The sequence below is a fragment of the Saccostrea echinata genome, unplaced genomic scaffold (genome assembly GCF_033153115.1).
Source record: "Saccostrea echinata isolate AGI-Se365-2 ecotype Australia unplaced genomic scaffold, CSIRO_AGI_Sech_v1 ptg000030l, whole genome shotgun sequence".
Lineage (NCBI taxonomy): Eukaryota > Metazoa > Mollusca > Bivalvia > Ostreida > Ostreidae > Saccostrea > Saccostrea echinata.
The window spans coordinates 20593207-20737385 of NW_026889779.1; the positions used below are offsets into that span (position 1 = coordinate 20593207).

Sequence of the window (144179 nt, forward strand, 5' to 3'; positions counted from 1 at the left end):
AAATCAGACCAAAACTGTAGGAGGAGTAGCATTTTGAAAAATTGTTTACAGACAGACATGCCCTAACAGCTTCCCACACTGAACTCATTAATTAATCTTTAACTGGATGCATGTCCACTCATTACTCCAAAAGACAAATAGATTTACACTATCTGCTGTGTAATGTAAAAACTGTTTTTAATATTTTGTGATTTTTTTTTTTTAGTTCTAATGAGTAGTTTTAAGCTGTAGTTCACATTTTTGTACAGATGTTCTAGATTCTATGTCTCAAACCTTAGACATGAACCCGAAATGACTCAGTCAATAAAAATGAAAAAAAAAACCACCTGTAAAATGCAGAAAAATTATCAAATAATGTTGAAAATATCAGGTGCACATCTTCATATGGTAAATAATAAGTATACAAATTTTCATACAAATCTATGCAATAGTCTCTGGGAACAGATCCGGACAAAACCACATAATAAAAATGACAAAAATACCTGTAAAATGCCAAAAAAATTATCCAATCATGATGAAAATACCAGGTGCACACCTTCATATGGCAAATAATAAGTGTACAAATTTTCAGACAAATCCTTGCAACAGTTTCCAAGAAATGGTCCGGACAAAATCTCGTCTACAGACGGACGGACAGACAGACTCAGAGGAAACCTATAGTCCCCTCCAGTTTCACCGGTAGGGGACTAAAAAAAAACTTTAACTAAATTAATTTCTGACATAAAAAGCAAAATATGTTAGCTTTAGCAATTTTTTTTTCTTACTTAACTATACATGTAACAATGCTCTGGTTATTGCAGCAGCAAGTGTTTGACAATAAAAATCAACAGATCAAAGAGGACGTCATCAATTAACAATGTAATTTGACCTTTTCCAGAAACATATAACCTGGTATTAAGTATTTACAAGGGGAAAAAATATGCCAGGAAAATGCAAATATTAAATTCTTTAAGTGTTGAGATTATCTTTTAAAATTTAACTGGAAATAAACCAATAAAAACAAGCATTCTGAGAGTACTGCATTAGCAATACTAGTCCCCTACCGGGAAGTGTAATCTGGTTCTCGTTAAAAATTGAAAATGCCATAATTCTGTCAAAAATCAATGAAGCAGAACAAAATGCAAACTTGATCTGTAACTCATCAGGATACACTCACATACCAAAAATCAGCTCAATATCTGCAAGTGTTTAGTAAAAAAGTGCGGAAAACCAAGTGGGACAGACTGACAGACAGACAGCTAGACCGACAGACGGACGGACAGACAGACTCAGAGGAAACCTATAGTCCCCTCCAGTTTCACCGGTAGGAGACTAATAAGCTATGTACATGCGGTTTCACTGGTAGGGGACTAATAAGCTATGTACATGTAGCTTGAATTAGCTATATGTATATATAGCTTTATTAAGCTATCCAGAAGTGCTTGACTTAGCTTTATCACATTTTTTCCTTAAATGTGCTATTTTTTCAGCAAGTACAGATGCTGTACGTGATCATGGTGATAGTTTTCAACTTTGAACTCTTCTGAAAACAATGTATGCAAAAATCACTCATCAAATTGCATGTCCTTGAGAGACTGTACTCAAAGACAGTCAAAGTTCTAAAAGTTTTGGGGCTATATAAAGCAATTGATTTGTGACCAAACAGTTACCGGTACTTCTTGAGTAAAATTATAAAGGAGGTCAATTCTGGTTAACAAGATTACTGATATATATAATCCAGCACAATGTGCATAATGTGACAGCAATCATACTTATCCACGCCTCAACACACAAGGTAGCATAAAGATATCCAAAAAATGAAAATACAATTAAAAAAATAAAAGTACCATTATTCAAAAGCTGCAATGCTAGAACTCTGTTTCGGCGTTCATGTTTTTTGACTCCGTCTACATTTTTAAAAATTACATTTACAGATCCAGTACAATCAGTACATTTAGCTACGTAGCTAAAATTACCTACCGTAGCTTTATTTACCTACCTCAGGTAGCTTTATTTAGCTATTTCAACAGTTCAAGGCAACTTTTCAAAATTTTGCTTTTTATTTTAAAAAGATAAAAAGTCACAAGTAAATGTCTACTAATATTCATTCTAGGTATTATTTAAAAAGCAACCTAAAGCAGAGATAGCTTTAACATTGCTGCATTTAACACTTTTAAGGAAAATATGTATTTCCATTGTTTGAGTAACTGTACACCACCTTATGTGCGATGAGGCGTGGATAAGTATGATTACTTCACATTGTGCTCATGTTACATGTAACCAAAACTGGTTTTCTTTGTTATTTCACTCAAGAAGTAACTGTTAGGTCACAAATTAACTGTTGTATATAGCCCCAAAACTTTTAGAACTTTGATTGCAATTGCGCAGAAAAAGACACATCTCCAAGAGTGATTTTTTCATGAATTGTTTTCAGATGAGCTCAAAGTTGAAAATAATCATTGCATCAAATAATCCGAGATTCCTCTGACTCTAACCCCTGTTTTTATATTTTGACATGTGCAGGGGATCTCCCCTGCACATGTCAAAATATAAAAGCAGGGGTTAGAGTCAGAGGAATCTCGGATTATGCATCAACAGTCTGGTCGAACCCCCGAACGGGGGTAAACGGAAATGGGAAATCCATACCCCCAAACGGGGGTATGAGCATGCGCAGAGGCTTAAAAATGTGCGTATTTCACGCAAAAAGTAGGGGTTTACAAAAATCGCCGGTGCAAAGTAACGGATTATTTGGCAAATGTAAAACCACTCGGAAATGATAGATTAAAGGTGTTTTAGCGTTTGTATTTTACAAAAATACAACTTTATTGTACAAATCGGGATTTATTCACTGGCAAAGTTGGCGATCTTTTGCTCCTTGACATGCAGGTATTCAACATAAAATATTCGATAAATAGAAAAAAGCAACTAATATTAAATTGAAATTATAAAAAAATGTATTATTCTATCTTATATCTTTTAGTTTCATAATAAATACAAGAAAAAACGGTGCTAATATCGATTTATTTATGATCGTGGGTTTCAGTCCGCGTTTCCTCTGACTAGCAATCGACGGTCTTTATTATCGATAATCATGACCAGAAAGTGTAACAAAAAATACATATAAAAATAAAATTCAAATGAAATCTATTGTATTTATTGTCTTTTATATCTTATAAGAATTAAATAAAATGTTTGGCAACTTGTTGTAGTAGTGTTTTTTAATAAATGCGATTGTTTGGGGAAAACACGATTATATTTAATTTTATTTAAATCTAGATTCTAAATTAACATTTTCCTCATTCTTAGAATATTTTTCCTTGTGTTTTAAATTCCATAATCCTAATTGAGACGTCCTACAAAATAATGAATAATTTCATGAAATGACGGAAAATATTCTGTTATTCCTACATTATAAATTCAAACTATGGAAAACTTAACCTGTTAATTTTTTTCTGTTGACATTTTACCAAGTTCATAGCAGAAATAACATTATTATCGATCTTTTTCCTAAGATAGATGATATAGGCAAGTTTGTTTATATTGGATACGGCAAGAGTTACTGTCCTTGCGCATTGCATGACGGGACGAAAAAACCCTCGTTTGGGGGTATACCCCCGTTCGGGGGTTCGACCAGACTGATCAAAGTGCAATTTTCTGCACTATCTGGGGAAAATACTTATTTAAGAAATAAGTTTGATTTAGTAGCTAAATAAAGCTACTTCAGGTAGGTAAATAAAGCTATGTAGGTAATTCAAGCTACATAGCTAAATCTAGTGATTGTACCACACCTGATTTACTTGCTGTGATATCTGTTTTGTTTAAGTCTTGAAACCAGTCCCAGTTTAGTTTACGAAAACCTACCGCTATCCCTGTGACACACCAAACGGATGTCAAACCATACAATCATCCTAGGTTTATGATGATGACCTTTGAATCATGCACCTTTGATCGTAATTTAAATGATCATGATGATCATATTTAGCGCCTACATTATCTTGATCCCGACCTTTTAATAACTATCATTTTGAACCCGACTGCATTTGACAAGTTTTCCGAAGAACATAGGGAAAAGGGAGCATGCCCGTAGAACGCGGGGGCCCCAACTTTTCTGAGTATTGTATTATGCTATAGTAAATTTTCCTTTAGATGCTGGTTGCCCCCCCCCCAACCTTTTGATGTTGTAAGGTCGAGCGCTGACAAATTCCAGGATTTGGACAGTAAATTGACCTATTTTTTTTGCTTGTCAGATAATTTTGGGAAGTTGGCCTCCCCTACTTTTGGTCAGTTAACGTTTTTTTTTTGTTTTGTTTTGTTTTTGTTTTTGTTTTTTTTGCTTGTCAGATCCCCCTCCCACTTTTGAAACCGTTGCCACGGTCCTGGGGAGATAAATAATTTTTATATATTTTCATCTTAAAGTTATAATATACACCCAAAAGACTTACAGACTCCTTATAATTTGTTGGGACCCCTTTCCCATCTTTTGGAATTTACCCCCCCCCCCCATTGTTTCATTACGAAAGCCTATTAGGATCAAACTACGGTAAAAAAAAATTAAAAAGGCGTTATAACGCCTTTTCAAAAGGCGTTATAACGCGAAAAAAGGCGTAATAACGCCTTTTGAAAAGGCGTTATAACGCGGAAAAAGGCGTAATAACGCAAATAAAGGCGTAATTACGCCTTTCCAAAAGGCGTTATTACGCCTTTCCAAAAGGCGTTATAACACCTTTCTAAAAGGCGTTATTACGCCTTTCCAAAAGGCGTTATTACGCCTTCCCAAAAGGTGTTATTACGCCTTTTAAAAACGCGTTATAACGCCTTTCGAAAAGGCGTTATTACGCCTTTTCAAAAGGCGTTATTAGGAACCATTATTATGTCTTTGACAGGCCCGTGCTTTTAAAGTGGGGGGGGGGTCCCATAAAATTGACAAGCAAACAAAAAAAACAAGACCCCCCCCCCCCCGAAAAAAATAAACTGCCTAAACTTGAGGGGAAACTTTTTCTAATTTTTCGGTAAAACTTTTTTTAACTGCAATGACTTGCCCGAGTTTAACCATACTGCAACAAAATGTTAAGGAACCAAGCAATCAATTAATGATTTTTTATATTTAAACTATAGCAAGACTATTCTCCCAAAAAGTGGGGTGGGGGAGTCATTCGTACTACCGGCCTGTTTGAAAAGGAGTTGTATCCAAAAATTGAAAGGCGTTATTTTTAAAAAGTAAATATATGAAAGATTGCACCAAAGCCATCTTTATTTATGCAATATTTAGATTATAGTTTTAATATTATAAATTATATAATAAATTATAGTATTTTCTATATTCCTGCACATCTCGCAGACAGTTGTTTGCATTTTGCATGCATATTAAGAGAAGTCAACACTCTACTTTTGAAAATCCAGGATATAGGCAGAACCAGCTTTGGGCCCTGCTAGCCACGTATTAAAAATTCATGTCAAATTTGAAATATTTTTCTCTCCTCTTGGTAAAAAACAGGCAAAGTATTTGCATAGGTATAATGAGCAATTAGCCTTCAACAAAATTTCTGAAATCCATACACCTTGGTAGAAGCGTCTGGCATCAGAGAAGGACTAAGTTGGTTTAACACTGAAAATATTTTACACATTTAAAAATCTTTTTTCCTAGAAATCTAATTATAATCAGCCCCCAGGGTGGGCTAAGTAAGTCATGTATTGAAAAAAAAGAGGCCGTAATAACGCCTTTTTAAAAGGCGTAATAACGCCATTTTAAAAGGCGTAATAACGCCTTTTAGAAAGGCGTAATAACGCCTTTTGGAAAGGCGTAATAACGCCTTTTGGAAAGGCGTTATAACACCTTTTTAAAAGGCGTAATAACGCCTTTTAGAAAGGCGTAATAACGCCTTTTGGAAAGGCGTCATAACGCCTTTTGGAAAGGCGTCATAACGCCTTTTGGAAAGGCGTCATAACGCCTTTTTTCGCGTTACAACGCCTTTTGGAAAGGCGTAATTACGCCTTTATTTGCGTTATTACGCCTTTTTCCGCGTTATAACGCCTTTTCAAAAGGCGTTATTACGCCTTTTTTTCGCGTTATAACGCCTTTTGGAAAGGCGTTATAACGCCTTTTAATTTTTTTTTTTTTAACCGTAGTTTGATCCTAATAGGCTTTCGTATTTCATAGAACCTAGATTTTTTGTTTTGTTTTTGAGTTTAGTTTTTGTTTGTTTTTAATTTGTTTCTTTTATTGTTTTTGTTTTTTTAGTTTGTATAATTATTTGTATCTTTTATTAAGGTGTGTGTGTGTGTGGGGGGGGGGGGGTACTTGTTCTTTAGTTGCAGCTTATCCGAGATTACTCTGACTCTAAGCTCCGATTTTAAATTGTGACATGTACAGGTCGACATAACAATATAAAAGCGGGGGTTGGAGTCGGGGTAATCTCGGAGTGTTTTACCAGTATCCAGTGACTGGAGACAGAAAAAAAATACTGAACATCTATAGCAAGTAATGAGACATAGGACAGAGAATCCGTCACGCATAATCGTGCAGTGAAAACAGAATTGATCTGCAGCTTACATGTAATAAGATACTCACATACCAAAAATCAGAAACTTAATAAAATACTCACATACCAAAAATCAGAAACTTAATAAAATACATGTACTCACATTCCAAAAATCAGAAACTTAATAAAATACTCACATACCAAAAATTACCAACTCCAAGCGTGACAGACAGACAGATCCCTTCAGTATCACCGGTAGAGGACAAGAAAAAAAGGGGGGGGGCAAAACTGTACACTTTCCTTTTTTCAAATATACAGATGGAAAATTTCCGAGTAAATATTAATTAAAAAAATGTTTGGTCTGCCCAAAACTCTGTTTTTGAAGTTTACTTTTCTTGATAAACAAGCTTTTACATTTTTATAGTCCAAAATCACCATACTGAAATGACTATCGGTAATTATATAATGGTTATTGAACATCACTTAAAAATTACTGATAAAAATGTAAAAGATGTGGAATAAACTGTTTCCTCTAGTATTTCTTATTGGGATTTTATTCTACATTGCAAAATTATAGAGAACGAATTCAATATTGACTGTATAATACACGTATCTGTGCATGGTTTTGAAATGGCTAGGCTGTTGAATGTCTGTTATACTGTTGATGTGTTTCAAATAAAACTTTGACTGATGTTTCTTATTAATCTTCTGTCATAACTAAGAGATAATTAAAATTTGAAAATAAATAGAAATTTTAAGACGGTGATTCATTAAGCATCGTTCCGGGTTTGTGCTATAAATTACGGATAATGGACGTGTTTTATTTTTGTACAAGTAATCGTGGTAATCAAAAAATAAAGTTGCCGCAAGTCAAAATAATTGAAGTCATCAAATGAGAATAACTTTTATATTTTTGTCACATAAAAATGCGTTCGAGTAAACTTTAATTTATAAATTGCATGTTTCAAGGAAACAACAAAAAACCGCTCGAAAATCAGACTATTTACAGACACATGTCACAATTTCATAACGAATTGATGACGTTTTAAGCAAAATACACTGCATGATACATCGATTTTATTCAGAAGTATCGAAAAAAAAGAAGAGAAAAAAATGTGTTTGAATTTTAAAGTTTTTTTTTTTTTATTGCATTTAATATATGGAATTTTTTCACTATAACTAGTTAGTCTACACACTGACAATTCAATTCCCCAAAGTGTGCTTCTAACAAATGTGGTTTGATAAAAATCTCAAAAATTGTCATTTATACAGGGATCAATGTTAGAAAAACGAAAGATACTATAGCTTTATAGAAGCTCTCTCCACATCCAGCCATTAAATAAAGAATTACCCCCAGTATGAATCCACTAATCCTAACCTTGTTTACCCCTATTACTCAACTCAAAAGTACATATCAGAAAGGACACATTATAATCCTCTGGGGCAAGCACCACGGGTTACACAACATTCACAAAGAAGTCTTAATCCTACACGCCTTCCCTGGTCAGACTTCATAATGATATAGCATTTTAACCTCTACCCACGTTATTAATTTTTAATCCTTTTCACCGATATTTTGGATGTGGAAAAAGGAGTTATCTTTCTTGCCATTTTGTAAGGATATTGTAGTTTACTCCCACCCACAGCACAGGAAAATGACGTGTGGATGTATACCCACCAACCTTCACATCCTTTTCTGAGACGTGTTATAAGTCACAATAACTTACCCAAAATACATGAAATTGTAGCCTATATTCCGATATCTGATATCATTTTCTGTGTTTTGCTCTAAGAAATTGTCACTGTACGGTACTTAAGTATATAGTACCATAGATCTATGATAATCATAAACTGTAGAGGTGCAACCTCTAAATATCAACAAAAACGGAAAATGATATCACATATCGGAAGATACAATGTAGGTATGATAGGTTAGGAATTTATGTATTTTTAATAAGTTATCTTGTCTAATAAAAATTCTCAGAAGTTGGGGGAGGGGGGATGGAGTGTTGAACATTACGTAATATACAATCCGTATACGTCAGGTGCCTGTGCTACCACTCAGTCAATCCCAGATCTACGCGTTGATTCACTTGTTCTATTTGTTCAGTTATGATATTTGAAGTAAATAGAGTTATACAAATGAAATGATCCCCCCCCGTAATGCAAATTGAATATTTTAGCGAAGGTATTGCGTGTAAGAATAAAGTGAAGAACAATGAACTGACCAAAATACCCCCCTTCCTTTTGTCATATTGTAATTTTTTTAATTTGGTAGGTAGGTAGTAAATAGAAAAAAAATCTCATATTGTAGTTTCTTATTAACTACTACCTATAAAAACCCATAGGTTTGACTAAGGTCTACATCCAAATCATTATATGATTTTCAATTTTACATCTTGGCACTAATTGATTTTAATTTAAAATTTCGGTTTCTTAATTTAATGAAAAATATCTTTTATACATTCTTCATCTATTTTTCTTTTTCAACTCCTTGCACTTACAACATAGCATTTTCATATTTCCCTACAATCAGTTACAAAAAATTCTTTTCTATAAAACTATTTATCTCGTTTTCTGTTCAATGTTCAGGCAGCTTATAAAATAACCCCTGCAATATGACAGTTGAAATTTCAGCGACACAATATCTAGGATTGTAAATCCCCTTATATCGCTGTAAGACCATAAATCGTGAAAAAATTACAACGCAGTTCTAGAACGGTAATAAGCAGCAAGCTTCATTACCAAGAAATAACTGCCTCTCTGTATTTTTTTCATTTGATCTGTAAACGAAAGAAACCAGTGTTCTCCAAGGGAAAGGCGCTGTTGTCTATTTCGTGTAGATTTCCGCGTGGAATATAGAGATGCAACGTAAATTGAATTATGAGAGAGAATTTTATTAATTTTGAATTGGATGCGGTTTGAGGACATTTCTGTTATTAAAGTCTATCCACAGAACAAAATTTTAACGAGTATATATTTTTTTTACAATACTGAAATATAAAACAACAATTGTACTATTATTGGTACAAAATATATAGATGTACATCATTCACCATGAGATATAATGAAGAATTACATACATGACCGTACCTTATATTATACGAGGTAAGTTTAACTGTGTGAAGCTAAATTTTATGCACATCTGTACAATATTTAAGAGCATTATGAATTTTATAGAATTATGTATTGAAGGGTACACCATAAGATAGTTTTTTTTACTCTTTCAATTACCTTTAATATGATATTTCTACCAAAGGTAACAAGAAAAAAACTAGAGGTACTGTGAGCACCGAGCTCACAAAATGATACCCCGCCTCCCATATGTTTATAATGGAAAAGTCCATGTTTTGCTATGGGAAACCCGAAATATGTATCTGATCAAAAAGTAAAATAGGAAGTGCATAATGGCACAATTTAACAAGATTCTGTGAAAGTATCATTAAATTTTATTCAGTATTATAAGAGGAGTTGCGGATAAGAGATGGATACCCCTCAATATTATAGAAAGAATGGCAGTGTCTATGTTTTGCTATTGGAAACACGAAATAAGTGTCCAATCAAAAAGTAAACTAGGAGGTGCACAATGGCACTATGTAACAAAGATTCTGTGAAAGTATCATTAAATTTTATTGAGTGTTATAAGAGGAGTTGCGGATAAGAGATGTGTACCCTAAAGCGTAAGTAATTCGTTTAATTTTCTGTATGAAAATAACAATTTGTATTAAAAATGTCAGTGACATTCGACTTAACGACAGATTGAATTTGCAAACAGGTATTGTATAGATATAGACTTTGCAAAATGTTGACTTTAAGCACGATTATTGATACCCTTGTAACACCAACTTGTTTTTCAGTAGCCTGGTTCAGTTTAGAAATTGTTCTTACGCAGAACATGCTCTTGCCTATCGAATCAACAAGAAAACATAAACACCATATGCTTATGATATTGGTATATTGCTTCATAAATAAGGGAAGTTGACGATAATAAAGTTAAATTCATCACATTTATCATGAAGTTAGGTTGTTAGACTGTCATCAGTGTCTTTCTCTTGTAAAACTCCAGATATAAAGCCGATCGCGATGTGTCATTTCGAGTTCAGCAGGATATGTTGCATCAAAATATGAATGAAAATGAAAATTGTTAATTAACAAAAATCGTCGATGCATATTTGAACTGGAAGCCACATAAGAGTCAGACTTCTTTTCAAACAGAAGTTTTTAAAAATTCTCCTTCACAAGAGTATAAACCTGCCAACAAAGGGGTACAATAAGAACCCGTGTAAGTTCCAACAGATTGTTTGGCTTCCAATTACTACATAGATATTATCAAAGAAAACATTTTTTGCCAAAATTTTGTGATTTTAAATTTTCTTATAAAATTTCTTTGGAGTTTTTTTAGTGTCAAGAAGGTCGACTTCCATGTCATCTGACATTTTATTGAAATTTTTATGCCCCCATAATCGAAGATTCGGAGGTACATAGATTTTGGTCTGTCCGTCCATCTGTCTGTTTGTCTATTAATCTGTTTGTCCGCAAAAACCTTGCCCATAACTATTGAATGGTTAGTGCCAGGGCTTTCATATTTTACACGTGTATTTTTTGTAACAAGAACTTTCTTTGGATACCGACATATTTGACCTCTTGACCTTGAAGTTTGTTTTACTTTCGCAAAATTTTACCAAAACTTTAACCTTGGTCATAACTTTTGAATTGTTGGTGCTAGAGCTTCTATAGTTCACATGTATATTTCATGTGACCAGGCCTTTCTCTGGGTATCAACATTTTTTACCCTTTGCCTTGACCTTTGAGTTTGACCTACTTTTGAAAAACTTAACATTTAACCTTGACCATACCTTTTGAACGATTGGTACTAGGGCTTTTGTATATCACATGTATATTCCTTGTGACAAGACCTTCCTTTGGGTACCAACTTTTTTTACCTCCTGACATTGACCTTTGAGTTTTACCTACATTTAGTAAAATTCTAACCTTCTCTATAACTTTTGAATAGTTGGTGCTAGGATTTTTGTATTTCACTCATGTATTCTTTGTGACAAGTTCTTTCTTTTGGTACCAATATTTGTGATCTTATGACCTTGTATTAAAACCTACTTTTGAAAAACCGTAACATTGGCCATATTTTCTGAGTGGTTGGTGTTAGGACTTTAATATTTCACATATCTATACCTGGTGACAAGACCTTTCCTTTGGGTACCAACATTTTTGAATTTTTGACCTTGGAGTTTGACCCATATATAAGAAAGACTTAAACCTTGACCTTAAGCTGCCATATGGGGGCATCAGTGTTTCACAAACACATCTTGTTCATTTAGAACGTTTCATACTAATTGTTAGGCCATTATTTACACACTGAATTGTCGACGGATTTTTCCGTTATTTCCCATTCATGACAAGGAGCACACGGCGGGTGTGACCGGTCGGCAGGGGATGCTCACTCCTCCATGGCACCTGATCCCACCTCTGATGTTTGGAGGTCCGTGTTTGCTCTGCTCCTATTTTGTATTGTTTAATGGACTTTTGAGCTTGAATACTGTTCGTTATCTCTATATATTTCATTAGAAACCAATCCTCAGTCTATCTATTCTTTTAGATAAGAGTCGTCAGAAAAAGTATTTATCAGGGATTTGTAACGTGTACGTGTAACTACACATATACATTCATTCTTAGCCTTGAGCTAAAAATCACATTAGTTAGTTAGCTTTTCTATCTCAATTTTTCTTCAAGTTGTTTCCGGTCTTAGCTTTATGATGGAGGAAGTCGACCATGGTATTAGATTTTCTTCTCTTCATTGAACAAGATGGACTGTCATCTCATCAGAGTTAACTGAAACAACGGAAAAACGATTTGAAATTTTAAAAAAAGTTTGTAAACATGAGTATGAAAGTGCCTATATATACACATTTAAGTAATATATACCTGTTTTCATGTTTTTTGATCGCCCATTTCCGTATCAATTGTTCTTTTCAATTTTGCTGAATTTGACCTGCTCAGACAAGTCTTGCACTTCCTGTAACAATTGTTCCTTCTCGCTATACTCTTCTTCATGCAGTTACAGATTTTTTAATGAACATATATAGATTTGTAAAATAAAGGGATGGGGTGGGGTGATGCAAAAATGTTTGAAAGTAAATGAAAATACAAACATGATAGGTATGATATTACTGCTTATTTACAGGTTCTTGATAATAAATTTTTTGTTATTTATTAAAACAAATTAGTTCGTGCACCTGTATTGTATATCTCTGTCCTCGGTTTTAAAATATGAGAAGAGAGTCGTTCTCTCTCGGCAGCGCCTGCCATCCAGGGATACTCCATGATGGGCAAGCATAAATTTTTCGGCAATTTCTGTCTATTTATTTGCAGAGTCTCCAGAAAAATATTAACACCCGACACTTCTTTCAACCAATCTATGTCATCTTTCGTGGAAAAATTTAACATTTTTTCCCTTGTCGCAGACCTCTCACAGATCACTAAGAAAATAACACACTATGTCAACAGAAATTACTGTTTGTGTTAAATACTAGTATAATAATTGTAATTATTATTTTTAACTTATATAGACAACAGGCAGATCCAATGCGGAATGGGGGTCAAGAGTTTAATCTATCTCCTATCTCTTTCTCTCATTCTATACTGTCTTTTTATCTCTGAAATCTTATTTATATTTATCTATCTTTTTATTTACTTATTTTTATACTCCCGTAATCGAAGATTAGGAGGCATATAGTTTTTGTCTAGTTCTTCCGTTTATCTGTCTGTCTGTTTGTCCGCAAAAACTTTAATCTTGCCAATAACTTTTGATTGGTTGGAGCTATGGCTTTCATATTTCACATGTGTATTTCTTTGCGACAAGACCTTTCTTTGGGTACCATCATATTTGACCTCTTAACCTTGACCTTGGAGTTTGACCCACTTTTGTAAAATTTTACCAAACTTTAATGGTGGCCATATCTTTTGAACAGTTGGTGCTAGGGCTTTCTTACTTCACATGTGTTTTTCTTGTGAGAAAACCTTTCCTTAGGTATAAATATTTTTGACCTTTTGACCTTGGATGTATTCCATGTGAATAGACATTCCCTTGGGTACCAACAATTTTGATCCTTTGACCTTGTAGTTTGACCTACATGTAGTTTTGAAAAACTTTAACCTTGGCCATAACTTTTGAACAGTTGGTGCTAGGGCTTTCATATTTCACAGGTGTATTCCTTGTAGACTAGGCCTTTCCTTGGGTAGCAACATTTTTTACCCTTTGACCTTGTATTTTGAGTTTGACCACTTTTTGAGAAACTTAAACCTTGGCCATAACTTTTGAAGAGCTGGTGCTAGGGCTTTTATATTTCATATGTGTTTTCCTTTTGACAATACCTTCCTCTTTCCCTTTCTTTGGGAACCAACATATTTGATCTCTTGACCTTGAAGTTTGACTTGCATTTGAGAGACTTTAACTTTCGCCATGAGATGCCATACAGGGCCATCAGTGTTTCACAACACATCTTGTTTTTTAATTAAAAATGCTTTTCAATATTCCATGAAAATCCTATAGGAAAAATCTTGCCTTCGAACCTCGAAGTCAAGTTTATGAGTTGTACTGTTCTTTTTTTAACATAGAAAAAGATACATGTAGCTCAAGGGGCTGGTTATGCATGTGACTTATGATGTTTCTCAGCGCAATGCTGTTTCTTATAAAGAAAAAATGGAACAAGTTTAATTATACTAATTGATCAAATCCTGTATTACTATATTATAAAACATAACTGATGTTTAGGTATATGAAAATTTCTGTTTATTAACGTCATATTAATGAACTTGAATTGTATTGCGATGACAGGATTCAGCCACGTGTCGATGCGTTATAGGTTCTCGCATTGATCTAGTCTGGCTTATCTTTATTGTTCCCGCTCAAAATGGCACCAAATAATGTCCTTTTCCGATAAAATTTCACAGTGAAACAGTCTGAACAACGATTGGGTTTGCCTTATACGCGGCGTAATTACGATAATCTGGCAACAGACATGTTAATCTTCTGGACATCAAAATCATTGTAATACCATTCATGTACCAATATAAACGATGAAATAAAAGAATAGATTTGATTTAAATATTTCACGAACGATGTCAAAGTACAGTGAAAACCCATTTTCATTTTAAGTACTCTTTTAAGTTGATGCATACGTTTACAGAATAATCCACTCGAACACACTGCTTTGTTCACATCTAAACGTATGGATTTTATTTGGAAGTTTATTTTTCAGCAGTATAGGTGATATAAATATTTTAAATATTAAAGATAAAAAAAAACAAGGATAAGTAGATATTTATTAATTTATTTATAATTCAGCAAGTTTTTTTTCCAGATTGATTGATCGATGACGGGGAAAGCAATAATTGAGGGTTCTTTATACTCTGTACATGTACAGAGCCCTGTGTGATAATAATGTATCATGCATGATATTAATGTATCATGTATGATGGAAGGACTGTACATATTAAATTTACAATATGACACTACTATCATAAGAAATAAATTAAAAAAAAACAATGCTTTTTTATTTTGATAAACTAAAATGACATTATAATACAAACCCACGTGACTTTGAAATATTTGACAAAGAACATGTACATACGTGTTTATATATAAATATTTATACATGGATTTTAAAATTTTAATACCAGTCAAGATTACAAAACAGTCAAAGTTATCGCTCTCCACTATAATAAAGTGATATATACATGTGATAATTGCATATGTTTGGTTACATTTTTTAAAGCGCTTTTCGTATTTTTTCTTTCTTTCAGCATGACTGTAGGATCTATATAAAAGAAGAACAGTTTGGTTAATTTACTGTCACTTATTTATAAATGATTTCTGTTTAATTCTTTCCTTTTTTGGTTTGATTTATTTATTTCTTAGTTGCTTTTTTAATTTCAAAAAAGCATAAGAAAAAGTTCTCCAAAGCATTAGATTAACACAGAGACACTTGTGCAGTCAAATATAAAAAAGAAATTATGCTTATCATTCACGCACGCTATTTTAATTATGAAATGCCTTCAAAGCAAGAAAAAAAAATAGATGCTGTCAGAAGACAGGAATACGGAGGTGTTTGACTCTAGATGTACTCTTTTTCCTACCTGGGTAACTAGCAAAAAAGCCACAGTTATTCGTATATAGTATTTACTAAATACACATATCACCCATTCTCAGTAATAATGTGCAATTACTGTATATTTCTGACTTAAAATTCCACTTGAGTATACGCTCAATATTTTGTCTGCAAAGTTGACTCCATATATGTCTGAGTTATATGGTAAAAAATCTATAGCACCAATTTGTTGATGAAAAAATTATACCAAATTGAAATCCTAGGTATTTTCTCTTTAAAATCACCCCAATATCTACGTTACTCTATTTATTGCTTAAGGAAGTAAAGTAGTTATGGCATTTTGACTTCTTTGGAAGATATTCATATGCTGGAATATAGTTTTTATTTGATGCAAGGCCAATTATATGTGCTATTTAAGGTGCCAGAGTCAGTAAACCTGTTTTGTAGGACAACTGAAAAACACTATTAATAATTCATAGATAATGTAGTTTGTTATAATACTGTATTACTTTTGATTGTTTAAATGAAAATCATGATCTCTATCAAATTAAAATAAATTGACGATGGAAAAATCAATGAATTTAAGAACAATCATAATAAGTTTTTTTTTTTTCACGAAAGTATACGGCCTCAGAAGTTGTGTGCGTCAAAAGTAACGTAAGTATTAACTAATAACATATTTTGGATACTATCAATTCTAATTAGAATTCATTGTTTAAATACTTGATGTGGATAAGTTTAAATACCATTTTGAAAATCCAGACTATACTAGTAACTGAATCAGAATTTAACACAAATCATAAAATGTTACGTTATTGTCGTAACGTTAAAACCGATACATACGTCACTAACTAGGATAAAAGATATGATATGTTTTGTTGGGTTAAAGTTTAAAATCTTGCAATTGTTATGTTTATCTTTTATGGTATAGAACAATCAATTTGTATTCGTACCCTAATTAACAATTTCGGTCATCTATATAAATAAACTGGGGAACATTTATAAATAGGGAAGCACAAAACAGATCAAAGATTCTGTAATTAATAAAAAAGTATTAGGTATGTAGATAATAAAGTTTATGAGATTAACTATCATTTAAAAAGGTATATTTAAAGTCAACTTAACTCCCATTTATAAAAACATAATACATGTTGTATTTTAATTTTTAAAAAGATGATAAAGGCTCAGTTCATACCTACGTTACCGAATGTTACGTAGGCATCCGAAAATGTCAGGACTCTTTAAGATTTAATGATATACATGTACTATATTGATATTGATTAAACATCTGTATTTAGAACCAATATTTTCTTACTTTAAACATCAAGCAATGTGGTACATCATTTGGGAAAAACGTAATACAAGGATATGGGTAACATTCTTTTGATAACGTAAGTATTTGTAACGTATGTATTTTTTGGTAAGTTAATAAACCGTGCATTTTTCAAATATTAAGAGTGATATCCGAATTTGTATGCAATAAAAAATATGAACATTTTCCAAGAATATAAGCTCGATTAATAGGGCCTATCACATCTATATAGTTTTAGAAAGATGTATAACGTATGTATTGGCGAAAATACAACCGATGAAGTTTCATAATGTGTGTGCGTCGTTTGAAAATATTTCAATAAAATTAAATATCAGATCCATTTTACAAGATTATACAAGTTGTCTACTGTTTGATTTGCTTGAAAATGAAAAAGTATTTGCATAAATATAGTATACAAGCTTAGTTATATGATGGGGTTACGTAGGTATCGAACAACTTGGCGACAATGACATGATGCAAAAAAAATTGTCATTTACAGATGATTTAGCATTAGCTTTTATGGGTATTTATGAATTTCATATGTCGTGCATTGAATTTCTGTGCATGAAAAAACACGTCTATTAGATTAAAGTTTTTCAATTGTGTTTTATTTTTGAATTTCGGATTTGGCGACAGTATGTATTGTTTCCATGTATTGAGAGACGTACATGTATTTATCTCAGAAGACTTTTCCCGATTTTGCTAATTTTTGTGGGTGTTTACGGACCTTAACATATGTTTACTTGCTCGTACTGAAAAACATTCTTATATTATTAGATATCGAGTAACAAGTGCATGACATTAATTGCACATTATTGCTGAGAATGGGTGATATATCAAATTGGGCCAAAATGCTTAGGTAAGCACATGGCCTATGGGTCTTTTCTGTTAGTATTACGTTTAATAAATTTACTACCAACCTGAAATTAAAGATTTTAGTGAAACAAAATTGTGTTTAAAAAGGAGTTTTGGGAAGACTGATATTTTTTTTTAAAAAGGGAGTTTTAAATTTCTGGACTCCAATTGGATGAAAATGAAAATTCTGAAACCATATTGCGAATCCACAGGACACTAACAAAATTATTCCTAAAGATAATTTGGCTACTGCATAATATGTAAATGTTCTAGGAATATGGTTTTTGTAGAAAAAGTTTTTCAGCTGTTTCAAACAACCCCTGAATGAAAACAAAAATTCCGAAACCTTATTGCACATCTACACCAATTGTATATGCGACACCACAACCATATTTTAAAATGATGAAACGGCCACAGCGTAAATCTGGAAATCTTATTACAGGTCTTCAGAACACGTGCTTTCAACCATATTCCAAAAGATGATATACCTACTGCGTAAATTGTAAGAGGAATTCTGGGAACCAAGTTTTTTTTTCACCCAGTGGCCCAGGATGAAAAAGTAAATTCAAAAACCTTATTGCATATTTTAGAACAAAACCAGTCATCTTCCAAAACATGAATGGCTTCTGCCTAAAATATGAGAGGAGTTTGAGGAAGAAGATAGTGTGACAGACGGATAGACCGAAATATCGACAATATAGAGAACCCGAATCTATAATATATATATATATATATATATATATATATATATATATATATATATATATATATATATATATATATATATATATATATATATATATATATAGATAGATAGATAGATAGATAGATAGATAGATAGATAGATAGATATGTATAATGAATGAAATTACCGAAATTGCATCTGTATTACAAGACTCGTCTTGTTTAAGAACCCTCCATAAACTGCACACTAAAGAGTTCTGATTCTGTGGTACTTTTATGTAGATTGAGTAATCTGCCCTTAGATCTAAAATAAAATAAATTGAAATTTACAGTTTATCAATCAATTTCTAATCAATTCAAGCATTCTTAACATTTTGATAGTCCAAGATAGATTAATTGAACACCTCATCTGCATGCTTTTTCCCCACTTAGGTAAACAACAGTGATTTCTGGTCATCAAAACTTTGCTGACTTTGAACATTTTTCCTGGGGATAAAAGCCAGGCACCCTATTTGGAAAATGATATTAATAAGCTCAATATTTACACTTTTATACAATATAATTTTCTCAATGTCCAAAAAACATTTTCGTTTCGTGTAGAGAGGGTCCTTGAGAAATCAACTTTTTCTTATTTCAAAATCAGTTCGCAACATTTCTACGTATAGTTTGGAATGAAGACAGATGCAGAAGGCGCTTGAGAAACTGTTCTATTTACCTGCCGTTCATTGTTTGCTCTCTGATGCCTCTGGGATATATAGGAGTAAACTACCTAATATTGATTTACTGTCTGATAATTCAGCAATGTATCTGTGGATTGAACTGATCTCGTGATTAAAATACTATAGAGAACTTTTTTCTTTGCACAATAATGATAAAATCCTTGTGAAAGTACACTTTTATCATAACGATATATAATTGTCTATATCAAATATTAAGCAAAGAACCACTATTTATTTTCTATTCAACAAGCTTAGAAGGGCACGTAGAAGGGCAAAAATTGTACGACATATACTTTCTTGTCGCCTTTTTCCTATCTGAATCAATAAAAATTACAAAACTGTTGTATGAATGCAAACTTGATCCGTCGCTTGTCAATAAGCCGATACAGGAGGCAGGGCACACATCGGACCAGAGAACTTGTCTGGATCAATATCGATCACAGGTTCAAGTTTTCTGTTTTATTCTCTCTTTACTAAAATATTTTTGTGGTATATTTTGCCACCTGTTACTCCTGCTCTTGAGTAAAAAGTATTTGGCAGTGCGCATGCGCGAATGACAGTTTACATCTGTCAAAAGAGGCTGCAAAGTTGAAGAGAAGTTGATACTTGAGGTAAAACTCGATCATGGCAACGTCGTTGGATAAGAGTTCAAACTTTCTGCGGCAATTCAGAGATTTAAAAACTCGAGAATTTAAACTTCTCTCAGCACAACAGTTTATGGAAGTTTGGAATCATTATGATACAGATGGTGAGTATAGAAGATACAACATTGTAACTTTATATTGAACTTTATCTAAATATTACCTGTCGATACCTGTAAGTTTTCGTTTGAAGGTAATGGATTTATCGAAGGAAGCGAACTCGACAGTTTTCTCACACAGCTGGTGACAAGCATTAACACCCAGGATATTGGACCAGAGGTGAGTATCACTTGTAGTCAGTCAAGCGTTGCAAAAAAAGACCTTTTCCTCAGACAGCGTTATTTATTTGTCATCATTTGTGGCCAAAAATAAGTATGAACATTAATGACAATCTGTCTGCGGCAAGAACTATGGAGCCGAGAGTTGACTGTTGTTGTGTCTCTGTCTTTGAAGAATGTTTAACAAAGCAGACGGTCGATAAAGTTAATTAATTATGTGTCATGACAGTGACACAATATGCTAATATTTGCATGTTTGTTCTCTTAACTATTAAAGTGATGTGTAATTGAATAGGCCACGATGACATTGTATCCTGCTTCAGGCTCCAGCTAGGCTATTCGTACTCAAAGCAAAGATAGTTGAGATATGTTTCATTAGTAGGGTCTTAAGGCAAATACAGCACACCCAAAGCACAATCAGAGAGTCTGTATTTTAATATTTGCAAGAAATATCACAGTAAAATATCTGCATGAAAAAAAGATTTTTATTTTCTTGAAATACATGTAATACTTACTAACTGTGCGTCGTTCCGGTTGATTGAACTTCTATAATTATAAACCGAGAATCAATTCTCCATTTCCTAAATTCCGACTGTACTATGATTTATCCCAAACAATGCCATCGATCCATTCCGTTTGTCATTAAACTTAGCTTTTTGAAAATGAATAATGACTTCTCTTTCCTGTTTGAAGATCAGATAAAAAAATAAAACAATTATCCTCTCATATAATACGCAAAATGTAGGATTAATAATCGGAGGAGAGATGGAAAGGTACAAACTACGCCATCTGGCGAGATCTCAAAAAGTATTTCAGAACGCAACGTAATTGAAGTACTAGTAACTAAAATGCTAGCATCATATACTCTGTAACTTATTTAACAGAACAGAAGGAATTAGAAAACAAGCTACAGTAAAATATATAGAGCAGCTTAATCATTTTGTCCATCATTTTTTTCTGATTAGTTTTTATTACATTCTTTTGATGGTAAAGGTAAGGTTTTCGTTCACTATTGATTACAATATACACTGACAATTCTTAAAATGAGCCCGTGAACAAAATTTCGCACCTGTGGCTTCCACAGAATTCTCTAAAGTAATTAACAGTGGCGGAAAAAGGATTGCTTAACGATTTTACTTGCTACAAAATGTCAATTCTGGTCAATAAAACTCAATGTTGGCAAACAGTTGGCACAAATTGCCAAGGTTTAAACAGCGACGATCTTTTGTTTTGTTCAAAGCATCATAAAAACATGTTTAAGAAATTTACTTATTTTGAAAGTGAACATTCATTCATTAATTTTTCTTTGTCATTTGGAAAGAAGCGTAGCTGAAATAATTCAGGGGCTACTAGTAACATCATTCTGAAGAAAATCCTTTTTTTCATTTTGCTGAATTTTCGCCACTAAAGAATTGTCAGGAACATTCAGATTCCATGCTTTCGATTGATACATTGCATATGTACAGAATTTAATGGAACCACAACGCCTGATCCACCTCCATCTTATCTTGTAGAAACTTTAATTTAAAACAATGTTTTAATATTGTTTTCATTTCGTCGTAACTTGCATAGCATATTCCAGTTCATGAATTACGTTGTCAACGTATTTGTGTATATTATGTATTTCGGTCTCAATTTCCTATCGATATGATGCAAACTTTTCAATAATATACACATCAAAAATAATATATTGTCATTGTATCCAAAAGTAAGAATTTAGACATTTTTAAAATTTAAATCTAGAAATTGTACATGTGTGCGCCTAAAAGATCTGTAAAGTTCTGGACTTGCAATACAGTTTTAGAAAATGCGATGTGTTGTTGAAATAATATCAAATATAGATTAAGTCAGTGTTTAATTAAGTATAAACGCCCAGTGTACAAAAGGCACTTGTGTATTTTAGTGGCTTTTAAGGCGATCAATTCTCATAGTTTATTTAATAACAATGCATTGTTTGAATTAGCAGAAAACATAACAAAGTTTTGTATATATTGCATCAATCATTTAAATTTTTTTAAAAAATGAAAACCAGATCTAGAATATTTACTACCGCCATTTTATTTTGGGATGGTTGACCTAGAAAAGAAATATTGAATGGTTTACGTGTCAAGGCCTGTAGTTGAATATACTCCAAACGAACAAAGTTATAGGTGCTTAGGTTCAAACGGTATTAATTAATCTATCAACTGCACGCATAAGCTAACAACAGATAGACATAAGAAATCTTTTATATCAAATTAGTTATAGGCTTTAAAACATGTTTGAAAGTTTTTTTTAAAAAGTAAAATGTATCTCTGCAAAGCAATCTCGTTTAAAAGTGGAAATAATCGCAGTTTTGCTTTATCGAAAATCGATAGATATCGCATTACCGAAAAAAAATTCTTATCAATTCCGAAAATATTTATATATCATTTCCGAAGCATTGACAAGTCAGGTAAAGTTCACACACTATTGTGAAAACACAGAAATGCACATTTCTGTGTTCAAGATTAGAAGTACCTGTATAATTTCGGTCAGCACTTGGCCATGATGCTCCCTCTCTCTCTCTTTTCAAATGTGACCGGTATACAGGGGATGCTTACTCCTCCATGGGACCTGATCCCACCTCTGATGTTTTCATAGGTCCGTGTTTACTCACAGTCTGTATTGTTTTATTGGATTTTTTGAGCATGATTACTTTTTTCGTTATCTTCATATTTGATGCAGAACCTTTCTATTTTTATATATTTACTGAGCAATAAGAATTACAAAAAGATACTTCAGACAACTTAATTCACTGTATGCGTTCTTGAAGCCATTCATGTAATATCAACATTCATCTATCTATATTTACTTTTTAAAGATGTACTACGCTTTGCATTCATTATATCGCTTCCATTTCTGTATGATGTATTTGATTTTTGCCGCTGGACTTGTTTTCAATATATATTTCTCCTTCACGCTAAGACAATTATCTTTGATAAAATCGATATTTTTAAAAAGTACGAGAGATCAGAGAGCATCATTGTTTTGTCAAAATGGGAAGAAAAAAAACTGACAATCAGTAAAACTTTTAATCTTTCCATAAAGGATAAAACTGCTAGTATAGTCACCATCAAGCTGAAGTTACTTTTATTTCGGATAAAACAAAACGAGAAATGTTTTTATGGAAGCGAAATCAATGTTTCTGAGGCACCTTGTCATTTTGGTTCTCTAAAGAAGTCCTCTAATTGATAGCACCGTTTGCTACCTTTCATCACAGAAGTGCATCATGCAAGGAGTCTAATTACTGTTACCGTTTTTTTTTCTTTTGCGATGATTTTTTATTTGTAAATACCTTGTAGCAAATCGATTTTAGAAGCAAGCTTTTTAAGTCTAGATGAGCTTTACATTGCTTTCTGTGCAGTAAATTTGACACCCTCCTTTTCTCATTCCATCAAATATATCAGACGCCCTTGGTGTTTCGGGTCCTGGCTAAGAATCAATACAACCATAGATTTCTATCCGTTGTCGACAGTTTATGTATTTACCATTTAGAAGACATATTTTGTCTTGGATGTCCATGTTGTTTTAGTTGGTTTATTGTTTGTTTATATCCTTACATTAATATTAAATCTAGTCTGTCTGCGTCAGAAAGATATGTAGGAATCAGTGCATTCTAGCAAATATGGACAAAGTGGAAGAACTTTCTCAAAATGTGATAACAGTGTAGCAAATCACATAACTTAATGAAGAAGTATAGTTTAGAAAGGAGTAATTATTATCTATATTCTGCTGTTACGTAGAAACATGCATTGTTTAAGTTTGAAAATAAGTAAATAAAAAAAAATGATTAAAAAAACTAATATGGAACATCAGTTCCTAAATATAGAAGTCAATCGACTGGAAGCAGGATTATTTGACTGCTTATCGTTTGATTTAGATTGAGTTGTTTGGTATAGCGTTTATTTAATGTGACATTAAGGGAACTAAAGTTGCAATGGATTGACCTCAAAATGGTGTTAACAAATCCTTCAGGGACCAGCAAGACAGAAATATTCCAAGAATCTTAATATAAAACGGACCTTAGATCTAGTGTGATTCACTGATAACTCCGATATAAGAGACATATGGATTGCGTTGAAACATTAAGATGGCAATAGATCAATGAGACAGAAAGCAACTTGAAGGGCATCGTCTTCGTACTTTAGCGACATCAAATCTAGCCTTGCTTAAAACGATAGCCCAAACAATTGTTTACCAAAATCACATATTTACCATAAAGAAAAATCATTACAATTATTACATAACCAAAAAAACAAGATGTGTTTGTGAAACACTGATGCCCCCGTATGGTAGCTTATGGAGAAGGTTAAAGTTTCTCAAATGCAAGTCAAACTCCGGGTCAAAAGATAAAAAATGTTGGTACCCAAAGAAAGGTCTTGTCTCGAGGAATATACCGGTGAAATATGAAAACCCTAACACCAACCGCTTAAAAGTGATGGCGAAGGTTAAAGTTTTTCAAAAGTAAGTGAAACATCATAGTCAAGGTCAAATGGTGCTCAAGGGAAGGTCTTGTCACAAGTGATACACATGTACGTGAACTATGAAAGCCCTAGAACCAAATGTTCAAATGTTACGGCCAAGGTTAACGTTTTTTCTAAAGTAGGTCATACTCCAAGGTCAAGGTCAAATAGTCAAAGTTGTTGCTATCCAAAGGAAGGACTTGTCACAAGGTATATACATGTGAAGATTGAAAGCCCTAGCACCAACTATTCAAAAGTTATGGCTTAGGTTAAAGTCTGATAAAATTTAGCAAAAATGGGTCAAACTCCAAGGTCAAGGTCAAATTTGATGGTACCCAGAGAAAGGTCTTGTCACATGAAATACACATGTGGAATAGCTCCAACCAATCAAAAGTTATGGGCAAAGTTAAAGTTTTTGCGGACAAACAGACAGACAGACAGATAGAGAGACAGACAGACGGACAGGGCAAAAAGTATATGCCCCCGAAATCTTCGATTACGGGGGCATAAAAATATATAACTATAAAGGCACAAATCTCAAATGTAAGCTGTTAATAAAATTCTCCAAGTAACCAGTATTAAGGTCAGTGTTGCTTTAGTAATTAATAGACCAATGGGTCAAAATCTTAACCCCAATATGATATTTTAAAATTCACCACCTCCTGATTTACCTATCTTATCAAACAACAAAATTTAGGCATTTAAGCCGAAAACGATTTATCCTTGAAAAAAATTGTTGGAGTGGCTGAGATGCGTAGTACCGAAGCAAGTCAAGTATATATTTCTTTTCTCAGAATGAACCGTTTGAGGATAGAATATTGCTTTCAATTTCATAACATACTCTTTGGGTCCCCAAGTTGTAATACAAGTCCAATATTTAAATATTAGACTAAGTCATTCTCATTTAAGAAGTCCAATGGTTTGAGAAATATATGGAGATAACGAACAGTATCCAAGCTCAAAAGTCCATTATACAATACAAAATAGGAGCAGAGCAAACACGGACCTCCAAACATCAGAGGTGGGATCAGGTGCCATGGAGGAGTGAGCATCCCCTGCCGACCGGTCACACCCGCCGTGTGCTCCTTGTCATGATCGGGAAATAACGGAGAAATCCGTCGACAATTCAGTGTGTAAATAATGGCCTAACAATCAGTATGAAAAACGTCAGTCAGCATTTGACTCAATGATAAATTGTATTTGCTGACAAGGTAATTGTATCGACCATAGAACTTACGAAATGATGACTTTAAACGAGACAGCTGATATTCTTGTTTCATCAACTTATTTGTCAATAATTTACCTCGTTTTAAAAATTGTACATACGTAGAGCATGCTCTTGCGTATCGAATCAACTGAGAGATATATACCCCGTATGCAGGTGATGAAGGTATATTGCTGCATAAGTAAGGGAAGTTGACGATTGAAAAGTTAAAGTCATCACGTTTATCATAAAGCTTGGTTGTTAGATTACCATTAACGTCTTTTTCAAGTAAAATTTCCAAATATGAAACAGATGTGTTAGACTCTGTGGTATCTTTTATCTCAAGTTCACCAGGATATATCGTATCGACATAAGAATGAAAATAGCCATTGTTAATTGACAATACGTCGTCGATATATCTAAATGTCGAGTTGAACGCCACAGCAAGTGTTTTCTTCTTTTCACGTACAAGATTTTGGACAAATTCTGCTTCATATGAATACAAAAAAAGGTCTGCTAATAACGGGGCGCAATTGGTACCCATTGGAATTCCAATAGATTGTTGGAAGACCTGGTCTCCAAAAACCACATAGATATTGTCAATCAGAAACTCAAGCATCTTTTTAATGTCAACTTCAGAGTACTTGTGTGTACAATTAGAATGTTTTTTAACAAAATAATTTTGCAAATGACCAATGACAAGGTAAGTATATTTACGAGTTCCATTTTTATTGAAAAAGCAGCTGTCAATGATATCAAAAAGCCTGGACTTTAATTTATCGTGCGGAATGGTTGTGTACAAAGTTGAAAAGTCGTAAGTTTTTAAGCTGTTGATTTTGGTAAAATCTTGTGATTTCAAATTTTCCAAACGTTCCATGGAATTTTTAAGTATCCACATCTGATTTACACCACTTCTCGAATATATTGTTGCACAGTACTCTTGAAGTTTCTCCTTCACCACTGTTAATATCTTAGTGAGGAGTAAAGACAGAGGCTTGGTTGAACATTTACTGGAACCCGCTATGTATCTTTGTTAGCGAACTTAATCAGGTATCTCTCAAGGAGCCCAAAGTTGCGCAACCAGTCCAGTATTTCATACATGTAATGGGTTAGATAATACACTCTCTCGGAATTCAGGAAAAGAATTCTTAAAAAGAAGATGGTGAACATGACGAGCGAAAAGCCTATAGCGTGACAAACATGAAGGTGAAAAAATTAAATCTCAATTATATCAAATTTCCTTGATATTTCATCTAACATTAAAATATACTTAAAATATACTTTATGTAAAATCCCTACAATTGGCAAAAAGATTGAAATTATTTGCCTATGAAATAGCATATACACACTAAAGAGGGCAAAAGAAAGTCATTTTCTCCTACTATAACACTATTTTTCGATTTGAGTGGATCTTCGCTCTCTATTTTTTTTTTAATCCTCAAATTTTTCATAAAAATGAACATTTTTTGCTTACCAAAAATATGGAGCAAAGACCCACTATACCTAAACATTCGCATCTTTTCGAAAAATACTTGAAGTCCATTAAGTCAAGGGTCATATCACAAACATGATTTAAATGCCACTATTCATCAGGACTTGTGTAGTCTAGTGGTTAGCGTGCTAGTCTCGAAAGAAAATGATACTCAGGATTTTTATTGTAGGGTTCGAACCCCATGAATACCACATTATTTTTTAATAAAAGAATAAATTTTTGCCAAGACAACTTTTCCTCTGAAAAGTTTTATCATAATTTTATAAATTTCAATAATAAGAACTTTACTCTAAATACTAAATTCACAAACTGAACATTATTTTTATAGATCTGAATCGGCTTTCTGCACGCTATGTTCACCCATCTCCTTTGGACCAAAAAAAAAATGACGGCATGATAATAATTGGGAGGACCTTTTCACTACACCATCCAGAATGATCTAGAAGTCCACTTATCATTACACCTCATCTTGAATATTGACAAAATGTGTCGATGATAGGAACATAAAAATTATAATTGTGCTACACAAAAATACAAAATTCAAAATGCGAATGCTTTTAGTAAAACAAGAGAATGTTGCAAAATCGATATGTAACCTTAAAACCATAAATTTTTCTCCGTAAGAATACAGACCCCGGCAGTGACTTTCAAATGATAGATTTGTAAACTCTGGTTCTATTGACAGGCCTTTTTACTGATCAAAGCGGAATAAGATTTTTAATGATGGGTGGCAAATTAATAATATTTTCATTTCAACAGAATTCTTGACATTAGTTTTCACATGGGGAAATGGCATATCAATAGCTGCTTGTAATCGGATTACTATCACAAATAATGTCATGCCTTATCTGAAGAGACTGAGTATTTCACTAATACTTTCATAAAGTGGCGAAAACTTAAAGCTTCATTAATAAATATAACTAGGAGTAATGGAAAAAGAAATGAATAGCAGTTATTACACGATTCTGATCGCTATCATTATGCAATTCATCCGTGTAATTGCATGGAAATCATTGGCATCGTGTTACGTTTTTTGTTGTTCAATAAATGCACGGTGAGTGAGATAGTCTATTAACAGGATTAGACTAGTTTGATCCCATCAGACTTTTACCTGACTGGACTGGACCAGTTTGAGCCAATCAGACTCTTTACAGGACGAGACCAGTATGATTCTATCAGACTCTTATTGGATTGGGCTAGTTTGATCCCATCAGACTTTTATTGGATTGATTGGCCTAGTTTGATCCTATTAGACTGTTTACATGATTAGACTAGTTTATCCTATCAGATTCTTACAGGATTAATTGGACTAGTTTGATCCCATCAGTTCCTTTACAATAATGGACTAATTTCATACTATCAGACTCTTCAAAGGATTAGAGTAGTTCGATCCTTTCAGACTTTTTACAGAACTGGAACTAGATCGGTAAAGCTTTACTCTATAAGACGTTTTTTGTAGGATTGGATTGGACTAGTTTGATCCTACAGACTCTGTACAGAGTTAGAGTAGTTCATCCTATCAGGCTCTTACAGGATTAACTGAACTAATTTGATTCCATCAGACCCTTTACAGGATTGAATTAGTTTGATTCCATCCGACCCTATACAGGATTGGACTACTTCGATCCTTTCAAACTCTTCACAGGATTAGAGCAGTTGAATGGAGTATTTCGATCCTATCTGACTCTTTTCAGGATTAGATCAGTTCGATCCTAACAGACTCTTTACAGGAATGGACTAGTTTGATCCTATCAGACCTTTTACAGGAATGGACTAGTTTGATTCTATCAGACTCTTTACAGGAATGGACTAGTTTGATACTATCAGACTCTATACGGGATCAGAGCAGTTCGATCTCATCAGACTCTTTACAAGAATGGACTAGTTTGATCCTATCAGACTCTTTACAGAATTAGAACAGTTCGATCCTATCAGACTCTTTACAGGAATGGACTACTTTGATCCCATCAGACCCTTTACAGGATTGAAATAGTTTGATCCTATCAAACATTTCACAGGATTAAAGCAGTTCGATCTAATCAGACTCTTTACAGGAATGGACTAGTTTGATCCTACCTGACTCTTTACAGGAATAGACTAGTTTGATCTTATCAGACTAGTTTGATCCTATCAGACTCTTTACAATATTAGATCACTTCAATCCTAACAGTCTCTTTACAGGATTGGATTAGTTTGTTCCTATCAGACTCTTTACAGGAATGGACGAGTTTGATCCTTTCAGTCTCTTTACGGGATAAAAGCAGTTCGATCCTATCAGACTCTTTTAAGGATAAGAATAGTTCATGTTATTGGACTCTTACAAGATTAATTGGACTAATTTGATCCTATCAGACTCTTTACAGGAATGGAGTAGTTTGATCCCATCAGACGTTTTACAGGATTAGAGCATTTCAATCTAAACAGACTCTTTACAGGATTATAGCAGTTTGATCCTATATCAGACTCTTTACAGGAATTGACTAGTTTGATACTTTTAGTCTCTTTACAGGATTATAGCAGTTCGATCTTATCAGACTCTTTTATTGAGAAGAGTATTTTAGTCTATCAGACTATTACAGGATTAATTAGACTAATTTGATCCCACCAGACCCTGTACAAGATTTGACTTCTTTGATCCTATCAGACTTTTTACAGGATTAGAGCAGTTTAATCTTAACAGACTCTTTACAGGATTAGAGCAGTTCGATCCTATCAGACTCTTACAGGAATGGACTAGTTTTATTCTATCAGACTCTTTACAGGATTAGAGCAGTTCGATCCTATCATACTCTTACAGGAATGGACTAGTTTTATTCTATCAGACTCTTTACAGGATTAGAGCAGTTCGATCCTATCAGACTCTTACAGGAATGGACTAGTTTTATTCTATCAGACCCTTTACAGGACAGGATAGGACTGGTTTGATCTCCTCGGATTCGTTACAGGGCTGATTTTGTTTTGTCGAAACAGAATTATTACATTCCGGACAAAACTAACTACATATAAGACTCAGCATAGGAGCGGAATAAATTATTTGTATAAGACAAGTCTAGATCCATGTGCCATGTTTATATATTAAACTCTTTAAGAACTGCGCAATCGAGTTCTATAAGACGCTTAACATGATTAAATAGTTAAAGGTACGTGACTCTTTACATGAATTGGACTATTTTATCAGCTCTATCTGATATTGTTTTTAGAAGTGAGGCAGATTCCTTCCTTTCAAATTTAATTAAAAAAAAATAGGTTCAAAAGAAAAAAAAATGTATTTCAAATATACATGTACTTTCTTTTTATAGTGCTTTTACAATTACGATTCTTCTCATAATGTTATACATTGTAAGATGTTTTTCCAAAGCAAAAACTCGCTAAATTGAAAACTAATAGAGAACAATTATTTTAAAAAAACCTTTGGGAAAAAAAGACATGTATAGCGTGTGATAACAACACTCATTACAATATTAACGAAAATAAAGAAATTAAAATATAAATAAAACTATAATATCTGACATCGTCTTTATATAAAGGATCGCAAATGGAAAATATCAAATAAGTTATATATGCCAATGATGGTTCATTATTATTAGAATTACAGAACCGTCTCATAACTTTGCAGTGGAGATGTCACTTTTATCAATACTTGATTGAAAGGAAGACATTACAAAATTATAGAAAACAATGACTTCTCTGTATATAATAGAAAGAAGAAGAAGTAACAGTATATATTTGAGGATAATTTGATAATATAGGTATTTCACTGTGTCTATTGAGTTCAATTCATCGCACCTCGCGGTCATCAGTTATATTGACCAACAAATGAACCACAGCTGGTGGTATAGACACTGATATCGGATACGATTATTTGATGTCGAGACATTGGTATCGTGGTGTTAAAAAATATACATTATACAATATCTATTTCTGTTGTGTAGACTTGTGATTATCAGGCTTAACTAAGCACAGGATTGCCCTTGTTTTCCACTTATCCTTTCAAAATAGTGTACTTTTTATGCAATATTCTCACCTTTATCAATGAATAACACTATATTTAATTAGTATGAGTAAGGACCCTTATTTTCTTCTTTTCTGTTCTGTTCTTTTCTGTGTGTGTGTGTGTGTGTGTGCTGATATTGCAATCTGACATCATTGAAAGTCTACATTAAAGAATTTCATATGTTCTTTGGTACATATTATTAGCAAAATTGTAAAAAAAAAAAAATGTATTTTAATTACGTATTATTTTGTTCGTGCAGATTGAAAAAAAAGGTATTTCTTGATAGTGTAATACGAAAACGTGATTCATAGTTTGATTTCTATAAAAGTATTTAAAAACACATTCTGGAATTCAAAATTAAGTTCAAATATGGGTAGATACATGTACATGTAATTCATTTATTAATGCAAAAACTATAATATTGTTATTTATCAATGGAATTATTCGTTGAAGAAATTACTTTTATGTCACCATTAAAATACATAGTATTTATGTGTCCTTGTATATCAGAATACAATAAATGGACTTTATCATGTCCAAAAAAAAAAATTAGTTTTAGTGAGTATGTAAGAGAATTTATATTTTAGTAACAAGTAAGCTTTAGGTACATGTACATGTATATCTATAATCAACAGCATTCAGCATAATCAGTCTATTAGGCATTGATTTTCTCATCAATTAAAGCGCCTGAAAGACCTAAGTGTTTGTTTCTTTTTTTAGACCTTATCTGACCTTACCTGATCTTGGAAATAGAAATATTAAGCAGGAAGATTATTAATAATAAATTGATTTTACTTGGAAGTCTGGCATGAAATGGAATGTTAAGCACAAGGTGGTGCCCTTCAAAAGACCCACTCTTTACTAGATATGTTTAAATATATCAGAAATATTACCAAACCGCTATATAACACAATGAAACATTTATTTTAGAAATGAAAAAAAAAATGTTTCAGGTTTTGTATAAATATTCATTGCAAATCCCAAAATTAAGAGAAATGCATTTGAAATAAAGAATATTTTTAAAAAGCAATTAAAAACTCACAGAGTAATGTACTTTATGACCTAGTACTAGCTTAGTTCTTTTCTGTATAAAACCATACATCTCTATGACCTTCAGTAGGATTATTATTGTATGAGACTCCGGATACCGACACAGTATCAGCTGGCAAATCTAAAAAAAATAACATACATGAATCAACATTTTGGCTTCTGTATTATTTGCAGTTGTGGCATACCGATCTTCTGATGTTATACAAATATTGACCAAATACACAAACCCATTTTATTCTGGTCCACATAAGATGAAGTCAAATATTCATAAAGGCGGTTGTGAAGCCCTTATTTGACGGTGGCCATCAATATTATATATGAATTTAAAAATTATGTTTCATCACCGGATGTGTCGTGGAAGGGATTTAGAGTGAAAATATGGTAGAAATTGCTACTCTAAAATCCAATCTTGTTACTGTTTCAAAGCTTAATACATAAGCCCTAAAAGCGTGACAATAGAGAGAAAATTGATGAATGCTGTTTTTTAATCTTATCCTGATTAAATCGAGTGGTGGAATATTCTTGAATGTTGGTTACCGAAAAATTAAAGTCATGTTTTACAAGAATAGTTAAGAAACCATGTAATGAAGTTAATAGCCAATACTTCTTAGTAGTGACATAAAGCGTTCATATCATAAACCCTTTTTAAAAGTGAAAACTTCCCTTATTTAACTTTTGTATAACTAAGGGATTGCTAAATGAATTTCATAAACTTTTGGAAATTATCATGATTTTTGTGGAATCAGCGAAAAACACACTATCAGAATAATACATGTTCGACCCCACTAAGGCTTGACCAGTTTTTATTGCTTACCATATAGGATATATATATCGACTCAGTATATTCCTGTGAGCTTGAAATTAAAGATACTACAGAGTCTGACACATCTGTTTCATTTTTGGATATTTTACTGGAAAAAAAACGTTAATTGTAACCTAAAATTGTAACCTAACAACCAAGCTTTATGATAAACGTGATGACTTCAACGTACGTACGAACAATTTCTAAAAGAGGCAAGCTATTCCAAACAAGTTGATGAAACAAGAACATCAAGTCTCGTTTAAAGTCATCATTTTGCAAGTTCTATGGTCGATACAATGACCTTGTCAGCTAATACAATCTATCATTAAGTCAAATGCTGAGCGACGTTTTTCATACAGATTTATTACGCCATTTATTTACACACTGAATTGTCTACGGATTTTTCTGTTTTCCCAATCATGAGCACACGGAGGGTGTGACCGGTCGGCAGGGGAAGATCACTCCTCCATGTCACTTGATCCCACCTCTGATGTTTTAGAGGTCCGTGTTTGCTTTGCTCCTATTTGTATTGTTTCAATGGACTTTTGAGCTTGATAACTATTCGTTATCTCCATATTTCATAGTGACATGTTCCAGAATCTTGTATTTTAATGGAGAAAAAAAAATGGTAATTCTGAAAAGTACAAAATTAAAATTAAAACCTCAGATCTTGTCTGAAGAGATGGTACATGTTAATGAATATGCAGTTTGGTGACCTTGTAACCCCTACATAAAAAAAGGCCTGGTAAACATAAAGTATGGTTTTTGAGCAAATTTCACCTGTTCACCGAAACAATGTCACGCGAATATTTTATTTCAGCAAACTACATGTATTATATTTCATGGATATTCATGAAAGCTGTGTACGCAATATATTTATGTCGACATTACGAGACTTTTTTTGGCACTTTCTTGAAAGAAATATTTTTTCCAAGAATCTGAAGCATATCTTCATCACATGTATTGTGAAAATACGCAAAATTACTTACCTTCATCATATATTGTGAAAATACACAAAATTATTTACCTTCACCATGTATTGTGAAAATACGCAAAATTATTTACCTTCATCATGTATTGTGAAAATACGCAAAATTATTTAACTTCATCACCATGTCTTGTGAAAATATACAAAATTAAAGACTTTTTATTACTTTTAAATTGTTTAAAATCTATATTTCATAGAAACTGAAACAAAAATATTTAAGAAATGAGAGAAGATAAGAATGAAAAACCTTTTTTTAAAGAAATAAAAGAGGAAAAAAGTACATTAGCGAGATGTAGTCAGAAAAGTATACACATTTTCAGCTTATTAATCCCTAGATATCAGTGCACTCATGAAACAGTGAAAACCTCAAGGTAAATGACATTAAAGTATATAGGGGATTGCAAAGAATCGTCTTAAATGTTAGTAGTCCAAAACTATCTATTAATTCGATATGAACATTAAGATGCTGTATCTAGATCTACATAAAACTGGTTCGCGAGTATTAAAAAACACTATTTATTAATTTCGTTAGATACCATCTCGAAAATCTCTACTTTTTTATGACGCCTGCACAGATAGCTCTGTAAAAGGTTACGCTTCGCCAATATTTGTAGGGAGAGTAGTTCCAGAGAATAGACACTGTATGGAGTTTTGCAGTATCATTTTGTTCGAAATTTTGCCGGTTTAACAAAAGAGGTACGCACCTTCTGGTGTTATATTACACAGTCATACATATAACATTCTTCCTGTGGTTCATCATTTTAAATTGCTTTTATGGATGCAGATAAGTCATGGAGATTTTTATGGAACCAGATTTTTAAAAAAAAAAAATAAATAAATTTTGCATATTAAAAAAAAATTAAGAAGAATTTTTGTAAGTTGTCAAAGATTTGCAATTTACAGCATTTCGTCAATAAATGAAATTTATATATTTTTTCTCTCGGAATATTAAAGCTGTTTTCATTGGATCACATTTTACAAAAAAGACAATTGAAATCACAAATGCAAGTCTTACCTAAAATTACTGTAATTTTGACACATTTATTTTACATGTATTTCAGGCAGAGTAAGCAATGATTATGTATTTTTCATCAATATATACATGAGCAGCTCTTCTGATCGCTGATTGTGGTTATTGAGGTTATTTAGATTTATACCAGTTGCAATTGTCGATTCATATATGATTGAATCGTTCGTGTCAAATCCTATTTTACTGAACTAGATTTAAGTACGAGTCAAAGAGAATAATGGAATATTCTAATATTAATGGGAAATCTAGTTCTTAGGATTTGTAGTCACACATTCCATTGATTCCATTGCAGTACTCGTACGAAGAAATATGAACAATAGTATGTTGGGAAAAGTAACCATCCAACTGAATTAAAGACCAAAAAACCAGAGGCATATGTTTTATTTAAAATAATTATTCCTATCCATGCATTTACTATGTGTTTGCTCATATTTTTATCGATAAAACTTGCAATTTAGAACCTGGTAAACGAAAGGTCTTTTGGATCTCAACTTTAGGTGATGCAGAATTTGAAAATAAAATCAAACTTCTCAACAGATTGAGAAGAGAAGAATAACATTTCTTAATGAATTGATACCACAATTTTGCATTTCATGAGGCAATTGACTTGACAACTGTTATGTTTTTTCTTAGCGCTTTGAGAAATCAGAAAATTCTTCTAGTATTTTAAAAACATCAGAAAAGTACCATTTTGGCTGTAGTAAAGCAAAAAAAAAAAAAAAAAAAAAAAAAAAAAAAAAAAAAAAAAAAAAAGTCAAAAGATAGTCAAAAGACTTTCTATTTTATTTTAATTACAGAAATTTCAAAATATTACGCATTGGTCCCTCAATGTTTTGTAATGATGAAAGTTGTGTAATGTTTTGTAATAAGACGCTGTATTTTGATTCAAATAGAACTGGTACTCGGGTATACAAAAACCCACGATTTAAGAATTTCCCTTTTATGACGCCTGCACGACGGCAAGCCACAGACACACACTACAGTATCAGTAGTCTCAGAGTTAAGATTCTATATGGATTTTTGTCCGGTATTTTGCCTGTTTCACAGATGTTGTCCGCACCCTGGTATCATACTATGCAGTCGTATATAGAACTTTCTCGTTTAAATGGATTTTAAGGGTGCAGAAAAGGCAAAGAGGATGTTAAAGAAACCATGTAAGAAGACAAATTTTGTATATTAAAAAATAATAACGAAAATTTGTTTTTATAACTTGTTTAAAGATTTTCATTTCACAGCCTTTTTTTTTCTCTCTCTGTGAGCTTAGTATTTCTGAAAGCTCATTCCACTCGCTCTGGTTATTCTTTTTTCCAAAAAAAAAAAAAAAAAAAAAAAAAAAAAAAAAAAAAAAAAATTTGAAATAACAGACGAATAAATCTTTTTTTTTTTTTTTTTTTTTTTTTAAATACTTTAGATTAAATAAATTTTTTTGTTTTTTTTTTCATAACAAATACACAAATACACAAAAACTTTCACACACCTTTTCATACATGTTGGAAAAGAAGAACTGAAGTATATACATATACACATACATATACATACGTATACACATACAATATTTATTCAAGAATAATATCAAAAATTAGACACATGAAATAGACATTTCCAATCGGACCATCTATTTATGTAAAATGTATTTTCTGATAATTTCTCTTCTAAAGTATAGTAATTATATAAAAATCTCAAAATATCATTGAAAACAATACAGAATTTTTTCTGGATTGTTGAAATAAGTATTTCTTCACTAACAGAATTATCAAGTTTATAGCTACATGTATATGATCCTTTTCAAAAATACCAAAAATAACAGTTTTCACATCAAACTCAATTCTTTTACCAGACTTTTGAAAAATCCAATCTGACAATGCTAACCAAATCATAGAAACATGTGGACAGTAAAAAAAATGTTTAATTGTTTCTGGTTCTAATTCACATAATGAACAAAGTGGAGAATTTTTAATTTTAGACATGTGTAAGTATTTATTAGTACCTAAATTTCTATGAATAATTCTATAATTGAACCATATCAGTCCTGAATCTTTAGTTAAGTATTTAAAGTTTGTATAAATATGTTTCCAATTCAAATCTGATTCTAACTTAAATTAAATCAATAGCCCATTTGTTTTCACAAATAGGTCTGTGCTGTATTTTTGACATTAAATGATCATAAATAATTCTGGATCCTTTTTTATTCTGACAAAGTATTTTTAAAAATTCAGGTTGGTATGATTTAACTTAAATATTTTTTGACAATTGTTTAACATTTGGCCATGAATACAGAATTGCCTGCTTCAGTCCCTCATATGTTATGAATGGCATCTTAATTAAATAATCATTTGTGATACTTTCATAACTAATAAAATTGCCTTCTGTATCAAATAAGTCATGTACTATGTGAAACCCTTTCTCATACATTGTCTTATAAAATACATGTTTATTTTGAATCTTTATTTTATTATTATACCACTAGGGTTCACACAATATACTAGTATCTAAATCATTAAAATCAAACTTTCTAAAAATTCAGCAAAATAAAGCAAGGTTTCTTTCTAGAAAATATTTTGTATGATTTTTGCCCTTTGTTTACAATATTCAGATCCAACCTTACATAGCTTATTCATATTACATCCAGTTATTTCAGAAAAAATATTTATCCAGTTTGAATTATTTGTAAATATTCTTCTAATCCATGTTAATTTTAGGGATTTAATAAATGTTTCTATATTAGTCATCCTGCATCCACCACTTTCAGAATCCAACTGTAATGTTTTTCGAGATATTTTATCAATTTTATTTCCCCATATGAATTTATACAGAGCTTTTTCAAGTTGTTGTATCCACTGCACACTTGGTTTCGGAAGAGATATAAATAAATGTGTAAATTTTGATAAAAACAAACTTTTTACTACTGTTATTTTTCCTAATTCCTAATGATTTATTTCTTTCTGAATAAGTTTAAACTTATGGTCAAAATTAAGCTCTTCCATTTTTTTTAAGATTTACAGTATATGTTATGCCTAAAACAGTAAATGGTTCAGTTGTCCATTTTAATCCTGTATCACTACATAAAGTATTTTCTGTATTAATTTTAGAGCCAATCCAGATTGCTTTTGTTTTTGAAATATTAGGTTTTAATCCTGAGAATTTTGAAAATTGAAAAAGAAGATCAAGTGCACTTTTTAAACTCTTTTCTGATCCGTCCAAAAAAAAAGAACTGTGTCATCTGCATATTGTAATAAACAGACTTTTTCCTTCCCTATTTTAATGCCTTTGATATTTTTTATTTTGTCGCATCATATGTCCTAAAATTTCTACACAAAGATTAAATAAGTAAGGAGATACCGGGTCACCCTGACGACAGCCCCTGCCAATTTCGAAAATTTTGAAAAGATACCATTTTGAATGACACATAATTTAGACGAATAAATCTTACCTAAAGATGTTGTATTGTACTTTATGATGCATTTATTATAATTTTTATTTAACACATAGTGAGATAAGTTTAATAATCAATATATTTGCACCTTTTTGATCATGAACTTCATGTATGGTGGTATAAATTTATAATAGTTGTCGATTCATAATCAGTCTTGTCGTTTCGTATTTCATTGAACAAGATTGAAGACGATTCAATGAAAATAATAAAAATATTCAAATATTAATGGTAAATCTAGTTTTTCAGGATTGTTATCACAAATCCTATTGATTTGATAGTATTAGTATTCTACAATGAAGCATAGACAACAGTAATTGTTCCACGGAACTTAAAAACAGTGGCATACTTTTAAATCATATTTGTGTATTCATGTACTGTGTTTGAACACATGAACGCATTTTTGAAATAAGACTTACAAATCAGAATAAGGTACGCTGTGGGTCTTTTGGACCTCAACTTTAGGTGAGGGAAAACAAATGAAAGCTAAATTTAGCCTTTTTGACTAGCAAATGATTGATATGAGAAAAATAACATTACTCAATGAAAGATATTACTATTTCATACTTTATGGCGTCATTAATTTGACAATTTTCAAATATTTTTTATTGGAAGTTTGAGAAATCAGCAATTCTAGTATTTTGACCTTAAAAAGTATAATTTACATACGTCGCCTACTCCAAACTTATGTTTTATCAACAAAGCCGTATTTCTTTAGCATGAAAAAGCTTGTATGCGACGAATGTAGACACAGTTCTAACTAAATATCAGTAATAATCCACCCACTCCCTTTTAAAAAATATTTATTCAAATTTTTAACTATTACATATTACTTCCTTATAACATTGAAATTATTCTCTCAGATTTTAATATCATACAAGTTCAGCCGCTGCTTGAGTATAGTTGAAATATTTTGAAAAAAAAATAATAGAAAAATTATAGGAAAGAAGTGATGATTCAGTTAATCTGATATGGCTTGATTCCATCGGGATTTTTCTGTTCGATAAAGACAGCAGTTTCTACTTTCAGTTCCGAATATGATTTTTCATTGTTTTCCAATTTGACATTTGTGAACGCTATGTAAATTATGGCGAGTAAAGGCGTTTATGCATAGTGTTGTTTCAATTTGTGCACTTTTCGCCTAAGAAATGGTTTACTCTTTTGTCATTTATGTTCCTTAGGTCTTACAGACTGAGCTGAGCTTTTTTGTTTTTGCTTTTTTTTGTGCAAGACAGGCGAAGACAAAACAATGGTGTAAGAATGAATAATGTCATTTATTCAGTAGATTACGAAAAAATATATCCAAAATAGGGATGTAAATAATATTACTACAGTATTACATGTGGTGCAATCCTGACACCCTATTAACCACAAGTATGATATAAAAGTATGCAAAATATATGTACACAAAAACACCAGACAGAGGTCATTAAAATGTTAATATGATCAGATAAAATTTTAGAATTTCTGTAATGGGCATTACTTACAGGTCACTTACCAGAGTTGTCTAATTTATGCCAACAGAACGTAAATTAGGGATCCTGAGTAAAATGACTTATCTACAAACATTTGGTAAAAATCCAAACATATCAGTATGTTCGATTCATATCACTGAAATAGTATGCCACTGTCCTAGAATGAGCCTGTTTGATGAAAATATTAAGGTAAAGCATATTGGAGCATATTGTCTGCACAGTTGAAAAGATTATACATTTGTTTAGGGTCATACCTGGAGGTCAAAGGACAATACGCACTACACGAAAATTTGCTACCATTGCATCCTTTGTGTTTCACAGACATGTTACATTGTTATCAATTAACGATTTACCAACAAATTTCATAGTTTTCGGGAAAATGTAATCAAATTATTTAAAAATTTACATAAATTCATTTATAATTTTAAGATAAATAATTTATGTTGTACAAAAGCCGGATAGGCTCATTTCTGAGAGGATTAAAAAATATTTAACTAGTAGTTAACTCGTTATAACGAGTTAGTATCTCATTATAACAAGTTAGTTATCTCGTTATAACAAGTTAATTATCTCGTTATAACGAGATCACTAGCTCGTTATAACGAGATACTAACTCGTTATTTTAGGAATGACTCTAATTCTTGGCCAAATTATTCGAGTATAACCTGGTTTGGGTCAGTTTACGCTGTTTTATAATCCGCTCCGCTTCGCGGATTATAAAACAGCGTAAACTGACCCAAACCAGGTTATACTCGAATAATTTGGCCAAGAATTAGAGTCATTCCTTATAATTTAATTCTAAAATCATTAAACAACTGTGGGTGTAAAATTTCGTTGCTTTTTATTAGTTCAAATTTGCCGCTCAATAATACAACCCTAGTAACGGAAGTGATTGGAAGCGAGGGGAGGTAAAAACTGATACATAGTCCTAGCAGCCATGTTGTTTGTTTACATGTGGTAAGATCCAAGTGACTGTTTGAAGTTAAAGGTACATTTATTAAATCTGGAATTTTCCATGAATCCCGAGGACTGGAAATGAGAGGATTGCATGGATACAGATGATTCAGCTGGTTGTCAGGGGGGTGTATCCCCATACCAAACCAGGTTATACAGAAATAATTTGTGTTCCTTTTTGGATATTAACCAATCAGAGGCTAGAATACAAACAAAATTAAATTATAACGAGATACCAACTCGTTATAATGAGATAACTAACTCGTTATAATATGATTAATAATTAGCTCGTTATAACGAGATAATTAACTCGTTATAACGAGATAACTAACTCGTTATAGCGAGATAATTAGCTCGTTATACCGAGTTAAATATTTTTTTATCTTGTCAAAAATTAGTCTGGCTTTCGTAATTTTGAATGGTAGTGTCGAATAAAAAAAAAGGTAGTAAATGTTTTAACCCAAGGAAAAACAAAAACAGGCTGCGAATAGCCAGAACTGTCTCCTCTCACTACAGGGAAAATTTGTGGATATAAAAAATATTTTGTGTTTAGATCGTATGAACATCTTTATCAGTGCTGATTATGTTACTTGACATCTGCAGAACCGACGGCTTTACATCTACGGTATTGACTCCTAGTTGTTTAAAGGATAACTTTACATTTCACATCTCTGGTACTGACTGGTAGTTGGCTATAGGATAATTTTACATTTCACATCCCAGGTTCTAATTACTAGCTGCTTAAAAGCTTACTTCACATCTCCGGTACTTACTGCTGGTTGCGTATAGGGTTACTTTACGTCTCATATCTCAGATACTGACTGCTACTTGCTTATAAGGTTAATTTACATATCACATCTCTGGTACTAACTGCTATTTGCTTATAGGGTCACACTTTATATCTCACATTTCTGGTTTGACTGCTGGTTGCTTTTAGGGTCACTTTACATCTCACATCTCATGTACTGACTGATAGTTGCTTTTTAGGGTCCCTTTTTAAAGATCGCAAATCTCTGGTCATAAGTTTACATCTCATATCTCTGGTACTGACAGATAGTTGCTTATACAGTCAACTAACATCTCTGGTACTTGCTTGCTACTTATAATGATACATGTACTTTATCCCTCTAATACAAACTTCTGCCTGCTTTTAATGTACATCTCTAGATCTGGAACTGATTTTTTTCTTGCGTTACTTTACATCCTCTTGTTGTTTATAAGGTCACTGTATATGTCTTGTTCCGACTTTAATGACTTATAATGTTGCTTTACATGTCTGATTCTGACTAGTAGTGACTTATAATGTTAATTTACATGTCTTGTTCTGACTCTAGTGACTTGTAATGTTACTTTACATGTCTGGTACTGACTGTAGTGACTTTTTATGTCATTTTACATGTCTGGTATTGACTGATATTGACTTATAATGTTAGTTTATATATCTGGTACTGACTTGTATTGACTTATAATGTTACTTTACATGTCTGGTACTGATTATAAGTGACTTATAATGTTACTTTACATATCTGGTACTGATTATGTGACTTATAATGTTACTTTACCTGTCTGGTACTAATTGGTAGTGACTGATTATGTTACTTTACATGTCTGGTACTGACTATAAGTGACTTATAATGTTACTTTACATGTCTGATACTGACTGGTAGTGACCTACAATGTTACTTTACATATCTGGTACTGACTATAAGTGACTTATAATGTTACTTTACATGTCTGATACTGACTGGTAGTGACTTATAACGTTACTTTACATGTCTGGTACTGACTGGTAGTGACTTATAATGTTACTTTACATGTCTGGTACTGACTGGTAGTGACTTATAATGTTCCTTTACATGTCTGATACTGACTGATAGTTACTTATAATGTTCCTTTACATGTCTGATACTAACTGATAGTGACATAATGTACCTTTACATGTCTGATACTGACTGATAGTGACTTATAATGTTACTTTACATGTCTGATACTGACTGGTAGTGACTTATAATGTTACTTTACATGTCTGGTACCGACTGGTATGACTTATAATGTTCCTTTACATGTCTGGTACTGACTGGTAGTGACTTATAATGTTCCTTTACATGTCTGATACTGACTGATAGTGACTTATAATGTTCCTTTACATGTCTGATACTGACTGATAGTGACTTATAATGTTCCTTTACATGTCTGATACTGACTGATACTGACTGATAGTGACTTATAATGTTCCTTTACATGTCTGATACTGACTGATAGTGACTTATAATGTTCCTTTACATGTCTGGTATTGACTATAAGTGACTTATAATGTTCCTTTACAAGTCTGGTACTGACTGGTAGTGACTTATAACGTTACTTTACATGTCTGGTACTGACTGGTAGTGGCATGTACTGTTTACTGGTAGTGACTTATAATGTTACTTTACATCTCTGCCATTGGTTGATGTTACATCTCTGGTGACTGCTTATTGTTGATAATGTTACATTAAAATATACGTTACAGTCGATGAATTGTGAAAACGTTCATTGTTCACTTCATTACTTCGAACTTGGCGTCCACAATTATTATTTCGTTCCTATAATCTCCCTTTAGTTACGGTCAGACTTTTTATACGATTAGATGGGTATTGATCCTAAAAGGGCTGTGCCATTTCTATCGGCATCCTGATCTACCATGTAACACCCAGATCGCTTGAATTATTGCCGTCCCTGGTGCCTTTGGCTGAACAGTTTTCCTCTAAATTAAGCCCAATTACAGAATCAATTTAGCTTTGACAGATATTCCACTGAATTTTCGTTAGAAACAGGCGATAAGAGAAGGGAAATTACAAAAGGCAAGAGGGTGGTGTCTCCGGAAGTTAACAAGCGCCATTATCTATTCTAGAAACATTATTGGCATACTGTGTGTTAAGTTTCTCGATGTCAAAGCTATGTTCAGTCTATGATTGTTCACTGTCATAAATTAATTTTATAGTAGGACAATATATCTGATCACAATTTCCTCATTACATAATTAAGTTAGATCAGAACTTGAGATATTTGTATTTTCTGTCTCATAAACATAATAAAATACATAAATTCATAGTTTTTCAAATCCATGGTATCTGAAGCGTTTTATTCATTATGCAGTAATGTCGATTACTTTGTATAACGCTGATCTGGGGTATTTTAGCCAAACTTCAACTGATTCTTTGGTCAGAATTGATAAAACATAACGAAGAAAAGATAAGTATTAATATCCTAAACTAGTCTTTGTATATGGCACCTCCACTAAAGAATTTTTGACCGTTCCAGATTACTTGATTGGCAACTACGAGAGCTATCATGAAATATTGCCTCTGTCAGGCCATTGGCAATTATCTTCTTAATTATTGGAATGATTAGGAAAATGATGGCTAATGACCGCACTTCTCTGTTTAAAAAAAGCATTAGCCTTTATTTGTATGCTTAAGATTAAGAAACAAGGACTGGTAAAAGTTAATATTCTACAGCTGAGCATCATGTACCGTGTATATCAGATATACGAAAATATAAATTACACGAATTTTTGAAATAGATTCTAGTTAATAACAAAGATGTAAAATTTTGTGCTCTTTCGACAAAGGACAATGTACAGTACTACATGTATTTTTTAATCTCTCCACAACATTAACTCCATTCCAATCATTTATTGTACCATGACATAGTATAAATATATAGTCAGCTTACCAATAAAACTACGACTGAACAGTTAACAATACTGCTTCGATTTTTTTTTAATCTAGAGAGCGACAAACACTGAAATGCTATTTTTGAATGCAAGGTGCTTGTACTTTCTAGAGAATTCTTTGCTCGATTAACCAATAGATGTTTTTGACGCAGTGCAAGAAAACAGGAATGGTTCTCCATAATTCCATAAAGGAAAAAAAATATGGATTTATATACCTTTAATGTTCTGGCTAGGGTCCAATTCAAAAACACACGTTACAGTGTACCAAAAACACGGGGGGAAAAACAAATGTATAGAACTTACAGTGAACTACATTCTGGAAACTACTGACTTCGCTTGTAGGAAAACTACAAGTCTTGTAGACTCAGATTTAAAAAAAATAACAAGGTGGCTGAATTTTACAATAATTACAAAAAATAACAGTATTGAATTATAGAGAAAAAATGTCTTTTAAATGAATTTAATTTTTTAAACTTTATTTAAATGAAAGGAATTATAAGTAATCGATAGGAACACGTACATGTACACATTTGATTTTCCGTGTCTCTTATACTAATACATATGTAGGTAGGGGGATAAACAAGCCTTTAACAAGCATCGTGAGATTTGGTTCTTTGATTCAACTGGGACCAAATCTAATGGAGCTCATAAAAAATCAACAACTGAATCTGATGAACAGTTCATGTTGCGTTTATAATGTGTGTTGTTAAAAGGCAATTTTGCTTGTACATTAGTACATTTAAGATTATTTCTCTTTTCCTGTAGGTAGTGTCGCCTACAGCTCTTACGGATGCTAAAACTTTGCTAATGAATGCTTTTGATGAGAACAGTGATGGGAAAATTGATATAGCAGAGGTAAGAGTCCATCAATAAGAACAATTAAGGTGCTTATGTTTTAAAATTATTAGCAATATTCATGTATCCAAATACTTGCTTTATAAAATGCAGTGTGGCCTCTTAGCTTTGACCTTTGATAAAATATAAAATTGAATTTTATTTTATTAAAATGTCCTGGATGCTATGTGTATGATTTCACAGTATTAGATTGTCAATATGTTAACTTGTATTTACCATTTCCATACTTTTATAATATAATTCTGAATTTCCTCGATGAAACAAACCCATATACAATCATCCGTACCTATGAGTCCCTGAATCAGACTTATCTAAATGTTATCAAGGCATCGTCCTTTGACTTTATCAAAACGTTTAATGTACGACAGCCTTATAATTGCTCCTAAACACTTTTCATCTTACTTTAAGTACTGCTCTTCAAACTTGGCGCCAATCCGTGCTGTACCGTACGTTTTGTGCGTGGTATAATACCTAACTGGGTAGTATAAAACAGACGCACAAAAAGACAACTATCAGTAATGTTTTACTGCTCACTCAGATATGGAGCATGCGCAGCTGTCAGAGCCAATCAGAATGATAATCATCCCATTATTACATTTTGTACTAGATTCATTTAAGTTGGGTAAGTCTGATGCCATGTATACCTAGTACTTTTGGATCCCCATCAATTTTCATTGGATAAAATACCCATAACAAGTTTTTCATTGTTATTGTGTATGTATTTGCCCATATTATAATCAATTTATAACTGTTTAGCTATTTTTAATTACAATACATTCATAGTAAACTTATGTACAATCTTTTCCTTATTAGGTAAAATTTCATAAATGAGACCCACAAATAATATCTGTAATGATACCCATCATGCGGGTAAAAGAGTTTTTTTTAAACACCAACAGCTAAAAACATTACAATGGAATATTTAATTACCAAACATACCATCTAGTATATATAATACATATACTAGAATCACCTTGTCAGCCCGTCTGTTTATCTGTGGTCGCAGATTTAAGAAAGCATTTAGCCCTGTTCTTCAACTTACATCAAGTCAATACTAAAGTTGCGTCAATTTTATATTACATCTATGGATGCAGGTCCTTGCTTGGGGTGCTCCGTCTGAACTACATTTTAGACTTGGGTGACTCTACTGTAGAACGACACTTGCATCTATTCTTAGCATCTTACAAGTTATATCCAAACTAAATTTGTAGATATGTCTATGGGTTAGTCTGATATACACCATTATCACCTAAATAATATGGAATTTGTGTCTCCCCGCTGATTCGATTAGCAAGAGCAATGTTCTACGTGCGAACAGCTAAAAAACAAGACAGGCTATTGATAAATAAGTTGACGATACAAGAATATCAACAATGTCGTTTACCAAATTCTTTGGTAGATACAATGACGTTGTTTGCAAAAAAAAAAATTGTCGTTAAGTTGACTAAGGTCTTTCATACAAATTGTTCGGCGATCATATTCACAGTAAATTGTCTACGGATTATATGACAAGGAGCACACAGGGGTGTGACCAGTTACCGGTCGACAGGGGATGCTTACTTCTCTATGGCACCTGTTTTCAGATGTCTGTGTTGGCTCTGCTCACAATTTGTATCGTTTTATGGACATGATCACTGTTTGTTATCTTTACATTTCACTTTATCTTACCCTATCCAACTCTGCCACAAGACCATTTCGCCGTATGTTCTTAATAGAAATATCACTTTTTAAAGTTTGCGTACAATTGAATTATTCAAGATTGACCTGCGTCAAACCCATCTGAACGATTTACGCTTCTGCTGTTGTATCTATTTTCATATGCCGTACATGACTTTGCATAAATATCGAGTATTCCCATCTCTCACATGTACATGTAAGATGGCATAAATCATCTCAAGAATTAATGGACAAGGCTGTCGTAAAATCTCCGGACCGTTCACCTCTAAGAGACGTATGGAAGTTGATTTTGTTTTGATTATCTTGGTCAGAATAATCAATATTGTTAAAATTTTGCAATGAACTTTTTTTTCATTTTGTTTCTGTTGGTACATATTCATGTTCCACACATAATCGACATAATTAAATTTGTTTCAAATGCGTGATGGGAGTATTTGTTATGCATGTATGCTTTTTTCCAAAATTTACGAAGTACGTGTACTGTACATATTCTAACATTTATTTTACAGCTAGCTCAGATTCTACCAACGGAAGAAAATTTTTTGCTTCTCTTCCGGAGGGACAACCCCTTGGAGTCCAGTGTCGAGTTTATGAAGGTTTGTCTCCATACAAAAAAACCTTAATGTGGCCATATAATGACAATTACCCGATTAATTTTGTCCAAGAGATGGACACTTGATTAAGTTTGCGTACATTTGTAATTGCTAATTCGTTTTTATAGCACGACTGCATAATCAATCTGTTGACATCCGTCATTACGTTTTCCGTCTGAGCATGTATGGAATTGGTAATTTCAGGTTTGGAGGGAATTCGATAAAGACAGAAGCGGATATATCGAGGGCGACGAGCTGAAGGTATGCTTCTGTATAGAATACAAGTTAAGCTGGCTGATATTGGAATACTCATTAACTGGCTGATGCTTTTGGCGAAATCATTAAACGCATACCAATCGTGTTTTAGGACGTTAACTCTCAATATAATGAATTTATATCAGACTTTTTCTCAATTGTGTTTGAGTCATATGAGAATTTCTCATGTAACAGGGAATAGATGATAAATAATCTCTGATGTCCTTGGAGATAATTGCCACAATAAAACTTGTCGTGTGCGATAGATTTCTTGTTACATAATCTACAGAAGCAGAAATGATGTAATTTTTGTGAATTAAATTCAATAATCATCTGAAAAAAAAGGTCAGATGTCCACATATCGGACTTGAGTACTGTAATGGTGCTTCGCCCTTTTACTTCAGCATAAAGCACACTACCCTGTCTTTGAACATCACCTGCTGTATCTAATTTTAAACTCTTATTGGCATGTGTGAAAGGGCATGTCCAGTTTTGTCCTTTATTCGGCTTAAAAAATGACAGTTGGCACTTAACTACATTTTTTTAAAAAAAATGTTAAATAGGCAGAATTGATAATGATTTACAGCGCATACATAGAGATTACCAAAAAAAAAATAATAAAATAAAAAAATAAAAATAAGGATTTCAAGAATTTTCAAATTTCCCAATTTTAGATGATTGTCATTTAAATTCCCCCCCCCCACCCCCTCCTCTGTTTGTCACACACAAAGAGTACAATGTATTTAATACTTGTGCATAAAATTTGCAAATAGATTTGCGTTCAATTTTTTGAAGCAACATGCACTCTAAAAATGATGAAAATCATTAAAATTTCGAAAATTCTTAAAATGAATTGATAACCATTCTATAAACCATATGCTCTCACCTTAAATCAAATACTTTTGAAACAAACTACATAGGTGTTGTTTATAAACTCTTGCACTGTTGTGAGTGCTTCCAAAAAAGGAAGGAAAATAGGCCCCTTTAATGTCCTATGTTTGTTGTTCTTTGAGTTTAAATGTGCAGTTGTTTATGTATTTTACAGGATTTTTTGTTACACTTGTTGAAACAATCCAAAAGAGAGAATGACGTCACAGAAGAACAACTGATCACCTATACAGATACGGTGGTAAGTGTGCTCACCTGAGCCATCGCTTCTCTCCCCTTGTTCAACTATGCACCCCTGATCTGTACAACACGGGTGACTTTTTCCCACTTCTTACACATTGTGTATAGTTACTTTATGAATATTTTTATACATCTACGTATGTATAAATAAACGATTAGACATTGTTCAGTTTTCTATCAGTATAACACTCAAGCTCAATAAAATGGTGCAACTGATGTCGCTGGGGGGTTAAGCGTAAAAAATAATGAGATGTCAAAGAACATATTTTTTAAATGAATGCATGAATATGTAACCTTTAAGGCAAATATACAAAAATGTAGTAAACAAACCATATTGAGATATTTTGTTTGGCATATAGTGATTTTTGAAAAGTACGCTACTGTCGCCAACATCGAATAATTACGCTTAAATGCCTACTTTTTGTACAAATAACAGTTCAATCTTAAATTAGATAGCATATGTCTTCAAAATATTTATTTGTGAAATGTTTTAACTTTTAATAAATTATAGAGCATAATTACAAATACATTACCAAACTTTAATTTGATATCCCCATGTCGCCAGAAACAGATTAAAAACCGACTGTGACATTTAATATAGTATGAGTATCCTGTATTGTATGCCTGTAAGATTGGAATACGTTTTATTTTGAAGGAAAGTTCTTGAGAATTAAAAATAAATGATACAAAACAATGTCACAAATACTTTGAAATTACATTCTATCTTCCTATTTTGCATGCATATGGATATGAAACATTCGTTGTATTAATTAGTTTAATAGATGAAATAGAATGATATCCTGGTTAAACATGTGATACTTTTTCTTCTATCCAAGAACTGTATTCCATGCTCCAACCATGATATAACAATGTCTTATTGTTAGCTTACTATTTAGAGAAAATGATTAAATGAAACAACCGTTACCGAAACATTCGTTACCAAACCTCTTAAAGAAGAATGATTTATGAGTTCAAACACCTTCTGCATATATATGTGGTCAAATATTTTGCGCCAGTATTCAAATTTTTACATCCGGAGTATGGTACTACCTTTTTATGATTTTTTTCTAAAGTCTAGACAGTGTTAGTGAGTTTGTTTTCTAGAATGCAATAACAATGAATTAAATTGAATGAATTAGTATGTAACTATTAATATATATATATATGTATAACGACCGACAACAATGTAACCAGTTTCAATCTACACCTAAATGTCTTCTATTACTCTTGAAAGGTTTTGAAACATTCGTTACCGAATGTAACGAATGTTACGAAATTTTTAACAAATCATATATGAAAATTGCAACGATATTTACAGAATTTCTTTCATGACTAATTGTTCGAATGTAAACTTTATTGATTGATTTGTATCATTTTAAGCTTAAGTTGCATAAATTTTTATTATAAACTGATTCTAGAGACGCATTATTGAACACACATATTAATTCTGAAGAAAAACATTAATTGAAATTATTTTGAAAGAGAATCTGTATATTCAAAGTCCGAGAAATTACCGAACACAAACATCTCCTAACATTACATCTGTATACATAACGTGCAAGTTAAGGTTATCCGAAAACCAAGTTGAATTTGATTCGACAAAATGAATTGTTTTTGTAATCTTAGAAAAATTTATTAATGCTACATGTACCTTTGTTTTGCAGCTACAATTATTCGACAGAAATAAGGATGGAAAACTGCAGTTAAGTGAAATGGCAAAGTAAGTTAAGCGATATGTTCTGATTTGTATACAAATGAAAGAAGGCGATAACTATAGCTTATAATGAAACTAAAGCTATGTTTTTGGAATTGACCATGCAAAGAAGTTACCAATAAAAATATACTTTAAACTATTGATTTTTTATTTCAACTTTGTCTTGAGATATTAATTTATCACTGCGTAGTAAAGTCAGAAAATTTAATATAAACTTAACTGTAGACAAGATAAATTGTAAAACAGTCTTCTTGAAAAACGCTTAAAAGTTTCGTGTTCAATTTTGGATATTATGAATTTTTATGATGTTCTCTTCTTGGTATATTTTTCCCCTTCAACTATTTCAGACTTCTCCCAGTAAAAGAAAATTTCTTGTGCCGACCAGTATTCAAGGTATAACATTTTCTATGAAAACACATTGGTAAATATTATATAATTAAAATTTTCACACAACACCAGTTTACACATTTTAAACTCATTTTAATTTTATTTTGAATATTTAAGTTAAACAAAATGACAACTAAATGCATTGTTTGTAAAAGAGCTGGTTAAAAAGTCGATGCTTATTATTTTGCTTTTTTACTTTTCATTTTTGCCTTGAGAGAGAGAGGGGGTTGGTTGCCTAGATATTGTTCTAGTTTTCATTCATAATATATGAAATATGACATTTTACATAAATGTTATTTAAAGAACTGCCATACTTCAAATACATACAAGACTCGGATCAGAGATGTAACGAATATTAGAGATGGTTGCTCATTCTGCAAGTGAACTATTAAAACACAGCACAAATATGCTAATTCTTTAATATTCAAATGCACTCAATATACCATTCACAATGTTTCCATATTTCCCATTCATAACCTTTCCATCAAAAAGAAATCAAATTTTAATGACCTTTGAGAGACAGACAAAGGGAGTAATTTCACAACACACAATTTTGTCATTAATTGCTAAGTTTAGAACCAAAATGGCCGATTTTTTTTCAGCATATTCCTCTTTACATTATCTTCATTCCTACTCAACAATTATTTATTGCTTCCCACTTCTTTGGATAGTGGGATGCAATAAACAATTTTAGAGTATGATACATACAAATATTTTTTAACAATTTAACCATGGTCTAATTAACAAAATTTTATTTCCCTTGTCCCTTTGGCGACTTTTTCTGATCCCTATTGCAGAAGAGTAATAGAAAGGTAAGTAATTCGCAATTGTTGTCATGATATCGATGATATATAGCGTTCTCGGATATAAAGGGTAATAGTTGATAGTTAATGATAGTCACATATTAGATATACCCTTCCTCTATAAAACAGGCAACAATGTCATCTACAAATGTAAATCGTAATGGAATGGGCTTAGATTAGTAAATGTTTTCCTCTTCTGGTTCTTGACTGCCAGTAAAACAATTCTGACTAAAGATATTCCCAACTTTACACTCTACTCTGAATTAAACATCGCTTTTCCTCTCGACAAGAACAAGTTTTATTTGACTTTCCTTTCCGTCTTCGAAGGAGATATCTGTGATATTTTCAAAGAACAGACATCTCCAGATGACAATTTTCTCTCTCACGTGATATTCTTCAGATATTTCTCACGTGACACTCTTTTCAGAGACAGTTCAGAAAGAACAGTTCTGTATTTGGTGTAAGTCTTTGCATGCTTTTACATCCTGTATTTTTTCTTTGACATTTCTAAGTTGGCCACTAAGTAATCACGTTCGCCACAGGAATCTAAGAATCTAGTATTGATATGTACTTTTGGCTTTAAAGGAACCTTAACTTAAAATTAAAAGATAATAAAAGCATTGAATTTAGTTCTCCAAATGAAAAAGTATAAGATTATATCCATGGAAAATCACATTTCGTTGACAAAAATTAAAATGATGTGTGAAAGAATGCTTATACAATTGCCTTATCAAATACATCAAAGCTATATAAAGTTTATATTTAATGAATAAAGTTTATATTTAAAAATCAATGCAAGATATACATTCTTAAACAAAGTTAATTTTATTGGAAAGCAAATTAATTACAATATAAAAGCATTTTAATCATTCACATTTAAAGCATAATTGTACACGAAAACTGGGTACTGCTTGCCTTAATTAAATACTACAGGAATGTTTTGAACACAAAAAGGGGAATCAATTAATATCAACAATTGACCATTGACGATCAATTACCTTAAATCGTTAGGAGTCCCCCTACCCCCCCCCCCTTTTTTTTTTAGAGGATTAAGACAATTTTAAGTCATTCAACATAAATGTTGATTTACTCAAGAACACATTTCTATGCGACACAAACATTCTGCGTGGTTCAAACTGCAGACTTTATACCAGGACATTTTAGTTAAAAAATGAAACAAGTGCCTCCATAATTTGAGGTCTCTCTTTTAAGCACTAAATGGGCTGCTACCCCCCCCCCCCCCCCGTCCGCCCCGGAAAAATAAGAAAAGAATGAAATTTCAGATATCGCAAAATATTCTGTAGATATGTCCTTTAATATTACAGTTTGTGAAAGTCTTCCATCTGCATTATGATTTTGGGATTTAATTTTAAAAGATCAGCATTTCGTTCTTTTTCAGTTTGATGTCATTTTTAAAGCTCAATTTTCAAAACACAAAGTTCTACTTACAAGTTGACTATAGGAATAATGAAACTTTGATTTCCTGTAGCGAGCGGGATACATATTATTCCGATGCACAAGCTCTTTCCATTTTCTTATGTACACTTAAACACGGCACTACTCCTCATGATAACATTGATATTTTATAAAAAAAAAAAAAATCCTACGTTGCTACAGTTTTTAATTATTTTTTTTAAAATTTATTTCGACCAAGAGACTTACATTTTCATATGAACGTGAACTGTATAGTCCTTTAGTACTTACATAAATATTATATAAATGTAATAAATTAAGATTTAAAAAAAATAAATTAACGTGCTTATTGGTGGTAAAAAAGTGTTTCTCCGAATTCAAGGAACATTTAAGTTGTTTGTGGGAATTTATGCTAAATTACATACTGATCAAGAATTAAAGACTAGAATAATTATGTTTTCCTTATGTTTTCATGTAAAATCTTTATTTCCTTTGTAGAGTGCTAGTAAATTGACAAAAGATGACATCGATAAAGTTTTTCGTCTTTATGACCGAGTAGGTAACAGTGCGTTTGTTTAATAATTCTTATCAGTAATATTCCAATCAAATAAGAAAACAGTTAAAAAATTTACCATAACATGTTATGTCTATTCGTCTATTCAGTCTTCCAAACTTATTCCAAGTTCAGTATTTATTTTACAACAGGATAACAGTCATTTTATAGAGAATGAAGAATTAAATGGGTTCCTTAAGGACTTGATGGACCTCGTGGAGGAGGTAGGGGGCATTTACTCAAAACTAAAACTGATCATCAAAAATAATATTTTACTTTATGTTAGATGTCTCATAGGTACAGTAAACATTACCTGGGCAAGTTTTAGTAAATAAAAAAATTTATACATAATTAACATTCCATTTTCACAGGATTATGACGAAGCTGACCTGATTCAGTGTAGAGAGGCTTTGCTGCGGGACTGTGACCAAAACCAGGACGGTAAAATTGACTACAACGAACTTAGGATGCTGTTGATGTCCTATAACCAAGCCTCCCTTGACAACCCCGGCTTTGAGCAAGAGGATTCCTCCTAAAGTCCTTAAACAAGGCTTAAAGTTCCTTCACTGCGGGTGTGCTTCAACCCCGAGACGGAACAGTTTGGGTTGCTGTTCAGTTCCTATAAAATATTAAACTTTTCTATAATTATCTTTTCTACTCTAATCTATTCTTAAATTCTTCCATCTGGAGATATTTTTTTAATTATTTTACCAAGTTGTATGTTTGGGAACGTCAGTATGTCTTGAATGTCATCCAGTTTTGCTTTCACTGCTTTGAATGTGGATAATGCGATGTAAATAATCAAAATATGAAACGTGCCAGCATCAAACGGCTTATGCTAAAATACTCCATTTACGTGCTTACATATATAAAAATGTTACCCTTTCTTTTTCGTTTTATTTCGTACATTGTCTTTGCGTCAACAAAGTTTTGCCAAATAATACATGTAGGTATTTGAAAAGACAATTTTTCTAATCATCTAAATGTAGTTGTTTTTAAGAATTTTGCACTTTTGTAGTAATGTATGCATGTAGTAAATGCTGCAGTGGTATAATATATAGACTTTTATATCTAAAAATCTAGATTTTAATATCGAAAAGGTATATATGCTTTCCTAAGTTATTAAGTGAAGTTATATTAATGAGCCAAAATGGTAAACATATTAATTACTTGTACATCAAAATGCTGATTAGACTTAGTATTAAACACCTTACGAAGAATGACTATTCCACTTATTAAATAATACCTTGCCAACGTATTTACAACGAGATAGAACAGATTGAGTCGAGCATTTTCAACTTAAACTGTTAATTTTGACAGTCAGATAATGAAAAAATAAAGGTGAATTGATTAATTAGCTTCCTAAATGCTTGAAAACAACATACATTCTTCAATTATTATAAATAATAAGTTATTGATATATAAGCTTTTGAGATGTACAGAATAGTGTTAGTCACCGGGTGTGACCTGCTTTTAAATCTTCAATTAAAAAAATGATAATTTGAGATTGTTATGTTGTCTTTTTGCCAACGGGAACCCGTTTACCAGCCCGCCATGATCGGCAAACGGAAAAATCCATAGACAATTCAGTGTGTTTGTTTGTTTGTTGTTTAATGTCCTTCTCGAGAATTTTTCACTCATATGGAGACGCCACCACTTGCCCGTGAAGGGCTGCAAATTTATACCTATACTCGGCACTCAAGGCCATTGAGTAGTAAGGGATCTTTTTCGTGCCAACACCTACTGTGACACGGGACCTCGGTTTATACGGTGTCATCAAGGACCGGTCTCCACGTCCCTCAGTTTATTTGGAGACCGGTCCTTCGGATGAGACTGTATAAACCGAGATCCCGTGTCGCAGTAGGTGTTGGCACGAAAAAGATCCCTCACTGCTCAATGGCCCTAAGTGCCGAGTATAAAACGTTAAACAACAAACAAACAAACATACTGAATTGTCCATGGGTTTTCCGTTTGCCGATCATGGCGGGCTGGTAAACGGGTTCAATGTGAAGAAAATGGCCTAATAATTTGTATGAAAAACATCAGTCAACATTCGACCTAATGATTGATTGTATTTGCTAACAAGGTAATTGTATTGACCATAAAATTTGCAAAATGATGACTTAAAAAAAGATTGTTGATATTCTTGTTTCATCAATTTATTTGTCAACAGTTTGCCTCGTTTTATAAATTGTTCGTACGTAGAGCATGCTTTTGCGTATCGAATCAACTGGGAGACATAAACTCCATATGCAGGTGAAAATGGTATATAGCTACATAAAGGGAAGTTGACGATAGAAAAGTTGCAGTCATCACTTTTATCAAAACGATTTGTCAGGTTACCATTAATTTTATTTCTAGTGAAATATCCAATTATGAAACAGATGTGTCAGACTCTGTAGTATCTTTTATTTCGAGTAGAAAGGGATATATCGAATTAACGTAGGACTAAAATGAATATTGTTAATTGTTAAAACGTCGACGATATATCTAAATGTATAATTGAAGACCACAGGAAGAGAGAGACTTCTTCTTTTCATGTAGAAGTTTTAGATTAAATTCTGCTTCATATGAATACAAAAATAGGTCTGCTAATAACGGGACACAATTAGAAGCCATGGGAATTCTGAAAGAATATTGGAAGACTTGATATTCAAACACTTCATAGATATTGTCAATCAGAAACTCAAGCATCTTTACAATATCAACTTCGGAGTACTTGTTTGTACAATCAGAATGTTTTTTAACCAATGATGTTTTTTTGACTAATTACAAGGCACAGTAAGTAAGTATTTACGAGTTCCTATTTAATTGATAAAGCAGCTGTCTATGAATTCAAAAGTCACAACTTTATTTTATCGTGGGGAATCGTTGAATTAAGTGTTGAAAAGTCGTATATTTTGATATTAATTTTTGGTAAAATTTTATGATTTAAAATTTTCTTGAATATATTGTTGTACACTACTCCATAATATTTTAGTGAGAAGTAAAGAAGGAGCTTGATAGAACATTTACAGGAACCCGCTTTATCTTTGTAAGGATTTTTATGTAAGCTGGTTGATGTCCGTTTTGTGCCGATTTAACCATATTTTAGCCATATGCTGAGAATAAAAGAGAAAGTCATGAGGTTCTGTGGCGATCTCAAGGATATTCTCTTTTAACTCCTCAGACAGAGGCCTATGTGTCAAGAGGACATTATCTTTGAAAGCGAACCACCAACTAATGTTCTATCAGACGAACTAAAAGTTATAAACGAATACAATATTCTACAAAGGCATATTAATGAAATACAGTTTACACGTGAAAGAAGTGTGGCAAATTTGATGCTTTTTGAAAGCAGTTCAACGTCCACAATGACAAGGTTGGTAAGACTATATGTAAGAAGCCACAATAAAAAGTCCAATAACATATTTAATATAAAAAAACCCGGATCTTTTTATGATGTTTGTTTTTGGAAGTAGATAAAAGGTCAACTGCTAGTCTATAAGCCAAATAATTTTGAAAGGTTTATTAAAATGCTAAACATCAAAGCTTGTGTAATGGCTGAAAAGATGTAGGGAAAATATGAATGTTTTTAAATGAGGTCTGGTGCAAGAGCCTGTAAACCTAGAATGTAATGTAGAGAAGCTTACTAATGAACACTGTAAACCCAATTTCAATCTCATATCTTTATCTTTTTCATTTGCAAAATATGAGATGAAGCTAATTTTTTTAAAAAAAAGTAGGTCAATTTTTAGGTTAGAATTTCTGGTTTATTTGAAAAGGGCATTTTGACAAGCATTGTATATGCTAACTGTTGCAGTTCTACTTTTCAAGGTTTAAAGGATACAATGTACATGTATATTGACACTAGGTCAGTTACCCCTTTTTCGTAAAAGAAATCTATATTGTCATGCAATACACATACCAAAGCAGACCCCCACCTCTTACGGTTCCAAAGTATACGAAAAATATTATAATTGTTTTTTAAAAAAACCTGTAGGCGTCCAGCAAACTAAGGCAATCCCCAAGTGCCGTTCTGTTGTGTAAAAAGAATCTTTATATAAAGTCGTACACATTCAAACAATTGTTTCATATACAATGTATATCAAATTGCTTATAAGCAATCTGTTCCGTATAGTTCAATGATCTAATTCATGTGACCTGGCCTTTTATCAAGGGGACCGCCAACCTAAATATGTTTCCAGTAACTAGGTCACATTCAAATTGAACGGTGTCTCGTAAAAGTGTTCATATTCACAGTGTTGTCCTTCCTGATATACTTTATTTTAGCAAATATTATTATGACTGGATTTTATTTGCTAAAATAAAGTATATCAGGAAGGACAGTGTTCACAGAAAGGGAAGACCAATGATCGTATTGTACATACATGTAATTTGATACAATAGTCCTGTGTATTCTAAATTCAGACTAACACAGGTTCATAAACATAAATATGCTTAGTCAAGAAAACGCTATAAAAAATGTTACTGAAAAAGGTGAAGTCAACGAACAGTGATCAATCTCATAAATCCTGTAAGCATCACGAGTCGTGGACAGGACAAAAATATGGACCCCTGGAAACTCCAGAGGTGGGATCAGGTGCCTAAGATGAGTAAGCATCCCCTGTGAACAGTCACACCCGCCGTGATACTTCTATATTGATCAGGTAATTAGAGCAGGTTATAGTCAACGTTAGTTTTAAAATAATGACCTAACAATTGGTATGAAAAATGTCAGTCAAAATACGGCTAAACAATAGGCTATGTTATGCAAAACGACCACAGAATCTACAATGTGCTGACATTAAACCAGATTGTGGAAAATCCTATAAAAGAAACTTAAATGTATTTGTGCCGTCTTGTGCTTGAGAAAAACATTAAATTGTTTCACTGTGAAGAACTTTAAACCCCTATTGAAGCTCTTGAACAAATTTATTCCATATCTGTGAAACATAACCACAGATTTTGAATGAATTAATCAGTTGAAAGTACTCTAAAGTATTTTTTTCCCAGTGAACACATTTTTGCAGCACAAAAACTTGAAACTATTTCAACATATATATTCTATATTCACTAAAACATTTAAACAAGACATTAATTTTGAAGCGTATCATTCGAAGGATAAGGCATTCGTATAAGTTTCATTAGGTTGGTAAGGTTGGTACATATTTTGAACGAAGTACAAATATTGCTCATGTATCTACTACATGTGGAAACAGGTAACACATTAAATTAAAGTTGCAGCAGAAAAAATAACTCGATGTTTCTTGTATCTTGAGCTCTCGCGGAACAATTTATCTGTACCATGTAGTCTATCCAACACCCCAAGAACACCATAGTTCCCCGTAAATCTGGCAAAAATGACAAAATAATAAATTTATTCATAAAATCGGCCAACTATCAAAAGTGAACCGAATAATAATTTTGCCGATGTATAGAATACCATAGAAAACATAGCTACTATATGTGTAATCTTCACTTCTATGCATTTTAATATTTAGTTTTACTTGCTTTAAGTGATGGAAGTCATGAAATTCTGGCGATGGTAGTAATGGTAAGTGGTATCCACTATGATGAATGATAGTAACAGTGAACGCGATAGCAAACCACCATAACGAGGTCACAAGATTACTTGCAAATACCACTGGTCCGCACAAAAACGGAATAAGGTTGGAGATAAGCATTTCTACAGGGTGAGCATAAACAGCAGTAAGCCCAACAGGAGCGGTCCATTCGTGATGCTTCTTGTGTATTCGCTTGTAGAAGAACGATGAGTGCAAAAGCCTAAGAAAAAATGTAAAATTTTAGTCTGGAAAGCTGAGAATCGCATGAAGTATTGAAGTATTAAATGCTGCAATTCTAATATTTCATTCTAAATGAAAACATTGAAAAATGACGATGTTATCTATTTTAGAAGTTGATATCCACATTTCCAATGAGATTTACAATTTTTTTCTTTAAAAAAATATTATAATCTGCTTTTTCTGTTATTTATATTTGTACTACCGATGTGCGTAATAAAATCCTATTTCCTCTATCACAATGAACCCAGAAAAGTGGAGAAAGAATGAAGAGATAGAGGGTGGTGTAAAAGTAAGATCCGAACCACGCCATTTTAACAGGAAGTAAAAGACAACAGCCCCTGGCAACAAGATGGCGGTGCTATTCAGAAGGATATTGTTAAAAAGATCCCACAGCCGCCTCTTCTCTATCTGTTTTGAAGATAAAACGTCATATTAAAGAGGTCTCCCCCTATATCTTTTCTAGGTTAGATTAACCGACACCGCTCAAACCACTAAAACCTGTGAAAAATATTAAAAAAGATCTTTTTTCCTTTAAGATTAATGTAAATCAGGGAATGCTTCTAACCATGAGATTTTTTCCCTTTTGGATCTTGTATTTGAGAATCCATCTTGGTCTGTGGTATATATCCACCACCATGGATCCGCCACCCACCAAAGAAAGAATGGAGAGGTAAACCGCAAATGTGGCTGTAATAAAGTGTTCTGTATATTTTATTGATCAGAAATGAGAAATGGAAATCTTTCGTCTGCCAAATTATTTTTATTATTGTGATATTGCGTTTATCTCATGTTATGATAAGAGGTAATAACAATCGCGCATTGATACATTCAGCAGCTAATCTTAAGTTGACCTAAAACAAATAAAAGGTTCAGTCACAATAAATTAAAGATGTGAAGTTTACTTGAAATGATTGTGGTTTTAGAAAACCTACTCACACCATACGACACGGAACAGCTCTCGAACATCAGTATCAACGACATCCATGCTGATCTACCGAGGATGAACAACTTTGTGGTCCACGTATATGTCCATATCTCTATATGCGCTGTACCTAAATCGTTATCTCTACTTTCTTTCTATGTTATTTTGTGTACATTATTTCTATATATATCTTCATTTACAAACAAATGAAACGTACGAGATACACAGAGAATTGCTAGTTGTCTTATACAATATATATGTATAAAATATCCTTCATTAATAGCGTATATAGATTATAGACTTAAGTACTGTTGCTCAATCTTTAATTTAGGAAGAGTCCTTTACAATTTTGTTAGATTTCTTATGCATTTGTACATGACAATAAAATTTTGCCTAAGAAATATGAAATTTTGCGTAAAGGACAGAAATACATGTATAAAAAAATTGTTAGTCGTCAATTGCATTTTAAATTATGGGAAGATATATCGTTATTCATCAACTGTTATTTCTCTAGATGAAATGAGAACATTAAAAATGTCTGTTTCCCTGGAATTTCGCTTTTCCCACTTCCTGGTATGGGGTGTAATACTTTGCAAAATGAAACAAATCTTTTGTTATATTTTATAAAATTTATTATTTATATTCGGAAACTTGTAATTCATATTCATGTGATTCATATTGTAAATCTTTTATATATTCGATAATTTTATTTGTACTTGTAATTTATATTCGAAATTTTTGTGATTTATATGCGAAAAATTAATATTCATATTCGAAAACTTCTTACATGTATTTATATTCGAAAATCTTGTGAATTTATATGCGAAAAGTTGATTTTCATATCTGAAAACTTGTTATTTTATACGCAATAACTTATTTATATTCGATAATCTTGTGATCTTTATGCAATAATCTTGTGATTTATATAACATATTGATACGAATATTTTGCAAATAAATCGCAAGCATATCGAGTATGAATCACAATAACAAGTTTTTGAATACGTTAACCAAACAAGTGACATTCAAATCTTTTTTTAATAATAGTATCCTGGAATCATTTATGAAAGAAATAGAGTTATTTTTATCAAGTTTCTTCTACTCTTTTCTAGACTTCCGGAATAACTTGTCTGTATCGTGCAATCTGTCCAGTACTCCTATGACACCATAATTCCCGATAAACCTAAAATAATATACGAACAAATGGGTACTACTATCATGTTGTAAATTTTGAATTTACTAGGGGGAGGTAAATACAAAATTTACAACATGAATCATGTTGTATTATTTGTTGATTCAAATTTACAACATGAATCATGTTGCAAATTTTGTATTGACCTCCCCCTAGTAAATACAAAATTTACAACATGATACTACTAGATATTCCTGCTCGGTATACTGCGATCAGAATAATTTTCGATTAGAATTTCTTACTTAAGATGATGGAAGTCATGAAACTCTGGAGACGGAAGAAAAGGCACGTGGTATCCGCTGTGATGTATGAGGGTGACTGCGTAAGATAGAGCCAACCAGAGAAGGGTGGTGATAAAGTTAGACCCACAGATCAGGGGACCAAGTACCAGCGACATCAGGTTAGAAACAAGCATCTCAAAAGGATGGGCGTACACTGCGGTGAAACTTATAGGTGCTGTCCACTCGTGATGCTTTTTATGGATATACTTGTAGAAGAAAGGGGTATGCAGCATTCTACAAAACAATAACTGATCTATTTAAATTAAGACTTTTCATAATCTCAAATCACTTTGTCTAGCTGAAAATACAAACAAACAAAAACAATCGGAAGTTCGTAGATGGAAGTGGGAAATGAAATATACACCACCTATGGCTGTAATAAAACACGATCTCCTCGATGAGGATACAACTCATGATATGGAACATGAATTCTTTCCAGCCAGGCAAAGAGAAAGAGAGGTCACATCCTCGCCATTTTAATGCCAAATAAAACAGCACTGAGCTGGGTAACAAAATGACTGTACTATTGAGTAATATGTTGTGCCAGAGCTTTTTTAGCTTCGCTGGATCAACCTAAAAAAAAAGAAGAAAATCTTAGTATAAGATACGCCGAATGCTTATTCATAAGATTATTGACTATATGAAATCGTACAAATCTGTCATATATTGAGTAAAACTGAAGTATAAGTGAGTTTTTATGCGTTCTATACATACCTTTGTGTTGTCTTTCTGTATCTTATATCTGAATATCCAGTGTGGTTTGTGGTAGAGGTCGACCATTAGAAAACCACCTCCTACTACCACTGATACTACTCCGTAAACCAGCAAAGTGGCTTAACCATGAAAAAGACATAAAATTAAAATACGTCCACCAGCAAAGTGGCTTAAGCATGAACAAGACAAAACACATTAAAAAAAGGCCAAAAATAAACAAATAAATAAAAAAAAGTCTATGCACCAGCAAATTGGCTTAACCATGAAAAGAGAAAAAATTAAAGCAAATACACAAGCAAAAAGGCTTGACCATGAAAAAGATAAAAGATTAAAGACCGTACACCGGCAAAGTGGCTTAACCATGAAAAAGAAAAAAAAGTTCAAGTGCTAAGATGGTCCACAATTTTGCGGGCATATTGATATGAAAACAAATCATCATTTCTTATAACCAAACCAATGTTAAAAATTGATATTTTCAACATCATATTTTCAATATTGCGTAATTTTAATGAGAAAAGGGGAAACTGAGTTAACAGACCATTTTTCTCGTTACCAAAGTATCATTACGTAATAATGCACCAATCAATATCACCCATTAGTGGCCTTTACAAATATGAACATATGAGACAGGTTTTCTGGAGTTCCGGTGAGGCTCTATTATGATCATTCTCTGCTTTAAGACATCAGAAGTTATTCCCCTTCGTTAATCACTTATGATAATTAATCAACGTAAATAATGTAACTGGTAGATACATTGTAAATTGTATAAAAGAATTATACAAGAATTTTTGATAGATAGTTTAAAATGTACTTTCATGTCAGGTAGTTTGTAAATAATGAATAAATAAAACGGAGACATAAATATCTTTAAATCATATATATGTAAATGAAATATCATTCAAAGATCAAAAGTGACAAGGATTGTGCAGGGTGTACTCTGGGAACGATGGTTTTTATGTTCAAGCACTATTGTAATGTTTGGTGATTGTGAAGGAGTGTAGATAGTACTGATATACAGACAAGTCTCCGAGTTGTTGCCGATTACCAGACTAACTTTCAGTTTACTTTGTACTATTGTATAATTATTTACCATTCCATGGATTCTCTACAGGGTTGTATTATACTCAGGTGACCGTTAAGGCCCCTGAGCCTCTTGTTAAAGGAAAAGAAACAAAATTGAAAAACTCGAATCCATAATAATGTCAGTATAAAAAGCTTCGCAACATTTCACACAATTATGTTGAGTGTTTTACAGGGCTGGTTTCTAGGCATTTTTCTGTCCTTTTTATTATCTTTCTGACTGTTTTAAAACTTGCAATCGTTCTAACTAGGATAAATTCACCATGCGTCGGACAACTTTAACAAATGAGATCATCAGGTACGGTAAAATCAACAGTATGATAGAATTTATTTTACATGAACGTAATTTCAGATAGGTTATTGTAGTCCGTATAGTAGATTAATAGTTTTGGTTGATTCAATCAAAGAATAAAATGTGACTAAATTTGAATTGAAAATTTAAAGAAAAATAATATCTTCAGACTTCTAAAATTAAACAAAGACAACTGCCAACTTAAAGAAAATTAATATTTTCTAAAATTATACATAGTCCATGACAAACTTCATTTGTATCTTTTCAATACGTATAAGGATAAATTCATAAAATACCTAACTGTAATACTTTTTCAACAACGCACAATATCATTATGGTTTGGGGCCTTTATGTTTAGAAACAATGGACATAATTAAATTTATCACGCATCATACTACATGTATATAAATATCGAGGAATTGTTATATGTAACTGTTTATTTGGGGTTCTTCATTTTATTTTAGTCTATCAATCGAAACAATTTCATATTTATAGTTTTTATAGATTAGACAATCTGACAAAAGAAGAAGAGCTTCTTAATTACTTTATGTCTTTTATTAATTGCTTTACTTGTACTTTTTCTCACAAAACATGACTTTCTACCTTTGAATGCTGTTTCACATTGTTGATTGGTAAGTGATTATATATGACTTGTAGCTTTAAAATGCAGCAGGACTTACTTCAGATTTTATTTCCCTGGTGATTATAACTCAGATTCATCTTAGTTTATATTGACTTAATTCAAGCATGTTCCAAACTGAGCTAAGGCGTACTCAGATTCATGGTAAAAATGCAGACTCGTATAAATTGGAAATATATCAGCACTTATCATTAAAAAAAAAGTCAAATATTGCCTTTGAATTACTATTATAGCCTTTTAAAAACTTATCTTCATACGAATAACTACTAGATGTATATATTAAGTATATAGAGGATATTCAATGTTTTGTAGATGAATATGGAATTTATTTCACGAGTGGGACAGGATTTTTTGATATTTTCACTCGTGCTTCGCACTCGTGAAAATATCAAAAAATCCTGTCTCACGAGTGAAATAAATTCCATATTCATCTACAAAACATTGAATTTTCTGTTTATTACATTTTTTTTTATTTTCCCTTTGCCTCTGTCTTTTCATAACACAATGTTATAGGTTGACGTCATAGTTGAGCGGTTGAGACGTCATAGCTTACCAGTTGTGAGATTGAAAACATTACATAGCATGGATTTTAGCAACATATTTGGGAAGAAATTAGCAGTTTTAGCTCTATCAAAATGTTTAATTACTATCTCTATCTTATGACAGGCCAGAAATTATTTTTTACTTACTTTGATATCCTTTCACACTATGAGAGAATATCATTTTTGTATCCTTTCACATTGTGAGAGAATATCACTTTTATTCAATAAATAAATCACAGTATTTCACTGTTGAAAATGTAATAAAAAGATGTAATTACGAATCTAGATTTCCTGATTTCCGATCCTCATGTTCAATGGTGAAATCATCTTAATCCATTATTATTAGTTTTCTAAAGTCATTTACAGATATATATACTTGATGAAAGGTTGACATTACATATATACAAGGCATAAAACAATGAAAATCTGTATGAACATCCCAATTGTTAACTAATCGAAGGTCTAACTCTATACGGTGTAAAGTATTCACTGAACATATTAATCAGACTACCCTGTGCACAGTAAAAGTTGATAATTAATATTTCTTTTATTTTATAATGTATTTTACCTAAAATCCAAATTTTTTAAGGATCAGTTGAAAATAAATAAATAAATAAAAGGGAAGAAATATGTATAGCTAACAAAGACATGGTTTCAATGTAAATCAGGCGTGGATCCAGGAATTGAAGTTAGAGGGGGCGCAAAAAGTAGGCAGGGGGTCTGGGGGCCGCCATGAGCCCCCAGTGGGTCCAGGGCGAAGCCCTGTTGGGGGTCCAGGGGGCGAAGCCCCCGGAAGCTCCTGGATTCTAGGGTAAAAATGAGGTCTACCAGGTAGACATTTTTACATTTTCTCGACGAAACTATATGATATACGCTAACTTTGACAATTTTAGGGGGGGGGGGGGGGCGCCGGGTGCGCCCCCCCCTTAAATCCGCCACTGTAAATATAAAATGGAGGGAAATATTGTTGTCGACAGTCTATTCCGAAAAAAGTGGGAGAAGGCCATGCCCTGGTCCGTGTGTGTATAAAATAGAAAAATAGCTACCTGTAGCATTCCAGAAACCTTCCTCTAAGTTCAGATCCATTTTTTGCAAATTTAAAATGTACTAATACATGCATTTAGTAACATTTATAAATCAAGGGTAAAGGTTACTTGCCGGATATCACATTTCCAAACGTGAATCATTTTGTTACTTTGAGACTCATTTTTACATCCTGTTGCGATTACCTTTTGACAAACAGAGACAGCCATCATGCTGCCATGGAATTTTTAGAGATAAGTTGAGATAAAAAGATTGACACTTGACATACAGGTCAAAATATGGTCAAAGATATCAATTGGCCATTGTGCATATAATAGTAGAACGGTACAAAAGTGGGAAAATGGCAGATCAAAGCACCGTTCAAATAGAGACAAAGGAAATTCGAATGAAGAGGAGTATTAACTTGCTACACTGTGTTGCTGTCTTGGTTGCTGTGACAGGACATATCTCTATTTTTATTTCACCAAGTGTAATATTTTCAACAGTGGGATCTATTGGATTAACTGTTATTGTGTGGGTATTTGCTGGTTTGTTAAACATTAGTGTTTGCCTTTGTTTTGTCGAGCTTGCTACTGTTTTTCCGTCTGCTGGTGGTCCCTATGCTTATGTCACAAATGCTTTCGGTGGACTGTCGGGGTTTATCATCATGTGGGGATACACAATTTTGATTATTGGACCATTTTGGGCATATTTATGTTACACTGCATCTGTGTATATTTTGAAACCTTTTTTCCCTCTTGGTTGTGAGCCACCTGCTGTTGGTGTAAAAATTCTTGGTGCTTGGATATTAAGTAAGTATGCATAGTTTTGACTGAATACCAGGTAATCAATTGATCATTCATACTGATCTTAGAGCATTATATTTTCTAAACTTTGAAAAGGTTTTAATATGTTTCATGGTGCCACTATAAATTTTGGATGAGTGTAGTTGTATTTATTATTATCTGTATGAGATTGAGAGAGAGAGAGAGAGTTTAAAAAAGGAATAAAAGAAATCTTCATAAACATGATAAAGCATCATGTTCATGTATCTATGGAAAAGTCATCTTTGTTTACCTGTAGCAGTGTCAATTCAACAAGCAGTAGGTATGATTTTTTTTGCTGAAAAATTTCAAGCAACTTAATCACTTATAATCAGAATCCTTTATTTTATTGCAGCCACTCTTGTTGTTTTAAACTGTATCTACATGAAGTATGTCACCAAGGTGCAGACATTTCTCACAGCCAGCAAAGTTGTGTGCCTTATTCTCATAATAACTCTGGGAGCTGTGGTACTTAGCAGAGGTAAATCAACTTAACATTTTGTTCTTTTAATTGTTTTTGGCAGCTTGTTGCTGGCAAAGTACTAATTGCAGCAATCTGCCTTAGGTCAACATTTTTTAATAAAATGATTTACGGGAGCGCCAACTGCAATTTAAGCTAGAACCAAAAAAAAAATAAAAGTCCTTTTTGTTGCTTTTATTTTTAAATTTCCTGCTGATCATCAATACAAGTGCACTAAGAAAATGAAATAATGTGCAAATAAGTCGGCAATTCTGATTGGCTGCTTTATGGAAAGCCATTGTTATCATCCAATCAATTTACGTTTGTTATCAACTGTTTTGGAAGTGTATAAAACCTGCCAACATGGATGCAGAAATGTCAAGTTTTACAAAAGTTGAGAATACTTTGTCCTTATACACGATAGTTTTTCCAAGTCAACCAAAGCTAACAGGAAAATAAATTAGAGTATGTCTAGCTGCAATAATGTAGCCCTCTCCGATTTTTTTAATCTGATATTTTCAGGAGAGGGCTACAATTCCACTGCATCTCCGTAATGGTGCAAATATATTTTTTAGATACGGGCGACTGCAGGCAAAATAAATTGTTTTTGCATTCAACTTACTTCCAATAAGACGGAATTTTTATTCACTATCAACATCATAGCCCTTTATACGCGAAAACCAAGTAAAATAAATCTGCGTGTTTTCCAGTCGTTCACCTCAGCAGCCATGACAGTTCTCACGTGATGTACTGAGACTTGCGCTTGAAATTTAGAATCACTCGATAATGTAAATGTCGGTGTTGATAAATGTTTGTGTTGTATGATATAATAAACATCGATAAATAAAAGCATTCCACGTGATATTTTTTTCAGAAACAGTGATATTTATGCTTATAATAAGGGAAATCCATACAGATCCGCTCCCCTAGATCCCAAATTCTCATTGGTTGTCCCAAAATAAAATCGATCAAGGTCAGTTTACATGGCGGATAAATTCAAGTTGTGATGTTGACATACACGAAAAATAACCGATATACGAATTGTTCTGTATATTTTTGGATCAATTCATGTCCTGCATAACTACATTTTATGAGTTCATGTAAAATATGTTAATAAAATACCTACTTACTGATAATTTGAGCCGAAATCTGTGCAGTAGTGAATCACTCCCGCACTTGCACCATTACGGAGATCCTAAGGAGTTGTAGCCCTCTCCCAAAAAAAAAAAAAAAAAAAAAAAAAAAAATTGGAGAGGGCTACATTATTGCAGCTAGAGTATGTCCAGTGATGAAGTTAAGTTGGAGTTAAAAAGAAATTAAAGAAATGACAGCATAATTTTACTAGAGAATATGTTGACAGAACTGTCACTTTCGCTGTGGGTACCATATACAGTAGTTCACTTTTACAATTTTGATACCTTTGATGAAAGTGATAAAAGAATGGAAATTGAAAATAGACGTTCGAATTTTGTGAAGAATAAAATGTGATGTATCTAATTTGCATGTATATGCAAGAAACGTTTCAGCAATGTACAGACTGGAAATTCTGGTATTTTGTGTTGTGTTAAATAGTTTTAGAATAGATATAAACATACATTGCAAACAAAACGGTATTTAATTTGTGAATACATTCAAGCTTTCAGAAGTTTTTAATATGCATAAACATATGCTGTATTGTATATTACAGGTTTAAATCATGATTCTGGATTTTATATTATATTGAGATTCTCTTTATAAAACTATATTTTCCATTTTTGATTTGTTGGTTCATGATTTTTTTTTCTGTACTTTGAGCATAGTGAGGTTCTCTTTATAAACTTTTTTCTTTGGTCATCTTGTTGTGGTCATGATGAATATTTTGATAAGAAATTCCTGAGATTTCCCCCTTTCTAATAAGGTTTTAAAAGTCTACTTCAATTTTTGTGTTGCGGTTATCATATTTTAAGCTCCATGCCCTATATATGGCAATTTTTATAGAATAATAATTGAAAATTAAAAAATCAGACACCTTTTCCAATTTTTTTTTATATTTTTTTAGTCGACTGCATAAAATATGGAATTTTATTTTTATTTACCCCCCCCCCCCCCCCCCCGGACCCAATTTTTAAAAAAAAATTCCCATAAATCATTTAATAAAAAATGTTGGCCTTATTGGTTGTAATAATATGCTCTCACATGTATCAGGCTTTAGGAATGTTTATATATGTACACTTGTTTTGGTCATTGTTATATGTTTGCAGTGATGTTTGCTGATGTTCCTGCAAATTTCACAAAGGTACATGTAATAATACTGCCAGGCCTCCAGAAGTACATGTAATCATCACCGAGTGTCTATTTGTAAAATTCACTGAATTTGAAAACAGTGAAGATAATGGACTGTGATCAACCTCATAAATCCTTTAAACAATATAAAACATGAACTGGGAAAAAAAGACAGATTCCTTGAAACACCAGAAGTGGGATTAGGTGTCTAGGAGGAGAAAGCATTCCTCTTGTAACTCCCATTATGACAGAGTCCTCAGTATTGATAGATAAACAGTGTGGTGCCACACAATTATGGACACATGGTATTTATCTCAGAAAAAAAAATTATGTGACAAGTCAATTATCTGATGATGTTCTCATAGTAACTACAGCATGAATATGATGGGTGTTGCTTGCATCCTTGTGATGCACAAAATGACTACTCTATGATAAAGTAGTTGCAACTTGGATAGTATTAGGTAAAAACTATATAAACTGAGAGTAAATTTCATAGTGTTTTGTTTATCTCAAGTTATCTTGATTTGAATGTTACATATTGCTTTTGGAATGTTTATAAATAGATAAATTTTAGGATAATTTTTTTTTATTTTGTAGATTTTTTTATTGCTTGCTCAAAGAATCACTTGTTGACCCCTTTTGTGGTTTTGAGTGTATTGTTCATTATATCACTAAAGGGTGAAGTTTTATATAAAAAAACCCAAAACGGGGGTCAGCAAGTGATTCTTCAAACAATCAACAATACTACAACAATAAGTTTTTAATAATATCTAACAGAAATTTTGTAATGAAATGAAACATTACATTAAAAAAAAAACACTGAAATAAAAACTAATTAGTAGCCATTCTGAGGTAAAGTCATGGACATTAGAGATGATAACTAAATATAAACACATAAAAATAGTTGATGTACATGTATTGTATGTCAAAGAAAACCTTAAAAGAATACAAATAACCATAGATCATACATATATATTAGCATTATGCAATAGTTTATCTAATGATTTTTTTTCCTTACATTGAAAACAGTCTGTAAGTAACTGCATATCCTGCAGTTAGATGCAGCCGTTTAATAGTAAAGGTAATGTAGCTTCCAATGCATTATTTATATCAACATACCGGTAATCAGAATGCTTCCTTTTCCATTCTCTTCCCTCGTGTGTAGATACCGGTACTTAAGATAAAGCCTGAAAAGTTTTCTGGTGATAACTAGAGGCCTGGTATTTTCTGGTCATAAAATCAATAAAAGTCGTCCTTTACACAACTACTCATATATAAACAGGATATCTATCAAGTGTCCTATCAACTCGTACAGGGTTTTAATTACTTTTTCATTTGTTGCTTCCCTTTACTAATACATTCTTTAATTAAAATGATGATTTATGGTATTGAACAGTCTCAAACGTATTATTGCTTTTGTACATACGCACATAAACTTCTTTTTTTATTTGTCAGGACATGAAACGAAGAGCAACTTTGAAGACATTTTTGAGAATACCTCCACAGAACCAGGCTCTATAGCGCTGGGCATATTTTATTCTTTATTTGTATACGGTGGTTGGTAAGTTTGCAGTAAAGAAACTATTTCTGATAATATACGGAAAAAAAATGGAAAAAAATTCTAGCGCATTGTTAATTAGTTAAAGACATTGGTTCTCTAAGGAGTATCTTTAACATTTCAAGGCAAATCGTCTGTGGTTTGATGGAAGAAGTTAAAGATCCTTCAAGGTAAATTCAAAAGCGTTTGAGATTCAATCACAGCATGGTCCAGAAAACAATGTTATTAAAATAATTTGGAGAAATTCAAGTTCACGGCCAGGAACACGTTAAGTTCCTAGACAGTACCGTTGTCAGAAACCTTTAAAGTTAAGCACTAAAACTGGTTCGTTGTCATGAACATACAGGTGAGGTTATGATAAAATCCGTCCGGTGTCATGACTTGAGAAGACAGGCTGTGAGAAGTTTTTCATTCTTTAAGTTAAATTATCTATAACAATGTCTGAAAATTGCAATGGGAAACAGGGCTGACACCCTATTTGGTGCTGTATGAATTTCAGCCGTTAAAAACAAGTAATAAAAGAAGAGTTTGCATTGGCGACATTTAATCTGTTGAAATCACTTGTGGATTTGATTCGTTTTCCTACTGAGATGTTATATTTTTCGTAAATAGAATATAATATACACACCAATTAGTGCAGACATTATCAAGACATGTTGTAAGCCTTTACAGAAAAATTGAGAACAAATTAAAACTGAAAATTTTGATTTATTTCAATTTTTGTCCGTTGTCATGACAAGATACGGAAATTCAGTCCGTTGTCATCGGTCCGTTGTCGCTACTGTATTGTATACATCACGATCTTATGTTGTTTTAGGTATCGTTAAGCATGCCATCAAAGAGACGGGTGTGTCGGTACATGTCGTTTTGTACATATTGTCGTCGGCGACAAAATGTACCTACCCTGACTGCACATATCGTCGTCCATCGATACATATTGTCGCCGGCGGCAATTTGTACCGAGACGAGCCTTTTTTTCCTCCTGCGTTATGGAAGACAAAATGTAAAGTCAAGCATCGGCACGTTTTGTCGTCGGCGACAATATGTACTGTGACCATTGGCACATTTTGTCGCCGATATATTGTGATGAATATTTACTATGGTCGTTAAGAGAGAGAGAGAGAGAGAGAGACAAAGTGTTTGGCTGATAAATAAGTAAAAAAGTTGTATTTATTTAGCATTACTCGCAATACTGTAGGGAGAAATGGTGTTGCTCAGAAAATTGTGTCCAGCATTGGTTTACAGTCTATTCTTTTTTTTCTCGTTATATATACATGGATATGAGATTGAAAGGTATTTGTTCAGTAGAAATGTTACCTGGAATTCATTTTTTTTTTTGCTTAATTCTCATACGAGTGCCGATATAATTGGTGTAGGAGTTGACATATTTTAGCTCACCTGAAGTGATAGTTCTAGTGAGCTTTTCTGATTACATTTCTTGTGTAGTCCGTCTGTCTGTCGGTAAACTTTTCACATTCTCAGCTTCTTTTCAGAAACTAGGGCCCAATTTCAATTTCAACCAAACTTACTAGAAAGCAAACGTGGATAAAGGGAGTCAAGTTTGTTCAAATTAATTGTCATGACCTCTTTCAAGAAAGTACATGTATAGTTAAGAATTAGTGAAAATTTATTAACATCTTTAAATAATTTTCTCAAGAACCATTGTGTCAGAAAAGTTGAAACTTACGTGAAAGCTTTATTATAAAGTGTAGATTCATTTTTATTCAGATCATGTCAGGGAAAGGGTGAGGCTACGATAGGTGATCAAAGTTTTAATAGAATATTTAAGAATAATTCTTTCAAAATTTTCTTCTCAAGAACTTCTGGATCAGAAGAGATGATACTTATGTGAAAGTACATACATGATTGATTGATTGTATATTGTTTTACGTCCCATTCGAGAATTTTTCACTCATATAGAGACGTCACCATATACCGGTGAAGGGCTTCATATTTTGACCCTTACTCGGCACTCAGGGCCATTGAGCAGTGAGGGATCTTTATCGTGCCAAAGCCTGCCGTGACACGGGGCCTCGGTTTTTAAGGTCTCATCCGAAAGACCCGCAACTTTCACTTCAAAGTGCCGAGCGCATGGCGAAGGAACAGTTGCTACCCATTTTATCGACTTGGGTCTGTCGCGGCCGAGATTCGAACTCACGACCTCCCGATCACGGAGCGAGCGCTCTACCGACTGAGCTATCGTGAACGGTAAGTACATACATGAAGTGTACTTTTAATTTTTTAGATTCTGACACGAAAAAGATCCCACACTTTTCAATGGCCCTGAGTTCCGAGAATAGGTCTAAATTTTTGACCCTCCACCGGCAAGTGGGATATTAAAACAAGAAACAAACAAACAAAAACAAAATCAATTTTTTTCAAATCATGACCCCCATAGGTAGGGTGGGGCCACAATTGGTGATAAAAGTTTTCCGTTGGAATATACAGTATGCAAAAACTAAAAATCTTCTCAAGAACCAAAGGCGGATCTAGCTCTGGCGCACCCCACCCCCTCCCCCATCCCACCCTGCCCCCTCCGTTTGATTTTTTTTTCATTTTCTTTGCTTTTGTAAATTCTGTTTTTTTAACCTGTATATACTCTCATTTTTTTTTTCCACAGGTAAAATTTCATGATTAAATAATATACTTAACTTATACAGTAACACTCCTTCACACACAAATGATTTTTTTTTTTTTTTTTGGCTTCTCAAAAAAAAAAAAAAAAAATCTGAACCGCATCCCCCCTTTTCCCGTTCTGAAATTTTCGGATCAAATATTGAGAACAGCAGTAGGCCCGTGATTAGCGATGTTTATATGGAAGCATCCTCAAGTAGTGTAGATTCAAGTTTCTTTTAATCATGACCCTCGGGCTTAGGTTGGGGGCACAAAGGGCGATCAAAGTTTTACACAGGAATATATAGGAAAATTCTTTAAACTTTTTCTTCTCAACATTAGCAAAGCAATGATTAGTCATACCTATATGGAAACATTGCCATGCATTGTCATGCGACATGTACTAATTATGGACGACAATATGCTCAGTGAGTGTATGTACACATTGTCGCCGGCGACAATATGAACAGGACGACAAAATGTACCGTCACAATCACACTGCATGAATAGCATACGAGATACGTCAATGTGATTTACACACCAATCACATTTACAAATCCACCAAACACAAGAGGCCCATGGGCCACATTGCTCACGTGAGCACTTTGGTTCGGAAATAGCAGAAATCTGTTCGCTATTCAAAAGTTCAAATATTAAAGTGGGGGGGGGGGGGGTATGATTTACATGAACAAAAATGAATCTACACCACCTAAAGATGCTTTTGAACTAATATGACTAACAATGCCTTTGTTTTCTAAAGAAGAAATTTTTATTGATATATGCTTTATAACCCTTTGTTTAACTATGATCCCCTGTTTGGCCCCTCTGTGGGATCATGATTTGAACAAATTTGAATCTACATTACTTGAGGATGCTTTTATTTTATGATGAACAATCACGTTTTTTGCTGTTCTTGAGAATAAGATTTTTTAATGATTTCCCCAATGTATTCCTATGTTAAACTTTGATTTGAATAAACTTGAATCTACACTACCTGAGGATGCTTCCATATTAATATGACCAATTATGACTGGTGTTCTTGAGAAGAAGATTTTTAAAGATTTTTCCTATATTATCCTATGTAAAATTTTGATAGCCCACTGCGGCCCCATCCTACCCCCGGAATCATGATTTGAACAAACTTGTATCTACATTACCTGAGGATGCTTCCACATAAGTTTCATATTATCGGGCGTTGTCATGCCCGATTTTTTTTTTTCGTCGGCCGACCAATTTTATGCATGCCAGTCGGGTCAAGTTATTATTATTATTTTTTTTTTTTTTGCGTCTGTGGCCGATTCAATTGAAGCACTCATTGAATAGTCCGTCCGCAAACCTTCGATCATCGGCCGACCATCGGCAAACAGTTTTTAAAGTCGGTCGACATTTTAGGTATTATATTATTATTATTATTATTAGGTATCGGTGTTCCTAGGAATTAATGCGACTACTCACTACTCTGCGTCGCCCGATACTAGTATCGGCCGATCATGTTTTTTTTTTTTCAGCCGACGTTACGAAAATAATTTGGTCGCCCGACCATCGGCTTAAATGTGACCTAAGCATAACATTTTAATTTTGTTATACTGATGTTATATAAGAAATTGAATATGTTTGCACACTAGCTAGGATGCAAGTTCCTAACAGAAAATGAACTGAAAATAAAAACATTGCTGAATAGTTAGCACGTTGGTGTGAGCTGCTCTAAGACGACCCCGAGATTCAAATACATTTGTAATATGCTTTGTATTTTTTAAAATAAAGCATATATTAGATCATTTCTGTTGCATGTTATTGATTTACTTACATGTTAAGAAAAATGACCTGACCAGATAAACTTAACATGTACTGACAACGGACTTTTTGCTTATAAATTTCGATTTCTTAAAACATGTTAGCTACAAAAGGCTGTCAGTTGCCAAATACATTGAAAATGAAGTTTCTCTTCATATTTTAAAATAAAAGAACCATTTTCATGAATTAAATATAAGATATATATAATTTTCCAGCTCACGATCATGACTTCACACATGGGCATGTGATCGCCAACCAAAACTTCTCAAAATGTATTGTGGATATCAAATACGTAAATCTTTGTATGGAATACTGAATGTTGTATCTGTTTCCCAAAATTCAAATTTATTCTTAGAATTTGTCAAAAACGTTAAAATTTAGGCATTATGTATAAATTCTTGTATCTTTTGCATGACACCGGACGGATTTTATCATAACCTCACCTGTATGTTCATGACAACGAACCAGTTTCAGTGCTTAACTTTAAAGGTTTCTGACAACGGTACTGTCTTGGAACTTAACGTGTCCATGGCCGTGAAGTTGCCTTAACATTTCTCTGGTTTTTAAAATACCACCATATCAACCAGTCAAAATTGAGAATTATACAGGTATAATAATAATAATTCGTTTGAGGAGTTTTACTATGTTTTATATGTATTACTCAAATGTCACAAATTACAAATTTTTAAATTTTTTTTAAAGATAATTTCATAAGTTTCTTTTTGAGCATATATTAATTCTTTTTATTTTATAGAGACATTCCACGTGCTGTGTACATTTCCTTCACAATCGTCATAGTTCAATATGTTCTCGTCAATATATCATATTTTCTCGTTCTTACTCCAACACAATTCTTATCATCGAATGCTGTGGCACTCGTAAGTTCTTATTCCTCATAAATAAAGAACAATAAACAATAACCTATTAGGTTGAAATGGGATTTTGTAAATCAAATATTCGGCATATGAAAAACAAACCCAAGTAATAAAAAAAAGTCAATGGTAACCTACTGTTTTCTTTCTGCAGGGTATCACACTTTTATATATGTTATTTTAGACATTTACCCAAGTCCACTTTCCATATCTTTCTCCCGTCGTGTCGATTTTGGTCGGGATGTCGGCAGTCGGTGTCTTAAATGCATCCATAATGGGACATTCAAGAGTCATTTTCGCTGGTGCTAGAAATGGCCATATGCCATCCATATTTGGAATGCTTCATATGCGATATTTAACGCCATGGCCAGCTATATTTCTTAAGGTACAATTAAATCTTTCCAGGAAGCTTATTTTTTAGTTTAAAGTATCTTTAAAGCAAGTGTCTGTGAGTCCATGCAAAAAAAGCTCCTTTTTTGGGGTTTCACGTTTGAAGTTGCTTTGATTCTCCCTTTTTATGGTATTTTTAAAAATATTTTTTAATCTCCTGTTGCTTAAAACTACAGCTAGGAAATGTACAATTTAACGAGAATAAACTGTATTTTAACGTCTTAATGCTCTTTTTCAGGCAACTTGGGGTGCTGTTATGCTCTTCTCGGGTGGTATTGAAATATTTATGCAGTTTATCCAGGCTTTTTCCTCTGTGATGACGTTGTTTGTAGTTTCAGCATTGCTTTATCTTCGCTGGAAACAGCCAGAGCTTCTGAGACCATACACGGTAGATAAAAGCTTATCACCCTATGGTATCAACAGTTATGTTAGAGAGAATAATTCCGGTCTAAGGATAAACATAGAGAATAGTGAAGTACAAATTACAGTGCTTTAGCACTTTCATAATATTGGAATAGAATAATAACATAAAGGATATTTACTGAGTTATTGTTTATGTTGATTGTCAAGCGTATTATCAATTAAGAGATTGAATTATATTCTGTAAAAAAAGAAATTTTTTTTAAGAAAGGTCGATTTAGAATTCTAGATTCTGCTTTTATGTCATGTCCTCTTCCAGAATTAAGAAAATAATTTTCTTAATGCAGTATCGATGACTTCTGGTAACCTCAGCAGAATTAAAATGAATTTGTGATTCCAGACGTCTTTAGTGAACGCCATCTTTGTCTTACTGTATCAGTCGTTGGTGCTACTGTTTGCGCTCTATCAGGAGCCGGAGAGAATTGGACTGGCGCTGGTCATTATAGCAGCAGGGGCTCCCGTGTACTGGCTCGGTGTTTCATGGAAATCTAAACCGGATGCATACAAACAGATAAGCAGTAAGATTTTTAAGTCCGCCATAGATGAGGCAACAGTATATTTATTGTGAGACATAGTAACTGTATCTGTACGTCATAGAGTTTCATTTATCCATGCTATTAACTGATGCATGACATATGCTTTGTCCACTCATCTAAAAGGTGATCTTACATAATAGATTTCATGGGCCTTTTTGTCGAGTTGGCAACATTCTAAGAATTTTGCATTTTAATTGTCAAAGTGCGATCTCTGACGAAATTACTATAGAACGAGTTTTATAATCGAAGAAAAGGAAATTTGATTATTAGATAAATATTTAATTATGATTTACTAACTAATGAAACATTAATTAGGGAGAAAAAAGCTTTAATTTATAAGAGGTTGGTTCTTTAATTAAACAAAATGTCTTCAATTATTGTATAAATTTTTATTGAGAGCAACTCAGACTTTATTGTAATGTTTACTTTTTGTTTTCAGAAAAAGTAACAATTGCTGTTCAAAAGAGCTTACTTATCAGCAAGACATCATGAACACTCTGTCAAACTGTGAATTTTAATCTTCTTTAGAAAGTGACACCCCTCCCCAACTAAAATTCCGGTGTCCACTTTTGGTGCTTAAATGTTTAGGGTAGTTTTAGGCTTTTAATTTATTGGCAAAATGTTTATGAAGTATCTGATCTTGAATATAAAATGCATACATTTGCATCTTATTGTTCAGAAAATGTCTGATTAGCTGCGGTTGTTCACAATTAACTCCATCCTAAGCTTCAAGCAAATGTAACCTTATGCGTGCATGAGCCTACCTTGCTGAACAGTTTACTGTTATTTTTGACATACTTAAGTGATCATTGTTCTTAAAAAGGATTTTTATATACATATACTCTATGACATAAATTGAATATCAAGTATTTATTTTATATGCATCAAAGAATTTTTTTTGTAAAGAGAATGTTATGAAAGTTCTTTCTTAGTACCATGCTATTTACTTTTCTTTAATTTGGAAAGAAGTAAATTTGTTAAGTGTTTGATATGAAATAAATTTAAGAAGGATGATAATTTGTTAATAAGTTTTATTGTTTCCAGTTTCTTGTTACCTCAGTATATGTGTGGAATAAAAGCTTCCTGATCAATTAGAATAGGAAAACTTCTACCTACCTCCATATGTGAGCATTATATTGCCAATGTTAATTTATTTTTTTCTACTACATGTATTTCAAGGTATTTAAATGCAATATTAATGAGTGCATGGAAATAAAAAGCAAAAATGAGAACCTTGTGTTAAATAAAAATCAACCAATGTGAAATTGTACAAGATTTGGAGAAAGAAGGGATTTGTTTTTAAAAACCCAAATAAGCATTCTCAAAATAAAGACACATTATTAATGTTGGTGATTAAATTTTTCCAAAGTGTCTAAATGTTAAACTAACGGGTGCATGGAAATGAAAAACAATAAATGAAAACCTTGTTTGAAAAAAAATCAGCCAATGTGAAATTGTATAAGATTTGGAGAAAGAAGAAATTTGTTTAAAAAACCCAAATGGCATTCTTATTATAAAGACACATTATTAATGACACAGACTTTAAAGAGTTCAATTGGTGTTCATCAGATAATTCTCCGGGATATTAAACATATGTCATTTGTGCGGTCTTTAGATGCCCAGTTTTGCTATAAAACTAACAATTCCTACCAAAAAATTGAAAATGTTAAGTGTCTATCAGAGATATATTTGAAGAATCCTTATCCGACCCCATGTCATCTGTTTCTAAATGATCTTCCAAAAACTATAAAATCTTAGATGTTTTGATCGCAAGCTGTTCTTTTACTAATAATCTCACTAGACAAGGTTTCTATACCAAATATGAACTGCAATCCTTCTAATATTTATATTGGTAAAACCAAGAGTTCGCTTAAAAAATGAATAACGGAGGGCAGCTGCTTCTCTACAAGCATTTTATTTTACCTGATTCTATTCTGTCAATGAAAGAATTCTAGAAAAGATTTGCCATCTAATAGCCCATCATTAAGTACACCTTTCCGTGGACAGGATTAAGAAACTAGGAACAGCTTTTCCATGGCATTGTCATATTGTAATTTTTGAATTTACCGGGTGGTAGTAAATACAAAAATTACAATATGTGTCATATTGTAATATTTGTATTTACTATCACCCGGTAAATTCAAAACCCTTTTTATATGAAAGTTGTCATATTGTAATTTTTGAATTTACCGGGTGGTAGTAAATACAAAAATTACAATATGACAGCATTGTCAACAGTTTGGGAATCTTTCAAGTCAACAGTGTAGCAATGTGAATGTGATGGGATTTTTTTTAACAATGTAGAGACGTAAGCGTGGTCATGGACATCGGTATTACAATAAACCTATTATATACGACATCTCTTTTGTTTCACTACTACCTTATGTTAAATAAATATATCTTCATCATATACGCACCAAATTTTACTCAGTTCTTCTGAAAGTTTTAAATGGTCTATTTTGAAAAGGCCAAGGAAAGTCCATATTTAGATTCTTCGACACCAGAATACAGGCAGGGATAATTATATGATAATAGTTACTGCAAATCACAGGCTTCTAAAATCGCCAAGAGAAGAGAATACTGTTCAAGTAGCCCGTCTATTTCTTGAACTTAAATTTGTCAACAAAGATCGAATTGATCCAGTAAATATTAGTAATATTCTTAATCAGAAAAGGGTCCAGTCTAGTATTCCACCATATTTCAAGTTGAAGTCAACACCTTTGTATTTCTTACAAATATTCATCGACTATTGCTTCCAAATTTTTTAAATACAAAACTCTACAGTGCCTAGATATTAAACACCTGAAACTTAATCCTCCGACGTGTTCATGTTATTCTTCGACCTATAACTTAAGTCCTGTCCGGCGCGGCATTACTGGTAACGTGAATATGGTTAATAATGAGGACCTTAAATCACTTATTTTAAAAGGACCAAAATTTATGGAACCCCGTCTTTCAACTGGCGTCAAAATTTCATAAACATTATGAATTTTTGGAAGGTTACGCCAGGCGATGGGCCAAACACGAAAAGAAGACCTTGACACTTTGTCACAATGGATGAAAGTATCAGACTGATTTTGAAATCTCGCACTAAACGGTTGAGTTGCAAAATGAATACCATATATCCTTCTGTGTTCAATAATTCAGACGTGAAAAAAGAATTAAATAGATTACAGTCATGAGCAGTATGTACTGGTCCAGCTGAACAAAGCATGTAAAACATAGTCTTTGTAAAGCTCATCATTTTATTTATAGAGGAACTTGGATTTAGTTCTGCAAGTGGTAATCCAACTGATTCTTCAATAAAAACGAAAAGTTTTATATCCTGTGATTGTTCATCACCAAAATAACTGTTAAAACTCACTCTGATTCTAGACAAGTACACTTAAGTTGATATTAAAAGGATGCTGAAGTTCCTCAATGACAACTTCGGAGACCAGGTCTTCCAACAAACTGTTGGAATTTTGATGGACACAAATTGTGCTCCTTTATTAACCGACCTGTTTTTATTTTCCTATTAAGCAGAATTTATTCAAAAATTTCTACATGAGAAGAACCGTCACGGTAGCTCAGTAGGTCAAAGATCGCTCGCTCCCTGATCGGAAGGTCGTGGGTTCAATCTTCGGCAGCGAGTGATATAAGTCGATAAAAGCGCTTTGCACTGAAGTGAAAGTTGCGGGTCTTTTGGATGAGACCTTCAAAAAACCGAGGACCCGGTCACGGCAGGCGTTGGCACGATAAATATCCCTAACTGCTCAACGGCCCTGAGTACCGAGTAAAGGTCTACATTTAAAACTATATGGTGACGTCTCTTTATGAGTGAAAAATTCTCAAGCGGGATTTAAAACAACAGTGAATCAATGTACATGAGAAGAAGAAAACACTTGCTGTGGCCTTCAACTCCACATCCAGATGTATCGACGACGTTTTATTAATTAACATTAGTTACTTCAATATATGTCGCCGTCACGGTAGCTCACTCGGTAGAGCGCTCGCTCCGTGATCGGAAGGTCGTGTGCCGCGACTTACCTAAGTCGATAAAAAATAGGTAACAACTGTTCCTTCGCTCGGCACTTTGAAGTGAAAGTTGCGGGTCCTTCGGATGAGACCTTAAAAACCGAGGATCCGTGTCACGGTAGGCGTTACGTGGCACGATAAAGAACTCTCACTGCTCAATGGCCCTGAGTGCCGAGTAAAGGCTTATATTTGAAGCCCTTCATCGGTATATGGTGCCGTCTCTATATGAGTGAAAAATTCTCGAACGGGACGTAAAACAACATACAATCAATCAGTCAATCATTATATATGTCGACTCGATATATTCCAGTGAACTCGAAATAAAAGATACCACAGAGTCCAGGGGCGTAGCTTCCATTGTGGCAATGAGACAACTGCCTCACTAGATTTTTCACCACCACAACCCCTTCAACAATACATTGCAGATAATACGTAACATTAATGGCATTTCTTTTAACAGTTTAAGCAGTTCTATAATGTTGAATTGAAGTTTTATAGAAATAATAGCAAAGTTTAATAAGATGCGCTTTCACCTTTAAATGTTTCAAAAAGTTTAGTAAACATATTAACTCCTTTACATCCTTTTATAATATGTAGTATCATGCTGAAGTCTTAAATAAAGAAACCAGTACAACAAATGAAATTTCATTGCATTTTAAAACCCCAAACTCCATTTTCTGTCGGAGTGCCCCCTCGAATGACACTACCCGGAACCTGCTTGGGTCTTAAGGCTGCTAATGTACATGTATGCTTTTGCCTCACTAGAATTTAAAGTCAAGCTACGCCCCTGGAGTCTGCCACATCTGTTTCATGTTCGGATGTTACAATGACTAAAGACGATAAGGACCAAACTAACAACTAAATTCTATGACAAACGAGATGACTTCAGCTTTTCCATCGTGAACTTCCTTTATTACTTAGGTAGTAATATTCCGCTATCACTTGCACTTTGTCTTTACGTCCCTCAACTTATTCGATACTCAAGGGCATGCTTTGAGTACGATCAGTTTTTAAACCGAGGCAGACTACTGACAGGTAAGTTGATGTTACTGGAATTTCAACAACCTCGTTTACAGTCAGCATTATACAAACTCTATGGTCGTTATAATGACCATGTTAGCAAATATACCCTTCATTGGGCTGTATTTTGGCTGACATGTTTCATACCAATTATTAGGCCTTTGTACTAAATTTGACTACGGAATATTCCAACTAATCAATACATAGGTCATAGGGGTTTGACCGGTCGACTGGGATGCTTACTCCTATGCACCTGATTCTGATATTTCTGGGGATCCTTGTTTTATGCCTTGTAAACAGATTTGTATTTGTAGATTTTTTTGAGATCACTGTTCGTTATCTTCACCTTTTTATTATTTTCAAAATCATATGTCCGTTTTTTATATTCCCAACAATCAATTGAATGTAAATTACCAAAGCTATAGAGGATTCCTAAACAACATAAAAATCCTTACAAACAGCGGTTCTGGTAAAAATTCTGTCTCCTTCTTTATTCCTCACCAAGATACTAATAGCAGTTGAGGAGAATTTTAGAAGTACTGAGCAACAACATATTAGACGAGTGGTGTTAATCAGATGGGAATACTTAAAACCTTCAAGGAACTTTTAGAAAAAAAAATTACCAAATCAATAGCATAAAATTACGACTTTTCAACACTTTGCTGACTGACGTTTTTCTTACTTTCTTAGGCCATTATTTACACACTGAATTGATGACCGATTTTTCCGTTATTTCCCGATCATGACAAGGAGCACACGGCGGGTGTGACCGGTCAGCAGGGGCTGCTCACTCCTCCATGGCACCTATCCCACCTCTGATGTTTTGGAGGTCCGTGTTTGCTCTGCTCCTATTTTGTAATGTTTAATGGACTTTTGAGCATGAATACTGTTCGTTATCTCCATATATTTCATTTATACAACCAGTCCCCACGATAAATTAAAGTCCAGGCTTTTGAAATAATAGCTGCCTTTTCAATAAAAATAGAACTCGTAAATTGGCATACATTAATTGTCACTGGTCATCTGCAAAATCATTTTGTTAAAAAACATTGTACAATTGATCTGATTTGTACAATCTTAATTTACAAACAAGTACTCCGAAGTTGATATTAAAAAAGATGCTTGGGTTTTCTGATTGAAGATATCTGTGTAGCTTTTGGAGACCAGGTCTTCCAACAAAGTGTTGGAATTCCCATTGGTTCTTATTGCGTCCCGTTATTAGCAGACCTATTTTTGTATTTATATAAGGCAGAATTTATTCAAAAATATCTACATGAACTGGAGGTGTCTTGCTTTGGCCTTCCATTTGACATTTAGATATATCGACGAGGTTTTATCAATTAATAATATCCATTTCCATTTCCTTTATTCGATATATATCCCTTTGAACTCAAAATAAAAGACACCACAGAGTCTGACACATCTGTTTCATATTGGATATTTAACTAGAAAAAGGCATTTTTAGTGAATTTAAGTAGAATGACCAAAGTTATCATATATTCAGAAAAGAAAATTAAAAGTGGGGTCTATGATGTGAATTCGAAATAAAAGACACCACAGAGTCGGACACATCTGTTTCACATTGGATATTTTACTAGAAAAAGGCATTTTTAGTGAATTTAAGTAGAATGGCCAAAGTTATCTTATATATTCAGAAAAGAAAATTAAAAACGGGATCTATGATGTTAATTTTTAGATATTATTAAAGAGTGTTAATTTTAAGCTAAGTTTTGTGCTTTGTTTTCTGAATTTTACAATATTTTACTATATTTGTCACAATATGATGATAGAATTCATAATACATGTAGTTAACTTGATAAATAATTCGGGATCGTAATAAAACATTTCACTGCACAAATTTACTTTGTGTACAGCCTGCATGGAAAAATAGGAATCCAAACTAAATAGTACTGTAAGTACTTCGAAAGAAAAAAATGATCGTTTTCCTCCAAAAAGAATTCCGCCACAAAATATATTTCCTCCCTAATATCTTTTGTATGGAATTTAATCGTGGGTTTTTAATTGAAATAGTTTAATTGGCATTGTAGAATCCAAATTTATTGTAAGAGCTAAAATATGATGCAGAATTTTTTCGTATCTTTTACGATTAATGAGAGAAAATTTAATTTCAAGGAATAAATTTAATAACTACTCCAGTTATACATATATAACCTTGTTTGAAGCAGTTTACGCGTTTTAGGTCACCCGAGTTCCTGAGGTAACCTATTTTCGTCCGTCGTCTTGCATTGTCCGTCTGCGTGGGTCGTAATACTTTGGAACATTTTCATCTTCTTCTATTGAACATCTATAGAACTAAGAGCATTTATGGGTAATGGGGAACAAAAATTGTGAATTTCATGGTCACTGTCCTCTAGGGTTTGAGGGGTGGAGCTAAAACCATAAAAACTAATGAATTTTTAAAATAGTCTTTATTCCTGAACTTCCAGCAGTCAAACTCTTTGCATTATTATAATGAGCATTGAGTCTCCTAACAAAATTGTGAAATTCAAGGCCCCAGGGTTATGGATTCTGGAGTTAGGGTGGGTCTGTATCGATCAAATGCTTGATAAAGTAAAACTTTTTTAATTCTTTGAAAATCTTCTCTGCTCCTGGGTATTATCCAGACAATCTTAGTTATCAGATATGATGGTTATGAGGAGCAAGAGTGTCTCTTCCAATATTGTGAAATTCATGGCCCCTGGGTCAGGGATGCTGGCGTTAAGGCGGGGCTCTACTGATCATATAGGAAAATGCATTAAATCTATTCTTTGAAAATCTTCTCTGCTCCTGAGTACTAAGCAGACAAACTTTGTGCATGGTTATGATAAGCAAGGCACCTCTTCCAAAATTGTAAAATTCATGACCGATGGGTCAATGGTTCTGCAGCTGGGCGGGACTCTATTGATTATGAATTGAAAATGCACTGATTCTTTGAAATTTATTTCTCTGCTCCTGGGTATTTAACAGGCAAACGGAGTGCATGGTTATGATGAGAAAGGACGTCTCTTCCAAAATTTATGAAATTCATGCCCCCTGGGTCAGAGGTTCTGGAGTTAGGATGGGTCTCTATCGATCATAAAGTGAAAATGATTAATCCTTTGTAAATCTTCTTTTCTGATTCTAGGCATTACGCAGACACACTAAGTACAAAGTTATGATGGGCAAGGGTGAATTGTGAAATTCATTGCTCCTGAGTCAGTGGTTCTGGAGTAAGTGTTGGGCTCTATTGTTCATATAGTGAAAATGCATAAATTTTTTATAGTGATCTTATATCATCATTTAACTACCATTCCTTGGATCCTTTACAAGGTTGAATTAAACTCAGATGACCGTTAAGGCCCATGGGCCTCTTGTTTATAAAGCATATTGTGAACTGCCCCAACTCAGGTTATAAAGTATGTCTTTGGTAGTTATTTAATTCATTCCTTAAGGGAAAAACACAATTTTTTTCTTCTAAAATTGAAATAGCTTCGCTTAAATATGTGCCTTTCTGACTAAAGAAGCGATATCTGTTTAGTTAAGCAAATTTATTTTTGACTTATTATAATTAAGCTACGTGATTTGGTGAAAAGTCGGGAAATGCGACGTTACAGTCCAAGAATCTTTTTGAAAAGTTTTGGAAATGTATGAAGTTTTGTCACTGTTAAGTTTCTGGAAACATTTTCAAGAATCTTTTCTAATACACATCATATAAATAAAATTAGATTTCGATTAAAAAATACATCTACTGGAAAATGGCAATATACTTCTGTGTGGGAGATTAGAAAATTTGTGTGTGTACGTACTAGTATCTTTAAATAATTTTAAACTGCAGTGTGGCGACGTCGAAACTTCTAGCTTTATACTAAATTAATGCGTTGGCATTAAGGTATCACACCGGTAATTGTTTTCACTATGTAATTCTATATAGAATAAAAAATCATTAAAAATCAGGTATTCGAATTCATGAAAAAATATTTAGCAGGAAGTGTTAAACGTTACCAGTCACATCAGCTGACACCAAAAAATAGGGTACCTACACGGCATTTTCTGATTTTTTCCATCCGCAAACAGGAATACCCTCAAAACCACGTGTATTCAATGTGTTTATAAACATCCTGTGTGCACCCCAGGAAGTGGCCTCCTATGCCCCGAAAGAAATAGTTCCTGTCAAAAACCTTTAATATTTTACAAAGGACATAAAATATCCTAAGCACAGATACCAAAAATGTAAAAATAGAATAAGGGAAAATACAAAATTTCTCACAATAAAAAAAATATTTCTTTATTATGTATGGAACTACAATTGAATAAGTTCATTTTGATTGGTCAATTACCGGTGTGATACCTTGAAGGACCTATGAAGTTGTCAGATTTTTTTCATTTTTGCACCTGAGATTTCTTAAATAACTGTCACTAACATCCTGAAGTCTGGGGATCTAATTCCCATTATTGCTGGAGATATGATGCATTTATCTCCCTTACTCCACAGCAGTCAAGAATACACACTGAGCACTCTGACAGAAGATTTTTGTGCATATTTTGAAGCAGAATTTCATCCTTAATAGACTAAGCCTGGCAACCAATTTTGTATCCGTGGAGAGTATATGCACTGTTCTTCACAACAAACAAAAAATAATTCACAAGTCTGAGACCATTATGCAATTATTACATAACAAAATTGCATTTTACCCTCCTAAGAATGACAGAATTTACAGAAATTGTTAAATATTAGGCTGATAATAAAATCTGCATCTGGTCAATTTATGTTCCAAATAAAGCCTAGGTACTTGTCTACAACCTGCTATGCAGAAGTTTATCTAAAAGCTGTGTTGTAACACAGGGCAGTCCAAATGATATCAGCATCTGGGGAGGTTCTGGACAGCTCTGACACTCCATTAAACTTGCTTTGATGATAAGAAAATGGAGAAAACAATTCAGATGTAATTTATTGTTGTGATTTATGTAACTGGCTTTCTCTGCAGACACAAATTAGCCATGAAATTCCAATTGAACATACATAATTATCCTCTTTTCATTGAATTACTCAGGAATTTCAAAGGTGTTTGATGAATTTGCATGATTAATTCAAGATTACAGCTTTTTGTTTCACCAAATTTACATAAAAATTCAACATTTAAATTTAAAAATATAAATCTTAAACATTTTTATGGGTCTTAACACTTTTAAATGTGAATAAATGCAACAAAGAAACTAATATCAGGCCATCCTCCATGATTCTTGGAGGTGGGTGGGTGTACAAAAACTGCTGAAAAAATATATAGGAAGTGACAAAAGAAGAACAGGGCACATTATTAGCTGAATTATGGTTATTCTGATATTTTGATTGTGTAAATATGTCAAATTTCTTCATCACTTTAATTTGTAATTTATTAATATTTCAGTACATTATTGTGCTTAACAAATCATGCTAAAATAAACATCCTGACTGAGACTTAATTTAAAAGAGAGGGTCAACACCTACATAAAAGTGGTAAAATGACAAAAAACATTCTCCGGCAAACTGAAAAATCTTGAATGTCAGCTGCGAAAGCATGGAAAAAGTCTAGAGAACCATAACAGGCATACCATGGTGCTAAGTGACATTCTGTACTATATGTGTGATGCATGGTTGGGACTCAGAATAAGTATTCACTCTCATGCCCTGACAGTATTTATGCATTTTTGGTCATAAGCTTCTTATTTTTGACAAATTCTTCATAAATTTTGTTTGTACATTACTTTTATTAGACAAATTTAACTCATTTCATTATTTCTATTCCTCCACTCCAGTAATAAATGAATCACTTAAGGTGAATAAAATGAAAGTAAACCCAGTCTCTGAAAAATTTAACACTTTTTAAAAACATGTTTTACTTCTTCACATTTTATCGCAGTTGTCGCTTTTGTTGAAAACTCATTCGCAAACCCAGAATTAGTCTTTTCTTGAAAAAATCAGCCTAAAGTGCTTTCACGGCAAAGTCTGAATACACTATAATTGACTGCGGTCAGGTGGTGCACAGAGTTTAAAGTCATCTAAAATAAAAAACCAACATTTTCTAACTTCTTTCTACATGTCAGATGCATAATCTTACTTTGAAAGTCATAATTTGGAGTTTTGAGGGTGAAACATAACATATTATTAGTATTTTACATAGAAATCTGTATAAATTAATGTCAACCCTACTTCTAAATTTAAAAATGTGTGCTTTCACACAGAAAGTTCATAAAATGACATATTTTGTTGAAATATGCCTTCATAAAATTAAAACTGCCTTTAATATGGGGGTAGATGATTTTACACGATCACCTTCAAGGTATCACACCGGTAATTGTTTTCACTATGTAATTCTATATAGAATAAAAAATCATTAAAAATCAGGTATTCGAATTCATGAAAAAATATTTAGCAGGAAGTGTTAAACGTTACCAGTCACATCAGCTGACACCAAAAAATAGGGTACCTACACGGCATTTTCTGATTTTTTCCATCCGCAAACAGGAATACCCTCAAAACCACGTGTATTCAATGTGTTTATAAACATCCTGTGTGCACCCCAGGAAGTGGCCTCCTATGCCCCGAAAGAAATAGTTCCTGTCAAAAACCTTTAATATTTTACAAAGGACATAAAATATCCTAAGCACAGATACCAAAAATGTAAAAATAGAATAAGGGAAAATACAAAATTTCTCACAATAAAAAAAATATTTCTTTATTATGTATGGAACTACAATTGAATAAGTTCATTTTGATTGGTCAATTACCGGTGTGATACCTTAACATGACATCGTTATCAGAAACAAATTGCGGTATCAATAGAATTTAACCCATGTTTCCTTTGTGATCATGAGCATGAGAGTGTAAAATTAAGATCGTTCAGCAAGATTCTTCAGAAGGATGTCGTGTGTCGCCATTTGAGTCTTTCAATTATATTTATTCCTCAAACCTTTGCTTACCAACATGCACATGCATGTAAAGCATGTGTCTCAAGATAGGTTTTGATATCATAAATAATGAAAAAAAAAACCATCGAGAAAATAAAGTATCAGAACATATCGTTTTTAACATATAAACCATATCAAAAATACAAAATATAATGAAGGACGATCTCACTTACATAAAAAAAAAGATTTTCTAAAATTGATTCATTGGCTGATTTTTAATGCATACCAAATTCAAATTCAAATTAAAAATGAGTTAAACATAGTTTTACAGCTTATAAAATAGGTTAATCAATTGTAAACTATAGCTTTCGAAGCATAAGCTATAGTTGACGACTTGATAACTTTATGTATTAGTTTTCATCTGAAAAACTATATTTAGGAGTTGTAAACTATAGTTTATGATTGCTTCTGCGAATAACAGTTATGATAGTTTTTATTGAAAAATGAAAATTCTCATCTGTAACATGTTATTAACATTCGTTAACCATAGTCAAGAGTTGTTAATCATTGTTTCAATAACCGTGAAACTTATGTTTTACATTTGTAAATTATATAGTTTTCGGTTAACAATATTTTACAGTAAAAAACGGTATATAGTTTATTCTTATAAACTACAGTTTTGAGACATAACTTATAATCAACATTTGTCAATCATATTTTATCGTCATAAACTGTAAATTAATTCTTAACTTGACTTTAGATAAACTATTAAATAGGAAATTTGAACGAGTAACCGAGTAAAAAAATATTAAGTCAATAGTCGGTTTGACCGAGCAATGGTCGGGTACTCGAATACTCGTTGACATATCTAGAATTCAGTTCATTTTGTAAGATAAGTATAAAAATTTTGAACTTTCTGTAAAATAAGTAACTTAAAACACATTTTGCATATAACTTAATATTTAAGTTCAATCTGTAAGATAAGTACATATATCAATACAATTACATTGTAATATGTGTTAACGCTGTAGTATATTTTGTGAGATAAATATAATAATGGAGATTTTTGTATGATCTTCACAACAGATTTGTAAGATACTAGACATTATTTTTGTAAAAGAAATAATACATGTACAAACTCTTGAAACAAAGCAATCATGTATATAATGTTATTTTTTATCAGTATCTTGTGTTTTACTTTTTTATGCCCCATTTGAAATAAGGGGACAAATTGCTTTGCACCTGTCGGTCTGTTGATAGACCAAGTGTTGTATATCTTGAGAATCCTTTGTTTGAAGGACATCAAACTTGGTACAACCTAAAAGTAGATTACCCCTATTGATTTTGAGGTCACAAAGTCAAAGTTTAAAAGTCAAACTATTCAAGATATAGGAAAATATTGTCCGCTCAATATTATGAGAACCCTTTGCTTGATAGACGACAAACTTGGAACACTGATTCTCCTAAAGTGTAAAGTTCCCTACTGATTTTGAGGTGACAAGGTCAAAAGGGACACAGGATGATATTGTTCAGCCAAAATCCTCAGAACCCTTTGCTTGACACACATCAAACTTGGTGCATTGGTTCCCCATAGGAAAACGATTACCCATTTTGATTTTTAGGTCATAAGGTCAAAGATCAATGGTCAGACTGGACATAAGAAGATATTGACTGCTCAATATCTTGAGTACCCTTTGTTTGACAAACATCAAACTAGGTACGATTTTTAAAAAAAAAAATTTCAAACTAGGTACGATTTTTAAAATTTTTCTTAAAAATTTATTTGTTTTTGTCATAGAATTCGCAAAATTACGTAGGTGACATTCATCATTTAATTTTTGCTGCCAAACTTTTAAGAAACAAATATCTATGACATAGAATGGGCAGAAATTTTCAATTTTAATTAGGAATTATACTTTAAAAAAGCCAATTCTGATTCCCACTAGAATAAAACAGGACATAAAATATTTTAATTCCTTCACGAAATAAAAAAATTTATTAGCTTCCTGTTTCAGAAGTTAATTGATTTTAAAGATTTTCAGTAGGAAAGAGCAAGGTGTACTAAGGATATGTACACGAACGGCAATAAAGATGTCATCAAACAATAAATAAACAAACCTAAAATGTTCAGCGAGGGACAGAAGTTGTTTTATTTGCCCTTGGGTATGATTTCATGCATTGAAATCGAGCACTCTCTATTCGATTTGTTCTTGTGTCCCTTCATTATGGTCTGCCCAGCTGAAGTGTAAATAAAGTTGTTTTAGATTTGTTAATTTAGATGTCATTACCGCTAGATGGTTAAGCTAAAATCGATGTTTTAAAATAGGTAGGCAATCTTTGTAAATTTGTATTGATTTCTTAAAGATGCATGTATACATAGTGTAATTTAATATTAATATTTAATGATTTGGGGACATTGAGTTTTTTTTAGCTTAGATAAAAGATATTTATGAAGAAAAATGTATTTTTGATAATAATGCACATGGAAGATTTTTGAAAAAATGTTTATATAGAGATTTTATATCAAGTCTGATTAAAAGTAAAATAAACTTAATAAAAAGCTCCACAGGCAAACTTGTAAAGTTTTGTACACTCTTTGTCCCTGAGATGCTGAGTGTCATGGAACAGAGTACAGTTTTTCATAGCACTCGGATACCCATCATCCCATACAGAGGAGTCTATGATTTGGTCGGTGACCACCCATCTGTAGACGTCACCTTCCAGCTTCCCTCCAATGTAAATATCATCGTTATCTTCTACACTCACCAAGCCTTAAAATACAAAACTAGCTAAAATTATTATCTGAAGTAAAATAGTTTGATCGTTGTAAATAAACATAAATCATAAATGTGTTCTCCCTTTTAACGCGGACGAGTGTAGATAAATACTGTGCTTTTTTAAAATATATATATATTTATCACCTCAATAAAAGCTAATTGATACATGTAAGCAACTTTACACATATCTGAGGATGTGATGTAACTAAAAACTTTTTTCAACATTTAAATCTATAATAAAAGCACCTGATCTGAAGTAGAGAATGAATATTCAAACAAGATTAGGTTTCATACAACGCAATATTTCACGCATTCCTATAATGCTCAACAATGTTATAGTTTCATGAGATCTTTCGATCAAAAGTGAAGATACAGAGCAGTAATCAAGCTAAAAAATCAAGTTAAACATGATTAGAAATTTAAAGCACACATGCCCCCAGAAATACCAGAGGTCGTATCAGGTGTCATGGTGGATAATGAATATACATTTCATACAGTATATTGGAGTGCATAACGATGTTGATGAAACTCTGTAGATTCATAAAAGAATTTTTAGCTTCTGTGTCCCGCTAAATATTTTAAAGTTACAACCGGCATAACTTTTACTTACTTCTTAGATAGTTCTTTAAGAGAGTGACTTGTGCTGGAGTGTTGATATTTATAAGTCGTTGCGAGTACGTTTTGCATGTATTATCAGCATCATCCCAGGTCTTCAATTCATTGGAAAAGTGTATACAAAGTCTATTTTCTTCATCGTGGTAAAATGTACCAGGGCATTCGTCTGGAAATAATACAGGGAATAAAGTTTGCGACATTGCAGAAAAAAATATAATCATAAAAGGTTATATGTATGTAATTATGTATATTTTTGAATGGTTGCACTCCTTAATCCGCATATAAACAAATAAAAACATTTTATTATTTATATTTATTTATGTTTACATTTCATCTCAATTGGCTGAAAGTAATTAAAGTATTGTATTAGTGATCTGTACGTTACATTTATGGAATAGCAAACTCCTTAAGAAATCTTTCAAACAAATGACTTAAAATAAACCAGATCTAGCATATTCAGAGTTCATCGATTGATTAACTCAATTGGTGTTTTGCTTGAGAAATAAGGGAGTCAATACATAATATAAATAGAACATTACATCTTACAGAAAATGATATTGTGTGCAATATGCTACACTTACAGACACAGGCGGTATTGACAGAGGACCACTCTCCGTCTAACTGACACGTGACCGTATTTGTTGTATTTGTCAGGTTAAAACCTGTATAACACGTGATGTTCCGGATAGAAGAATATACATCTGATCCAGTGCTCAGGTTCCCGTTTGGTATACTGGGAACTTCTCCACAAACTGAAATATATCATATCAAGAGACATGTTCTTTGCAATTCAATCGTTGTTGCAACTGAGAAAGATGTGGATATAATAATATAGAGTCGAGTGAAAAACGGTTCATATGAAATTTCGGTAGTTTACTTGATGGATAGGTGAAGGGGTGGGGGTGGGATGGTGGTGGGGGTTGTAAGTCGTAATTTCGATATAATGACAAGCTGGTACCCAATCCATCAAGCTAAGGTTCTTTATAATAAAAATTTGTAAGAAAAATAAGTATTTCATCCTAGAAGACATTTATAATATTCAGTAATTCATAGTTTTACCTATATTTTCGCATCTCCCCGTGACATTGGACCAAGTTCCGTTGAGTTGACATATAGAGGTAAGGTCACCACTAGGTGTCGATACGTTGTTACAGTGATAGATAAGCACTGTACCAAAGGCACGCTTGCTGGACTGGAAAGTCGTGTTCGAATTGATAACGGTGTGGGGTTCCCCGCATTCTAAATGAAATATTTTTATTCTATAGCAATTACATGTTTTAATGTATATTTAAAAGTATAAATTGCTAATGTGATCTTTAACTAAAGTGTCTTTTCTTTTGCAGTTTAGGACCATCATTATTCCTTACTGTTTCATGCTTTTAGACATAGACCTAGTAAATATGATCCTTTATAAAGTTTACTATACTACCTGAAGTAATGCACTGAATTCCACTAAACGTATGGACGCATTTACTGTGTGGACCACATTTTATACCACAACAGGGGTCTGGGAATTCCTGCAAAAACAGAATAATTTACTTCTAAATACAGAATTTTACCAGCAATTATAGTTGCATAGTATTAATAACACTGTTCATGATGGTTCAAAGAAAAATATCAGTCTTTAAGTCTCAATTCAATAAAAGGACATTGTTTCGAGGCTTGTTCTTTCAGGATGAAAAATTGTTATAATGGTTAATTTATAAAAGAAATCCTTAAAGATTTCCGAAACTCTGGTTGTTAAAAATGATCTTCAGCACCAAGTGATCCTTAAATGAGTTTCGACTTTTCTGACATATAATTTTCACCGAAATCCACAAATCCACATTGAGCAATAATTTCTAAGTAAAATGTTTTACTGACGTGCGAGAATAACTTACTTGTTTAATGTCGTCAAGGGATGAATAGTGATAAAACTCAGACGTTTGCATTGTACCCAATGCCATGTCGTCGGCACTGATCTCGCAGTGAAAAGTTTCCCATTTATAGTTGATAGACGCACAGTCTGTTGACGAGTAACATTCCAATTTACATGAACAGGGGCCTATGTTGCTCACAGTGCGAATTACGTGGTTTTCCAGACGAGTATTATGAAAAGTGAAAGCTAATATCAATGAAAGAGATGAACATACAAGAAGGCGCCGAAAATTGTACATTTTTATCAGAAGTAATTTACAATGTTAAAAAGCAAAAATTTGAAAATAGTTCATCTCTGTTTACTAGAGCATGCTCTTTGCCCTTATACTCCATCTTATCAATTGAAAATTTTCACTGATATGTTAAAAATCAAATACATTTGTAAACATTTTTAAACAAACATTTTTACAATACAGAATTGATATTCGCTTTTAAATTGCCTTTTTCTTGTTTGGAAATAGTTTGTGTTGACATAGTTAATGGTTATTTATTTGTTTTAAATATTCCATATTCACTTATACTTGTAGGATAATATATTGATCATTCATTAAAGGTCCTCCATTTACTTATTCTTCACATTACTTCTGTATACATACAAATTAATTTCAATCATAAAAGCGCAAAATAATTTTCAAAAATTGTCCGTTTATTTGTGGTAGTCTGTTTTATGTGATAAAGCTTTAGTTCGGGGAGACAAACAGGGATCTGAGCTGTAATCTTTTGAGCTTTTCTGATCACCCGTTATCCGGTGTCCGTCATCTTAGGAAGCCGAGGGTTTTCGGTGAAATATGGAGACAACGAACAGTATTCAAGCTCATAGTCCATTTAAACAATACAAACTGGGAACAGAGCAAATATGGACCTCCAAAAACATCAGAGGCGGGATCAGGTGCCATGGAGGAGTAAGCATCGTCTGTCGACCGGTCACACCCGTCATGATCGGGCAAACGGAAAAATCCGTAGAAATTTCAGTGTGTAAATAATGGCGTAACAATTAGTATGAAAAAAGTCAGTTAGCATTTGTCCTAATGATAGATTTTATTTGCTGATAAGGTCATTGTATCGACCATAGAACTTGCAAAATGATGACTTCAAAAGAGACTGTTGATATCCATGTTTCTTCATCTTGTTGGTTAACAGCTTGCCTCATTTTAAAAATTGATCGAACGTAGAGCATGCTCTTGCGCATCGAATCAACTCGGAGACATTAATCCCATATGCAGGTGATAAGGGTATATTGCTACATAAGTAAGGGAAGTTGACGATGGAAAAGTTAAAGTAATCACGTCTATCATTAAGTTTTGTTGTTATGTTACCATTAGCGTCTTTTCCTAGTAAAATGTTCATTTCGCTCCCCATAAACCAGTAATGATCTCATATAATATTTCTAATTTTCTTATTTAAGAACACTCTTAAGAGCAACATACATGTGAAACAAATATCACTATCCCTAAGTGAAAGAATAATCGTTTGTTATCTGTTTTTGTCCGTCGTCTTTCGTCGTGCATTGTTCGTCGTCCATAACATTCTGAACATTTTCACTTCTTCTATGGAACCACTGAAGCAATTTCAAACAATTTTGGTCTATAGCATTTTGGAGTGAGGAGCAACATAAAATTACGAATTCCAGGGTCTCTGCACCCTTGGGCCTGAGGGGTGAGGTGAAAACCATCAAGTTAAAAATTAATGCAATCTTTAAAAATAGTCTTATTTACTCCTGGACATCATGTAGTTGAACTGTTGTCGTAATTGTAATAAGCACTGAGCCCTCTACAAAAATTGTGAAATTCATTGCCCCAGGGTTATGGGGTTCTGGAGTTAGGGTGGGGCTCCATAGATCATATAATGAAAAATGCATAAATTCTTTTAAAATCTTTACCTCTCTATAAATATATTGAGGAGATAAGTGCATGTTCATGATGAACAAAGGTGCCTCTTCCAAAATTTTGAAATTTGTGGCCCAAGACTCAGGGATGATGGTTAGGGGCTTGATTTTATAGTGAAAATGGATTATTTCTTAGAAAATCTCTGCTTCTTGGTATTAAGCAAACTAACTAAGTACATAGTTATTATGAGCAACAGTGTCTCTTCCAAAATCGTGAATTTCATGTCCCAAGGCTTAGGTGTTCTGGTGCTTGGGAGGGGCTCTATTGATTATATAGTGAAAATGTAATATTTCTTTGAAAATCTCTACCCCATGCGTATTAAGCAAACAAAATAAGTGCATAGTTATGATGAGCATGAGTGCCTCTTCTAAAATTTTGAATTTCATGGACCCAGGGCCAGGAGCTTTGATATTTTTAAGGGGAGGTGGGTTATTGAGCATAAAATGAACGTGTATTATTTCTTTGAAATTCTTTTTCTTCTCCTAAGCATTCAAAAAAAAAAAAAAATCATAGTTATGATAACAAAGGGATCTTCTTCCAGAATTATGCATTTTATAGCCCTTGGTCGGGGTTTAGGTGTTAGGGAGGGGTTCTGTTGATTATGTAGTGAAAAATGCATTATTTCTTTGAAAATCTTCTTTTCTGTTCCTGTGTTTTAAGCAAACAAACTAAGTACATTGTTATAATGAGCAAGCGTGCCTTATCCTAAATTGCTATTTTAATGGAGTCAAGGAATCTAGTATAAGAGAAGGAATCTATATATCATATGGTGAATTGCATGAATTGTTTTAATATCTTTTTTCTTTGTTTCTGGGTGCATGTATTTTGCATACTAATTGCATGATTATGATGAGCAGGGGTGCCGTTTTCAAAATTTTGAAATTCATAGCCTCTGGGACATGGGTTTTGTGTAAGGACGGTGCTCTGTTGAATGTATTGTGAAAATGCTTATATCTTTGGAATTATTCTTCTCTGCTCCTAGTTATTTAGGAAACAAATTAGTGCATAGTTATGACGAGCAAGGGTGCTTCTTCCAAAATTAATGGCTCCTTGGGTGGGGGTTCCGGTGTTAGGGTGGGGTTCTATTGATTATATAGTGCAAGTACATTAATTTTATAATTGAAAACCTTATCTGATCCTGCACATTAAGCAAACAAACTAAGTGCAAAGTTATGATAAGCAAGTGTGCCTCTTCTAAAATTGTGAATTTCATGGCCCCTGGGTCGAGATCTTGTGTAAGGATGGTGCTTTGTTAATTATGTAGTGAAAAATGCAACATTCTTTGAAAACCTTATACTCTCCTCCGGGGCATCCAGGAGGCAATCAGAGTACAATGAAGAAATAAGCAGGGGTGTTTTTACTACATATATTAAATAAATTCTGGATCACTTGGCTCTGTGTTCTGATGCTGGGCAGGGATCTATTTAATTTGTATTCTACTGAGAGAAGTATTTCCCCTATTCGCCTATGATAATAATCTCCTGTAAATAATTGAATTGAAAGGTCAATTGAATAAGTGATTTATGCATATAATGCAAAAAATACTTTCTTAGTTTTTGATGGTCGGGAAGATGAGTAAAAATAAGAAAAAATATGGTCGAAGGCCCTAAAATCGTTAGGGTCCGAATTTTGACGGTTTCTTTCTTTTGTTTATATCTCCATCGATTTTGCAAGAATAGACTCATCTTTGTAAACAAAACGAACTACGGTAGACTTGCAATCGCATCCCCCCACATGCAATCAAAATTTCCTTTTTAACTATGACTTTTTTCATAAAGTTTTCAGGCAAAAATATCTGATTTACGTTAACTCTCTTTTTAAAAATATCTTTGGAATCATATTACCAGCAAAAGCTTGCAACAAATAATTTGACAACATGTCGTCTCCATAGACTGATTCATTGATGAAACGTTTTGGAAAATAGACCAAGACAATAATATTTTTAGTTTAATGCAAACTATTTTTTACATTAAACCAAGAATTTGTCAAAAACTGAAAGAGAAAATAATGACATAATCTGATGGCTCACATTTGTTATCCTGATATAAAGAAGTAATCCAAATACAGGCAATATTCACCAACTACCTTGAAGTTCCCTATGCCTACCTCTTAATACAAAATGACAAATAGGTCTATTCAGTTTTGGGAGCAGCGAGGCAGTACAATGTGACACCATTGCATTGATAAATGACATTTAGCCAATCAAATGCTAATTCTACCTTTGATAGAATTGATTCTGATTAAATTGCAATAATTTTAACGATATTTACATCTATACTAAAAATTTGTTTTGTTTTGCCTTGCATATCGATCGAAGACGTAACCGTCGGAATTATGACTCGGTATGGCGGCGCCCATTGTTTAAATGCATCGCATTTGATAACAGATAAAAATTTTAAGTTGAATCCCTATATAGAAAACATTACACTTTGAATGAAGTATTTTTAGGCACAATTTATTTTTGTGGATAATAAATTATTTGATATTTAAAATTTACACACCTTGATAGACTGTCGAAATATGGGCACACAAGGATACCTCATCCTTGTACAAGAAATATTCTTCAAAGACCAAGAGAGGCCAGTTTGAGAGGGAATGAGATGTGTTTACTTAAAGTGCTCAGGTACTATTGTTTTGTCTAATTAACAAGAGTGACAAATGGGGACAAATATAGGCAAGTAAATAGATCTACTTTTTGACTTGCTACTGAGCATATTTTGTTAATCCCCGATCATCCTATTTCTCTTGCTTTTGGGCAACATATCTTCATCTATCAATTTTGTTTTATTTATTACTTCATGAATCCTTTACAGTGCTGTACATGCATTATACTCAGGTCACCCTTAAGGCCATTGGGCATCTTGTATTGGAGGGTTTTTGCTGTTTGAAATTTTACTCTACAATCTTGAAAATCACACTTCAAATAGTTTACCAAATTTCAAAAAACAGAAATATGAAATAATGCTTCCTTTCCATGAAACAGTTTTATATGGTAAATAGAGTGAGATGCTGATATTAGAACATCACGTGTTTTAATGGGATGTAAAACCTCGTAAAAGTGTGTAATTCAACAATGTGCCATTCTCTGACAACGGGATCAAACAAGATTGATACAAGAAGGAAGAGTACACGTAATTATAAATCTATAAAGTTTTCCTCGTCTGTTACCAATACATATTTGGTTGTAGTTTAGCGACAATACACTCTGTTATTCTTCAAAGCATTGTCTTACTACAACCGCAAGGAATTTATTGAAACATTGTTGCCTGGCAACCTTTTCAATGTAGGAGTGTGCTTTGTGAAAGGTGCTTATTTTACTTAGATTTTTTTTTATTTAAAAAATCTCCTTAATTGGCGCCTTTCTTGCCAATCCTCGTGACGGAAGAGATTTCTCCGTGCTATTGATCGGCAAGAATAACGATTCATACCAAATTGGCCAAACTTCTTAGGATATATACGTGTTATGATTTAAGATGTCGGTCTCAACAGTTCGGATTAACAATATTCGGAATCTTGTTATCGGTATTTCGATTTTTTATTGTGGTGAGTTTTTTTAATAGAAATTATTTTCTATTACAATATTTTTAATAATACATGTATAGTACAGTACGCGTCGAGAGAATTTATACCAGGCAAAACTTCTGAGGGCTGGGATCCTCTTCTGAAAAAGTAGTTCTCAAACTTGCCACTAAAATTTGCAATAGCAGCAATAATTTCAAGAATTCTGCGTAAAGGACTCTAAATTACAAAACTTTCCCAAAAGTTTTGAATGTTTTCTTTCTATATTTCTTTTAAAAATGTTTACATTAATAATTGCAACCTAAAGATACATGTTACAGATTATGTTGGATGACGAATTTTAACATTTTACAACATGCACCAAATCAAGTCCTTAAAGGATGTTTTGTAACATATTGCCTTATTACTTTGAACAAAAAAAATTCTTTTTAAGGACAGATGATGCACACAAAAAAGGATGCCTGGATTGCTATGTATTTTCGGACCTAATTAAAATCTATGCTGTAAAATCTATTCATTTTACTTATATAAAATGTCTTAAGTTGATATTTTCATTTTATTTTGATAACGATTGTTGCTATAAAACCAATTAAATGAGATGTTGCAATATTATGACACAGTAATTATAAAAGTGATTGAAAATTGGCCTTTCTGTAACGCTCAACATATGGAACATATTTACGGAAGTTTGAAGAATGAATTTCTTTTCTGCGAAAAAAATGATATGAATCCGGAAAATGAATAATTTTTATTCCAATAAAATTGCGTCAGACATTAGAGTTTGTATAAGGCCATCTTTAAAATAATGTTTGTTTGCCCTCTCCCGACTCAGGGTAAAAAATTGGGTCGGTAGGTAGGTAGGGAATTTTTTTCCTAGAAAATTTCAACATATATATCGACAGGATGAAAAAATCCAGGAATAAAAAGAAAAAAAATATCGTTTTTAGGAGGTTACAAAAAAGTTTTGAGTCGGGTCATTTTCAGGCAGTCGGTCGGCAAGTCAGAATACTAGTATTTCATACCAAGGGTATACTGAAAATCAGTAGAGGTTTTTATTTTCTTATCTCAAGGGCTTTTTATTTTAAATTTGCTACAGTTTATATTTTGTTTTGATAATATTTTGCATCTCTTGTATTTTTTCCAAATGTATAACAAATCCTTGATAATGCTTGCTTTTTTTGGAGAGAAAGAGAGAGAGAGAGAGAGAGAGTATTTCACTGGTCCACATGCAGAGCACGTCCCATTTTCTTCAAAATATGTTTGGAAATATTTTGCAATCAGAAATTAAAATGTTCCTGGAATTATCATCATTATTACATAAAGTAGATGTTGCATTGAAAGAAAATATTTTTAAAAAAAAATTCCACCTAAATTCTTATTTTTTGTCAGCCATGTCGTTGAATGTCAAAATATAAATATTTGATGTTTCCTGTTTTCAATTCATTTCCCTTCTGCCACTGTTTTCCGTCATCATGGCACGTATTCCTACGATCCCATTGCTTCAGGAGTGAAGTTAATCGCCATACTCATTAGTTTTAATACATTTTTTTCCAACAAGAGGAAAGGAATTGTCGCAAAATCTTAAATCAGATTCGTATATGTTCAAAAACATCATTAGCTAGATAGAAGAACAAGTAGATGAGTTTGAAGCTTGAAATGGTCATATTTCTTTTTTTCTGTTTTCTTTTTTTTACAGCCCATTGCTGTGTTTGTTCGTCCTCTGATGATATTGTGAATTTACATGACTCCTTGTTCAAGAATTACAGAAACAGTGTCAGGCCTGTAAGAAACCAACACGATGCTGTACACGTTAATATCTCCTTCAACATCATCATGATACATGACTTGGTAAGACCTTTTATTTTGAACGAAATGAGTTGGTTTGAATGTTTAGGTTCCAATCTTTTTGACCAAAAAAAAAATGTTTGTAAAATTAACATGGTGAGAATTTGATTATACTACAAAAAAGGGGGAGCCAGCCTTTCACTGAACATTTTCATACTTAATTAACAGTAATACATAAAACATTATGTCGGAAAAATGAGGGGGCCACCTCAACCGCCCATGCCCACCCCTAAACTACATGCCCGAGAAATACAAGAGTGATGTGTGAATTTTTGTATCTCTGTAAGATCGAGAATTCTTCGTGTGAATGTCCGTTTGTCATGTCAATTTTGCATTAAATGCCCTGATCTGTACGGTATACATTAATTAATGACATTTGTATGTATAATATCATTATTTTGTGTAGATGTGTTTCTTGATCTGGCACTTCAGACATTGACTGAACTTCATTTAAGCTAAAACTTTTGTATGGTCAAACAATGGTTACAAAAAGGAAAATGATTTCTGTACAAAACGCATCGTTTCGTGTGATAATTTTACTGTATAAATGATTTATGCAACTTCATTTCAGATTAAGGTTTTAACTACATAAGTGTCTTGAAGTAGTTGCTATGGATAAATTAAGAAACCGTTATTCTAATTCATACGTACGATGACAAACTTTCTAATCTCATTTGCGAAATAAACGCCATCTCTTCGAGTTTTATCTCACCTAAGACAAAGGCTCAAATGTAAAAGTTGGTAATTCCACATTTCATCTCAGCTTTTCCCACTTAAAAGTTAGTAATTCCAACTTTAAAGTTTGCTTTTCCAACATTACAGTTGATAATTCCAACTTTAATCTTGGCTTCTCCAACTTAAATGTAGGCTTTTCCAACTTTATTCAACTTTAATCTTGGCTTGTCCAATAAAAGTTGGCATTTCTAACTTAAATTTCGACTTTTCCAACTTTTTAGGTGTTCATGCGTTATATTCGTATGCTTTGTAGTTGGACTCATGTTGCTGTTTTACAATTACAATGGAAATAAACAATTTAATTATATAATTATGATGAAAGAAGGAATAATCTTCATTGTTTTCATATACAGAATTGATAATTTAGTATAGTTGTCTTCGTAGCATGAAAAATAGTGTTGATTCATCCTATATTTAATTACCTACCATGGTCCCATTTGTTTAATCTCATTTTCAACAAATTTATATATGTCTGTTCTCTTAATTAGATGTGGATGAAATGTTTCATTTACAGAGAAGTATAAAGTTATCCCTAAAAAAATTATATAAGATGGACCAAGAGAAATATAAGGGATTTTAAAGTTCAAAAATATTTGTAAGATAATTGACACTGTTTAATTGATCAACAATTTGTTTCAGTGTATTAAGGTAGCATAAATGGAATTGATAATAATATTAGATAAAGGGGAAAAAACTTGAGAAAGAGTTAGAAAAGCTCAAATTAAAGTTGGACTTACCAACTTAAAAGTTGGACTTACCAACTTTAAAGTTGGATTTACCAACTTTAAAAAGGAGTTGATCCTTACATGGCAGGTTCGAATCCCACTGCAGAATGTGGAGACTGGTCCTCCGGATGAGACCGTATAAACCGTGGTCCTGTGTCGCATTAGATGCTGGCACGAAAAAGATCCTTCACTGCTCAATGGCCCTGAGTCCGGGTATAGGTCTGAATGTGCAGCCCTCCACCAGCAAGTGGTGGCGTCTCCATATGAGTGAAAAATTCTCGAAAGGGACGTTAAACAAAAAACAAACAAACAAACTTTAAAGTTGGAAAAGCCAATATTACAGTTGGAAAAGCCAGTCTTAAAGATGAAATTACCAACTTTTAAGTTGGAAAAGCCAAGATTAAAGTTGGAAAAGTTAGCTTTAAAGTTGGAATTACAAACTTTCAAAAAAAAGTATTACATGGCACAAATACACTTCCGTACAAAAGAGCTAAAAGAGCTTTTTTGATCGAAGGATCTGTCACATGTCGTCTCGTCTCTGTTGTCTGTAAAATTTTTACATTTTTGACTTCTTCTCCAGAACGACTGGGAAAATTTCAACCATAATGGGAGATCAAAGTTTAACAACGGAATAGCAGAAATCTTAAAAAGTCTTCTTAAGAACATCAGGGCCACATATTTTAAAGGTTTACATATGAATAATTTTTTTTAAAGGTTTACATATGAATAAATTGAGAATTTTTTTTAAAGAGACTACTTCTCAAGATTAACAGGGTCATGATTGGTCATATTAATACAGAAACACCGTCAGGTAGTGTAGATAGAAGTTTTATCATACCACGCCCCTACCCTTTGGGTTAGGGTGGGACAACTATAGGTATCTTAGTTTACAGGGGATTTTTTTTTTTAAAAACAAATCTTTTGAGTAGCAGGGCCACACTAAATCGTATTAATAATATGGAAATAAACCTAAGTTATACGGACCCTGGGTTTAGGGTGGGATAAAAATTTGGGATCAATTTTTTTTTCAAAATGCATACACTATGTACAGGAAAATGCTTTAAAAATCATCCAGAGGGAACAGCAGAGCCATTTTGATCATATTGATATTGATTATTCAATATATAAATGATATTGGATTCAACTTTGGTTACATCATAACCTCTTGAGGGTTTTTTGAGCCACAATCTAAGGTCATTTTTTATTGGAATAAAGAGCAAAAATACAATGTATCTTTTAATCTTTTTTTTGTTTTGAAAAACAGCAAGACCAAGGTGACTCAGGTGAGCGTTGTGGCTCTTTGGTCCTTTGTTTGAAGCCTCTATTCTTTTCTTATGTTGATGCGATTATTATCAATCTGCATGGATGTATGAGAGATTGAACTTTTTATTTCTCCTCAGAGATTTTGAGAGAGATATAACTTATACTGATTCTTGAGAGTAATGAACTGAACATACTGCAATAACCTTTCCGTTCCCAAATTTGAAGTTCACATCTACGTTATAAATGTACATGTATCTCACTATGGACATTTAACAACATTTATCTAGCATATTATAGTACTGTGTGATGGCATCAGCATTGTGCATGAAAAATAATTTTATTTGCTTTTCTCCTTCGCAATTAGCTTAAAAGATTGATATAATTGCTTTTTGCTAAAAACAGATGATACAAACAAACTTAACCTTTGTTTCAAATATCTTGAAAATAACTCAGTCATGTTTATGTAAGTTAAATGAATAAGATTAAGTTGAAAGTTAGAAGTTTAACCGAATAAATTTTAATTTTTCATTCAAAGGTTCACTATTCTGTCCTATAAAGTGAGAAAAGGTTGTATAGTTTGTAAGGGTGATTTCAGAAAGGTAGAATTTTGAACATTATGGAGAGTTTACTTAATATCTTAGAGATTTGAAGTATGCATCATTCGGCGCTGCGTTAAATTTAGCGGTCAACATGTTTTCGTTGATTTATACGTGAATAAGCAAATATAAAGCAATCAAAGATAATCAAACTGTTTTGTAAAACAAACGTTTGTAATTAAGTGGGAAATACGTTAAAATGTTTTATAATATCAATAATCAGCAAAGGACTTTGTAAGAATTAGCAGTAGCGCGATGGTACTGTATGTCACAATGAAACAAGGCACAGCATTGAATCAAATATGGAGATAACGTACAGTCATCAAGCTCAGAAGTTCATAGAAAAAATACAAATCAGGAGCAGAGCAAACACGGATCTCCAAAAACATCAAAGGTGGGAACAGGTGACATGGAGGAGCAAGCATCCCCTGCTGACCGGTCACACCCGCCGTGTGCTCCTTTTCATGATTGAGAAAACGGATAAATCAGTAGACAATTCAATGTGTAAAACCTGGTCTAACAATAAGTATGAAAACCGTCAGTCAGCATTCGACTTAATGATAGATTGTATTTGCTGACAATGTCATTGTATCGACCGTAGAACTTGCAAAGTAATGACTTTAAACGAGACTGTTGATATTCTTGTTTCATCAACTTGTTTATCAATAGCTTGCTTTGTTATAGAAATTGTTCGTACGTAGAGCATGCCCTTGCATATCAAATCAATTGGGAGACATAAACCGCATATTCAGGTGATAAGGGTATATTGCTACTTATGTAAGGGAAGTTGACAATAGAAAAGTTGAAGTCATCACGTTTATCATAAGGTTTTGTTGGTAGGTTACCATTAACGTCTTTTTCTAGTAAAATATCCAAATAAGAAACGGATGTGTCAGACTCTGGTATCTTTTATTTCAAGTTCAGTGGGATATATCGAGTAGACATATGGATGGAAGTAACTATTGTTATTTGATAATACGTGACGTCGTCAATATATCTAAATGTCGAGTTGAAGACAACAGCAAGTGTTTTCTTCTTATGTACAAGTTTTTGAATAAATTCTGCTTCATATGAATACAAAAATAGGTCTGCTAATAACTGGGTGAAATTGGTACCCACGGGAATTCCGACAGATTGTTGGAAGACCTGATCTCCAAAAACTACATAGATATTGTCAATCAGAAACTCAAACATCTTTTCAATATCAACTTTGGAGAACTTGTGTGTACGATCAGAATGTCTTTTTTACAAAATCATGTTGTAAATGACCAATGACAAGGTAAGTAAATTAACGAGTTCCATTTTTATTGAAAAAAGCAGCTGTCTATGATGTCAAAAAGCCTGGATTTTAGTCTATCTTGGGTAATGTTTGTATAAAGTGTTCAAAAGTCGTACCTTTTGATGTTACTGATTTTGGCTAAATTTTGTGATTTCAAATTTGCTAAAAGTTCCTTGGAATTTTTAAGTATCCAAATCTGATTTATACCAATTCTTGAATATATTGTTGAACAGTACTCCTGAGGTTTCTCAAATTGTTGTTCCTTGATTTATTGCCAAACCGCTAGCTTAACGTCCCTATCTGAATATATTTTAAACAGCTAACAAAAAGTATAGTTCAGTTTCATTTTAAAAAATACTTTTCAATTCAAAGAAACTTATTACTCATTTCAACACGGATATCACTATATATTGGGATACCTATATTACAATGATGCCATGACTTTATGTACTTAATATCGACTATCGAAGAGAACTCGAATATCGACTGTAACTTGGCGATCTTTCTTAACAAATTGCTCAACTAAGGAGACATCTCTTCCCCAGCTTGCTGAACAAACAGCATGCAATTTTAACCATCTCCCTTCCTTCACTAAAACAATCAATCCAAATAATGATTAAACTTCTGGCACGTCTTTTGTCTTCATAAACCTTGTACAAATTATTATATGCTACTGCAAAGGAATTTCCAAGATATACGTTAAACTTTACAGGCCGTTCGTTGCTCGAATACGACTGAGTCTTCCATTTTTTGTCACAAGTCATCTACATACTGACGTTATTTTCACATTGTGACGGTACGTCACAAACATGGAACAAAACTTTACATAGACGTTACGCGCGATGTTGATGCCATTTTACAATTTTTGTACCTGACCTATTAAACTCATCGGTGATTTTATAAAATACTCGCAATATGGGTGATTTTGGTATGAATGGATAGGTTTTGAATAGAACTACCCGATTCCAGTCAGAAAATAACATTTAAATAAATTTTAAGCAAAATATAGAATTTTTACAGCGCAAATAAAGGGTATTTTAAGCGTGTAACGTGTTACATTTTTTAAGCAGGGATCGCGCATTTTTCTTGTGTAGAATGTTCAAAAATGAATCTAGAGTTTTCATTTTCCTCACAAAACAAGAGCAAATAATGTCGTTTATGACTTCATTAGTGATTCTACATTCAATGGTGGCAAGAAAAAGAAAGCGATATTTTTTTTAGAATAAGAATCTGTAACGCTATTAATTAAAAACGTGCATATGAATATAAACATTAAATTTACTCATTTACAAGAAAGTTTAAATAGAAACAATTTATATCAAAATAATGTGCTATTAATTCTTATATATTTTAAATATTTCATTAATTGAACAGTCTGGATGTTGACTCAACCATTACCAATTTCTTAGTATTTGAGTTACTTGCTAACTCTACATAGAACCATACTACATTTTTACTACAATTCATACCGTGGATTAGCTTTCCACTATTCCTATGCCTTAAGGAATGTAAAACAAGACTGTCAAATTCATTTCACATTTATTCAACTAAGCAACAGTACTATTACACAAATTATTATAATCACAACATTTCCAATACAACAATCACTGAACAGTCTATGGACATTGGAGATAAATGGCCACATTGTCCCCAAATCTTATAGGAGGTCTGGGGTTACGACCGAAATACCAACACACAAAGGTGCATAACGGGCATGACGGAGGCCTTGTGTTGAGCACAAGTGCCAGTGAAGTCCCAATGCTTGACAACTAGCATGTGGACGGGAATGGCCTGGGACATATCTGTTTACCCTGTTTCCAAAGGATTGCTCCCTGGTTCAATAGTACTTACTGACACTGAGTACTCCAGACTGTGAGCCTTCCCTCCTTTTAAAAGAGGTGAAGGGGGCACCAAGTATGGCTTAAACTTGTAGAACCCCAACCATACACTACATAAGGGGTAATACTTTCCCCACTAAACAAGACCTGCCCTCTGTCTTAGTTGACAGATGGGGGGAACACAGGCCAGAAATGTCCCAAAACCCCCCTTAGGTCCCCCCAGACCCGCCAATCACAAAAGAGGACAATGCGACGAATTAAGGATATTCAAGGTCTGTGTATATTTGATCTTTGAGTTCTGATTTATGTCAATAAAGGCCTAAAAGTGATTCTGAGTAGTAAAATTGTTCAAGTTTGTAGGATCCTGCACAAGGGAAAGAGGTTTATCACTTCAAGTAGTCTGGCTGGTAAAGGTTTTATCGTCTTTAATCCTGATCGGAGCTGTCAATCCTCGGATGAACCTTTTGGTGAATCTGAAAAAAGGAAAACTGGACGCAGATTACTGTTGCATTATTAGAGTGAACATATGATAAATTGTTGACATAATTTACATGAGAAGAAAGGGGGCTTGGGTGAGTGGGTTTTAAGATGAGCTTGGGAAAACAATGTATCTATCTTGGCGGGAAGATGTGAAAGGTAGTTGAGGAAGTTGTTAAGTTGTACCACTATTGACTTCCTGTGGAGGCACTTGAACAGGTTGTACCTGAGTGTTTCTTAATTCCAAAAGGCTTAGCTTACAGGTCCTCCGTCAATTAAGAGTGATTATTTGTATATTTCATAAAATAATCTATATTAATGTTGACATTAAACTGCATGCTTTGTAGCTAATAAATGAATCAGAAGTTCAACAGAAATGTCCAGCGTCTAAAATGACGTGCAAAAATAAGATCAACCCGTTTTTCGAGGGTTTAAATTCTTATATTTTTGTATCGATTATAAAAATAATTATAAGTTTATAATGTGATAATCTAAACAATCAGAATGAATGTCAGATTGATAAATTTACTTTATTAATTAATATTTTACGCAACATTAAGGAGGTTCAACATATTTGTCCGGTGGACGTTCTTGACGCGTAATTCGTCTTGCTTCAACGTAATACACAAAAATGCGTTTGAGAGTGCTTTGAGTAATTAACAAACTTTATCAAAGCACCCTTTTTGTTCATTAGTTTAATTACAAGTAGCCTATATTTTTTTTACTCATATTTCAAGTACAAAGACATAGCGATATGGTACCAGTCAAGCTAGTAACACTATAACATTGTAGAAGCATTACGTCTATTTTTCCGTAACGCTATGAAAGCGTAACGTCAAACGTCACCAACATCATGCGTAACGTCATAACATGTGCTATTTATAGAACATGTGTATGACCATATGTGTGCCAGATTTCATTTTGTTTTGAATTGTGGTTTTATAAATATAGAGATAGTTCGCGAACTTTTTGATCTCCTCTCGTATTGTATATTTCACAATTCGTATTCTATATTTTTTATGTATTCTATTTATTTTTATTTCTGTTCCGTATTGTATGTTTCCCATTTGTATATTTCACAATTCGTATTCTATATTTTTTATGTATTCTATTTATTTTTATTTCTGTTCCGTATTGTATGTTTCCCATTTGTATATTTCACAATTGTATTGTAAATTATTTTAGTTGTATTGTATATTTCACAATTTGTATTGGTACAGTTTTTATTTGTGTTGTATTTTTTTTTTATTTGTATTGTAGTATTTTATTTAAATTTTTTATTTCTATTTGTATTCTATAATTTCAAGCTGTATTGTGCTATATTTCGTTATTTATATTTTATGATTTCCATTTGCATTGTATAATGCGGCATTTGCATTCTATAATGTTTCAGTTTGTATTTTAAAATACAACATTATCATTCTATAATGTTTTAATTTTTATTTGGTTGTTTCGTGAGCGTGTTTTTGTAAGAACAATGACTTTAATGATATTACGACTTACTAGTATAGCTTACATGAAATGCTTATGCAAATTAAGCCATTATATTGTCATGCATTTTTTTAAAAAAAGGTTTCTATTTTAAATCCATTCTGAAAATTATATTTAAAAAAAAACAAAACAAACAAAACCATAATTTTGATTCAGCAACGACACGCAGCAGCTTTATTATAAAGTACCTATAACTTACCAAATTTAAGAAGTGCATATATGTAATTGAACGTACATGTATGCCAAGAACCTGGATTAAATGAATCTTAATATACATGATTTTTTATCATGCTCTACGTGTTGTCTCAAACAAGTATTTAAACAATGAACCTTGCTACCTACAATACATAATATAATCCAGCATTTTCGAATGAAAACCTTGTAATTCCGAATAAGTATTTTATAATAACACCAAGCTGAGATTGACTTCTGTTTGATTCGTTCCTTAAAAGAAATTATATTTTCACCAACCCAGTTATATTCAGAAATTAGAACATGATAGCTTCGCAAAGAAAAGGTTTTTAATGCATGTTGAAAAACAAAACCACCATTTATTGTAAAACTTAATTTGATAAGCATTCGACAGACTTCCACCTCGTACGATTGCTATCATTCATTGTCAGCTGTTTTCTCCTCAGCCAATTACTTCTTCATTATAACAATGAGATGCTTATGATATCCCTAAATTGTCGAGAGAAGATGCCAGCAGATAAAAAAAAGTCTGTTGGAAGATTTTTCAAAAACGTATAGGAATATCAGAAGTTGCAAGTGAATCTTTATATTACTAAAAGTTTTATCCTGCTTTATGTTTCGTCGTAAAAAAAGTACTTTGTTGTCTAGACTAAGTGATTTAAACCAGGTATTCAAATAATTCTTTTTAATTCCGCACAGATATTTTATAAGAACACTAAGCTTAAAATGATTTCTGTCTTATTTCGTAATTTCGTACCTCAAACGAAAGAAATCACATTTTCACCAACCCAGTTACATTAAAAAAAATTAGAACATAATAGTTTTACAAAGAAAACGTTTAGCATGTAGAAAAACGAAATCATGACGATGCAAAATGTACCAACATTTTATTGTAAAAAGTTAATTTGTTAAGGATTCGACGGGGTTCGGGCGACATCCACCTCGTACGATTGCCATCATTCATCGTCAGCTGTTTTCTCCTCAGCCAATTACATCTTCATTATAACAATGAGATGCTTACGATATCCCTAAATTGTCGAGTGAAGATGGCAGCAGATAAAAAAAAAAGTCTGTTGGAAGCTTTCCGTAAATCCGATTACTTTTTCTCTCATGTTCAAATCAGAGAGAGAGAGAGAGATTGTGTATGTGTGTGTGAGAGAGAGAGAGAGAGTGAGAGTCGTGTCCCCCAATAATTTTGCCAATTGATATATATTATACAATAAAAATGAAGCTAATTTACAGTTGTAAACTCACCCTCCCCCCAATAATAATGTCTGACTTTTTTTTCTCTTTTTTGTGCCCCTAAATCCGTAATTACTTCCTATTCCTTTAAAAAATTCTTTACCATTTTAAACATCATAGCTTGCCCTCATTAATAAAAAAAATCAGCATGACTTTTGTGTCCTTTGCGTGCATTTATCATCAAAATTGAGTACTAAGGAATACTTGTAGCTTGTTATTTGGATATAAAAAAGTGACACGGATAGACGTAAATAGCAATTTTTATCAAACTGTGCTTGGAGATAATGGACAATGGCGTCAAATTTTAAATCAATGTTAAACAATAGACACGTTTATTATATGAGACCTCTTCTAATATCATCTTATGTTAGTATAATGAGCTTGTCATTGCACGCAAAAAAGTCCTCAAAAACAGTGATTTAATTGGCTGCAAGTTTTTAAAGACTACAATCTTCTAGTTATAGGTTTGATGTTCATTTTAACCAGGTCAATTATTCGCTTGTTTGTAACAGAGGCGTCATGTACATGTGATGTTTGAATTAGATGAGAAGAATAAAAAAAAATTCGTAGACTTTGCTTGCTGAATAACGCGGATTTTTTTTTTCTTTTTGGTTTTTTTTTGGGGGTTTTTGTGTACGTTTATGCAATAAAACACTTTCTTTCTTTGTTTGGATAACGGTTGTGACATTGCAGAAAAAAACTATTATCCAGGTAAGCGGGTTATATACATTTTTTCTGCAATGATTGCAGCCGTTTTTTCCTGCATCAACAACAACAACAACAAAAATTTATTGAGTATATTTATATCTGTATAAAATATTCATATAGAATGGATGAAAGTACGTAAAATATAATAACATTGGCCCGTACGTTACTTTGATGGAAGAGCCTACTTCTAAAGAACTCTTTTTAACAGCTTTTAAAAAAGGGTTCTTACTAGTTAATTAATAGCGTGATTTTATTAGATGTACATATGCTACAAACGTTACATTTTAAAGTGTCATTTTAGACCAACATATATTTTTAAAAACCTTTAAATTTTCATAGCAGCGGATGAATAGATCTATGTACTAAATGAATAGCAAACAGAAAACAAGTTTGTCACCATCACCACCTGCCCTCGGCATAGGAAAGATTAAACGACCCAGTCTAGAGGACAGAGTTCTTTTTAACACAATCCTCTTTTTCTCAGAACAGTAGATACTTCTTTCTATTTTTTGCCAAAAACGTTTATAAACATGAATGGACATAATATACTTTAACTTAAAAAAAAATGGACGTTAATTTTTTCACACCAAGTATAATTTGGTAATTGAAGCTTTTTTGAGACGTTAGTTTGAGTTCAATATATTCACTGTACATATATATTGCACATACAAAAGATTGGATATAGGTTCAGTTCTTCAAGCCTAGTCTAGTAAATCATTTCAATTTTTACAATGATTATCGAAAATATGCATTATATACATACATGTAGGTTTTTAAGGATATGTTCATTAACTTTGCGCATTTAATTTGGATGAAGAAAAGTACTTTGCAATAAATGTATTTGTTCTTCGTCAAAGTTGTGATCTCAGACATCTGAACCTCAGACGTCTTGAAACATTGGATGAAGAAAAGATACATTGCAATAAAATATGAAGATAACAAACAGTATTCAAGCTCAAAGTCCATTAAAACAATACAAATCGGGAGCAGAGCAAACACGGACCTCCAAAAACAGATGTTGGATCAGGTGCCATGGAGGAGCGAGCATCCCCAATAAATTTATTTGTTCTTCGCCAAAGTTTTGATTTCTAAAATTTTAAACATCAGACGTCTTGAAACAAAGTTAATCTATTTTGATTAAAATAGTTTATAAACAACAACGACTTTTCACACACATGTACATTAAAACTTGCTTATAAGGAACTCTGCTATAAAGAAATCTTGATTAAAGACAATCCATATAAAACCATGTCAAAATTGGTAGAAAAATAAACTTGAATGTGATAAGAACAGAATGTTTTCAAGAAATACACCAAAGCAATACAGGTAGAAATGTCTATAATCTCTGAATGTAAAAGACATTGTATCTAAAACTGAACACTGGGAATTTTTCTTACATTGGCGAGATTGATTTATCTCTTACACGATGCATGAAATCTAATTCTGGCCATGTACAGAAAACCCAACAGATCAATTGGAGAGAGAAGTATGCAACTAATACCCTTATTGTTGCATTGTATGGCACTGTTTTTCTATGAATGTATATTGGCAGGCATTCCCTTTGGCCCTATACTGACAAGCCTATCTATTCTCTTCTCTTTGCTTGACAGCGAGGAATCTTATTCTTTATGACACTCTTCCTATGATTAACCATGTAATCACATTAACCTCGCTACTTGTATTCATAGAAAAAGAAATCTGTACCACCCTTAAGGCTTTGACAAGATCAAACTGTCCACTTTGAAATATTGGATTTGGGCAAAATTTTTACCGTGATCTATTTCTTTTCAATTTATTTTTAGGATCTCAAGAATCAAGTGTTGACTACCAATGCATGGCTGAGAATTGTACGTATTGTAAATATTAAATGTATTTTTCGAATTGCATTTTCCCCATGGCGTTATATATTAAAGACACTCCTGTATTGCTTTCTGGTAATCAGCTGAACACTTCAAAGTATTCCAAATTAAATCTGGAGTCGAGTGCAATAATTAATCAGTACCTTCGGATGAAAATCGTAGAATCTGAATATTATGAACAGGGAAATATCTACACAGGCTTACAAAATACGCCTGCATACAATTTTATAACTGTAATTAAAACATCCCTCTTTCAGGCGTGGACAGACGAATTCCTAACCTGGAATGCCACTGATTTCAACAATGTCACCGAAATTCTAGTGTCCAGAGGAGAGGTCTGGACACCTGATCTTCTTGTGGAAAACACGTAAGTCTGAAACTGTGTGCATTCCAAAGAAGTCAGGAAAACCTTTTTAATTAATATTATGTCTCCTTACAATAGTCAATCTCTAAAAATGATTATAGCATTGCTGGTAGTCATTTTCATATAATGTTGTGCATTTTATCATTAGGTCCCAGAATTGTAATTTATAATTGGTTTATTGTATCACTGGTGAAAAAGATATCGTCAGTAGATACGATTGTGTCCTAATAAGAAAAAATCACATTCAGCTTTTATAACGAGAGTATCCACACAATCTTCGAAAATTTTAAAAGGGCCCCAAGCCCAAAAATAGTAACTACGATAACTTTTTAGCAACTACAAAAAACACATATACATGTACTCAATGATGAAAATCACAACAAAGATGTCCCTTTTACACGTAGCTAATTTAAAATTTTATTTCAATATACCAAGTATCTTCCATCTCATCAAATATGATCAGAGTAATTTGGGGATATTGCTTGCAAAGATTCCTAATTACTCTTTTCATTATGCATCAATCAAGCTCCAATAAATAAACATAAGACAACACATTTATTGACTTCTATATGCTAGCATCGTCTCAGGAACTAGGTCGTATCGGATTGATGTTATACGATGGATCAGTTTGATGTATAAAACTATTCTATCTTTTCAATATCAGTTATCATTATCTTAATATTTTGGACAATATGCTGTATTGTGACTTACGATCTAATTTTCTCATGACGTGAATACTCTGTAAAACAATATCTTTCGTCATGTCTGTAGATTCTGGCATTATCTTTGTCATTTTACAAATCCCTTTGTCCAATATTTTTTTTCTATTTTCTCTTATGAAGATAAGCATTCCTGTCATTTGATATCAGCACCTCTTTTTCTTTCTCAATATGAAGTATAAAAAGGACAATTATAGAATACTTATTTATATGAAATCTTTCAATCTCAGCGCGAGAGTGATCAACAGAGAGATATATTCCATTAAAGTTGTACGATGAGATTCAAGCAAGGATGAAGGATCAAGAGCATTGTTTACGTCAAACATGTTACCAATCGTGAACCGAGGCGTTCTAATGGCGGCAATCAGGCACAATTGTATTAGGTTTCTTCTTATGCTTGAATTAAGATTCCTGATATTGTATCTTACAACTCGTTACTCCTCCTCTAATATACACTTGTTTGCAGTAATCTGAACTCCAACATATTGTCAATCTCAAGAATAAAGGAATCAACACTTTATAATTAAGAAAAAGCTGACATTTCCTTAGAAACAACATGTGTATTCCATGCACCAAAAGTGAACGGTGTTCTGATTATTCAAAAATACATACAATGAATTTACTTTTCCTAGAGTCAAACAAACAAGCACAAAATTTAATGTAAATCATAAATTTTACCTTCAGTTATGTGGCATGTCAGGACATCCACTCTATAAGTCTAGAAAGCTCAAAAATGCATTATACTGTTCAGTACTATGAGAACATGTTCAAAAAAATTCTCTTCTTTCACATCTGTCTTCTTTATATTACCTCTCTCTATCTTATTTTTAATCAGTTCTGGTGTGCTTTGTTCTACATGAATTAATGTATATATAACCGCTGCTCTTACTTTATCTTCGTTTAGTCGGTTCTCTTGTACTATGTTCTACATGGATATACCGGTGTATAACATATCTTTTCTTTCCTTATAAGGTATCCGCTGTTAACCAGAGCTTCGGGTACACACATTATGTTCATGTCATTCTCTGTTGATTTTCACAGTTCACTTTCTAAGGATGACATTCTTCAAAATTGCATTTCAGTTTTTTTTTTAAAAATATTTATATATTCCAGTCAACGAAGGTGAATTCAATGTACCCTTCCTATACTGGATTCCAAAACTTCATAAAAATCCTTACAAACAAAAACACATTGCTGGGTCCAGTAAGTGCTCTACGAAGCCCCTACCTTTACTCCTCACAAAAATATTAATTGCTGTAAAAAAAGAAACTGCAGCCGTACTGTGGTACAGAACTATAGAAGTGGTGTAAATGAGATGTGGATTCTCAAAAACTACAAATAAATTTTATAATACTAAGTCTTAAAATCACCAAATTTTTCATAAGTCAGTAACATCATAACATACGACTTTTCTACACTTTATACAACCCTTACTCAATAAATTAATGGAGTTCCTCATTGACAACTTCTATGAAGTCCGTGGAGACCAGGGGCCTATTTTACAAAATAACTTACAATTAAGACCAGAACTTTAGTTGATTGTAAAATCTTGCTCAATAAATGATTCTGTTTAAATTTGCATGCATAAATATATTTTCTCTAAATCTTTGGTAAAAAAGATTAAAACTATTTTCAAATTGATGTAAAAAAATGAGATTATTCCCAAAATTACGGTTTGGTTTTAGTCCCAAGTTTTCTAGCAAAACAGGGCCCTGGTCTTCCAACAAACTGTTGGAATTCGATGAGCTAACTGTGCTCCTTTATTAGCCAAACTGTTTTTTAAATTCCCATGAAGTACAATTTATTCACTAACGTCTACATCAGAAGAAATACACTCGTTTTCGCCTTCAACTCGACATTCAAAGATACATCCATTCATATGTCGACTCGATATACCTCCGTGAACTCGAAGTATAAGACACCAAAGAGTCTATCACATCTGTTTTGTGTTTGGATATTTTATTGTTAATGGACGATAAAGGCCAACTAACAACTAAACTGTATGACAAACGAAATGACTTCAGCTCTTCCATCGCCATCTTTCCTTATTTATATAGTAATATTAAGCTATCACCTGCATGCGGTGTTTATGTCTCTTAACTTATTCGGTACTCGAGAGCATGCTCTGAGTACGATCAATTTTTAAACCGAGGCAGGCTACTGACAGATAAGTTGCTGTTAAAGGGATTCCAAGAACCTCGTTTATAGACAGCATTTCGTAAATCCAATGGTTGTTGTAATGACCTTGTTAGCAAATATAACATGTCATTGGGTCGCATTCTAAATTACATATTTCATGTCAATTGTTAGGCCTTTGTTTTCATACTAAATTTGACGACTGAATATTCCGTCTACCTGAGCAATACATAAGATTCACAGCGGGAGTGACCAGTCGACAGAGGATGCTTATTTCTCCTGCATGGGCACCTGCTCTGATCATAGATTTGCATTGTATGCTTATACTGCTTAAATTTTCCTTTTTATTTCCTTTCAGGGCTTTCGGTTACAGAGAACTAGGGATAGAAAAGATGTTGCTAAATTTGGACAATAAAGGTCAGATTATATGGGAGCCAGGACTGATCACTCAGACAATCTGTGAAGTGAACATAGCAAAGTATCCTTTTGACAGTCAGCATTGTTCTATCCGTGTCATGTCCTGGATGCACACCAATCGCTCATTGCAAGTATCAGTGGCGAGAGACTTCATCGACACAACAAATTACTATCCTAATGGTGAATGGGATTTGGTACATACACGGGTAAAAGCATTTTCTCCAGAAGATGGGAGTTACAACGTCGGTGAAATTCTCCCAGGAGCTGAGGCCATCATCGAATTAAGAAGACGCCCTGTATACTATATAATCTCTACTATTCTGCCCATTTCCATGTTGTCTTTGCTGAACGTTTTGGTTTTCATGCTTCCGACTAATACAGGGGAGAAAATGACCTTAGCGGTCACGGTGTTGTTATCATTTACCGTCTTCATGAGCGTGGTCAACGAGGTGATGCCCAAAACCTCCAACAGCGTCTCAATACTAGGTACAACAATTTCATTTTTAAAAAAGATTATTTTCGAGTGGATGAGGACCGTTATACAGGTCTAAAAGAAGTCTATCTTTAAGTTTTAAAAGTCTTGTTTTCTCTTTGTAGCTGTGTATCTAACCATTCTTTTGACTATGAGTGGACTCTCCGTGGCATCAACAGTACTTGTCCTTCACTTTCACCACCATGCTGATATGAACTCGTCTCCAAATCGCATGCGCAATTCTCGAGTCTATGACGTACAGAGAGCAAATAGCATCAACAACAACAGATGTCGTAAAAGTTCCAGCATGAGAAAAGGTAATACAAGGCCTTCTTCAGAGAAGCTGTTAGAAGATTATATGGAAGTGGACGATTCAGGTGATCAATCCAGCACAGAAGTGAACGTCTGCTGTCGAAAGCTCCGACTCAAGCTAGAAAGCTGGAGAAGACGACGAAAACGTCGAACTCTAGGACGGCAGTTTGCTGAAAAATTGGATAGAGCGTTATTTTGTACCGTTACCGTGCTTACAATAGCATCCACAGTTGTTGTGATGGTTTTATTAATTTACTGGTAACTGTGACTTACACATGTTCATGTCATTTATATGTCATTTGATTGGAATTTTCAGTGGGACTGATATTTTATATTTTTGTCATAAATCAAAACATTAACCGTTTATCATATGGATATTAAGTATATATTGTAATATTTACATTTGCAATGTTTTCTCAGTATTAAACATTCAAGCAAAATTCGGGGTTACACTTCCATAACTTCAATGCATATCTTTGAGTGTTTAGCTCACCTGAGCTGAAAGCTCAAGTGAACTTTTCTGATCATTTGTTGTCCGTCGTCGGTCCGTCTGTCCATCCGTCTGTAAACTTTTCACATTTTCAATTTCACCTCAAAAACCACTAGGCCGATTTTATCAAAAGTTGGTACAAAGCATCCTTCAGTAAAGGGAAGTTTAAATTGTTAAAATAAAGGGCCAAGCCCCTTCCATGGGGAGATATTCAAGAAAAGATAAAAATAGGGTGGGTAATTAAAAAATCTTCTTTTCAAGAACCACTGGGCTAGAAAAGCTGAAACTGATGTGGAAGCTTTCTGAGGTAGCGTAGATTTTACATTGAAATATAATGAAAAAAATCTATAAAGATCTTCTCAAGAACCACTGGGCCAGAAAAGCTGAAACTTATCTGGAAGCTTTCAAGGGTAGAGTAAATTCTAAATTGTTCAAATCATGACTCCCGGGGGTAGGGTAGGACCACAAAAGGGAATCAAAGTTTAACATTGAAATATATAGGACAAATCTGTAAAAATCTCCTTCTCAAGAACCACTGGGCTAGAAAAGCTAAAACTAATATGGAACCCTCCTGAGGTAGCGTTGATTTTAAATTGTTCAAATCATGGCCCCCTGGGTAGGGTGGGGCCAAAATAGGGAATCAAAGTTTTACATTGAAATATAATGGAAAAATCTTTAAAAATCTTCCTTTAAAAATCTTCTCAAGAACCACTGGGTCAGAAAAGCTGAAACTTATGTGGGAGCTTTCAGAGGTAGCATAGATTCTAAATTGTTCAAATCATGTCCCCCGGGGGAAAGGTAAGACTACAATAGGAAATTACTGAAATATTATGGAAAAATCTTTTAAAATCTTCTTCTCAAGATTCACTGGGTCAGAAAAAGCTGAAACTTATATGGACGCTTCCAGAGATAGTGTAGATTCAATTTTGTTCAAGTCAAACCCCCCGGGGGTAGGGTGGGGCCACAATAGGGAATCAAAGTTTTACATTCAGAAAAGCTGAAACTTATATGGAAGCTTTCAGAGGTAGTGTAAATTCTAAATTGTTCAAATCATGACCCCCATGGGTAGGGTGGAGCCACAATAAGTATTACAAGGAGGGAAATCTGGTTAAGAACAACAGGCCCAAAGTTAATCAGGTGAGCGCTGTGGCCCATGGGCCTCTTGTTCCTATCCTAATTTATTTTTATTACTTTAAAATCGTGGATGTTTTATCAATCAGGAAGAAAGAATAAGTCAGAGATGGAGAAGACAATTATAACAAAGTGATTTATGATAACGTAAATCATTTGGACATCTATTACTCTGTGTGTAATTTTGTAAGAAAAAAATGTATGGTTTGAAAATGGTTGTGGAAAGGTTTTCACAATTTTAACTATAATCTGTTTCTTAACAGACCGTTCAATGTCCGATTCAAAGTCTCTTCCTCTCTAAAAATGTCTTTGTCATGTATATACAAATACACAGCTCTATTTGATATATTTATTTCATTTTAGCATCTGAAGTTATCTTTGAATGGGCACTAATTGTGTTCCATTTTCAGCTGACCCGTTTTTATATTCCTCCGAAGCAGAATTTATTCATAATCTTCATAATAATAAGTAGATAAACTATCTGTGACCTTCAACTTGACAAGAAACTGTTGGAATTACGATGGGCATTAATTGTGCTCCATTATTAGTTGACCTGACTTTATATTTCTATGAAGCAGAATTTATTCACAGACTTCTACGTGAGAAGAGGAAAACACTTGCTGTGGTCTTCAATTCGACATTCAGATATATCGGCGATGTTTTATCAATTAACAATAGTTTTTTCAATCATATGTCGACTCGATATATCCCAATGAACTTGAAATAAAAGACATCACAGAGTCTGCCACATCTGTTTCATATTTGGAAGTTTTACTAACTATAGACGATAAAGGCCAATAAACAACTACATATTGTAAAATGTATTAAAAACGAGATGACTTCATGCAGCTTTTCCATCGTCAACTTTCCTTATTTATGTAGTAATATTCAACTGCTTATAGTGTATATGTCTCCCAACTTATTCGCTACCCAAGAGGTTGCTCTGAAAACGAACAATTTTAAAGCAAGACATGCTACTCACTGATAAGTTGATGTTACAGATATTTCAACAACCTCGTTTTGAAGTCTGCATTTCTTTAATTTTATGGTCGTTATGACCTTGTTAGCAAATATAACCTATTATTGGGATGTATTTTGGCTGACTTGTTTCATACCATTTGTTAGGGCTCTGTTTTATACTGAATTCGACTACGGAATGTTCCATCTACCTGATCAAAAAATAGGGATCACGACGGGTGTGACCGGTCAACAGGGGATGCTTTCTCCTCCTAGGCACATGATCCCACCTCTGGAATTTCCAGGGGTCCCTGTTTTATGCCCCATTTACATTTTTGTATGCTTATAGATTTTTTTGAGATCAATCACTGTTCGTAATCTTCATCTTTTATATTATGACAAATGTCTACGAATTTTTTTATTGGTTCTCGTACTTCAATTATCGTTAGAAAATTACTCAATTTTGACCCTGCTCCGTGAACCCATTATTACTGTCTTAAATGTTTGATAATTTGATTAATATCAAGGTATATTCAGTTTATCAAACTCACGTTCTTTTAATTTATTTTTAAAATATGCGAATCAAATTTGGTTTTAATATGACGTTTAATAAAACAGAAAAACAATAAAACATAAAACTGACAAAATCTACGAATTTTTAATGGCCCTCGTACTTCAATTTTTCATGCATTTAAGAGATTATCAAAGAGTTCTGAGAATAGGTCTTAAGTATTGATAACGTACAAGATACATTCATCTTTTTTTATTTTCTCAATTTTAGCTCACCTCGACAAATTCCATATAAGCTTACGCTATGTCCCCGGCGTCTGCATTTAAGGAGCAAGTCCACTACTAAGTTTGTATAAACCTTTTCTTGACCAAACTTGCGTTGATGATGCATCATAGGGATGCAAGCTACCAAATATGCTATGAATGCTGGATTTGACCTATATTTTCTGGATGAGGTACCAGGATAACGTTATTTGGAGCAGTCCATTCTTAAATGCCCAAACACTGATCATTTCGACATTCAGATATATCGACGACGTTTTATCAATTAACAATAGTTATTTCCATTTAAATGTGGATTCGATATATCCCAATGAACTCGAAATAAAAAGACACCACAGATTCTGCCACATCTATTACATATTTTGATATTCTCCTTACTATAGACGACAAAGGCCAACTAACAACTAAATTGTATGACAACGAGATGACTTCAGCTTTTCAAAGTTAAATCGTCAACTCTCCTTATTTATGTAGTAATATTCACTAGTACCTGCATCTGGTATTTATGTCTTCCAGTTTATTCGCTACTCAAGAGCATGAGGCAGGCTACTGACATATAATTTGATGTTACAGGGATTTCAACAATATCATTTAAAGTCAGCATTTTGTAAATTTTATGGTCGTTATAATGACCTTGTTAGCAAATAAAAAATATCACTGGATCGTATTTTGGCTGACTTGTTTCATACCAATTGTTAGGCCTTAAATGTTTTTATATTGATTTTAACTACGGAATGTTCCATCTACCGGAACAATACAAAGGGCTTACGGCGGTGCGATCGGTCAAAAGGTGATGCTTACTCCTCCATGACATCTCACCTCTGGAATTTCCGGAGATCCGTGTTTTATGCCCTGTTCACAGATTTGTATTGTTTGTAGTTTTTATGAGATCGATCACTGTTCATTATCTTCACCTTTTTCACTGTAGCACTCTTATGTGGGGATCCTTTTTTTTAAATACATATTTTGAAATCTTTTAGGGGAGTAAACCTCTCTCTCTCTTTCTCTCTCTCTCTCAATTTGCTTATAGTTCCGGGTAAAGTGCAATGTCTCCATTACAACATGAGCGGAAGCATTATATTGGAATTTTCTCTTTACCAGTAGAATGATACTTATAATAGGATGATACTTATATGTATAGGATGATACTTATATGTATAAGATGATACTTATATGTATAGGATGATACTTATATGTATAAGATGATACTTATATGTATAAGATGATACTTATATGCTGATACGTGTTATTACTGGTAACAGTATCGTCTTTGTTTATAAGGCTCATTATTACAATTGTATTTTGGAAGAACTTGGTTTTAACTCTACGTCTGGAAATCCTACATATACCCACAGTTCACTTTCCAAAGAAGAAATTCTTCAACATCATATTTTTAATATACCAGTCAACCCAGGTGAGTTCGATCTACCCTACCTGTATTTGATTCCTAAACTTCATAAAAATCCTTACAAACAAAGATACATTGCTGTATCCAGCAAATGCTCTACCAATCCCTTATCTTTACTTACTTACTTACTTATCCTCTCCGTGCCCCGGAGGACGCATGGGGCCGTTATCTTATCTTTACTCCTTACAAAAATATTAACTGCTGTAAAGGAGAAACGTATTGTGCTACAGCTTATTCTAGAAGTGGTGTAAATCGGAGTGGATCCTCAAAAACTCGAAAACTTGAAAGAACTTTTAGAAACTTTAATATCACCAAATTTTTCAGAAGTTCACAACATCAAAACTTACGACTTTTCTACACTTCATACAACAATTCCTCATGATAAATTAAAATCTAGACTATTTAATATCATAGGGAACTGCTTCTTAAATAAAAAATCGGAAATTTTCACATCTTGTGATCGGTCATCAGCAAAATTATTCGTTAAAAACCCCTCTGATTGTACACACAAGTACTGTGAAGTTGATATTAAAGTTGATATTAAAGGGATGCTGGAATTCCTAATTGACAACGTTTATGTAGTCCTCGGAGACCAAGTTTTCCAACAAATTGTTGGAATACTAATGGGCACTAATTGTGCTCCTTTATTAGCTGACCTATTTTATATTCTTATGAAGCAGAATTTATTCAAAAACTTCTACACGAGAAGAGGAAAACACTGGCCTTCAGTTCAACATTCAGATATATCAGCGATGTTTTATCAATTAACAATAGTTATTTTCATTCGTTTGTCGACTCGAGATATCCCGGTGAACTTGACACCACAGAGTCTGCCACATCTGTTTCAAATTTTGATGTTTTACTGACTATAGGCGATGAAGGCCAATTAACAACTAAATTGTATGACAAACGAGATGACATTAGCTTTTCCATCGTCAACTTTCCTTATTTATGTAGTAATATTCCACTATCACCTGCTTATGGTGTTTTATTCGCTACTCAAGAGCTTGTTCTGGGTATGATCAATTTTTTTAAAGTGAGGCAGGCTACTCACTGATAAGTTGATGTAACAAGGATTTCAAGTCCCTCGTTTAAAGTCAGCATTTCGTAAATTTTATGGTCGTTATACAGACCTTCTAAGCACATATATCCTATCAATGGATCGTATTTTGGCTGACTTGTTTCAAACCAAATATTAGGCCTTTGTTTTTGTGCTGAATCGACTACCTGATCAATAAATAGGGCTCACGGCGGGTGTGACCGATCAACAGGGGATGCTTACTCCTCCTGGGCACCTGATCCCACCTCTGGAATTTCCAGGTGTCCGTGTTTTATACCCTCTTCACATATTTGTATTGTTTATAGATTTTTTGAGATCGTCACTGTTCGTTATCTTCACCTTTTACATTTATGCCGTTACTTTGTCTCTAAGTGCGGAAACATCTTAAATTTATGAGGAAGCATTGTCAATACATACAAATATTTCATCATATGCTGATACTATACTTCATTATATGCTGATACTTTGTCTTCATTTGCTGATATAATTCATTGTAAGGTGATGCTTTGTTTATTTTATGCTGATAATTCTTTATAATGTGATGATATTTCGGTATGATATGCTGTTAGTCTTAATATGGTGATATTATTAATTATATGGTGATATATTGACATTATATTGGTATTTGACATTATATGACAATGCTTAATATGCTGATATTATTAATTATATGGTGATATATTGACATTATATTGGTATTTGACATTATATGACAATGCTTAATATGCTGATATTATTAATTATGTGGTGATATATTGACATTATATTGGTATTTGACATTATATGACAATGCTTATTTTCAAAATTAATTTTATAATGTAATGATTATTTGTCACTTTCTGTTAAAAATTATCATATATTTTTGCATAACATTTAAAAGTTCCAGAAAGTAAGACATGGGCCATTTTAACATTATTCAAAAATATGTTGCATGCATACTGACGAATATTTTTGAAACGAAGAAATAATATATAATGAAGAGTAAGAGCATATATAATGAAAAGGTTAGGTTTATCATGTCGAAGTTTTGGTTTGTAATGTCAAAGTATCGGCTTGTAATGTCAAAGTATCGACTTGTAATGTCAAAGTATTGGTTTGCAATGTCAAAGTTTCGGCTTGTGATGTCAAAGTAGCGGCTTGTAATAACAACGTATCGCCTTGAAATGTCAAAGTATCGCCTTGTAATGTCAAAGTATCGCCTTGTAATGTCAAAGTATCGCCTTGTAATGTCAAAGCATCGCCTTGTAATGTCAAAGTTTCGCCTTGTAATGTCAAAGCATCGCCTTGTAATGTCAAAATATTTTAAAAATTATGGGATTTTTTTACTACCTTTCCTTCAATTTTGTTGCATATGCTTTAATTGGCCTGTTGGTGCACTCATTGACTGGAGTGTGATCAAATTTGAATTCACTCCTACAGAAAAGTCACATTTTGTACATAATTAGAAATTTTACCTGTTCTGAATTATTATTAAATGACAGAAGACTTTTTTCTGCTCAGTATTTGAGGAAGTGAAAGTAAGATGGTGACCAAATTAAATAAACTGCCACAATAAAGCTTTACTCGGTAAGACAGACAAAGGCCAAAGAAAATAATGGAATTATTTTTTATTACTGGATTCGAATTCAAAACTGGTTTGGTCCATTTTTTAAATTCCTTCCTGATTCATAAAATAAGGAACTTACAAATGTAAATAAAATTCAATCAATTTTAATATAGGTGGGCGAACAAGGAAAGCAAAATGCCTATGGTGCGACAAAAATTTAATATGAAGGTGAAAACTTAAATCTCATTAATAACAAATTTTCTTCGAAATTTCATCTAAGATTTAAGTAAACTTTATGTAAAATCTTCACAATTTTCAAAAAATCTCACAAAGATTGATATTATTTGTCTATGAAATAGCAAACACACCCTAAAGATGGCAACAAAGATCATTGTCTCATATCATAACACAATTTTTCCATATGAGAGGGTCTTCGCTCCATTTTTGTGAAAGTTTGTCCTCAAAGTATGCGTAAGACTATGATATTTCGATTAACAAAAGCAAGGAGCAATGACCCACTATACCTTAAGGTTAAAAACACACTTTTATAACACAGCATTCGTGCATTTCCGAAAAATTCTTAAGTTCAAGGGTCTTATAACAAACATGATTTTAAATGCCACCATTTATCAGGAGCTGTGTAGCATAGTGGTTATAGCGTGTCAGTTTCAGAGAAAATTCTGATACTGGGAATTTCTATTGCAAGAGTTCGAACTCCAAGAATATCACATTATTTTTTTTTTAATATTAAATAGAATAATTTTTGACGAAAAAATTTTCAACAGAAAATTTTGTTTTTTATCAAAATTTCACAAATTTCAATAATAAGAACTCTAAATACTTAATTTACAAATTGAATATGATTTTTATATATATATATATGAAGCTATAGGCATTCTGCACGGCTTGATCGCCCATCTTCTTTGATAATAAATCAATTAAATTTTAATTCAAAAATCTAGTTTGGTTCTGTCTTTCTAACATATATATAATTATATATATATATATATATATATATATATATATATATATATATATATATATATATATATATATATATATATATATATATATATATATATATATATATATATATATATATATATATATATATATGTTTGTGTGTGTGTGTGTGTGAGGGTGTGTGTGTGTGTGTACCAAATTTTACTGCAGTCAGAATTCAACATTACAAACTCAGGTTTTAAACGTATGAATCCAAACTCATATTTAGTTACCAGGCCCGTAGGAAGCAATTTCAGTTGGGGGGGGGGGGGGGCACAGCCATACATTTTTCAGTTGACAGTTGAGGGGGCACTACCAAAAATTTCCTGACAAGCGACTTCTGACAGGCCTAATAAAGAACAGAGGAGGGGGATCAAGTCCCCCCATAATTTTATCGATATATTCTATACAATGGAAACCAATGCTCGTTTTCTGATTTAGCCCTCATTAATACTGAATGTATAATGATATGACTTTTAAAAAAATAATTATTGTTAAAGAACACCTCTCTCTCTCTTTCACACACACACACACACACACATTGGATTATAACTAAAATTTCCTTTAAAAATTCTCGACCACAATGAGAATCAACATTTAACTAGTACGAAATGTTCTCGAACGAGCTATTAAGTATCATATTACCGGATGTAAACAGTCCAATCCATCTGATCTATTTGTAACTATTTAGTTATTAAACCATTAATTAATAACTTGCTTTGACATTGCATTACATGAAATTTGGTAAATGGCGCATTTGCGACTGGAATTAATAACATTTTTCTTAGTAGTGAATGTGGTATTTGCAGTACCCCCAAAATGTGAGTACAGATTAGTTAGAATACACTTAGCTGCAATAATGTAGCCCTCTCCGATTTTTTTTTAATCTGATATTTTTAGGAGAGGGCTCCAATTCCACTGCATCTTCGTAATGGTGCAAATATATTTTTTAGATACGGGCGACTGCAGGCAAAATAAATTATCTTTGCATTCAACTTACTTCCAACAAGACGGAATTTTTATTCACTATCAACATCATAGCCCTTTATACGCGAAAACCAAGTAAAATAAATCTGCGTGTTTACCAGTCGTTCTCTTCAGCAGTCATGACTATGAGGCGCCGTTTTGGTATTTACTGCCAAAAAGTGATATCACCTATTCGAATAAGTGATATCACCTATTCGAATAGGTGATATCACCTATTCGAATAGGTGATATCACTCATTCAAATTGAATAGGTGATATCACCTATTCGAATAGGTGATATCACCTATTCGAATAGGTGATATCACTTATTCGAATAGGTGATATCACTTATTCGAATAGGTGATATCACCTATTTGAAATGAATAGGTGATATCACCTATTCGAATAGGTGATATCACCTATTCGTGCTGAATAGGTGATATCACTTATTCGAATAAGTGATATCACCTATTCGAATAAGTGATATCACCTATTCAATTTGAATGAGTGATATCACCTATTCGAATAGGTGATATCACCTATTCGCATTTCTTACAACAACAAATAATGAATGCTCCCTTCCTCAAGATTATCTAGATTTTCATTGGAACCAAGCAAATTCGGGCTGCGTTAGGGTCTGTAATCTCGTCACGTGACTCGCGAGATTTTTCGATAATATTAACCTCCAGGTACCTCACACATGGAGATGTGTATTGGGTTATGCATGTTTATGGTTTACACAAAGCGTATAAGGAAAGTTTAAGCAGTTGTACAAAGCCGAAGGGTCCTCCGACTTACGATGGATAAATTGAGGGTCGTAAAAGCTTGGGTGCGAGCAAGTAGGAGGAGAATTTCGATGGAAGTACAGGTAAACAAGTCAGAGAATGTCACCTGCTTCTTGGCTCTTGGGTGAAATAGAAGTCTTATATTATACATTTGTATCTGATTAGAATAGTTTTGTTATCATCATTCCAACTAATTTATTAACAGATTTTTCTTGAATTCGAGGATAATGATGTTATTACCAGCTGATTAAGGAGGAGTAGTGTAAGTGTCAGATGGGTACGAACGTCATCTTGTGACAGCATCACCTTTGTTTGGGTAAATAATTTGTTCAGAATACGCTTCATTTATCAACAAAAATTTAGCTGTTGCATGTCAGTAGGTCTAGTTTTTTAAGTATTCAATGTTTGAAAGCACTTATCAGGTCCAGTACAATCTTTTGATTTAGCTATATATATAGCTTTATTAAGCTGTTCAGAATAGCTTAATTTAGCTATTTTATCACACTTTTTATGCCCCCGGATCAAAAGATCCCGGGGGTATATTGTTTTTGTCCTGTCTGTCTGTTTGTCTGTTTGTCTGTTTGTTTGTCTGTTTGTCTGTCTGTCTGTTGTCAACTTTAACCTTGCCCATAACTTTTGATTGGTTGGAGCTATGACTTTCATATTTCACATGTGTATTCCTTGTGACAAGACCTTTCTTTGGGTACCATCATATTTGACCTTTTGACCTTGACCTTGGAGTTTGACCCACTTTTGCAAAATTTTATGACACTTTAACCTTGGCCGTCACTTCTGAACAATTGGAGCTTGGGGTTTCAAACTTCACATGTGTATTCCTTGTGACAAGACCTTCCTTTGAATACCAATGACTTTGACCTTTTGACCTTGACCTTGGACTTTGACCTACATTTGAAAAACTTTAACCTTGGCCATAACTTTTGAACAGTTGGTGCTTAGGGTTTCAAACTTCACATGTGTATTCCTTGTGACAAGACCTTCCTCTGGATATCAACCACTTTGACCCTTTTGACCTTGACCTAGGAGTTTGACCTACTTTTGAAAAACTTTAACCTTGGCCATAACTTTTGAATGGTTGGTGCTAGGGCTTTCATACTTCACATATGTAATCCTTGTGACGAGATCTTCCTTTGGATACCAACCACTTTGACCTTGACATTTGACTTTTATTTAAAACACTTTAACCTTCACCATAACTTTTGAACAGTTGTATCTAGGTCTTTCAAATTTCACAGGTGTTTTCCTCGAGACAAGATCTTTCTTTGGGTATCAACATTTTTTATCTTTTGGCCTGGATTTTGACTTGCATTTGAGAAACTTTAACCTTCGACATAAGCTACCATACGGGGGCATAGTGTTTCACAAACACATCTTGTTCTTAAATGTATACTTTTCTCAGCATGCACAAAAAGTCGGACCTTGGTGCAGTGATGATACTCAACCTTGAACTCATCTGAAATTAATGCATTTAAAACTCACTCATTAAAATCTCCTTGCATACATGTGATAATTTTTAGGCCCAAATACTGTACAGCAGTCCTCAAAATACAGGAATTTGGGTGAAAATACTGTACATTGTTCATCAAAAAACTATACAAAACACTGTAAAAAATATCAATTGACCAAAAATCAATGTAAAAGGTTCATTTTTTAAGCTCTTCTGAGCCAAAGGCCCAAAGAGCTAATGCTATGGCCATTTGTGCGGTGTGCGTAAACTTTTTAGAATATGGGCCATAACTCAAGAACCCTTTGGCCAATTATTGTCAAATTTGTCACAGGGTATCCTTGGGCCAAGGGCTTCCGTTTATACTAAAACTAGGGTTGTGACCCTTAAACAAGGGGAGATAATTAGGAAAATAGAAACAAAAGAGACTTTGTACTCAAAGTTCTAAAAGTTTTTGGGCTACATATGCAATTGATACAGTTACTTCTTCAATGAATTTATAAAGGAGGCCAATTATGGTCAACAAGATAATTGATTAATTCAGTACATTCAATGAGAAGCAATCATACTTATCCATGCCTCAATGCACACAAGGTAGTGGACAGTTACTCAAATAATAGAAATTTATCTTTTGCTTAAAAGTAATCAAAAGTTGCAAAGTTGGAGCTATCTTTGATTTTGCTTGTTGTTTCAATAGCCCATAGCACATATATGAATAGTCAAATACATGCAACTTTTTGTCTATTTCTTACCAAAATAATTTTTGTGAAAAACTGCATATAAATAGCTAAATCAAGCTATTTTGAATAGCTTAATAAAGCTAAATAGCTATTTCAAGCTATATAGCTAAATTAAGAGATTGTACTAGACCTGCTTATTTCCCAATCCCAACGATAAAACTTTCTTTATATATTCTGCAAATTCTCTCTGCATTTATCATTGAACAAAATTCATATGACTGCAATTATGACCATATTCTTCAGTTTAGAGAGCATGTTATAGAGGATATTTTGGTTAAAGTTTTGGTCTGTTTCATGCAGTGTTTGAAATATTCTTTCATTTTACACAATTGTATACATTAAGATTTATTTTATAGCTAAAGTACAAGAGAACTGCAGCATCTAAGACTACATGTACATCGACTTTGAATAATCTACCCGGTATGTCCTCAAAAAGGCAACTCAAATACAGGTATGAAATTGATGTCACAAAATAAGTTTTTGGACTTACATTTACTCTTATAATTCATATACATATAAAGCATATAAAAAATAGAAATAGAAAAGAATTAAAGGTTCATCAGGTGACAGCTCAATCATGTATGGAATATTATTAGGCCAAATAAAAAAATATGTGTGGTTCCCATTACCTGACCGTCCCTATTTTAGATCCCCGACCCTAAACTTTTTCGGCAATATTCATATTTATTTTCCAGAATTTTCCGCAATTTCCGTCATCCACTTCGGTATTAGTTTTAGTTCCAGCAATGGCGGCCTCCATGCAAAAATCGTTTCAACACGTAGTGCAAGTGTTTGATGGTGTTAAATCTAAAGCAAGCTAGCATGGCCTGGCAGTATACCTTTTTCCAGCGCCATGTTTTTTTGTTTGTTTGTTTTTTGGTTGCCAAAATTAAATAAATATGCCCGAGAGTGGCGAGATTCAGTTAGTTGCTCTGTTTACAGCTGGTTTATAACAAGTGCATGCTGATTAGCCCCTTTATTATTTAATGCACACAAAGGTGTGAAGTCAGGATAGGAAATCACTTCTCGCTTGAAAGCACACAGACAGCTGGCCAGGTAACGTTTTTTGGAGTTAGGGGGAAGATAACATGAGAAAACATTTATTTGATTGCATTGATTACACAAGAATTAACCCAATGTGTAAGATAGATTAACTTGTAAACTATTAAATAATTTATATCAGGATCATTTCTTTTAAACCAAAAGTAGAAAAAAAACAGTTCATGAGGAAAAGTGAAAAAGAAGACTGCTGATTTTACATGAATAAAGTCAACTTGCAAAACACCAATATATATGAGAAATGAGCTTGGAAGTATGAAGTCTTCAATGAGGCAAAAAGGTTTCATGAAAGGATTTAAAATTTTAATAATATTAAATATTTGTAATTCTGACAAATTTGAATGATTCTATGTCATCTTGCATAGGTGATTTATTTTGTTTTAAACATTACTGTACAAAGTGTAGGTGTCACATTCTTTTCCTCTGACAGCTCTTAGCAGAACTCTTATGTCCGTTTTCTAGTTTATAGTTCAGAATTTATTATTAAGTAAAATAAGAACTGTTCTGGATAAAAGTAATTAATTAATTTCATTTATAAACACTGATTTTAAAAAAAGGATGTTCACCTTGGACTTTATTTTTTACAAAAAGAAAAGATTGTGTTTTCATTATTTTTGATTTAAAAATATTTGTTTCATATTCATAACTAGGGTGCCCCCTGCCAATGTTGACTAGTATATTTAATGCCACATAGAAATGCCACTTATTTTCTCCTTCACTCTGTTCATCCACAAATAAAACATTTCTTTTCTGAACCATAGTTGGAAAAGACTGAATTCAAAATAAACAAAACATTTATTAGTTATGAGTTATATACTCAGCTCTTCACAAAATATTTCTCTTTTTTCGCATTCCATAATGTACAATTTTAGATTTTATATACCTGTATAAAGACTTCCGCAGCAGATTCTGATAGAGAAATCATGATCTATATTGAAGATTTAATGTATAATGCTTAAGATATCCATTAATTTTACTTATAATATACAATTCTAAAATTAATATAAAAACAAGGATAGCACATATCATCTTCGTAAACACTTAACATTCTAAAAAAAAGAAAATATAATATCCAAATAACAGTTAAATAATTCAATTTGCTCATGCTGATTTTCTTCAAACATTGTATTTTCTAGATGAGTATGAACTCGAATGAATAGAATCAGCAAACAACATTTTAAATACCCAAGACATTTTATTCACACATTAAAGCACATATCTAATCCATATGCTTAAGAGAAAACATATCTAACACTCTACACATAAAATAGTTCACTTATGCTAACGAAAAGAAATAGGTATTATTTAGAAAAATTTAGAAAATCATTCTGTACAAAAAAAAAAAAAAAAAATCCCTACCTACCCTATTTTTTGGAGGTGTAACTGGAACCACACATATTTTTTTGTTTGGCCTTAATGCTGAGTTTCCAAATGCAAAATTAAGGGTATTCGATATATTCCATACAAGTTGTCAATCATTTATTAGTGATTTATACAGAGGTTCATTTGCATATAAATGTTGATAACATTGTTTTACTGTCTTTATTAACTTGTAATACTAAATTTTATAAATTGACAAATTCATTCTTTTTAGAAAGTGCATATAATTTGGAAAAGAGACCATCAATCCACTGGGGGGTATCGCAAGAAAGCAATGATTATAGAATATTGTAAGGCTGGAAGAGTTATAGTACAACAGGCAGGCAAGTAATGGTACTTTTCGCCCCAGTTTTATTTTTCTCATTCTGCCCTCCTTACAAGTAGGTGAATTTAAAACGGGACAAATTCGAAGAAGGCAGCATATATCTTTTAAACACAAATGTGTCTGATCAAATTTGAAAAGGGCAAAATTGTTTTCAAGGGTGAAAGAGTGAATATTTTAAAAATTAGAATGGGGTGAAAATATCCAATAATACAGGTTATATGTATTAACACAGTACATATGCATTTCTCTTTTCTTTATAATGAAAATAATTTGTTCTGTAAAAGGACAAATTTTGTTCTGATTTGTATTAAATAAATAAATATGTGCCAGATTTATTATTTTGCAGGCACCTAAGTTACCATCAGTTGTGTGTCAAGCTGTGCAAAAATTCTATGTCATGTTACAGAATCTTTCTTAAATACAGGTATATGTCTGCTCAGCTGGCAATCTTAGGACATCACTGGATGGTTTTGTTTAAAAAGATTACAGAGTTAAAGGACTTATCGCATGTTTCTAAATTATTTGAAATTAAAAGCGTATTACGTTCCTTATGACCACAATTTATAAATTCTGTGTTTTTACTGTGGATAAATCGCGGTAATTAACCAATTATTGACTCAAATGAAAACCCCTGAATTAAAAATCTAAGTTAATTAGATAGCGATCACGTGACCCTGTGACGTCAAAGGCGACAATGGCTGATCAGCTCTTCATTAATCTTACTAAAATATACGCGATACAACCTGAATTTTCTGCGTTGTGGAGACCAAATCACTTATTTTATCGATATAAATTAAATATTCAATCTTATATGTTAGAATTGTCAGCAAGAAAAAATCTGAAAAATCTGTTAACTTTGTAAAAATAGCAGCGACGATAGCGAGGGAGACGCAGCGAAGACGAAGAAACTCGCCATAACAATGCAATTTGATTTGTCATCTTATCACATGTATTAACTTATTTGATTCACAAATTAAACATTATATAACTTTGTTATTCTTCGTTTTGTATATAACATTAATTTATGCAAGTCTTCATATGTTTTTTAAAGGATGGCGATCTTGAAAAATAATTTCCCGATCTCGAAACATTGCTGTAATTAGAGCTACAGGTTCTAAATGTTTTGAATAAAAAACGAAAATATCTTAAAAGCCTTATACCTTAGGCAAATTAATGTTCGATAGTAATTGAAAAGCATATAAGGAATTAATTTTTTCAGCATTTTTCGTAATTAAGCTGCATTTGTTGTTGATAACTCCGTAAATAGTGTGCATATTCTCATCTCCCTATCACCGAATTGTCGCCTATGACGTCAGAGCAGTATTTCGGCGAAATCCGACTGAAATATGCATATTGCCGTATTTGAATTTCAACTCTCCATATCTCTTAAAATATGCTTTCAACAACGTTTATTGTATTCAGTATTTTAATAAATAAGGTTATAGATAATATTTTTCATAAAATTACGATTTTTGAAAGATCATGCGATAAGTGCCAGATTTATTATTTTGCAGGCACCTAAGTTACCATCAGTTGTGTGTCAAGCTGTGCAAAAATTCTATGTCATGTTACAGAATCTTTCTTAAATACAGGTATATGTCTGCTCATCTGGCAATCTTAGGACATCACTGGATGGTTTTGTTTAAAAAGATTACAGAGTTAACACACACTTCCAGCATGAAGACCAGCCAGTTGCCTCACCTGTCCTGACATTGTTAAAGGTAAATGGTCCTTTCAGAAAAGGATCTGACAATGCAAAGGCTTGCTAATCAATTAAAGATTTCTATTTACTAATAGGTAATTAATTTGAATTTCTGTAGCTTAAAAATTTAATGATATGAATTAAAAAAAAATATTTTAATCAAAATTATTTTTATTTCAGTACTTTGTGACAGTGAAAAGACATGGCTTTAAATTACTGTATCAGAGATCAATCCAGGTTATAAATCTGAGGAAAACAATAAAGCATCCACTTCGAGCTACTTATATCACTGCCTTAATAAGATGTCTGCATGTGTAACTAACAAAGGACAGTGACCAGTTGTAGCTATGATATCAGAGGGCATCCTGAAAAACACTCATCACTAAGAATAGAAAACTTCAAATGACTTTTGTATCAATCCTTTTGAATTTCATCTGGCTTGGAATTTCAGTAGCCTTTAGCATCCTTCAAGCATTTCAATAAGTACATGTACCAATTTGCAGGCATAAAATGTTTGAAACAGATTGCTTGTCCCAAATAAAAAAAAATAATTTCTCTGCCAATTAACAGTGTCATAAGCAGTTGATTGATATCACAGTTCCACTGGCATAGTATTTGTGGTTGAATGGTGCCATTTTTAAGAAAACTTTTCACAAAAACCTGGAAAACATCAGATGGAATAAAGGAGCATCTACAAGAAAAACAGTTAACACTTTCTTGAATATTAACAATGATATATCATGCCCATTTACATCCTTTATATAAACTAATTAACCTAATCATAGAGAATTATGTACAAATTTGTCCTTTTGTGTTTTTATAGTGTATTAAATTGATTTTACTAATTTATAAATATTTATGTTTTTCACAGTCATTAACATTTACAAATAGAAGTACATATAACATATAAATATTACATGTTTAGTAGGATAACGTGAAATTGTTATACCACAAAAACCATCGCTGACCTTGCCTCGGTCAGCAACGGTTTTTAAGTGGTAAGAATTTTACATCACCCAAAATAAACAGGTAATATTTTTCTCGTCATAAAATGCATTTTAAAGAAAACATCAAGGTGAAACGAATGTGCAAACATTCTGCACAGTTAACATTTTTTATTACTGTATACTGTTACCCGTAGTCATGCATTTTCAACCATTGGGATGTAATGTTTGGCATACAGTAAGGTAATAGTACTTGTTAACAAATGTTTTTTAAGCCAATCAAATTTGACTATTTAACATGAAAGTGTATCATAACAAATTTATCTAGCATAATGGTGCTGTAAGTAACCATGGAATGTGAGCTTGTGTGAACTTGATCCTGAATTATTAAGTTTTGAATATTGTAAAATAGAATTGTACAGCCTAAACTTTAACTTGTACCTGATTTAAATGGAGTTCTGTCATTAACAACTTGGAAGTTGGAAGTTGTCACACTCTCCATGAGTATAATAACGGGGGGATCTGCTTCATTTGGAGATACATGGATAACACATTCACTCAAAGCACTGTCCCTTTTTCAGTACCTTGTGCAGCCCTGTAATATATAATGACAAATGGAGAAAAATGCCTATTTCAAGAAAAAAAGTCTGTCGCATAATTGTAGGAGTATTGGCAAGGGGGGGGGGGGGATCATGAAACTTGGCGGTTAATACAGTTTGTATGTGTAAATGAAAAAATGCCTTCTTCTTTGTAGAATAAAAAATGATTATTTTTTGAGTGTGTGTGACCATTTTTATTTCCGAATAGACAGGGTAGCTTATAGCCTACAGAATGAGCTGACCATTTTTATTTATTGTAGTAATTAAATTGAAAAAAAAGAATGTGTTTTCTACAAAGATCATATGTTATAGACGTGGTATTCAACTTTGTATTCCCATGGTCGATGCATTTGGGTACATCTATTTTTTTATTTGCTTTCAATGACATCGCATTCAATATCCCAAACTCATGTATACCTGTCCAATACTCCAAATTATACCACGTACTGTAAGCTAAGTCAATGCTTTAAATTTATGAAACCAATCTGTAGGTAAGCGTACCTTTTGAATACAGACGATTTTAGCATAAAAACGATTTAATTTTCCCTTTTTGCTTAAGTATGTTGGCTAATCTTGGCCCCCCTCGGAATAGCTTGTGCTTACGTTATGTAATGAAAAAATAAAGCAATTAAACGCTATTTACCTCCATCTATCAATCCACTTTCTCCTCTTCTTTGCAACAATCGGGGATCAAAACAAACTACAAGTTTAATAATTCCACTGCGATGCTTACAACTTAAGTAATCCATTGTCTCCAAGAACGCTCAGGTACCCGGGAGTTATAAAACGAAAGTGAAAGTCAACGAGACTTACAAACCCTTTGAATTTTCCTATAGTATACATGATAGATAAGTGTAATAAATATAGTTTGTGAGCAAAACAAACAACAAATTCTACTGGAGTGCTTAAAACTAAATGCGAAGCTGTAATCCATTGTCTGCAAGAATGGTAAGTTATAAAACGAAAGTGAAAGTAAATGAGAATTAAAGGCTATAGTCTTGGGAGCAGTTGTTATTTCAAAAATAATTTGAATAGGTGATATCACCTATTCGAATTAGTGATATCACCTATTCAAAATGATTAAGTGATATCACCTATTCGAATGAATGATATCACCTATTCGAATAGGTGATATCACCTATTTGATTTGAATAGGTGATATCACCTATTCGAATAAGTGATATCACTTATTCAAAAGGAATAAGTGATATCACCTATTTGAATGGGTGATATCACCTATTCGAATTGGTGATATCACCTATTCGAATAAGTGATATCACCTATTCGAATAGGTGATATCACCAATTCAAATCAAATAGGTGATATCACCTATTCGAAAAGGTGATATCACTTATTCGAATAGGTGATATCACCTATTCGAATAGGTGATATCACCTATTCAGAAGCTGAATAGGTGATATCACTTATTCGAATAGGTGATATCACCAATTGAATAGGTGATATCACCTATTCGAATAGGTGATATCACTTTTTGGCAGTAAATACCAAAACGGCGCCTCATACATGACAGTTCTCGCATGATGTACTGAGACTTGCGCTTGAAATTTAGAATCACTTGATAAAGTAAATGTCGGTGATGATAAATGTTTATGTTGTATGATATCACTAAATATCGATAAATAAAAGCATTCCATGGGATATTTTTTCATTAACAGTGATATTTATGCTTAAAATAAGGGAAATCCTATACGATCCGCTCCCCTAGATCCCGAATTCTCATTGGTTGTCCCAAAATAAAATCGGTCAAGGTCAGTAAACATGGCGGATAAATTTAAGTTGTGATGTTGACATACACGAAAAATAACCGATATACCGATTGTTCTGTATATTTTAGGAATGACTCTAATTCTTGGCCAAATTATTCGAGTATAACCTGGTTTGGGTCAGTTTACGCTTTATAATCCGCGAAGCGGATTATAAAACAGCGTAAACTGACCCAAACCAGGTTATGCTCGAATAATTTGGCCAAGAATTAGAGTCATTCCTTATAACTTAATTTTAAAATCATTAAATAACTATGGGTGTAAAATTTCGTTACTTTTTATTAGTTCTAATTTGCCGCTCAATAATACAACCGTAGTAACGGAAGTGATGGGAAGCGAGGGGAGGTAAAAACTGATACATAGGCCTAGCAGCCATGTTGTTTGGTTACATGTGGTAAGATCGAATTATCGTTTGAAATTAAAGGTACATTTATTAAATCTGGAATTTTCCATCAATCCCGAGGACTGGAAATGAGAGGATTGTATGGATACAGATGATTCAGCTGGTTGTCAAGGGGGTGTGTCCCCATACCAAACCAGGTTATACAGAAATAATTTGTGTTCCTTTTTGGATATTAACCAATCAGAGGCTAGAATACAAACAAAATTAAATTATATGAACATACGCCGCATCGTCGCAAACCACGGCCAAAATGTATGATCCTCTCCCATGAGCTATATGCGGACTCCGACCGTGGCTTGAGATGACGCATACGCCGATGACGTCACGTAAACAGACGTAAACGGATGAGCTACAGGGAATTTAATAATAAAAACTCATCCTAGTATTTTGTAATATTGTCATTGAACTGACTACTTTAAGCAGACGTCTTGCACTAGAATTGAACGATACAAATTTTGTATTTTGAGTAGTTTAATCAAGTTATTTAGCTATTTCATACTATTATATCGTAGCCAAGTAAAGAGATGGTGCTGGACCTGTAATTAAAATATATATACATTTTTTAAAAATTATTTTTAACAATATCTTTCTGTAAAAAAAACAGTTTGATGCTAATTTATTCACTCTTGATAAATTACCTAATTACAGTGTATGTTATTCTATTATATGATTATCAGCCATTAGACATGCCTATATACATGTACCTGACGAAGCATTTTCCGCAGTATAGATTGCATGTTATTATTCTCATTTTTTTTTTTTGTTGCCTTTAAGTGTTTAGTTTCTGAAGATAAAAAAATTTCAATGCAAATGAAATGAATGTAATAGAGGGGGAAACTGCAATGTATTCAATATGACAGTTGTTCTGACTAGAATATTTTGTACCTATACAATCAAAGAAATTTCGTAAACACTCATTTATCGAACATGGGATGGTAATGTAAATAGTATGGCATGTAAAACGTTGCAGTATTCGATCTTTTCCATTTGTATTGCTTAATTTTCCATTTGTATTCTAAAATTTGCTATTTGAATTCTAAAATTTTCCGTTTGAATTGTGTTCTATATTTTCAATTTGTCTTGTAAAATTTCATTTCTATTGTATACTTCTTTAATTTGTATTCTATATTTTCCATTTGCATTTAGTATAATTTCTTACTTGTATGTGATAATTTTTCATTTGTATTGTATCCGAAGGATTTTTTATTTGTATCGTTACGAAAGATTTCATTGGTCAAGTTTTAGTCTGTTAGTCTGTATCGTGTTGATTTCGGGTGCGTAACACAAACTGGGCTCCTATTTGTGTGTATGTTCCTAAGGGGGGGGGGGGAGCTGGCAAATTTGATCAAATCAGATTATTTCTTTTCATGCTCTCGCAGGAGAGAATATTTATTTCCAAAATGACCAGGGACAAGCAGAAGGAGAAGAAGAAAATCTGCCCAAACCCGGGATGTTAGGTACCACCAGTTAAGGTCAAGTTATTTATAATTTCCCATTAAACATTTCTGAGGACAGATTATTTATTTGCCGTCTGCCAGTGCTCCCTTTTCAGAATCAAATGGCCGTTCGGTGTCCCCTAGCATACACACATATACATGTAGGAGACCAGTTTGGTTTGAACACCCAAAACATCTTGCTACTTTTCAACACGATACAGGCTTTAAAACTTGACTTATGAAATCTTTCTCAACGAAACGAATAAACGATCCCTCGAATACAATACAAATGATTTTTAGCTCTACTTGTCAGAGACCAGAAGAGCTTATGCGATAGTAAGGTTTCCGTCTTCTGTCTAACAGTCTGTCCGTCTGTCTGTAAACAATCTTTCAAAATGTGGCTCCTCCTACAGTTTTGGTCTGATATCAATATAACTTGGCACACAAGTAGAATACACTAGTCTAGTATACATGATTCTATTTATCGGTTTTTGGTTCCGATGAACGGTGTTGCCATGGTTACTAAAAATAGAAATAGCTGTGAAATACTTTCAAAACACTACTCCTCCTACAATTTTGGTATGATTTCAGTATAACTTGGCACACAAGTAGACTGCACTAATATACATATAAATTCTGTGTATCATTTCAATGAACGGTGTTGCCAAAAATAGAAAATTTGGTGAAATACTTTTAAATCACTACTCTTCCTATAGTTTGGTCTGATTTTAATATAACTTGGCATGCAAGTAGACTACACCGAGATACATAATTGTCTTTATCGTTTTTTTTTATTTTGATGAAATGACCCCCACTCAACAAGAAAAAAAAATGTTTTTATGAAACTACTTTGAAAATATATGTATTTAAAAAAAATTCTTAAAGAGTGACATATAAAATAATATATAACATATCAATTTTATTATTTGACTTTAAAAAAAAACGCATTTAAGTGTAACATTGAGATTTTGTTTCTGATGTCGTATATATTTACTGTAATTTTTATTAACTTACAGATTACATGGATTCAATATGTGGGGAAACGCTTACAATAAGTGGCCTTCCGTCCATTCGTCTAGAACTGACCAGGTACAGCAGGTATAAAAATAATATGGACTGTACCCTCACAGTGAAAAATACTCCCTCCTCTACCACCACCACCAAGAATCGGATCATGATTGTATTCAGAAAGCTGGATATCAAGGACTCCAAATTTTATGGCTGTGATCCAGATGGTGATCAATTGTACATATATGATGGACCTTCCACTTCGTCATTCAAAGTATCAGGTATAAGTGACTTTTATAGGAATATGTTTTGCATTCAATATTTTTATGCCCCAGGATCAAAAGATCCCGGGGGTATATTGTTTTTGTCCTGTTTGTCTGTTTATATGTTTGTCTGTTGTCAACTTTAACCATGCCCATAACTTTTGATTGGTTGGAGTTATGACTTTTATATTTCACATATGTATTTGTTGTGACAAGACCTTTCTTTGGGTACCATCATATTTGACCTTTTGACCTTGACCTTGGAGTTTGACCCACTTTTGCAAAATTTTATGAGACTTTAACCTTGGCCATAACTTTTGAACAGTTGGTGCTTGGGGTTTCAAACTTCACATGTGTATTCTTTGTGACAAGGCCTTCCTTTAGATACCAACAACTTTGACCTTTTGACCTTGACCTTGGCGTTTGACCTACTTTTGAAAAACTTTAACCTTGGCCATAACTTTTGAACAGTTCGTGCTTGGGGTTTCAAACTTCACATGTGTATTCCTTGTGACAAGACCTTCCTCAGATATCAACCACTTTGACCCTTTGACCTTGACCTAGGAGTTTGACCTACTTTTGAAAAACTTTAACCTTGGCCATAACTTTTGAATGGTTGGAGCTAGGGCTTTCATACTTCACATATGTAATCCTTGTGACAAGACCTTCCCTTGGATACCAATCACTTTGACCTTTTGACCTTGACCTAGGAGTTTGATCTACTTTTGAAAAGCTTTAACCTTGACCATAACTTTTGAATGGTTGATGCTAGGGCTTTCATACTTCACATATATAATCCTTATGACATCAGCTTCCTTTGGATACCAACCACTTTGACCTTGACATAGGAGTTTGACCTTCTTTTGAAAAACTTTAACCTTCCCCATAACTTTTGAATGGTTGGTGCTAGGGCTTTCATACCTCACATATGTAATCCTTGTGACAAGACCTTCCTTTGGATACCAACAATTTTGACCTTGACCTTGAAGTTTTACTTACTTTTAAAAAACTTTAACCTTCGCCATAACTTTTGAACAGTTGCAGCTAGGGCTTTAAAATTTCACAGGTATATACCTTGAGACAAGACCTTTCTTTGGGTACCAACATTTTTTTTATCTTTTGGCCTGGATTTTGACTTGCATTTGAGAAACTTTAACGTTCGCCCTAAGCTGCCATACGGGGGCATCAGTGTTCCACAAACATATCTTGTTAATTCTGTTTTCATATTTTTTTTTAGTTTATGTTTGAATTTTCATTTAGATACTCTTACATTTTCCTACTATTCATGATCAATTATGAAGATTTTTTTTTTTAAAATATCATTTATTTTTTGGAAGAATTTTTCTGAAGCCTGTAAATGGAGAGAGAGAGAGAGAGAGAGAGA

General features: G+C 33.0%; 7 protein-coding genes across 8 annotated transcripts in view; 4 read left to right on the forward strand and 3 right to left on the reverse strand.

The window, feature by feature from the left end:
- The first annotated feature begins 19601 nt into the window (after positions 1-19601).
- Positions 19602-55573, forward strand: LOC133197501 (calbindin-32-like). Of its 2 annotated transcripts, XM_061333575.1 has the most exons (12): positions 19602-19901; positions 19988-20073; positions 45456-45545; positions 47732-47818; positions 48020-48076; positions 49116-49199; positions 50863-50918; positions 51260-51305; positions 52530-52562; positions 54014-54070; positions 54221-54292; positions 54440-55573. In XM_061333575.1, exons 1-12 carry the CDS (start codon positions 19778-19780, stop codon positions 54602-54604), a joined length of 957 nt encoding a protein of 318 aa, XP_061189559.1. In that variant the 5' UTR covers positions 19602-19777; the 3' UTR covers positions 54605-55573. The 2 variants fall into 2 exon arrangements, with proteins under 2 accessions (XP_061189559.1, XP_061189560.1); XM_061333576.1 differs by lacking the exon at positions 52530-52562 and having other exon boundaries at positions 19605-19901.
- A 3612-nt stretch (positions 55574-59185) lies between these two features.
- Positions 59186-60835, reverse strand: LOC133196929 (fatty acid hydroxylase domain-containing protein 2-like). The gene is made up of 5 exons (XM_061332775.1): positions 60787-60835; positions 60420-60556; positions 60057-60262; positions 59562-59834; positions 59186-59401 (listed from the first exon to the last, which is right to left on the reverse strand). Exons 1-5 carry the CDS (start codon positions 60833-60835, stop codon positions 59278-59280), a joined length of 789 nt encoding a protein of 262 aa, XP_061188759.1. The 3' UTR covers positions 59186-59277.
- Positions 60836-61873: 1038 nt separating this feature from the next.
- Positions 61874-66602, reverse strand: LOC133196930 (fatty acid hydroxylase domain-containing protein 2-like). Its single transcript, XM_061332776.1, has 5 exons — positions 66563-66602; positions 62963-63081; positions 62616-62821; positions 62210-62482; positions 61874-61958 (listed from the first exon to the last, which is right to left on the reverse strand). The coding sequence occupies exons 1-5, from the start codon at positions 66600-66602 to the stop codon at positions 61874-61876; spliced, it is 723 nt and encodes a 240-aa protein (XP_061188760.1).
- A 199-nt stretch (positions 66603-66801) lies between these two features.
- Positions 66802-79491, forward strand: LOC133196530 (large neutral amino acids transporter small subunit 2-like). The gene is made up of 9 exons (XM_061332404.1): positions 66802-67351; positions 67719-67844; positions 71541-71646; positions 71769-71813; positions 76805-76928; positions 77107-77307; positions 77551-77700; positions 78073-78250; positions 78708-79491. The coding sequence occupies exons 1-9, from the start codon at positions 66901-66903 to the stop codon at positions 78758-78760; spliced, it is 1434 nt and encodes a 477-aa protein (XP_061188388.1). The 5' UTR covers positions 66802-66900; the 3' UTR covers positions 78761-79491.
- Positions 79492-92719: 13228 nt separating this feature from the next.
- On the reverse strand, positions 92720-95717 carry LOC133196931 (uncharacterized). Its single transcript, XM_061332777.1, has 6 exons — positions 95442-95717; positions 94991-95078; positions 94621-94800; positions 94143-94313; positions 93557-93727; positions 92720-92940 (listed from the first exon to the last, which is right to left on the reverse strand). Exons 1-6 carry the CDS (start codon positions 95715-95717, stop codon positions 92720-92722), a joined length of 1107 nt encoding a protein of 368 aa, XP_061188761.1.
- Positions 95718-102539: 6822 nt separating this feature from the next.
- On the forward strand, positions 102540-119930 carry LOC133196932 (neuronal acetylcholine receptor subunit alpha-7-like). Its single transcript, XM_061332778.1, has 5 exons — positions 102540-102731; positions 115077-115121; positions 115391-115500; positions 118711-119255; positions 119367-119930. The coding sequence occupies exons 1-5, from the start codon at positions 102540-102542 to the stop codon at positions 119813-119815; spliced, it is 1341 nt and encodes a 446-aa protein (XP_061188762.1). The 3' UTR covers positions 119816-119930.
- Positions 119931-128659: 8729 nt separating this feature from the next.
- LOC133197504 (uncharacterized) overlaps positions 128660-144179 on the forward strand; it is a 19588-nt gene continuing 4068 nt past the window's right edge. Inside the window, exons 1-2 of the mRNA XM_061333580.1 lie at positions 128660-128760; positions 142541-142813. Of these exons, the coding sequence (XP_061189564.1) occupies positions 128688-128760; positions 142541-142813 (346 nt within the window). The 5' untranslated portion in view covers positions 128660-128687. The remainder of the gene's footprint in view (positions 128761-142540; positions 142814-144179) is intronic.

Bases quoted from the DNA above. Each gene is read 5' to 3' on its own strand.
- LOC133196932 (XM_061332778.1), top strand. From the start codon at position 102,540: ATGGTCATATTTCTTTTTTTCTGTTTTCTTTTTTTTACAGCCCATTGC. The intron at 102,732-115,076 runs GTAAGACCTTTT...ATTTATTTTTAG, and splicing joins TCATCATGATACATGACTTG to GATCTCAAGAATCAAGTGTT. The intron at 119,256-119,366 runs GTACAACAATTT...TTCTCTTTGTAG, and splicing joins CAACAGCGTCTCAATACTAG to CTGTGTATCTAACCATTCTT.
- LOC133196930 (XM_061332776.1), bottom strand. From the start codon at position 66,602: ATGGATCTGAACTTAGAGGAAGGTTTCTGGAATGCTACAG. The intron at 62,822-62,962 runs GTATGTATAGAA...CTTTTTTTTTAG, and splicing joins TACAGAAAGACAACACAAAG to GTTGATCCAGCGAAGCTAAA. The intron at 62,483-62,615 runs GTGGTGTATATT...ATTGTTTTGTAG, and splicing joins GTGTTTTATTACAGCCATAG to AATGCTGCATACCCCTTTCT.
- LOC133196931 (XM_061332777.1), bottom strand. From the start codon at position 95,717: ATGTACAATTTTCGGCGCCTTCTTGTATGTTCATCTCTTTCATTGATA. The intron at 95,079-95,441 runs GTAAGTTATTCT...CTGTTTTTGCAG, and splicing joins CCCTTGACGACATTAAACAA to GAATTCCCAGACCCCTGTTG. The intron at 94,801-94,990 runs GTAGTATAGTAA...TATTTCATTTAG, and splicing joins AATTCAGTGCATTACTTCAG to AATGCGGGGAACCCCACACC.
- LOC133196929 (XM_061332775.1), bottom strand. From the start codon at position 60,835: ATGTCGTTGATACTGATGTTCGAGAGCTGTTCCGTGTCGTATGGTGTG. The intron at 60,263-60,419 runs GTTAGAAGCATT...TCTTCAAAACAG, and splicing joins AAAAGGGAAAAAATCTCATG to ATAGAGAAGAGGCGGCTGTG. The intron at 59,835-60,056 runs GTAGTACAAATA...ATTTTTTCTTAG, and splicing joins GGATTTTATTACGCACATCG to GCTTTTGCACTCATCGTTCT.
- LOC133197501 (XM_061333575.1), top strand. From the start codon at position 19,778: ATGGCAACGTCGTTGGATAAGAGTTCAAACTTTCTGCGGCAATTCAGA. The intron at 20,074-45,455 runs GTGAGTATCACT...CTTTTCCTGTAG, and splicing joins CCCAGGATATTGGACCAGAG to GTAGTGTCGCCTACAGCTCT. The intron at 48,077-49,115 runs GTATGCTTCTGT...TGTATTTTACAG, and splicing joins TCGAGGGCGACGAGCTGAAG to GATTTTTTGTTACACTTGTT.
- LOC133196530 (XM_061332404.1), top strand. From the start codon at position 66,901: ATGGCAGATCAAAGCACCGTTCAAATAGAGACAAAGGAAATTCGAATG. The intron at 67,845-71,540 runs GTAAATCAACTT...TTTATTTGTCAG, and splicing joins AGCTGTGGTACTTAGCAGAG to GACATGAAACGAAGAGCAAC. The intron at 78,251-78,707 runs GTAAGATTTTTA...TTTTGTTTTCAG, and splicing joins TGCATACAAACAGATAAGCA to AAAAAGTAACAATTGCTGTT.